This window comes from Acartia tonsa, chromosome 11, assembly GCF_053477335.1.
Source record: "Acartia tonsa isolate MP-2025a chromosome 11, ASM5347733v1, whole genome shotgun sequence".
NCBI lineage: Eukaryota > Metazoa > Arthropoda > Copepoda > Calanoida > Acartiidae > Acartia > Acartia tonsa.
In genome coordinates, this window is record NC_137270.1 from 11,260,767 (window position 1) to 11,382,662 (window position 121,896).

The following is a 121,896-nucleotide window of genomic DNA, read 5'->3' on the forward strand; positions in this document are numbered from 1 at the left end:
ATATAATTTTGACACTAATACTTTTACTGCCTATATTTGTTCTAAAAGGATACTCATTATTTCTATTTTTGTGATAAAAATTATCTTTTCCTATTTTTGCTAACATTAAAGTTTTGGAATAATCACATTATCCTTTCCCCCTCCCCTTAAACAACATTTTTTAAGGAATAAGTTAGCCCTGGTGGGGGGTAATATAAACCTACGGGGTCCTATTCCTATAAGAGATTCCCTTTTCTTTGTACATTTTTGGTTCACATTTGATTTGAGGGAAACTGCCTATATTTTCTTTGCTCCTTTTGATCTTGATAGATGGAGTGGCCAAACAGTTGTAATTTATTACCAGTCTCACAAAGAATTAATTTGTAAAAGAAATTTTAAACCCATTCATTGCGGTATTAAAAAAACTAATAACATAGTCTCCTTTTAAAAACCTCTAAAGCGACTATGGAATAATTATTAAAATTTTGTATTATTGCCCCAGCAGTATTGATTATATATAGATCATAAGTTTCTATTTATTAAAGAGTTATGGAAATTATATTTTTCAATTACGCTTTCATTATTACAGGCGGCTACGCCCATACAGGACTCTTAAGGAAAGAAGGGTGGATTCGACCTCCACTTTATTTTATAGTTTTAAAAAGAAAACGATAAACAAATTTTTAGGAAGGCGATTTATGTTGGGAGGGTGAAGGTCCCCTGCCCCAAAATAGTTATATGAGTATCTTTTTTGTTAATGAAAACCATTTAAGTTCAACGGTTAGCAAAATCCTTTGGTACACAGACAGAAACACATCCTGTAATTTTTACACAAGGATAACAAAATTAGTAGAATCTTCAAAATAAAAATACTTATATTTATGTTATGAAATAATCATCGTTTCAGTTTTAAACTTGTAATTATGGAGGAATGGGACAATGGACTATGAATTATACTGGAACCAACAAATTTATAAAACACTTTCTCATTTGTTGGCCTATAACTTTAGGCACGTTGATAAAATCTTGATTAGTTGGTTCAAACTAAACTAATAATGTAGGGGTAATTTCTTTTATCATCATTGGGCATATAAATCAATTAATCTTGCATTGTTTCATTCCTTATGCTCATGGTTGTAATGGATAAAATAGTTCTTGTTCAAAAACAATATGTTTTTATTTTGTCTCACTTGACCAACACTATTGTTATCTTATTTAAATTTTAAAATTGGAAGAAATAGACAAATATTCAATTATTCAAATAGATTTGAATTATTTTATAAATACAGCTAATCCTTCAGAGGCCTCTAGGAGCACTTGGGGAATGGTTTTGGGGGCGGGGAGGTTGTCAGCCCTCCAAAAAAATTTCAAAAAAGAAAAAGTAAGACAACTTTTTTTAGTGGTGGGGTATTTTTCTATATGATACTTGGTAGGGTGTAGGTCCCTCCCCAAAAAATATTTATAAACTTTCCCTGAACCTTTATGGCGGTTAGCGAGATCCTTCGCTTCTTACGGACAGCACAAACAGATAGCCATCCTATTACTTGTTTCTATTAGAACCACTTAAATGTAAAATCAGACAGCCATTTAACACTTGTAAAATCAAAGAAATAATCATTGATAGGTTGCAGGTTCAGACTATTAAGCATATAACACCTTTCTAATCGTTCAAGGAATCGCCATGCTTAAAATTAAGTAAATTAATATAAGAATTATGCATTAAAACAATCCAATTATATCTAATTTTAGACGAACTTTCCCTAAATGGAAAAAGATTTTGCTTATAATTACCAAATAAGTTCATTTAAAGGGGTTAGAAGGTTAGCTATAAAACTCATATATACAAACATACATTGCATATATGACTATATTGAATTAGATTAAAATCGCTGAAAATGTATCACAATCCCCTGGCATATTCCTTTTGTATTTTGTTTTAATTAATTCAGAGTTAATTCTGTACGAAAGATAGAAGATAAAATAATATAGGTTTTATTACATTTTGTTCAATTACAAAATTATAAATTAGATATAAAACAAGGATGACAACATCCATAAAAGCGAAGCACTGAAACGATAGGACACACGGACATTAACATTTGTTTAGTGTCTGAACTGAATAATCAGAAAATAAAAGTATAAGAGTCAAAGCAAAATTGTAAGTAAATTTGTTGAAAAACTGCTTCATAGAGTATAATGTTTATGGACATACTTACATTTTTAGGACTTGATTATACAGTTGCTTCGCTTATAATATTGTTCTTTGTTGTCCTAGGAATCAATATACCAAAAATCAGATCAAACGGATAATTAGATCACATAAAAATTTGTTGTTAAAAAAGTAGAAAAATCAACATGTTAAAAATGGACGTACGGACATTCTGGTAATGATTATAGAGTTGCTACGCCTTTTAAATCGTACCTAACTACTACAGGAATCACCATGCAAAGTTTGAAATCGATAGGACAATTCTTACATGCCTAAATTAACGAATAAAAGCTATCTAACTCGGACGGACGGACGGACGTACGGACGGACGTACGGACCTACCCTAATTATAGAAAAGCTTCGCTTTTAAAAAGGGGGATTTGATATGTTTCTTTGCTCTGATGGTCTATTTAAAGGTATTGGTGAAAGCACCATTATTTCAATAGGAAATTATGATCTTTAACCATCTTCATTTTTCCGAAATAACATTTACTTAGCTACTATTCAAGATAGATATGTGGAGTTTCTTTATAATATTTGGCTGACTAATAGATAAATTAAGAACTATTGTATAACCTATTTTGTTCTGTCTTCCGTTCTATACGCTATTAAAGCAATTGAATTTTAAATTAAACACATTCCCGTATTTTCTTGCTTTTTAAGATAGGGCTCTGAACTTTATCTACCAAGACTTTCCTGGATATTCTTCTCTAAATGACACTTTGTCTGTTTGTCTATGGACCGGTTGGTTTAATTCTGATAAAAAATGGCAACACCCCCCCAAGAAAAAAAAATAAGTTAAACCTCACTTAAAATAAGTTTTGAAGTAAGCCTTAAAGCTATCAAGTAATTTTAATTGTACTAAATGTTTTTGTTTTAAAATAATTTATTTTGTCTATATACCACATGTCTCCACCCCCCAACAAACAACCAGCCACTAATCCCCCCTACTTTGAAATAGAATACATGTATTAAAAGTTAAAATCATACAATTATTGATTTTTATAAATCTGGAGTACTTTTCTGACCATTTGATAAAGGAAATGGTAAATTTATAAAAAAAAAATACAGTATTACAATCTATATCAATTAATAACACACACTATTTTTGATGGAAAAAAAATACAGTAAAGTATTATACAATAAGAAGAAATCCAATTTCAGTAGTGTCTAAAAATATCAGCCTTGTAACGTCATAAAAAAGAGGAAATTTACATCTCATTTTTAGGTGTTTTCTTTCCCACTTCTTCTCTCATCTCCCTCATTTCTATGACGTAGCATGGCTGATTTTTGATACACTTTGTCCAGCTACTTATTCTACTTTCCAAACCTTCAAAACTAATAACACTACCAATAGTAGGATTTAGAAAAACAGCATAAAACCAGTCATACTGTTCTCGAGATACCTTCCTGCAGACAGACGGACAATGATATCTTACTTTAATTTTTAAGAATTTTTTAGTATCCCTTTTTCCATATTGTATGCTAACTGAAACCACAGATGGTTTTATAAATTTGACCATTACGGATTACATTTCTGTCTATTGTCCAAAAAGTTCCCCTGATCCTCAAAATTTTGTTATATAGACCCATTAGACCAATAATGTACATGAAAAAAGTAACAAAGGCAAAAAAACAATGTATTTGATTTAAGAATGGGAATTAATTTTTTTTTAAATCAGTTAAATATTTTTTTGATATTCTAGTAAATTAACTTTTTCAACATTTTTGAAGAACTCGAACTAGTCAATTATTTATAAATAATATGTACTGTACTGTACATAATCGGGCTCCAAGTTAACCAATCTTTCAAAACTTTATTTCATACTTTTTTTTCAAATGAAGCAAATTTTCTAGGACTATAGTAGTTTTTGCCTTTTGTGTAAGTTCCTAAGACACAACTATTCCAGACAACCAACTCTTTGATTCCACAACATTTGTTTGGAAGGCCTAGGTTTATTATTTTGAATGTCGCTTTTTTTATCCAGTGACAAAGGATAATTTTTCTTTTTGGTTTCCATACTTTATTTATTATCTCTGATTGGTTGAAAAGTATGAGCTCCGAGAATAATATTTGAAGAGTTTCTAAAACAAATCTTTTATCAAGTAGTGTGGGCAAACTACAGCAAAAACATTGACAGCAATATAACTAATACTTTTTTAAGTAAATAGCTGCATCGCACCTAGCATTGGGGGCTCATTATTCGTAAAGATATAAAGGGCATCCGGAGGGGCTATACAAATAGCCTAAAGCACCTAGAGACTTAAATCTAAAAATGAAATATCATCAAACCATCACAGGACATATGTGAAGCTTACCTTTAATAGAGAATCCACTCTGTTCAGTAGTAATTGAGACCCTAAGCTTCAGAAAAAAAACTACAACTTTCATAGTAATATTATTTGATTTTTTTGCGTGAATGTCAACAAAATAATCTTTGTTCATTATTTTGTTTTCTGATAATATCTGTCTAAATTTACTACTATTCTTCATTTAATAAGTCTTTGCCAAATCATACTGTGCTACTTATGGACAAGTTTTTTTTTTAATTTTGCTAAATTGAAGCTTGATATTTTAAACCAAAGTTAAATTATTCAAATATTTGAATGTTTATTTATTCCCTCCCTATGCATATGTATACTATATATTAATATAATTAAACCATATATTTTACCATTCTATTGTTTTGGTATTGAAGCTTTTCTGTAAATCATATTTTCATTCTGTCTCTACATTTCCTAATACTAGTTGCTACGCCCTTAGAGGCTTCTAGAGGTGGTAGTCGACCCTCCCCATTACATTTAGGTTTTTAAAAGATTTTTTTTTTAATCAGGGTATATTTATTAGGACTATTTCTCCTACTAACCTTACTGGAAGTGCTGGGAGTTACTAACCTTCCCAGCACCTATGAGGAGCTACAATGTAAAGAAGAACTACTTTGCGGTTAGCAAGATCTTTTGATACAGACAAAGAGAGATCCTGTTACTTTAAAGGATAACAATCTCATAACTAATTATATTACCTAGTACGATTACGTCTAATAAAATCATAAAAACGCATTTCTATACACAACCATGTACGTATAGTAGCACGACCATAATAATTAGAAAATAGCAAAAAAAAAAGAATCTTTTGAACCAGTTAGACCAATTATCAAGTATATAAACAAAATTGCCTCTTCTGTAGACTCCTGGTTGAAAAGTTTGAACACTAATAGTTTCCAACAAACCAACTAAACTAACAAAATATTCAATGTTTTTGAGTCGAACTTAGGAAAGTACCAGTGCAATTTACAGACCAATGCCACCTTCCTCCCTTTATTTATAGAAAAGTTTCGCTTCTAAATTTATCCACATGTCAATATTCAATAATTTTAATCTTTTCAACTAAATCTATAATTTTCAATGGATTTTTTATGCTAATTTTTGGTGAATTTGAAAAAAAATAATTCGCTCTCTCTATCTCTCTCTCTCTCTCTCTTTTTTCTCTCTCTCTCTCTCTCTCTCTCTCTCTCTCTCTCTCTTTCTCTCTCTCTCTGGCAAAATTTAGCTGCAGCTGAGAGTGGGTTAAGCTGAGTTTATTTAAGGGCTTATCTTTCTCTCTCTCTTCCTCTCTCTCTCTCTCTCTCTCTCTCTCTCTCTCTCTCTCTCTCTCTCTCTCTCTCTCTCTCTCTCTCTCTCTTCTCTCTATCTCTCTCTCTCTCTCTCTCTCTCTCTCTCTCTCTTTCTCTCTCTACCTCTCTCTCTCTCTCTCTCTCTCTCTCTCTCTCTCTCTTTCTCTCTCTCTCTTTCTCTCTCTCTTTCTCTCTCTCTCTCTCTCTCTCTCTCTATCTCTCTCTCTATCTCTCTCTCTCTCTCTCTCTCTCTTTCTCTCTCTGGCAAAATTTAACTGCAGCTGGGAGTGGATTAAGCTGAGTTTATTTAAGGGTGGCTGCGGCTTAGAATGGCTTATTCCTCCTCCAAGTCACTCAACTCTCTCAAAACCTTGTGGAGGCTTGATAGTTATTATTGGTGGCTGCGGTTTATTAAGGGGTTTTTGTATGCCACCCGGCTGCTCAGTCATGATTTTTAGCTCCATCATAAATTTCCTATCTAATTCCTAAAATTCTTTTAAATCTCTTCCCAACTTGCCAAATTATTGATTTACTTTTCAGTAAAATCTAATCAACCAAAAAAATTGAAAAAAGACAAAATTAGGGATTTAAATATTTTATTTTTGATAATCAATAATTTTAATTTTCGTTTCAATAAAGATTTAAATCTATTACATACAACTTATTAGAACAAATGTATTAGGGTGTTAAAAAGCAGATAATTTGAAAAATGTGGTAGCATTTGTTCATCAAAATGTCAATGAATCATTAGATATGACGATTTCTGCAGAAAATAGAGAATTGGTTCTTTGGATTGAGTAAAGTAAATATTACAGCTACAGTAATATTAAGACAATTTGGTAGTAGACGAAAAAAGGTCATTGAAAAAGGAAGTGGGGTAGTTATCTGTATATACATCTACTATACTATGAATCTGTTATAAAGATACTACAAAAAAAATTATTTCAGATTTGTCTGATATTATTGTTTATATTATGCCATTTTTGGTTTTAAATCAGGTTTATGGCTATTATTTCGTCATTGGCAGATTCATTAAAAATTTTTATACATGGTTCGCTTTAAAAAGTTATGTCAAATTGTACTTTTCCCATTAAAATAAACATCAATTTATTGTTTAACACAAAAAAAACACTACAAATTTTTTAAATTATTTATCATAGAATTAGCTTGTTTACATTTCATTAATTTAAGCATGTCGGAATAGTTCTTTCAATCTTTCAAACCTTGCAAGAGGATTCCTGTAACAATAAGGACAAATTATGAAAACTTATCACCGCGCCGCAACTCTATAAGCATTACAAAAGAATGAATGTCCAATCATAGGGCAATTTGGCACAATCTTTGAAACGAAGCATCTTTATAATTATCCAATAGGTATTAAATGTCTTTCCCTTGATTCTCATAGTTATTTGAATCTGTAAATCTCTCTTGTTTTTGATAGAAAATTTCAAAACTTTAAGTAGAAAGAAATATATTTTCTCGTATTCATTCGAATCCGGGGGATAGGAACCGGTTCTTATCCATACGAAAAAACGATGTCTAGCATCGTATTATATCCAGCTTTCGACGAATATAAAAATGTATAATTATAAAATTAAAACCAGTTTTTTAGCCAGTGCCTTCGGCACCTCGGGGCTAAAAAAACTGGTTTTAATCTTATAATTATACATTATATATCGGCGGAAAGCCGTTTATAATACGATGCGAGAAATAATAATTAAATGTTAGGAAAAAAACATAATTAAGAGACTCCTATTAAATAACCCATTTTTTGAGCTTAAGTTGAAATGGCCTTTCTATTGTCCTGAAAAATAGAAAATGGCTTTTTAACTAAACTATATATATTTTTATAGTTTTAGGCACTTTTGAGAAAAGCTACTCTAAATTTTATATCTATATATCTATTTGTAAGTACTGGCTACTAGGGGTACTATAATGACGGGGTGGGAGGTTAGGACTGCCCCCCTCCACTAGATTTTTGTTTTAAAATAGAAGAATAAAATATTGTACACTATGAGAAGTTTTACCACAAAGGAGGTCCTTATCGGTCTAGCAGTTATTGAGGTCTTTTGCTAATGGTTCTGTAGGACCCGAGGAACCGAAGCTCGGGCTAAAAAAAACTGGCATTGAATTTACGATTTTATTTTAATATTCGTGGAAAATGAATTTTTTTGAACGGCGTAGAACCGTTTCTAATATCAGTGGATATTAATCGGGTTAAAAGCCATTGTGGATTTACATCAATTTTCTTCTCAGTATAACTCTTTAGTCCAACACTCCTATTTTGGGAAAGGGAAAACTTTACACGACCCTGGAGGCTAGGGGCGCCACCGCTCTAGTGTGTATATATAACAATAGAAAATATATGGAGCAAATATAATCTACAACAAAATATTAAATAATGCAGGGCTTACATACATTATTACCAAAATTGAAAATTTGGAAATAGCAATAAAGATGAAGAAATATTTGAAAAAAAAGGTAAAAATCTTTCAAATCCCTTAGAAATTGATAGGATTTGAAAAGCGTTTCTAAAAGAAGATTCTGTTATTTTGTGACTTTTAAGAATGAAAGATTAATCTGAATATCATGAAAATTCAGATTATGTATTGTACCAATATGGCAATTTAGGTAAAAAATGTCTGGATTTTAAAAACTTAAAAATTCAGATTTCAACTTGTTACAAACTATTTCATTACTATTTATGATTTATCTAAAAATTTAAACTTAGAATTCTAATATTTTAAAAAATAATAAAGCTATGATTTTTTTACATTATAGGAACATACCTAAGCAATACATAATATAATAAAATTTACAAAATAAAAGCATTTTAGAACATTACAGAATAAAAGCAGATTTAGAACTGAGAGTGGGAAAAAATGGGTTGCTTTTCCTTACCCTATATCGGCGTAGCTACTCTATACGTTGTTTTCTTTATTTATCTCATCCTATCTCTAATTATAACTTTTTAATGGTTTATGTCGACTATTTGGTTTATATACATATAGGGGTCATAAATGACTTATTATCGACTCGCAATTTTAAAAAAAAATATCATTAGTTTCGAATATATTGTAGTAAATAGAAGCGGTCATGAATAAATAGAGGTAGAACATGGATATTATGACAGGTGAAAATTGTCATTAATTAAGGTTGCCCCTGTCATTTATTGGTCAGTTTGTTCATCTAGTAGGAAAGATAATATTGGAGAGGCATTGTTGTTTTAGCCCGCTACAAGTTTCACATTAAAAGAGTACATGATAATCTGGTGTAAGATCAAAGTAATAATAAATCAATTCACGGATATTTACCTATATTTTTTGTTATATGCTTTGCGCTAAGTCATTCTCGTTTTTCTCTTTTATCTGTATCTTTGTAAAATATAGAATTTTGGCTTTTCTATTAATAGATTAAGAGGACACTTATTTCATAATATTTAGAATTATTTTTGCTCTGATTTGGTTAGGTAAGATTGATTTAGATAAGGTTAAGGATAGCCCGAGTTTGGCAGGGAGTAAGGGAGGGGACAATGGGCAATTAATTCAATATAAGAGTTATCAAAGAAAGGGCATGAAATCCAGTTTAATCCAATAAATTTGTAGGAAATTATAAAGGGAATAATAGATTTCCATAGCGTCATGTAAAGTGAAATCACAACTTGTTTTTGATGAAATATATTGAGGTTTTTTGGTGTGATTTTTATATTAAAAGATTATTGGACCCGGCCAGCTCCTAGCAAGAATATGACTGCCCCTTTTTATTCTGTTTATTTCCCTTGCCCCTTTACCCCACCTCCCTTCTCCCCGTCTGCTACATTCCAAACTAACACAACGAGTGTTTATTTCCCTTCCCCCCACTTCCCTTATCCCGTCCCTCCGTCTGCAATATTCAAAACATACATAACGAGTAGCGGCATTCTATGCGCAAGTCCCCAAACTCAGTCAGAAACTGCTAAATTCTTGCACATTCCCTTTAAGCCAGTCCCCAAAGTCTGAGACTCCTAAAAATTGAATATTCGATCCATTGTCCCCTCCCTTACTCCCTGCGAGTTTGGGCACAGTTTTAAAAGCAAGGAGGTCACGGAGTGTTAGGGTCAGTTTAATATCCCACCCCCTATCCTACTAACAAATAGCCTAAATCCTGATCAGTACAAGTGCTAAACATTAATACAAATTCTGAAACAATCGATCTTGCCGTTTACAAGATCCTAATAGTATAGGATAGGATTAATAATAATTTATGATTCAAACACAATATTTTTCTTGATTAACTAACAAACAAAAAATTAAAATGTAGTCTCCCTTTAAATACATTACTAGATGTAAAGGCCAATGAAGCGAATATATTTATATATATAATATATTATATTTTAGTATATTTATGGGGTAAATGATATATTTCTAAACAGTTCCCAAGGTTTCAATTGGATTAGACGATCACATCAGGGATTGGGAACAAAATTATTTTACATTTTAAGTTTTAAAAAGTAAAGACACAAAAATCCACTAAAAGGTCACAAGCAAGGCAATGTTATGGCAAAAATGAAAACTTTTACACACACCTTAATTAAATCTTATGAATAGATGTATTAGTACTTGGCTCTTACATCAGATTTTCATGTTCTTTGCTAATGGAAACACGCAGCGGGCTAGAAATAACGATTCCACCATCCATATACTTATTCCCCCCCCCCCCCTCCTACTGGATGAACGAACTGACTAATATTAACGAAAATTTTTCCCCTGTCATAATCTACGTATATTTTATATCCAATTTATATATTTTAATCCCCCACCCTTAAAACATTGAAAAAACCTTATTTAAATTTTTAGAACTTTATTAAGCTTTTTATGTGAGGTATAAAAACAGTTAATACAGCTCCTAATCAAACATAATTTGAAATCTAATGAAGGATAACGAAATAAAAGTACTTAAACACACTTTTTATTAGTACATTGCATAAAAAGGATTATTATGCACATAGGTAGCGCAGTTATAACAATTAAAATAATTTTTGTTGATGAATGATTAATCATATTTAGAAAAATTGAAATTTGTGTGTTTGTGTTTTCTATAGGTCCAGGTTAGGTAATTCATTTGGGTACAGGGCAGCCACGCATGGTTAGGTCCACCGACAGAAGTTAGGGATAACGAAGAAAAAGATCTACCCATCCTCTCCACCCTCTCCACCAAACAATCAAAATCATTACTGAATATTTAAAAAAACATATATACTCTTTCCTCTATATCTATGACAATGGACAAACGAACGTATGTTAGGCAGTATTTATAAAGTAGCTTCGCTACTAAAAAAAAACTTTTACTACATATGAAAATTAATATGTTGGATATTTCTTACAATCTATTGTATCACAGTATGACAGTACAATTTCAGTCAGGGCTCGCCTCTAACTTTCATGTCAACCAACTGTCGAAAATAACTCTTGAACGCGCAACTCATATGCAAAAATTTGAATTTTTGAATTAGTATTCTCAATTGTTAGCGGCCTAATAAAATCTTTTTGCATGTATGTATTATGTAAGGGGGAGCAAATCATTTCGGATTTTAAAAAAAAAATAACTACAAAAACCCCTATTCTCATTTTCAATTTATTAAAAAATTAGGAGAGAAAGGGTTTTCTGTGCTCCATAAGAAACTTTGAGGGAAACGACCGATTAATGGATTCTTGATGGAATGTAGATAGATTATTCAACTAATGATCTGATAATTAAAGGATGGATTTATTAGTAGATGGATAAATACACATATTGATAAATATATAGATGGATAGATTTATATTGGATTAAAGATTACCAGATAGATAGCAAATAGATATTCAAATGAATGGATGCTTTGATCAATATACAAATATTTGATAAATAATCTAAAATAATTGAATTGGTCTAAATTTACCACCATATAGATTGAATTTTATTTTCTATATCTGCTAAGAATTAATGCTAATTTCTCAAAGCTGCAATTGCAAAAAAATGTGCAAAAACTCATATCATTTGGAATGGACCTCTGGACTTCAACTCTCAGTCTAAGTACAGAAATTGTATGTCAGACGTGATGTCATTGTGTTTGTTGTCTGTATTTCTGTACTTGTTGCTAAGTTGAATCATAAGTTTTAGGAGAAAAATGTTAACAAATGTACAATATTGAATTTGTAGTTTAGTGTATTTTAAGTTAAAGTGTAGAAATGGTTTTAAAAAGAAAATTAATAAAGGCGGAAAAAATACTTATAATCCTGGATGGTCGTATAATATACTTCTAAAAAGTTACTCTATGATCTAATAACTAAATCTTTCCCTCCTACTTTACATTGGTTTTTCTAAATAGTTTGTCAAAATCTCTCTATGAATTTTAATAAGTTTTGCCTGTGCAGTAAAAGCTTTAATCTGCAAAATGTGAGTTTTTTGGCAAAACTCTTTTTTACAACTGTGGTTTTGTTCGTCAGTGTATTTAAACGGAAATACTTTATAAAGAATACAATAAAGTTTTTGGAGGGCGGCTTCTCCCCCCCCCCCCCCCATGAGAATTGCTTATAGAATTAGTAGGTGTGTTACCAAACATATTGACTGACAAAAAGGAATCGTTTTACTTTGTAAAAAATATATAAAAATATCCTATCGATAATAAATGTAACTTTTCCACTGTATGAGCATTTTGGCCTTTAAAATCTCATCAGATTTTACCATTAAAAAGTGTGTCTTAAAAAATTTGCTCGACATATTTTTTGCTTAATTTCTTTAAAATTCTTAAAACAAGGATGTCAACATTTAATCTTAACGTGGCTTTTCTTGAAGGCACATTTTACCTACCATAATGTATATTTAATAAATATATATTTTCGAATCTACATTTGATAAGATTACAATTTTATAAAAATTTATGCAGACCATGGTGAACACCCTCCTATGATATGCTTCAATCAAAGGAGTCTTACAGTTGACCAGGTTCAAATTTACAGGGCTACAGTTTAAAGTGCTTTAAAGCTACGCCAAGCTTAAGAAAACCAGCAGGCTTCCAATGAGATGAGAACAGGATGGCTGATATAAACCTACTTTTGCTGATAATTTCATTTTTTTATTGTGTTAGAGTATTTTTTAATTAAGTCAAGTTTTTTTGATGTAGGTCTATATTTTTGCATATTTTTTACTTTAAAAGTGTATTATTTTATAGTGTATTTTTAAAGTGTAATTTTTTTTGTAAAGTATTTTTTTTAGTGTTTATTTTTATGTTTGTCATTTTTTGTAGTTTAGGTATTTGTTTAGTTTTTTTTTTTTTAGTGTATTTTAGTAATTTTAGTATTTTTAGTAATTTGTCTTTTAAAGTAATTTATTTTATGATAGCAAGTCTTTTTTCCTGAAATAAATGAGAGGATTTTAAAAAATTTAATACATGAATATACTGAAAGGGGAAATTTGTTGTTAATTTAGGTTGTCTCATTTATCAGTCAATTCGTTCATCCAGTAGAAGGGGAGGGAAGGGGTAAAGGATTTTTTTTTATTTTAGCCAGCTGCGATTATCACTTCATTATATTGCATGAAAATATATCGATTCCTACCATATATAATCTTAAAACGAACATTCAAGTTTGAAATTGATAAGAATTTTATCAAACCTAAAAAAATAGCTTACATGGTGCTTTAGTTGACTTAGAAATACAATAAAATAATCATTTCCCCAATATTGCAGCAGTGTTAAAAAAAACTCCCAGACAAGCCATAATTATAAAGTGGAGAAAAGTTTTGTATTTAAAAATCTTAACTTTAAATAGAACAATACAGAAGATTAACAGATAAACTGAATATTTAACAAGGACGTGTTTCTACCAAACAGCAAAATATTAGTTATCTATTGCATCAAATTATAGCAGCTTTCCGCGGTTAATAAAATAAAAAAGCTTAAAACCAATTTTAATACCCCCGAGGGATCTACGGCCCAGGCCAACAAACCTGGCATTAATCTTATAATTATTTTAAAAATATTTGTGGAAAATTGTTTGTAATACGATGCTATACATGATTTTTAAATATGGCGAAAAATTTGTTATTAATCGGTTTCGAAGCCATAATGGAAAATGTTTAAATATATATAAGTAAAATATAATTTAGAGATATACTTACCTATCAAATTAAAAGGTTAATTTGTCTGTAACTTAAGATTTCGAAAACTACTAAACTGATTGAGTTCTTTTATTTTAAGGAAGTTTCCCATAGGAGGTTTAAAGGTCACTTTTCTGCCCTTCTCTGCCATTTATTTTTGTCCTCTAAGCATATTTAGCTATTTGTCTCATTAAATTTTTTTATTGTTTTAAAAAAACACTCCATTTTGGTTGACAGTGCCTGTTATACTTTAACAGCAGGGGGTACAAGGAGATAGGGTAACACTTATCCAATCATTTTAATCGTTTTAAATTATGCAAGAATTATGTTGAATTAGTATTCTTTATATAAAAAAAAAACATGTTTTACTACAAGTTAATTTAAAATGAAAGAAATTTGACTCAGGCCTAGCTATTGTAACAATCAATTCTACAAAAAAAATCACAAAACCTTTGGAAGTTAGCTGGGGGTATATCTTGTTTTTTCATATAACTGAAGAGGGGTGGGTAAGAAAGGGAGGAAAAGGGAAAAGGGGTTGTGGGGAAATTTTCCTTTAGAATTGTTTGTCAGAATATCATTCCCTTTTCACTGAGTTTGACTGAACTACACTAACGAGATGCACAACATTCATAAGTAGTGAAGCACTTTTTAAAACCATACCTGGACGGCCAACGGACAACGTGAGTTATAGTGCAGATGTTTAGTTGGCATAAAAAAGGAGAGGAAAAAAGAGAAAAAGAAAATTACTTAACCTTTATAGATAAATTTTGGTGTAAGAGAATCTTTACAAAAAAAAACAGTTTTCTATGAAAAAAAGAAGACGTGATTATACAAAAATCCACCAAACAATTTTGTCTTGAAGCAATATTTATTGGAATATGATATTATTAATGAGTGGCTGCGCAACTCAAAAATTGATTTTTGATATTTTTTAATAACCATTTATAACTAATAATGACAATATTTTTGTTAATAAATATCGATTAGTTTAAAATTTCAATATTAAAGTTTTTTTTCATGAAAAGTTTCTAAATACCAGAAATAATCTTTAAAGGTACACTCTGAATTAAAAATAAAATTTAACACCCCAGCTACTCTAATACTAGAGAATAACCGTTGGTCTGAATTAAAAAAAAGGTCATCGTGGTTATTATTGTCAAAGAAAACTGAATTAATTGGACATTTTTGTACACTTTTCAAGGAAGGTCTATACATGTCTTGGGGTAGTTATTGGCTATTTTCCTGACCTTCTTCACCCTCCCCTAGAAACTAGTGACAGTAAGGTAAAAAAAATATTAAGACACCTTTAAAAACAACGGAAACTAATGGAATTTCCTTTCAGAATAAAATCAATGAATTATTAAATATTTTAATCTTTATCGCCATTTAACATTTTGACCAAAACTGAATATTATTGATTATTATTCGAGGGAATTTAAATTTTACGAAGCCCAATCTGTACCCCTTTGCACCACCTTTGCACCACTTATGATTCCTGTGACATAATAAAAATGAGGGATTCTCCATTTCTTTTTTAGGGATTTTCTTTTCCACTTCTCCTCTCATCTCCCTCATTTATATGACGTCACAGGAATCAAAGGTAGTGCAAAAGTGGTACAGATTGTGCTTAAAAAAAATTGTTGTTAAAAAAGTAAAAAAATAAACATGTTTAAAATAGACGTACGGACATTTTGGTGATGATTATAGAGTTGCTACGCTAGGACAATTCTAACATGCCTAAATTAACGAAAAAAGCTATCCGTTACGGACGTACGGACGGACGGATGGACCGACCCTAATTTTAGAAAAGCTTCGCTTTTAAAAATTGGCAACCCCTCTATACATTACAAAGATACAGAAAGCCGCAGACAAAAACATTTATAAAGTCGCTGCGCAACAAAAAAAAATTTTATTTTCGTTTCTGTTTTTTCTATTACTATAGCTAAACCTTCCTTAAATGAAAGATATTTTTTAAAAAGTAAAACTAGAAAAGCAAAAAGTGCCTAACTAATGAAGTATTTATCTATGTATAAAAGTAAAAGTTTTTGAAAAGAATTATTTTTACACCTAAACTTCATTATATTCGAACCCTACAACGTATAATAGTTTGTTAGTTCATTTTGAAAACAAGAATGGTAACGTTCATATATGCACATTGCGAAGCCTAACAAATAAGATCAAGCTAGCGTAAAAATACAAGAAGATAAAGGCAAAGATAAAGAAAGAGGAAGATTTTTAAAAGCGAAGCTTTTCTATAATTAGGGTCGGTCCGTCCGTACGTCCGTCCGTCCGTACGTCCGTAACGGATAGCTTTTTTCGTAAATTTAGGCATGTTAGAATTGTCCTATCGATTTCAAATTTTGCATGGTGATTCCTTAAGTAGTTAGGTACGACTTAGAAAGCGTAGCAACTCTATAATCATCACCAAAATGTCCGTACGTCCATTTTAAACATGTTGATTTTTTTACTTTTTTAACAACAAATTTTTATGTGATCTAATCATCCGATTGATCTGATTTTTGGTATATTGATTCCTGAGACAACAAAGTATAATGTAATCAGCGAAGCAACTCTATAATCAAGTTCTAAAAATGTTTGTATGTCCATAAACATTATCCTGAATCAAGCAGTTTTTCAACAAATTTACTTACAATTTTGCTTTGACTCTTATACATTTTTCTTATGATTATTCAGTTCTGACACTGTACAAGTGTTAATGTCCGTTTGTCCTACCGTTTCAGTGCTTCGCTTTTATGGATGTTGTCATCCTTGTTTTTTTTTAAAAAAACATTGATTCTGAAGAAAAAAAACTAGTTACTTCATTAAGTGGTAAAAAAGGAAACTAACACTTGGCAAACAGACAATAAGAAATTTTAAGAAAAAAGATTTACAATAACTATTTACAATCTTATATGATTTAAGTCGATTTAAAACATTCACGTACACTAGTAATTTTAAGAAGCAAAGCAACGCTATAAATCACATCGGTTGTCTGACCTTAGTGTTACAACCATCTTAATCTTAGATATTGCGTTTACTTTTCCCCGCTATCCTTATGACCATTATTGTCCTTGTTTAAAAAATGTTTAGAATATCTAAATGAACATACAATGGACCCGAAAGCTCGTAAAATTAGTTACTTTTTGGCAAAGCAACAATTTCTTTGAAAACGCACGCGTTTTTCCCAAAATAATTAGCAGCAAAGCTACTCTATAACTTATATATAAACTAGTAGTATATGTAATTATGTGTATGGTATCCGTATATAAGAGTAGCAGGATCTGTGTCTGTCTGTTTGTGGGTACCGAAGGATCAAAAATTTCAAGAAATGTGGTTGTCGACTTTCCCCTCTCTATCCTCTCTAGGGGCATTATAATAAAAAAGGAAAAGAACAAATTTTTGGAGGTAATGAAAATTGGTTGAATTTAGGTTTAAATTGAATTAAGGCTGACAGATGTTTTACATTTGTATCTAATTCAAATTAATCCACATTTCTTAAGCTAAAACTTTTAATTTAAACATGCATGTTTAGATTTTATTACCAGATTACGTCTTTGTTTTAAGATGTTAGCAGGTTCGAGTCTTTTTCCGAACGGTGGCATAATTATTGATATTATAAATGAGTCTACTGGTGTTTTTTTATGTGCTAGTAGAATGGAAGGAGTTCCTTAGTTAGGACTTATTGGTAATGGTAAGGCAATTAAAGGGTTGGTTGTCTATCTATAATACAAAGTAGCTTGATGTCTGTCCGTCTTTCTGTCCATCTGTCTGTCCGTCCCTTAAGATCTCGGTAACCACTGAACCGATCGGATTCTACTCTTCAGGGAATATACCTACTGGTCCTATGGTGGTTTTAGGCTATTTTCTTGGGGGGTGGGACACCACCAACCCCCCCCCCCAAAAAAAAATAAAAAGACCCACCCCCCAAATTTTTTTTTTTACATTTTTTGTAAAATCTCAGTAACTGCTGATCAAATTGGGCTCTACCCTTCTGGGAATATACCTACTGGTCCTCTGGTGGTTTTAAGCTATTTTGTTGGGGTGTAGGACACCCTAACCCCCCGAAAAAATAAAAATATCCCCACTTCAAATTTTTTTATTTTTTTTAGATTTTTATAAACAAAAACCAGTAATTGGGGTGGGGGAACCCCACTGCAACATGGGGCGAAGCCCCCATGAATCCCCCCCCGCAATTTTTTTTTTAATTTTAATTTTTGTGTATGCGAACAACCTAGGTTTCATTTTTACGAATTGTAATTTTTGTGTTTACGGCAAACAACCTGGGTTTAATTTTTACGAATTAAAATTTTTGTGCATAAAGCGCACAACCTGGGTTTGATTTTACCACATAGTAATTAAACAAAAAATATTTTTTTTTGAATATTTCTATTAAGGAGGGTTGACTTCCCATAACTATATAGGGCGAAGCCCCTAGAGGCTAGGGCCGAAGCCGCTAGTCTTTAATATAGAGATAAAAGGTTCCGCAAGTTCTACAAGAAATGTAAAACTACGTTATTAACTTTCACTTAAGATATTATTTAGATACAATTACTGTATGACAGTTTACTTTTAATTTATACTGTAGTTATTGCCAAATATAATGTCTGCATTTTGTATTCGCCAGTCCTTTAGCTTATAAACATACATGTTTAGGAATAGCTTCAAAAATTTAATACATTTCAACTCTCGTGTTAGGTGTAATTTGGGGTAATAATGGCAATGAGTACTTAAATTCATTTGTTATAGGCTCGTAGCTACTCTATAGTTAGCATATGTTAGTATGGTATGTCTGTTCTTTCATGAAAGGTGCTAAAAATGACTAGGTGCCTTAATTTTATGAACATTTCTCTAAATTCTAGTGTGCTTTAGGGTTCTTTTAAAGAGGGGAGGGAGTTGGCGTTTTTTTTTCCAATGGGTGATTTTTCTTGGGAAGGTATGGGTACCCTTCATCAAAATAGTTAAAACAAACTTTCAGGTCCTATAAGAAGTTTTATACTAAAGGAGAGCTATTTTGGTTTAGCAGTTAGTTTGATCATTTGGTACAAACAAACATCCTGTTACTTTTTATAAGATACAATAATAAGCGACTTTACAGTCTTATTTAAATTAGCCATAGCTTATAATTGAAAACAGTCCTATGTTGATTTAATATACAAAATGATACATTTATGGAATATCGGAAAGTGTCATGTGTGACGTCATAAAAATACGTCTATTATCCATCTCTTTTCTATGGGTTTTCCTTTCCTACTTCACCTTCCTCCTAAGTCGTATGTTATGACGTCACACATAAAACTTTCCGCTGTCCATAAATTTATATGAAATTCCATGGATGGAAACGTCCTTGTTTTATTTTGAAAAAAGCTTAGTCGGTTTTTTTTCAAGTTCAAAATAATTGTTCTAAGCATGTAAGACTCTTTTTTTAAAACAAGGATAATTTTGTTGATAAGTAGCGCAGCATCAACAAGCTTAGATTAGATTGAAATAAACAATAAAGTGTAATACAGATATTCAGGGAGGGATGAAACATGGGAGAGTAGATTGTGCTGGTAACCAAAGTTTTATAAACACGTTTTCTCATTAATATTGTAAAAACTTTGGGTACCTTAATTAAATCATTATCGGTTGTTACAACTTAGCAGTGACAAGCCTATTTTAAATGAAAAAGAAATAGTGAAGTGTGTTACAGATCTTCAGGGAGGAAGGGAACATAGGAGAGTAGATTATGCTGGTAACCAAAGTTTTATTCATCGGGTTCAAAACCCTGGGTACCTTAATTAAATTATTATTGGTTGGGAGCAATTACCAGGTAATTTTGTTTACTATTGGAGATGGGTATCATTTTATCGTTCATTGTCTTATCCATTAAGATTCCTATTAATTAAAATTAAAAAGAATGGATGTTTGTTTGTTACGGATTCACCGTTGAGAGCAATACTGTAGACTGCGTATATTTTTTAGTGAATCAATCATCGTTTTGAGGAACAGAAAGTTCCTAATTGTTGAAAAGCTGGGCTTTTAAACAAAAGTATTAAGCTTAATTGTATCTAATTTATTTTAGCAGAAACTCTATAATTATCAGGGAGGGAGGGGATATTTGACAGAAAATACTCAAGCATCAAAAGTTAGTTTTGATTGTTTTGATGGTCCGGTGATTGTTGTTATTAATTCTTTTGGACTTTTATTCAAATAACTTTAATCTACATAAGAGGTAATTTTATTTATTATAATTGAGGGTGTATATCAATCTAAAAAGGAAAACTATATTACCTATAAATTTATTTTTTAAAATCATAATCAATCTATTCTTTGTTGAAAACAACTATGGCCTTAAACAGTTAACTTATAATGTTTTTCTTCAGGTTGAATGTTCCGAAATAGTGAAAAGTTAGATATAAAAAATAAGGGGTGAAAACCAATGTATAACATTGGCTAAATAGCTTTTGTTATGTCTAAATTTATTTATATAGTTATAAATCCTTTTTTAATTAGTTGCATTAGTTTTTTTTGTAATTTTTTAAAATCTTAAAATCAACGTTTATCTAAAATGTAAACATATTCATATCTTTGTCTGCATGTAATAAACAGATCAAATAACAAAATAGCATTTGTTACTCTCATCGTTAAAAATATTAAAAGCTACCGTTATTTATATATTTTGAAAATTGAATAAAAGGCCTTTTTAATCTTTTTAACCCGAACCCCCCCCGTAGAGTCTTTTGTCATCGTTTAAAATTAATGGGACACTCAATTACTTTAATTTGTATGATTTTAAGATTAGCGCAAATACTTTATAACTCGAGTATACGTCAGTACGTAAGGGTTAGTTATTAAACAACGGGTCTTATTTGAAGGAAAAGAGCAAGTGGTAGAAAGAATAAGTGACTCAAAAATCAGCAATGTGACGTCATAAAAATGAGGGAGATAAGATAAGAGGTGGGAAAGAAACCCTTTAAAAAAGATAATCAATCATTTTATGACGTCACATGGCTGATTTTTAAGAAACGTTGTCCCGCTTCAAAGATAGCCTGAAACAATTTAGGACTTAGATTTTTAGAAATAGCCTAAAACTATCCTGACACATATGTGAAGCTTTCCTAAAATAGAAAAGCCTGAGTAAGTTATTGAATGGTGTATGTAATTTTATCATTTAATAATGAATTGGGTATCTAAATTGAACTGACTTTTCAGCAACAAATTTTTAGTAGACACGATTGAATAAGTTACACTTTTGTTTAATTAATGATATTACAAACAAACTGACAAACCAAACAATATCAAGACCTGTAGAGTAACTTAAGATCTAAAATATTTCAAAATCGTAGTGTCTCTTTAACTCTTTTCATTTTTATTTCAAAGATTTTTGGTTAACAAAGTCTAAGTTCATAATTTACTCAGGGAGTCAGGGATGTAACACTAGTCCCCAAAATTTTATAATAACCTTTCCTTATTCGTTAGCTTGACAACTTTGGGGACTTGAATTGAAATTTGATCGGTTGGTTCAATATGTAAGGTGTTCAATATTTCAACCACAAATTTTAATCTACAGAAGGGTTAATTTTGTGTATAATTATTGGGAATGTACATCAATTTTGTCTTATCCTTTTAGATCCCTTGATGGAGCAGTAGACGGTAATTCTTCGTGAATGAAATTAAACCTACATGGCATTATATCCTCTTTCCCTGATTTAAGAAATAATAAAAAAAAGAACCAACTACCTACTTTTCTTTCTCTCTCTCTCTCTCTCTCTCTCTCTCTCTCTCTCTCTCTCTCTCTCTCTCTCTCTCTCTCTCTCTCTTTCTGTCTCTCTCTCTCTCTCTCTCTCTCTCTCTCTCTCTCTCTGTGTCTCTCTCTCTCTCTCTCTCTCTGTCTCTCTCTCTCTCTGTCTCTCTCTCTCTCTCTGTCTCTCTCTCTCTCTCTCTCTTTCTCTCTCTCTCTCTCCCTCCCTCTCTCTCTCTCTCTTTCTCTCTCTCCCTTCTCACTCTTTATTACCTAGGTTTTTTTTCCATTCTGAAGTTTCTTAAAGTGATGAAGCTACTCTAAAGTTTATATAAAACGCTCCAATTATCTTTTGCTTACTAACTTTTCCAAATCCCCAAAAAGATTCTCTAAAAAATATAAAAAATATTAGTAAATCATCATCGGGAATGTATAGCAACATATCATCCATTATTTTCTCACTTAAGAACTCTGATCAAATTCCAACTCAACTAATGATATGCGCTATTATTGACAAAGTTGTCCTTGTTTCTTTTGCCCTAATTTAAAAAGATTTTTTCTGTGAACAAAAGTGAAAGATCATAATATTGATAAATCCTTTTTTAAATTTTCTATGGGCCACTTCAACGGGGGGTCCTCTTATGAAAAAATAAAAAAATTAAACCCCCCTCTCCCTTCTTTTCGTTCATTGGAGATATACTTTACGACCAGTTAGTGTGCTAATTTAAATATCTAAAACGGCTAAACCGATGAACCGGCCTTTGTTTCATGTTGTGTTAATTCTAGGGGGGGGGGGGGGGGGGGGAGGGGACAATGTTTTTAATCTTTAACATCCTCCAAAGCAAAATATCACTAGCCGTTTTAGTGTTCTTAAGCAACAAACTGACAATCATAGTTTGTTTGTTCTGAAAGTCTCAGCATTCAAATAATATACTTAAATAAAACATTTCAAATTTTCATAGAGCAGCCACGAAGAAAGGAAAACCATTTTATTTGTTAGAATAAGATAATTCTATGAAATTTCCTTTTTTTTCATAACAATTAAATCGCATAGCTGTTTATACATGAACTATTTTTTTATTAACATTACAACCATCATTAAGCATTACTATCAAGAACCTATATCTACCGTGATGTGATGATTTTTACTCTACCTCCAGTATTACTGATAGGCTTCTATATTCTTGGTAGTTATAAAGAAAAGACAGATTCGATTTACTATCAAGAACCTATATCTACCGTGATGTGATGATTTTTACTCTACCTCCAGTATTACTGATAGGCTTCTATATTCTTGGTAGTTATAAAGAAAAGACAGATTCGATCAGGGAGGGAGGGGACATTGGACTGTAAATTACACTAGTACACAAAGTTTATAACGGTGTTTACTTTATTGGAATTGATTGGTTGCTTCAAAACGTGTAATGTCCGAACATTTCAACCAATGAGTTGAAGTTACTTTGTTTATCAATTGAATATCAATTTATCCTCCATTGCATTGTCTTATCCATTATTGTCCTAAGGATTCGATTCCTTTTTATATGAACGACTGAGCTCAAAGATTTGTTGGTATTGAAAATTTAGATTAGAGGTTTGAAATATTATCCTTGGAAAGAATAATAATATATTTAGGAGAATTTATACATATAATAATCATTTCCCATTTAACATAGGATGTACATCAAAACACCCAAGAATAACACCCCTTCGTCGGGCTCTATGAATATCAATCGATATGTTATTACTTGGATGTTGCACCAGATTTTCATTTACTTTAATAAAGTGATACTCACAGCTGGCTAAAATAATATTCATTCTCTTTACCTTATATCCTTTCCCCTCTAATGAATTAGCGAACCTGCTAATCAATAAGGTCCATATTAGCAACGACAAATTTTCCTCTGTCAGCATATCCACGTATTCTATATCCTAAATTCGTCATAAACTCTAATTAGTATATTTCCAAAGGGGGGGGGGGGGGTGTCATTTGTTGAAAAATGGGATATTGACATTTTTGTATTCAAATAGCATTGAAATACATACACAACTGAATGAAATACAGATTTCAATATATTGATCTACGCGTTTTTTTTGTGTGGTAGCGAAGCTGTTTCAAAATTTACATGACCGTATGTATGTCTTATGACAAGGCAATGAGTTTACATGATTTTATAGCTGATATGCAAGATAGACGGCTGAAGTCACTTGACTATGAAACATCTAGTCTAAGAAAATAGGCATCTGAAATTTCGTACAGAGATTACCTGGACGAATGACGATCATTTACTCTATAACTCAATTTGTCCGTCAATTAATTTGTTATATTTGTAATTTGCTTTACAGTTTACATAAATAAGCTTTGCTGCATAAGCGTGCAGAAGGGGTTGGTTGTAGGGTGTCCTTTTCCCCATAATATTGAAATTAATGAAAATTAACGAAATGAAGGCCTGACCTCACCTTTTTTCATCCCATCAATGAATATACCCTCCTCGCAAAACCCTGTGAACGCCACTGTATATGGAAGCTGTCACCCATATGGTATTTTTTTTCTAAAATTTCCAAAAAGAAATAATAAACCATGTAAGTTGCAAATGTTCTAATTTTGGACATAGATATTCTTGTTTCTAAATAAATGGTTAAACCATTATTTTGATAAGGTTTTACTGTTGAATTATTGGTAAATTATTTTTTTTTTACATACGTTTTGGATAGAGATGAAGTTTATGGATTTTTTTATCAATTTAAATTTTATAATATTTTTGGTTATCTCATTCCCTAATTGATAAACAATGATAAACAATTTACTGTAATTTTGCCATTATCAAAAGTTATGGGTGTAGTCCCTTTCGTGGCAACGCCTCTCATGGGGCGTTTTTCGTATTTTCTCCTATTTCTAGCCCCTCCTGGGGGCTCTAACCCTGCGGGCCAAACACCTACCCTAATCTAAAATAACCTATAAAATACCATTGTGAAAATACAACGAAACGCTACTAAAGAGGCGTTGCCACTAAAGGGACTATACCCAAGTTATTTGTTTGTCCTTTAAGATGTCGCCAACTAGTAAAAGCTTTAGGAAAGCTTCACATAGAGACTTAAATTGAAAGGTATGAGAGAAAGGAAAGAGGGGGGGGCCGGGGGGGGTATCATTTCAGACACTCAAATATTACACGATTTAAATCTATTAAAAGCCATGAATGTAAAATCTACACATATCCCTTTTCCCGTATAACAATATTGAAATCAATAAAAATAGGTAAATAGTTTGTTTAATATTTGTAACAACAAGGATTTAAACATCCATACATCATATTTAGACAGAAAAATAATATTTACGAAGGTTATAATACAAACTACAGTGTGTTTTTTATGAGAACTTTTTTGAAAGCAATTTTACCCCACTTTTAGTTATCAGAATTTAATGATTAATGGCTTATTTTCTTTGTTTTTAAGGCAATTAATAGAACAACAAAAAATATTTCAGTTTTTATTTAAAAAGTACAGTAAAATCTAAATTTCAAAACTTAGGTGTCAACATATAAAAATGGTTTTAGCGCATTTTTCTTTAAAAAATGGATTTTCTGTAGTCGACTTTGGGGGGCCAGTACTCCCTCCCTGGTTGAGATATGACCTTCAAATTTTGATGTGTTCTAGTACATGTCCCTAATACTAATAGTATCTGCATACATATATAGCTCTATATCTCAACTTTGAAGTGTTTAGCAGCCATTCTTGCAAAAGGTTGATTATTTGAGCATAAGAAAAATGCGCTAAAACCATTTTTAGATGTTGACACCTAAGTTTTAAATTTTAGATTTTACTGTACTTTTTAAATAAAAACTGAAATATTTTTTTGTTGTTCTATTAATTGCCTAAAAAAACAAAGAAAATAAGTCATTAATCATTAAATTCTGATAACTATAAGTGGGGTAAAATTGCTTTCAAAAAAGTTCTCATAAAAAAAACACACTGTATAATACCAAATTAAGAATATCCTCTCTAAATCTGAAAAATAAGGTATAAATCTCGCCAATTAGATTAATTACAGATATTTCAAAAAGTACTAAGTTTCAGGCTTGCTGTACAAATTTACATGGTCGTCACAGAATTTGCAAAATGCCTATTTACGGACGGGCGGACCGACTATTTTGCAGGGTTCGGAAGCCGCGCCTCAGCCGCGCATAAGCCTCAGTTTTAAACCTGCTTGTGAGCAGAAAAAGAAATTTTTGAAAGAAGGATTGTCTACTAAAGAGACAGTTTTATACATCCAGCTAAATTTTATAGTGATAAAATGACGATTTCACTGAGGCTTACACGCGGCTTACGCGCGGCTTCCGATCCCTGCTATTTTGGATATTGCTGATTTTTTCAATGTACTCAAACATATTTTACATGAATTCACAAGTTTAAAAAGGCCAATGATGTCATCCTTGTTAATTTCAAAATGTAAAAAATATATTTAGATGACATACATAATATTGAATAGAAAAGTTCATATTTCAATATTATCTAAAATCTTAAAATCTATAAATTGAATAAACAAATATTTATTTATTAAAAAAAGAGGGAGGAAAAATTCTAATAATAAATAATCAGGAATACAGGGAAAAGAAAAATAAGTAATCCTCCAAGTATGATAAAGAACTATTTTTCGACTAGATATGTAAATTATTACCAAATATTACTCTAAAAGGTAAGGGGTTTAGTGATTTTTTTGGCGAACTTTTAAGTTCTTTTACTACAAAGATAGTTGCTTCGCCCTTAGTCTCTATGGGAGGTAGAAAGTAGCCTCCTACCTACCCCCCCCCCCCCTTAGCCTTAGAAAAGATATTCTAAAGATCTCGCACTAAACAAATTGAGTTCTCCATTTTAGGTAAGATTTAGATAGGTCCAGGCGTTGTTAAGAAACAGTCTTTTTCTTTTTAGGCTATTTTTAGTTTATCTCCCTTTCCCTTTTAATAAAAAGCCTCTGGATGTTATCGCCGCATTTGATGTGTAAAATTATAATAACTTAGCCAAAGAGGAGATAAGAAACAATAAGTATATATCTTAAATAAGGACTTTAAAAATAATTGTTACTATATTTATAACTAGCGGGTTCATTACTAGTGGCCTCTAAGGGCACTTATAGAAAAAGTGGGTAATTCAACCCTCCACCTTCAATTTTAGTTTTAAAAACCTTTTTTTGGAGGTGTATTTTTAGGATGATTTATCTTGGAATGCTGGAGGTATAATTCTACCGAATTGTTATAAACCTCCCCTGGGACCTAAAAGAAGTTTCTCTGTCATGGAGAAACATATCCGTCTCAGTTTAAAGGACGGTTATTACCATAGTAAATAAATTTGATCCAAATACAAGATTTTTTATAACGAGGTTGCGTGATAATTTTTTTGGGAGAGGTTTCGTGAATCAATCAAGATTATTTATGCATAGATCGAATATCTTTTTATAGACAGCAATGATATGACCGTTTATGTGTCCGTATGTCATGATGAACAGTACTTCAGTTTCGTGATTTATAGTATTTCTTAGTTTAGTCTATTTCAATAAACTAACATTTTTTACCATATTCCTATTTTCAAAATTACAGTTTAATGATCTTAAAAGTTGATGCATAGGTTCTCTGCATGTTTCTAGCGGATTCAGTCTACTAATTTCAGGGAAGCTTGAATATTATCCTGGTTATGTTAAATTCTTTTTACACTTCTTTCATCTCTAAGGTCATAAATGAAAGTGTTGGTTGTCTGTTATGTGTTGAATTAACTAGGATGATCTAGCATGGACCAAAAGGGACATGGCCGATAAATTGATGACATCCCCAATGATGATACACAAAATCATCCCTTCAGTAGATTACAATTAGTGGTTGAAACCTTGGTCCTCGTCTATGAACCAACCGATCAAATTTAATAAAACTCCCCAAAGGTAGTAAGTCAACAAATAAGAAATCATTACCATAAAACTTTAGGGACTAGTGTAAAAACAGCCCAATGACTCCTAATCTGTCTATAGGTCTTTGGTGGGTGAAAACGGCCAACAAATCCTTATAAGGTCCTATCTTTAGAACCTAGCCTTCTTTTTATTTTACTCCTGTAGGATTAATTTTTACAACCCCTAGCTGTATGCATGAAATCTGGTCCGTGGGATGAATAAAAATTATTGGATAATTATGAATATGGCTTCATTAAAAAACCTCACAGGGTAAAATTCATAAAACATCATGTTACTTAAAATGTTGTTTATGAACATTTCCAGAAGTATATGATTTTGTAAAAAATTTTCTCTCTTTAAAATTAGTAAGATTATGCCTTATGTAGTTGGAGTTGTAGACCATTATAACCAACATTCCATATTTCTTTTGCTAATAATGGTTAACAACACTTTTTTGTTACAGAAAATGAATGTAGACTATCCTATTATACAAAATAGCAAGTCTTTTATGTCTGAAGCTTAGGATTTCTATAACAACTAAACGGATTAAGTTCTCCATTTTGGGTAAGCTAAATATAGGTCCCGGGAAGATTTAAAGCTATTTTATGTCTTAAAGTCTTGGGATGGTTTCAGTTTATTTTTATGTCCTTCCAGACCCCTTCGAATACAGAGCCTCCAGCTGCTATAAGCGCAGCCACTGTAATGATATAATATAACTAGTCTGAGACATTTTCAGTTAGCATTCGTCTGCTGAAGTTTAAAGAAGTATACCCCAAAGATTTTAGCTTGTGTCTGATGAAAGCAGTGGCGTGCGAAGCACTTTGTCTAGGGGGGGGCATTTTGAAGATTTTGTAAAATTTTGCCCCCCCCTAAATCAAAGTGCCCCGGGGGGGCACTTTGCTTTAGGGGGGGGCATTTTTATTATATATACTAATTTTAAATAAGGGCGTTTTAAGGGGTGGGATTATTTGATTATTGGCCTTCTAGTTCTTATCCCTTCTTCCCCATCCCTTCCCCCATTACTTTTTCCCATTTATATCCCACACCTTTCCCCCCCCCCCATCTCTTATCCCCCATCCCTTCTCCCCACCCTGCAATGACCCAGGGAAGGGAGCTAGAAAGCATCTTTGAAAAAAAAGTACAGAAGATAATTTAACCTCCCCCCCCCCCCACCACAAAACATTTTTTATGGGTGGAAGGGGATGTTATAAAAACTCAGCAGGAAGGATGAATAACCTCATTAAAAAAAAATTTTTTTTGGGGGGGGGAGATAAAAACACTCATTTTGGAAATAATTTACCAAAAATTAACCTAATATGTAAAACTGATTTTAATTATTTATTTATTGTATGACAACAAGGATGGCAACATCTTTAAGTAGCAAAGCACAAAAAATCATGAATAAGAATCAGGCAAGTAAATCTAAAGAGCATCTGTTGAAATAAATATATATTTTAGGTAGAAAAAGTCACAAATCCTTTTTCCTATATGTTGTGTGATGACAGTCAAAGTAAATTACATACTGGATGCTCAAAATTTTATTTTTTTAAATATTATAATCCACAAAAAAAATTACTTGTCCTTTCATCTACAGATATAAAAATCTCTTAGAAATATAGGGTATAGTCTCTTTTGTGGCAACGCCTCTTAAGGGACATTTCGTCATATTTTCATAGTAGCTTTTAAAAGGTTATTCTAGGTTAAGTTAGGTCAGGTGATTTCCCTGCAGGGTTAGGCAATTGGCCCCGCAGGAGCTATAAATAGGTGAAAAGCTAATGTGAAAATACGACGAAATGCACCTTAAGAGGCAATGTCACAAAAGGGACTATACCCGAAATTTAAAAGATACAAAAATAGCCAAAAACGTCCTGAAAAGCAGTCCAACCTCCATGAATTTTTAATAGTTAATTATATTCCATAATGATGGGAATGTTAACATTAAGCTTTAGCCTTCTATCTTTAATTGCAGTTGAAAAAATCACATTTCCCCCTTAGCATTACGTACTGACAGCCATAGTGAATTATAGAGAAGCTAAAAAGTTATATCAACATATCCTACCCTCTTTAAATGGCACTTTAAAACTCTGGTAATTTTTGATTAAGTGGTGTTTCCAAGGATTTATAAGGGCGGTGCATGAAGCATACCTAAAATATTTACTCCCCCTTTGAACTAAAATCAATTGAAGACAACAAGAGTGGCGTATTTGATCAGGTTAGGAATATAGAGTGTAGTTAGTTTTAATGGTTTTTAATGAAAATTGCCATAAAAAAAACATGTCTTTTTGTAAGGGTATGTACACAAAAAAAAATGATAAACTTATCCTGAAAATAAAATGACATCATATATAGTTATTCATTTAGACAGACATACAGTGTTGAGAAAAAGGCTTAGATAAATATCAACGCTGTTTCTTTTTTATATAAAATAACTTTTTGATTAAATATTTGTTGTTTACACATGTTTTTAAAGAAATAAAAACACAATATACAATGCAATGTGATAAAAAGCAGAAACCGTTTGGAGGGGGGGGAACCCCAAATTTTTTTCTTCAAATATGCAGGGAGGGAGGGGTTTTTGGGCTATTTATTACACTAGTCCCCAATATTTCATATAAAATTTTCTTATTCGTTGGCTCAACAACTTTGGGGACTTTAATGGAATTTTGATTGGTTGGTTAATTAAGTCGAGTTTCCATACATTTCATCCACTAATTGTAATCTAAATAAGGGTTTGTGATTTTGTGTATCATCATTGGGGATGTACAAAATTTCTTTGGTAAAAAGTTTATATTATACAAAATAAAATACTTCCTATTACCTGGTTTGTTATGTTCAGTGAAAAAAGATTATAACCTAATTTCTACACTAATTAAAAAATTTGGTAAGGTTAAATGAATAGTAACTGTCTGTTTGGCGCGAAGCGCCAAAAATTTTTTTTTTGAGTATTTCTTGATCTTTTTTTTGAAACTGGGATAGTTTTGCTTTTTGTAGGATAGGGGGCAAAAAGGGGCATTTTTATTGACCAGGGGGGGGCAAAATGGGGCATTTTTCAACATTTAGGGGGGGGGCAGGGGGGGCGGTGGCTAGGGGGGGGCAGGGGGGGGCGTTTTGGTCGCTAGGGGGGGGCGATTGCCCCAAATGCCCCCTTCGGTTCGCACGCCACTGGATGAAAGTAAGGCATCAAAGTAATAAGGGAAAAATTATTTGATATTCAAAAGGAGACTCTCAACTTTTAAAATATTTTGATTACATATTTAATTTTGTTATTACGTCTATATTAAATAGGTAAGGAGATGTTTTTTTTAAATCAAATAAATGTACAAACCTTTCTTCTTCCTAATATTTTCAGGAACCAAATTGAAATTAAAAGATCAATCTATCGTCCATTATCCTATCGTATTAGCCACGATATTTAGTTTTTGTATTTAGCGGAAAACTTATGCCAAATGACACTATTAAAGACATACGGACAAAGATCATCTAATCAAAAGGTTGGTTGGAAGCTCTAAGCAATCGATCCTTGCTACCTCGCTTGGGGTCTCTTAGGACCCTTTCAAAACCTGACCTGACCTTAACTAAGAAACAATACTATTTTTTTCAAAGATAAATTTCTTATTAATTATAAAATCTATGTATATTTTTGTCTTGAATTACATTTTATTTACCCAAATAAAAAAAATAAGAGTATCCTTTTAATATTAAAATATGCAAATTTTTTCACACAATGTACTTAAAACTTCTCTAAAAAGCCTCAATGTTCATGGACAATAGGGGTGGGAAAATTTGCTTATTAACCCAACAATTTCGATTGTAGCTATTTAGTTGTAAAAATTGTTTTGGTCCAGCAGCATCATAACTAAAGATGATGCTAAAAAGGTTCTTACTGCTGCCATGTCAGGCTATATACTTTAATATGAAAAGTAGGGCGAATTAGCAACAATAAGAAAACAATAGAGGATGAAGGAGATTTATGTCTGTATATCCCCATCCCGTGGACCCTGTGCCGACTTTCAATTGGGTCTTTGAACATCAGCAAATAACATCGAAAATATTAACCCGGCCTTGTGGCTACAAAAGAGCCAAAAGCAATTTGATAGCTGACGAGGAAGGTCTCAAACACTGACTCTAGGTAGTTATCTGGATTATTTATCTAAACGTATACATTTATTTGTTCAACTCATTACAATACACAATTACGACTTTCAGACAAAGGTAGTGCAATAAAATATTTGATTGATTTTTTTTTCTAATATTCAAATTTAAATATTACTTTTCCCCATCATACCAAAACCCTCGAAAAAACTGCTGAATTTGGTGGTGTTTTGGTGCTCTATAACATAGGATTAAAATATTGTTTTATTAATCAAAATTCAAGCCGTTTATGCCAGTTTTTTTCGAGAGAGGGTTAGGGGTTGGTGATTAGAAATAATTAAAAATACTTAAAATCCTCGACAGTTGCCGCCCCTTATTTACAAGGATTTATCCTAATGGTTCATTAAACAAACATTTAAAATATTTTTGGAGGTGGTAATCATTTTTAAATGCATAATAGTTAATTAAAGACCTTCCTTTTTACATCAACACGGAAATTAAAGACCTCAAAAAATATGATGTTTTATTTTTTTGTCACCAACCCTTATGAGCAAATTATTACAAGGTATGAAAAATATAAAACAAAAGGGTGAACAAGGATGAAAAATCTAATAAAAGCAAAGCCAATAAAATCTACATTTACACGCCACTAATACCATACATATCTTTATATAAAAGTAACAGGATGTCTGTTTGTCTTTCTATGTGTACCGATGGAACTCGCTAACCGCTGAATGGACATGGTTCTCCTTTACAGTGAAGCTTCACACAGGTCTAGGGAAGATTTTGGGAGGGTACAATCACACTCCAAAGAGAATCACGCCCAAAAAATTGGACTCCTCCCTCAATATTTTTCTTACTTTTTTTTAATGAAATTAAAATTGGAGGTTCATCCCCCTTCCCTTCCTTCTAATGTTATCAAAAATACGTACAGACAATGACATATTATTTATATTATAGCGACGCTTTAGTTATAAATTAAATCAATATTGTACAGGAACAAATTATAGAGAAGATGCGCTTATGAAAAAGAGGTTTCATATGACGGGCATACTTTTTTTGTTTCAAACTTTCATTATTCCATGAGAAATATTATATGTTAGGAAAGGTTTTCTATTAAAAGAAGCAGGATATGGTAGAAATGATTACATTTTCAGCCAAAAGTATAAAGTTTTAGAATTCTTTTCTTTCTTCATTATGCTGAAAAATCTTGTAAAGCTTCGTATTACAGACAATTTTTCACGAATAATAAAAATAAACATCATAAAATTAATACCAGTTTTGTTGGCCAGGGCCTTCCTTTTAATGTCCGCGTATAGCTGTCTATAATACGATGCGATAAAGAACTATTTATACAATAGTTAAGTCGAGTTCGACAGTCAATAATGCTCTCTGTTGTTATATTAGGTTGATTTTTAACATAGCCTTTGAATATTTATTTACCTCACTTTTCCCTTCAGCCTGTTTGTCTCTTTTTGTTAGTTTGCTTAAATTAATATGCATTATTGAGATTCGATACTTTTGAAGGTTTTCATCTTTGTTTTGAAATAATTTTCCCCATCCCTAAATTTAATTATCTATAATACAAAGTAGAACGATGTCTGTCTGTTTGTGTGTTTGTTTGTCTGTTTGTTTGTAGCGAAGGATCTCGCTAACCGCTGAACCGATCGGGTTCTCCTTAACAGGGTAGCTTCTCATAGGTCCCGGGAAGGTTTATAACTATTTTCTTGGGGGGTGGGACACCCTCAACCCCCCTAAAAATGAAAAATAACCCCCCTAAAAAAAATTTCTTTTTAAAACTAAAAATAAAATAGTGGGGTCGACTAACCCCCCCCCCCCAAAAAAAAAAAAAAAAATTCCCCTCCCCCCCAAAATTTTTTTTTTATTTTAAATTTGAAATACGAAAATTGGTTTGATCAAACCTCTTGGGGCAAAGCCCCTAGAGGCTAGGGGCGAAACCGCTAGTAAGCATAGATAATAATATACTAAAAAATATTAGTGCACCTACTCTAAAACTATGGTCTTTCTGACATTTTTAGTAATGGTATGAAGAATGTCTTGGTCCCAAATAAACGCAATTCTTAACACTACATAATAGTAAAGATTTCCATACAAAGGCCGGGCAACCCCCAAGTGTTGGTTGTCTGCAAAAGTTAGAATGTTATTGCAATAGAACATACTTCAAAGGTCTGGCGTTGTTAAAAACCATCCTCATGGTCATGAGTATTGATTAATGAGGTACGTTCTGTTTATACGTCTGCTTGTTTTTCATCTGTCTCTCTGAAAGCCACTTACACACTCTTATTAAATAATATCGATCCTATATAAAAAGAAGTAAGTTTTTTTTGTCGGAAGCTTAAGATTTGGTAAAAAGCTGGTCCGAATTTTTTGTACTTGTTAAGGAAGCTTCATAAATGTCTGGATTTGGCTTTAGGTGATATAACTGACCCCCAACCCCAAAAAGAATGCCTATGAGCGAAGACACTAGAGACATGTAAAATAGTTCATTTGCAGAGGTTGCGAGATTTTTGTAACTTTTGAGGTTTCGTGAATTATCTTTAAAATAAATCTAACGCAGTCCAAGTATCCAATTCCTAATGTCGTATTTCACTGATTTCTTACAAAATATTTAAAAAAAATCATTTATGACATATTTTATTTATATCCCGATTAATCTGAGCCCAGAGTAAAGTTTGCTTTTAATTTTACTACTACTGATACAAGTAGATTCGCCAGTAGCCTTTTTTGGGTACCCAGTCCCAAAGATTTTATTATGGGGTTGAGGTATTGCTTGATTAGGGCCATATTTCTTAGGAAAGTGATACAATGACTTCTTTAATACTAGCGGCTACGCAACTTGAGGCCTCTAGGGGCATTTGAGGAGGGGGGAATGAATCCAAAAACCATTTTTTTTCTTTTAGATTTCTTTAAGAGTAAAATAATATTTTTTTTTTGGGGGGGGGGGCGGCAATTCTTTTCTAAGAGAGATTTCTCTTGGGAGGGTGGGGGTATTCCTCCCCAAAATAGTTATAAACCTTACCAGGACTTATGAGAAGGTACCCTGTAAAGGAAAACCTGATTGGTTCAGTGGTTAGCGAGATCCTTCGGTACAAAATTTAAACGGACAGACAGACATCTTGTTACTTTATTACAATTCACTTGATATTTGGAATATAGATTCCTAGAGCGATAAGGACATTAGTTATAAGCAAGGCATATCTATAATCAAGCATTAAAATATAAGTATATCCATATTAATCATCATTGGTCATTTTTACAAAATTATACTTATAAATGATGTGGAATACTAAATGCGTTGATAGTTTGTTTTGTTTTATTCTTCTATGCTGAGCTGCTTTGTTTATTTCCATCCTTGTTTTTATTATAATCCTAAAATCTAATTTTAATTCAGAGTTTCCATCAAATGTTACATAAAGGTCAAACTGTCACTAATAAAAAACTTGGACAAGCATAATAAAACTTTTCTTTGAGTACACCCCAGGTGTTTCATTGAAGTTGTAATAATTGATTTGGCTATGCTAAACATTTTCAAAGTCTTGTTAAAGCGAAGCTTTTCTACTTTTGAGTTGGTCCTTCCGTACGTACCTCCGTAATTGATTGATTTATTGTACTATTGATTTGAAACCCATTATGGTTAATCCTGTATTAAACAATTTAGAAATTATTACTAAAAGTACATTTAAACCATTCAGATTATCTTAGTATTTTGTTTGTTCACTTTTTTTATATTGCTAATTCCTGGAAAAACGTAGCACATTATTTCAGCGAAGAATCTCCGTAATCAAGTCGAAAAATATAAACAGAAGTTTTTACATATCATTTTATTATTAGAATATCTTTCCTGCTCCTCGAGTCACCAAAATTTTGATGAGATGGAAAATTTTGAACAAATATTTTTGTGAGTTAATAAAATCATGGAGGAAGGGATTTGAAAAGTGATTTTAAAAAATATGACATTTTCAAAAAGATTTACATCTAGAGCTAAACAGACATATTTATAGATTAATTAAGTAACAGATTGATAGACTAATATCGACAGATATTTAAAAAAGAAAGACAAACAAACAATCAAAATTACAGACAATACAAAATAAAAATTTTCAAAAATTAAGAAATATATACTGGTTTTAATTTTATTTAGACCGATGTATTTTCAGATAGATATAAAAAACAGCTAAATAACATACATTTCAAAAGACAAAATAATAACGTAAATAATTCGTATATGAAATTAACAGGCTGTACATAAATGTGTCTGTTAAAAAAATCTAGCTGGACCGAAATTGTTCTGCTACACAGTATCTTATAAGCTTAGGGAAGGTTTGGGAATAAAACTTTTTGGTATAGTCCATTTCGTGACAACGCACCTTAAGAGGCGATATGTCGTATTTTCACAATAGCTTTTTATAGGTTATTTTAGGTTAGGTTCGGTGATTGCCCCGAAGGGTTAGATCCCCCCGCAGGGGCTGGAAATAGGAGAAGTGCTACTTTGAAAATACGACGAATCGCCCCTTAAGGGGCGTTGCCACGAAAGGGACTATACCCAAACTTTTAAACTTTTTCATAAAATAAGAATTAAAATAGGAGGTATGACATATTTGTATCCCTACATTTCTGTTATTTATCAGTGACTAGTGACATAATTTTGACATCTGTATTTCTCATTAAATTCACACCTAACTAGGGCTGGACACAGGGATAAGACAATGAACGATAAATTAATATACATCACAAACTATTCGTTATAGTTACAACTAATTCATGTAGATTTAAAATATGAGAAAAACCAACTATTGTAACATTACTATACTGCAAAGATAAATTGATTTTTAAAAGCGAAGTATGTTAAAATCGCCTATTGATTGAGAACAACCAACAAGGAACATTTTATAAGCCAAGCATATCTATTATTAGGTCTTTAATAGTCATTTCTCGCATCGTATTATAAACGGCTTTCCGCGGATATTAGCCCGTGCCTTCGGCACCTCAGGGCTAAAAAAATGGTTTTAATCTTATTATTGGCCATTTTTATATTCGTAGAAAGCTGGATATAATACAATGCTAGACATAGTTTTTTTCGTGTGGATGAGAACCGGTTCCTATCCACCGGATTCGAATCAATACGAGAAAATATAATTACGTTCTTAAAACTATTTTATATTTAGGCAATTTGTAAGATATTTACATAGAATTTTGTATAGACCTATAATAGATTTATATTTTGCTTAACATGGTCCGACACCAATCTACAAGTGTTAATATCCATTTGTCCTACCATTTTAATTTAGAGCTTCGTTTTTATGGATGTTGTTATCCTTGTTATAGAAAAGGTGCATAAGATGTACATACGCTTAATTATTAAGTAACCTGTCAAAAGCAATATATAATAATAACTTAAAATTAAGTTGATATTAAAAACCCCCTCCCCCAGTTAAAAAAAAAGTATACCTTAAACCAAACGGGGCTCTAGCCCTAGCATATTCCTATGAAACTTACTGAAGAGGGGGGGGGGGACGGGAAACAGGTTTGCTCTAATGGCAAAATAAAAGATTTTGACGCAACAAGTACTTATGAAAATCAGTTTTTATATGTAATTAGGTACATTATTACTACGAATTAATAAGGAATAGTTATTCATAGTTATTATTGATTCCGATTAAATTGGCTCCTAGGGGCTTGAAGTTAAGGGCCAACTTAACTGACATTCATTTATGTTTTTTTTTATTTTAATTTTATTATTTGTGGAAAATTGTCTATGATACACCACGATACAAGATATAACTATTTTATTAATCATTATTGAGGGATGTATATCAATTTAACGCCCATTATCTTGTCCCTTAAATTTCCTGCAAGAATTCTATATGCATGAACAAACTTTTCAACCAATAAAAAGGATCATCATTTGAGGATGTCTGTTGATCTATTGTCCATTGTCTTATCCCTTGAGATCCCTGCAAGAATTGTATATGTATGAAGAAGAAGGGATTTATAAATCACACTTAAAGATCAGAAACACACATACACAAACTCGGTGTCCATTCAAATCCGCATAGTATAACTTTCGCATAGTCACATTAAATACAGTATCCTATTATATAAAGTGGTAAGGTATTTTTTGTCTAAAGCTAAAGATTCCAATTACTACTGAATGAACTGATGTAGTTCTTCTTTTTTAGGAAAGCTTGATATAGGGCCCTGGTTGGTTTTATACGTTTTAGATTTGAGTCATGATATGGTTTTAGTCTATTAATCTGCCTCCTTTCACCCCTTTGAATTCATAGCCTCTAGATGCTGGGGGCGCAGCCGCTAGTCTATTATAACTTACAAAGTTAAATGCTGTCTGTCTGCCAACGAATAAGATCACGTTATTATAAAACTTAGAGCACCAGTGTAATTTACAGTCCTTTGTCTCCTCTCTCCCTTAGGAATGTTTTAATGATATGCACTTCTGCTGTATTGATAATATGATACATGCAAAAATGATTTAACACACAAATTTACATAACATAAGCAATACATAGATAACAATAGATATAAGAAATTTCATTGAAACTATTAAAACAATTTCCAATCTCAAACCCAATAGGATTAACGCAAGCTTCTCGAAAATTGAAGAACTAAAGTAACAGGATGTTTGTCTGTTTGTCTGTACCGATCGGGTTCTCCTTAATTGGATAGTTTCTCATAGGTCCCCGGAAGGTTTACAACTATTTTGGGGGAGGGTACCATTACCCTCCCAAGAGAAATCGCCCCCCATCAAAAAAAATCCACCCCTTTCCCCCATGTTTTATATTTAAAAAAAATAAGTTTTGGGATTCAACTCCCACCTCCTCAAGTGTCCCTAGAGCCTCTAGGGGCGTAGCCGCTAGTAATTAATTAAAGTACCTAGTGTTTTAAAGGTAACAAATGATGTAACAGTTTATAAAACTTTCGGTACCTGTATGATTTACAGTCCAAAATCTCCCCCCTTCCTATTGTCTGATAATTTGTTATGCTCCGCTTTTATAAATGTTGTTACCCTTGTTTTTATTTTTACATTTTCCCCTCTCTTTTATAAACATGATACGTTTGACATTTTAGCTAAATTTGTTTAAAAGTGTTTGTTTTTATTCGCGATGTACAAAAATTTTCAGAAAAGAGTTTAGATCAGTCAAAAAAAGAAATATTCTTAAAATATTATCGAGACAAAAATGCATAAAAACCGTACTTTCAGTCCTTAAATAAATGCACTAAATTACTTACAGTACTTTCAATTTATTGCTTTGTGCTGTCACATATAAAGTACCGGTTAAAAACTAATAACCTTTGCCCCTTGGGGGGTAGGGGGATATTTTTTTTAATTCTATGTCTAAATCCTGAGGTGGGCTCTAACCCTGCAGGGTACCAGTACCAAAAATAACCTAACCTGGCTTAAAGTAATATACAAACAAACAAATTTTTTTCTTAAACTGTTTTTTTTTGTGTGTAGATTCCTCTATCAATTAGCATCCAGTTCATAATTCACTTGACTCGTCATTCAATTTCGTGGGGGCACTTTGCTTGTTGTTTAATCCAGATTTCAACAAAATTACCTTGAAATGCAAGGGACACATCTTACAAGAATAAACAGAATTGTAATAATTAAATTTATTTTAAAATCTGACAAATTTGTCACATGATCATGCCACAAAATACAAAATATTAACAATATCATATTCTTTACTGAATGTGCCTCAAAACTTTTTGATAAAAGATTAATTTTCAATAACTAGTAATAAAATGCCGTTTCTTGAGGTTGTACGCGGTCATGCGTCTTGTTGAAAGGGTGACGCAGATTTCAGATATCAGATTTCGCGATTTGAGAAAATTTTTTTTTACATTATAGTGAATAAAATAATCTTGCAAGCATCACTTTTATCTTACAAAGAAAAATAGTAAATCAAATAGCGAAAACTGAGATCTGACATTTGCGTCACCCTCCAACATGACGCATGACCGCGTAGGACCACTAGAAACGGCATTAGTCATATAATTTTTCACCTACTTTTTTAATATTGATGTCAATCATCATTACCTTTCTCTTTGATAACTCTTCCCATTTCCCATAACTTATTACAGAATGTCAGAGAAACAATTTTTTATCTAGAAAAGTTTTAGGCACATCCTTATTAATAACCCAAATATAAGAACCGTTTCTCTTTCATTTAGATCTTTTTTGTCTCTTTTTTAAAAAATATTTCCAGTATAGCTCCGAAACCGATTGATATCTGGTGGATCATTTAGAACCAGTTATCAGCCATACTGAAAAATCATGTATAGCATCGTATTATAGAAATTTTGCATAAATGTTAACATAAAAATCATAAAATTAAAACCTTTTTTAGCTTTCAATATTTTTCATTTTAATATCCCCGGTAAGCTGTCTTGTCTATAATACGATGCGATAAATAACAATTATAATATTTTTAAAAAGTATATAAACAAATAGAATATTAAATTAGATAGATGATATCATTAAAATATGGAACAATGTTAATTTACGGCTCTTTTTAAAGAAAAATAAGATAAAAAAAAAGAATTTTTATACCTTTGCTTTCCTAAATGTCTCTCACTTTTATTACTCTTTACTATCTTATTTGAAAATTATAGTTATGTTAAAATTAGGATATAATATTAAGTAATTCTTTTTTACATACAATCACAAATCTTCTTTGATAAATTCATTAAATAATTTATTTTTGGATAAAAAAACGTATTCACAATATAAAATTTTCTTTTAAAAGTAGCAGAACATGTTAGAGAAATTTAATGGTAAATAGGATAAAACAAGAATGACAACATCCATAAAAGCGAAGCTCTGAAACGGTAGGACAAACGGACATTAACGCTTGTTTAATGTCAGAACTGAATAATCAGAATGCGAATGTATAAGAGTCAAAGCAAAATTGTAAGTAAATTTGTTGAAAAACTGCTTGATACAGGATAATGATTATGGACATACTTATATTTTTAGTACTTGATTATAGAGATGCTTCGCTTATAATATTGTACTTTGTTGTCCCAGGAATCAGTATACCAAAAATCAGACCAATCGGATAATTAGGTCACATACAAATTTGTTGTTAAAAATGTAAAAAAATCAACATGTTAAAATAGACGTACGGACATTCTGGTAATGATTATAGAGTTGCTACGCTTTCTAACTCGTACCTAACTATTATAGGAATCACCATGCAAAATTTGAAATCGATAGGACAATTCTAACATGCCCAAATTAACGAAAAAAGCTATTTAAAAAAGTAAAAAAATCAACATGTTTAAAATGGACGTACGGACATTTTGGTAATGATTATAGAGTTGCTACGCTTTCTAAATCGTACCTAACTACTAAAGGAATCACCATGCAAAATTTGAAATAGATAGGACAATTCTAACATGTCTAAATGAACGAAAAAAGCTATCCGTGACGGACGGACGTACGGACGGACCGACCCTAATTATAGAAAAGCTTCACTTTTAATAAACTAAAGGAGAAAACGTACTTTTTATGACGTTTTTTTAATAGACGAATAAAAAAATCTTATTATTATGGTTCACTAGTTTATCTATTCCTTTCCAATCATTATTACAAGCCGTTTTTTAGAAGCAACCTATAATGCCCACTAAAAAATTACGTCATACAATAAAAATATCCAATGATATTTAGGCCAGTATTGGTCAATTGCAATGTATACTGGCCATATGTATTGTATGACGTCATTTTATATTATGCACTATAAGCTGCTTCCGTTTTTATTACATTACCTTCTCGAAGTGAGGGATTTGGATACTTATAGAAAATCTTTGAATGTTAGGGGGTGAGTATGGTGTGTCTTCAATTCCGCACAAATTTCAAATCACCTGAACGACTTGCCAATCGCACAAAAACCCCTTTCCTCTCCACTAAATCAGGGATTTAAAGGAATAAGACAATGGCCGATAAATTGATGTACATCCCCAATGATGATAAATAAAATTACCCCGTCTGTAGATTACAATTATTGTTATTCTTATTATTACAAAATGGCACAAATAACTCTTTCCTTTTCATTATACTTATTATGTAAAGGATAAGACAATGGCCAATAAACTGAAGTAGATCCCCATTAATAATACACAAAATGACCCTTTCTGTAGATTACAATTAGTGGTTGGAACGTTTGGACACTCAAACCTATAAACCAACCAATCAAAATTCAATAAAAGTATCTAAAGCCAACGAATAATAAAACTTTGGGGACTCCCTCCAGGCCATTAAAAACTTGCAGAATTGTAGGCACACCAAAAAGTGACAGGTCCTTAGGAAACTTTGTTCTATATTCTTTTTAAGTACTTTTATAACTACTAATAATGCTCTTTTTTGTGCTTAACTAGTAAGTTAGATATGTTAGAGCAGAACTACTATAAAAGATTTGTTGATGCCCTTTGAAAATCTGCAAGAAATCAATGATTTTTCTATATTATAAATGATAAATTACATAAACATTAAAAACTAAAAAAAACATAATAAAATAAATTTGCCTATTATAGTAAAAATGCTATTGTAAATTGATATAAGCTCGGTATAATTCGTTGTTTAGGTTAAGATAATTATCAAATTTTTGTAAATAAATTATTAACATTTAAACTCATTAAAAAAAACATATTAAATCTGATAAAATTGTTAAATTCTTTAGATACAATTGTTGAACATTAAACAAAATAATTAACAAAAAACATAATCCATTTTTCTTTCAAATGTGAAATATTAAAAATGACATTAATCTACCAAGAATTTTTTATCTTAAAGGTATGTCCTTATTAAAAATAGTTTTCAGAAACGGTAAAATTTTATTTGTGCTTTAAAATTTAGATTTACTTTATAAAAAAAATCATTATTTGAACAATTGTTTATATATTATTTAACAACAAATCTTATTATCTGTATTATTTAAGTCAGTATTAGTAGAATAATATTTTTCAACTCTTGCCCAAATATTTTTTCCATAAGAATGTTTCTCCATCGCTGGCTTGTGGCGTCTAAAATAAATAGCCGATTTTTAAAAGTTGCAAGTTTTTGGATAACAGATAAGTACTGAATAATGCTTAAAATAAGCTATACACATTCTTTGGCACTAAAAACTTTCTTCAAAGTGTCTATCATACACTAAGCCCCCCTTCTCATTTTTTAATTAAATGTTAAAATAATCCCCCCTCCTCCTTAATTTTTTTTCTTCTATTATGCCTAACCCCTTATGAGCTATCTAATATCTAATATAACCTAACCTAAATTGACTTAAAATAAACCCTTATTTATAATCTATCTCAAAATGAAGGGAAGGTTTCTGTGGTCGACTTGACACTTTGAAGAATATTCCGTGGAGGTGGGTTTTTCTATCCCTTCCTACCTGAGAACCTCCATGAGAGCTGGAGTCATCTCTTGGGGGGCTGTGTCCATCATTTTTTGTAGAACATAGTTGGAGTATTGGCCCTCAATCATATCGGATACCTGTTTTTATATGGGAATTGAAAATATACCTATGCTTTTCATAAATTTTGGAATAGTTATCTATTGTATCATATTATAGACAGCTTTCCGCAGTTATTGAAATGAAATATTATATGATTAAAACCAGTTTTGTTAGCACCAAAGAGCCGAATGACCGTGCTAACATACAAAACTGGAAATTAGGGAATAAAAAGGCAATCCATTTTCAGCACATCTAAAATATTGGATAACTTCACAAAGTGTCTCAAAAATAAGCCATGTGACGTCATAATAATGAGGGATTATCTATCTCATTTTTAGGGGTTTTCTTTCCCACTTCTCCTCTCATCTCCCTCATTTTTATGATGACACATGGCTAATTTTTGAGACACTTTGTAAAGTGCTGAAAATGGATTTCCAAAGTTGTACAGCAGATAACCAAATTATTGCAAACGCTATTTTCAGCTACTCCGGTCAAAGGGAAAAGCGATATAATATAAACGATTTATACATTATACATTTAAAATTTTAATTTTTCTATTTTTATTTTTTTTGGAAGTTTAAAGCTTTTTTAGCTAGTAGTAAATATAGGTACACTTTCGGAAACTAAAATTCAGTACATCATATTTTATGCCTTTTATTCTAGATGAGGTTCACGTAAGGTAATTAAAAACTTGTTTTTGTACTTTTTGATTTATTGTTTGAGACCCATAAATGGTCATTGAATTTGAAATGTATATTTTGTATTCTTTCCTGTGTAGAGCTGACTATTTCCGAGACAAATGCTCCCCTGAAAAATATAAATACATAAAAATTTTAAATCACAGAGGCAACATAAAACTAGGATCACCTTATCCATATGTGGCATAGCACAGACAAAAATTGGGAAAAATAAAAAAAAATTTAACTTTGTCTGCAAGGATCTCACTATCAGATAGACCGACGGGACTATCATTTATATGGATATTGTTATTCTTGTTGCAAATATAAAACACTATGCGAATGTGATAATGTGCGGAAATTTATGCACATCCTTGATTCTCGTGAATAGGTTGAGGTTTATTAAATGGTTAGAAGAAGAAAATTTTCACAAATTTAAAGGAACTGTTCTTCACAATTTTTTTGTAATCTTGTTCTGGTAAGGGGGACATATCACTTTTATAGTAGTAGAAATGTTAAGAAAGAGTATTATTTTAAACCTATAAAATTCTTAATAAATTTTTCTAACATTTCAAAAGTCAAAATTCGGTGTTTTATTGCTAAAAATCAACATATTCAATTTAAAAAGGTTATGGTTTAAGGATTATTAGGTTATACATTATTACTACTGGAAAGCACTACTTAACTACTTAAGCATGGTTTAAAACCAAAAGTACAAGTTTAACAGTGCTAGATCCATAAGTAACATATTAACGAGTGACGCACCAAAAATTTTTTTTTTTAATAATTGCCAATCCTTTTATTGGTGAACGTTGATAAGATTTATAGGTTATATTATAATTCAAGAAGGGCGAATAAATCTTTTTTTCTCCAGGACAAACTTTCCTACATCAGACATTTTAGACTCATTTTCACGCATTTTAGTCATTATGACTTTTATTGGATATAAGTTTTGCTATTGCAATTTTGTTTAAACTTTACATATTAATATTATCTTTTACAGTAAGGTTTCGAAACCGATTAAAGCTACTGGCCCAGAACCGGCTGTTATAGACAATTTTCTACGAATAATAAAATAAAAAGCATGATATTGATAGCATTTTGTTAGCTCGGTCCTCTGGCCTCTTGTGGCTAAAAAAAACTGAACTTAATTTTGTAATCCGCTATTAGCTGTCTATAATACGATGCGACAAATAACTATTATAAACACCCCAGCAAGAATGACGTACTACAAAATCATGATTATAAGCAGCTGCGCTAATTGGATAATAGACAAAAAGCTTAAAGCACAGATTTATCACACAGACAAAGTCACCTATAGAGTAACTTCGCTGATTTTTAGAGATTAAACATCAGTAAAAATTGATACAGTACTGGCTCGAAAATATGATAAGAAACTAGTTATCTTTTGGTGACAAAGATTCATAGACAAACATTCATTTATATAGACTTCAAAACAAATTAACTCTATTTACAAAGTAATATATGTAATTGTATGGTGTGCCCAGTGCAGAAAGAGACTACAAAAAAGCTTAAAACCATCCAAATACGTAGATCTGAAAATTAAATAGCCTAAAACCATCACGGCATATATGTGAAGATAACCTGGAAATAGGGAGCCCAATCAGTTCAGTAGTTATAGAGATATTAAGCTTCAGACTACAAAACCTTACTAATTTATAATATGTAACATAATTACCTATGAATTTCACGAGTTTTTTCAATGCATTTCTCGAGAACATTGCTGGCATATTTGTGCTGGGCCAACTCTACCACATGTCCACCAATACTCTAAATAATTTTAATCTGTAGCTGTGATTAGTGCCCTAGGAAAATGGGGACAGATGTCACCGCGTTTGGCCTTCGTATTATATTGACATCAGTAAAAACCCTACACCCCATCTCTTTTCTAGGGAATTTCTTTCACCCTTCCCTTTCCATCTTATATGACGTCAATAGATAGGTAGGCCAAGAGCGGTGACATCTATCCCAATTTTCCTATGGCACTAAACACAGGTACTAATTTTAGCTTTCACGAAACCTCTTTAAAATATCGATAACGAATATCTATGGATTAATTTTTTTTTAATGACTATTATGCCATTCATTATTAAGCATTTCAGGTTTCACATATAAACATTTAACACGTAAATCACTTTTCAAACCTTAATCAACCTCCAGCTTGTGATTTAGCTATAGGACACATTCAAAGTAATATGTTGCCTTCCTCACCTCCTTATTTTTATTATTTTTGTTCCTTTTTGATCAAAATTGTGCGGATTAAAAAAGATATCTTAGTTTAAATTTAGTATTTAAAAGATATACATAGCATCTTATCAAAAAGAAACCTATAGACAAGAAAACATTATGTTACTTAAAAGCACATCTGTAAAATATTTACCTTTATTATAGCGTCAATTTCTGTATTAGTTCCATGGTCTAGAATATGCTGAACAATATAATTGCCATACTGCTCCTATAATAAAAAAATAAAATTTTAATATTTCCATGGATATGATCTGCCTATTTGATGTTTTGTACCATTTACCTTACCTCGTACGGGGCGGGATTCTCCTTCGATTTTAAGTGACCATACAGAGCATCATGCGATACATTAACATCCAAGAATATTAGTTTAAGTAACATCCAACACACAATCAACCCTTTGAATGCAAGACCGTTGTCTGAGAAGTCCTAACTGTGCATGGTAATGAGTTGCGCCTGTTTATGGGCCAAGTCATTCCCCCTGCTATAACTATTAATGTCGCACACCTGACATTGCAGCATTTGAAACCATGTTTAATGCCTTTAGTTATGACGCAGTGTCTAACAATTAATTATGAACAAACAAACAAATAATTAAAAATTTACAATGGAATGAATTTTCAATCCCAAAACTAAAGTAAAGGATTATGATTTTGTTTGGCTGTGCTAGTTTTTGTGTAATGATTCAACATGAGCATTCTAGGATATATGCTTACTGTTAGGTTCATTTGACATTTGTAATTGACATACCAGGGCAAATTTAATCATGTTGTGTTTCTAACTATAGAAAAATTTTTTATTTATGTTTTTGATATTTAAGTTTTTTTTTGTGGTCTTAAAAAAAAATTATTCTTTAAAGCGATAAATGGCAATTACAATGTTTGAGTTAAGTGGAAGATAAATACTTTAATTGAAGAACCTAATCTTCCTTAATCTCTTAAATTCCACAATACCAGGAATGACTTTTATAAAGAATAATTTTCATCAGCAATACTGTTGTATTATGAACTAGCGGCCCTTTTGGAAGGGGGAGGGCAAGTTGAATTCGATAGCCCAATTTTTTAATTTAGATTTTATGAAAATTAAATTTTTTTTCTTTTTTTGGTTAAGAGGATTTTTCTAGGGGTGATTTATCTTTGGAGGATGGTGGTACCCTCCCCCAAAATAGTTATAAACTTTCCAAGGACCTATGAGAAGCTATCCTGTAAAGGAGAACCTGATTGGTTAGGCGGTTAGCGAGATTCTTCGGTACAAACATTCAAACAAACAAACAGACAGACATCCTGTTACTTTATTACAAGGATAGTATTTTTATTCATTGTCGGGATGTTAATTAGATAGACTTTCGGATCTAACTACTTCAAAGCTAAAGACATAAATATCTAGTTACAAGAACCCACAACCTATTGTTTTCCTGGTTAAATTGGATAATATTTGAGACAAAATTACGCCGGAACAATATTTCACTTTCATCTTTCTCTCCAGGGATATAGGGATACGGCAATAAAAGACAAACATTTTCTTTATTATTTTGTTTCCCATAATCAGACAGATAGACAGACAAACATTCTATGTACCATTACAGCTATTGCATAATGCAGAAAGAGGGATAAAATAAATAAAATAGATGCTGATTAGTTATTGAAATCTTGAGGAAAAAAACTGTAATATCTATCCATCATGCCAAATGGAAAAATAAAAATTTCTTTCTTTGTAGCTGACATACATTGGCATTTTAAAATATATCTAGCTTTGCCAAAAAATTCTAAACTAAATGTTTTTAAATTTTAGGAAGGTTTGACAATTTTTCCTTAACCAACCTATTCATGTATCCATGATATTTATCTAAGGTTTAAACATTTAGCTTCATGAAAAAGAATAAGTAAGCTGTAAAAATACTAGTAGAACAAAGATTTGTAAAGTCATATGTATTAAAGTAATCTGACCTCTGTTTGTCTTTTATTACATAGGCAATTTCGCAAACAGATATGATTTTCCAGATTTTAAGGGGGGATAAAATACCCATTTTAGAGACAGAGCCTCGAGAGAAAAAATCTTTTTCTTATTCCTCTTGGGTCGTAGACACATGTAGCTAGGAATAGCCAATAGTTGATGAAATTTTTTTCTTCAGTTTTTAGCATGATTTATAACTAGGGTATGTCCGTCCTTCAAAAGTACCTTTTCTATAACTAGGAATAATCTTGCAGTTTATAGGTACAGTAATAAGTCTACAGTTGCTATATAATTGATTTTGTTTCAAGCTATTTATTTTTAGTGGAGGAGGGAGTTTTACAAGGGCTTATTTTCTTCTGAGTGAGTCAAACTACACAAAACAAAATAATGTAACATACACTACCTAATAATTAAGAATATACTAATATGTCCAACCTTTAGCAAGACCATTTGTTAGTTAATTAAATACCCTAGTCTACTATTAGTTTTTAAGATTAATTGTCTGTTCAGTAATTTTTATCTTATCTTTATGGTTTATATCTAGAAAATAGCAGATAAGGCGGGAAATTTAATTTATTTTGAGGTAAACTTATGTGGATTAGTTGCAAACATAATTTTATTTATTTTTACTTTTAGCCTTTTGAAAACAAAATTCCTAGAAAACTTAGGAAAGAAAGTAAAACTAGATGCGAGCACAGAAATAATTGAAAATTGGGGTTAGGTTTTGTTTCTTGTTCCTAACCACTGCGGAGATCCTTAACCTGCGTAGCCTTTTACATGCGGTGCTCTAACCTTGCTGGTCTTACCTGTACCCATTTACCCTAACCTAACCTTAGGTATGTAATTAATACAAGATATGTTTATCATAAAACTATCCAATTTTAAGTTTATCCGACCAGATCTCGATAACCGCTAAACCGATTAAGTTCATTTCAGTCAGACAAACAGATGAAAAAAGAGACAAACAACCAGACAGATATTAAAAAAATAAACAAACAGACATGTTATACAAACAGACAGACAAACAAAACAATAGCTAAAGTGAGAAAAACCACATGAAAAACAATAGACAGAAAACATGACAAACAAACAAACATACAGAAAAACAAACAGACATACATACAGACAATAAAGGTACTAAGAAAGAGAGGTAATGTCTGATTGAGCCAATAAATGAATCGCATCGGAGCATACATGAAATCTCATTGGTTGAATTAAACTGAAGTTTTCTAGTTTTTTTATTAGAGTTAATTAGAGCTGTTCTTTCAACTTTTACTCGAATCAAGTCCATCACATGAAGTACTGCCTTCATATTGTTGTTTCACATCTATGTTTTATCTGTGCATTAATAATTAATATGCTTCATCTATTGCAATCGTTGTAAAATAATAAAAATCCCTCTATGAATTTAAGTTAATAAAATCATATTTTTTTCTTGAGTTTCTATTAAAACAAAAAAATAATATCTCGGACTTCAAATGTACATGATTTATATTCTTTAATTCGTAATTCATATCTATTATAAACATTTAAAATATATAAATTCATAGTTTGCTTCATGTTTACCTCGAAATAAATTATATAAAAATAAAATAACAACAAATAGCAATACAACAGTACGTTCGTTACGTTTTTAACAGGACCTAGCGTTGTACTGTGTATACACTGTACACATATGGGAAAGGGAAATGGCATATTTTTTTCATTTTGTTCATATAAAGAGTCAGCTGTAAATAGTCGCATTTCTTAAGATAAAGCTTTTCTCACGTAAATTATATCGTGTTAAAATTTATTTTCTAGTTTAGTGTAAAGCATATTACAAATCCTTTAATAAGTTAGCTATGAATTGTTGAATTCCTTAATATAAAGTTAGCTTTCTAGAAATTATATACTCGAAAAATTTTAAAGTTTTTTGTCAGCTGGAGGATCGGAGTTTCTTTGTCAGATTTACGAAAAAGGGGTTCACAATATAATTCTTCTCTCCTATTTCTATTATACAGACAGACAAACACACACACAATACTGTATTAAATCAAGTACCTGAATTAGGTGATAAATATTTGGATTGACTTCAGATAAAATTTGCCTCCTCTGTGCCTCCGTGGCGTTCTCAAGAAATCTTTGGATTATTCTACACCCATACTCATCACAGCTTATCTCCGCAATCTAAAATAAAATCCACGATTAATATGGGTTGAAAATTTTCCGAAACATAAATTTTGTATCTCTATTCTTACTTATATTCTAGATCTTTAAATAGCCAAGCTACTCTAAAATTCACTTTGTCTGTCCGTCCGTCTGATTTTTTAAAAAGATACCCCTAATAAGCATCTTTAAAACTGACTTGGTCTGTCGGTCCAACGGTCATACTAAAAAATACATAAATTACGGCATATTGATGTTGCTTACTTATCCGCGTTTTGATTTTTACCAAAAAAATGTTATTTCCCTTCACTTTGCTTTATAGAGCTGTGTTTTAATTGGTTTAATTCAATTATCTCCATAATATTTACTAAATATCAAAAGCGTAATTAGATAGAGAATTTGGAAAAAAAAATATTTAATGTCTATAGACCAATACCTGAATCCATGATTTTACTTAAATTGTAAAAGTCAACAGTAAAAACAGTTATATTCTAAGTTTTTTTTTCTAAATAAAATGGTGAATTTAACTTGTAAGTCAGCTTACGGTGCCTGTAATTTGCTTTGTTTGTTTTTATGTCAAACAAAATCACTCATATGGTACACATTACTATGTTAGGTCCATGAAATAACTAGAAGTAGTTTGATGAACAATAAGACAACGACGAACAATCAAGGAGTTATTATTCTGTCTTAATCAAACCAAAAAGCTAGAATTATTATATTTTAATTGTTGTATTGCTGCGCTTCTTATACAAATAATTGTCCTTGGAGTTACAATGTAGAAAGATTTGCTTAGAAAAGTTTAGTGGAAACTGTGTACACTCACTTTAATTAACCAGGGGACAACTTATAACCCCCCCTCTTTTTTTGTCAAAAATACTGGTAGCTTCTATAAATGTAAGCATTAAAAATACCTTTTCAAAGCGAAGCTTCTCTATAATAAGGAATTTTCTTTAAAAACTAGTAGGATATCCGATATTTATTTAGTATAGCTTGATATTTTTAAAAATTGGGTTGAGTAGTGGTTCAACTTCCAATAAATAGGATTTTGCCTAAAACCTTGTAAAGTTAAAAACTTAAAAAGTTTACAAATATAGATATTAGATATATTGGGATGTGGATTTTAGCGGGTTAGAGATTTTTAGCAGCAAAGCTCCTCTATAATATATCTTTTTTGATTTACCGGAAATATTTACAAGTATCCAACCAATGGAAAAATTATACAATTTGGTGTATGACTAATATATAGTCAAATAATTATCCTCATTTCCCCGTAGAATGCAAAGTAGTAAGGTTTTTAATGCTCATTAAGATCTTGCCAACATCTGAAATGATTCAGTTCTCCAATTAAGGGAAGCTTTATATTGGCCTTGGGATGGTTTTATAATTGTCCTATCTTTATGAAACTATCAATACAATCAAAGTCCAAGATTATTATATTTTATTATTACTCTTGAAAAGCTACAAATTTAGCAATAAAACTAAATTATCCTTATACTAAAGTAACAGGATGTCTGTGTGTTTGTGTGTCTGTGTGTCTGTACCGAGGGATCTCGCTAACCGCTAAACCGATCAGGTTCTCCTTAACAGGGTACCTTCTCATAGTTCCCGGGAAGGTTTTTAACTATTTTGGGGGAGGGTAGCATCACAAAATACCACAAAATTACCCCTTTTGTTTTAAGGATGGCAGCAGACATTTTGTTGTAAAATTTATGTCTGTCTTTGACTAGCTGAGTTGTTATTTAGAATACAAACTTATCTAAAAACTTTTCTTTAAAAGATATTTTGTACAAAAAAAGTATAATATAAAGAATGACAGCAAAGTGATAAAAAGAAGAGAGAGAGAGAGAGAGAGAGAGAAAGAGAGAGCGAGAGAGAGAGGGAGAGAGAGAGAGAGAGATAGAGATAGAGAGAGAGAGAGAGAGAGAGAGAGAGAGAGAGAGAGAGAGAGAGAGAGAGAGAGAGAGAGAGAGAGAGAGAGAGAGAGAGAGATAAAGCAGTGTATTCAAATATTCATATAAAAATGATAATATACACATTAATATTATACAAAGATTGACAGAATATAGATAAAATTTAAATATTTACAAAATGGAAAGAGAGAGAATGAAAAGATAAAAAATCCTTAACCTTTTTTTATTTCAGAGGATTCAATATAGCCCTTTTGTCAAAATTAAGAAACCTATACTAAGTACCCTTGAATAATCTAATCCCCTGCGGGAGAATACATCCCAACGAGTAACTACCAACATGGGACTCCCCTAACCCCTACCTGACCTAAAATAATCTATAAAGTACTTTTTTTTTGCTACAAATGCAATAAAAAGAAAACCGCCATCGTTTGTAATAACTTTTTAATAATTACAAACATCCGACTGAATAGGTAAAAAGGATTTTTTATTAAAAGAAAAAATACTTATAAAGGATATTTGAATGGTAGCTTTGTTACTAAAATAACATTTGATTTACATTATTTTACCATTTTCAAATATTGACAAAACCTTCCAAGATTTTTATAAGATATATGGATATCATAGGGGGAACACGAACGCGTATTCCGAAAACAATCATTTGATTGCACTATTTTTGTCTGGAAGCCTCTTTTTTTTACAAGTGCATTCCCTTTTTTTAGCATATCATGACCATACTAGCGGCTACGCCTCTTAAGGACTGTAGTGGCACTTTTTTTTAATATCTAATTTTAATATGTTTAGATCAGCTGTTTCTTATTCATTTTCTACAACACTGGCGCCACCAGGACCTATGAAAAGCTACCATGAAAAGAAGAACCATATCGGTTCATTTTTTAGTGAGATCATTCGGTACATACACACACAGATCCTGTTACTTTTTTATAATGATTTGAATCCTTGTCTGTTCTGTTCTACTAATTGTTATTGCGAATACGTGTCCACTGTCCAATTATCAATTATGCTAATGTACCCCTTCCAACTTTTCATCTATCCTTTTGTTATCTCAATCTGAATTTGCTGCTTTATGCGTCCCCTCATCATTTACCTAAAAAGTACAGTCTTGATGTAATCGTTCCAACTGGTTACGAGATCTTAAGTGACACAAATACTTATGGAAATACAAGGAAAGCTATTTCCAGTATTGCTCCGAAACCTATTAACATCCGCTGGTTTAGAACCGGTTCTAAGCCTAACTAAAAATCATATATCTTATCGTATTACAGACAATTTTCCAAGAAAATAAGATAAAAATCGTAAAATGGATTCCAGTGTAGTTGGCCACGAGGAAATTTATCATAATTTTTTTTCATTTTACGTAGCGATGAATGACTATTCGATTTTAAATTTCTTTATTTTTTTTAATAACATGCTTCATTATTATGATATGATTTTAGGTGTTTAAGTAGTGAAAAAAATGTTATTATCCAATAGCTTACATTCCTGTTAACTCGTTCAATTTATGAAATTAATTGATGTATTAAATAGTAAAGTAAGTTGTGGCAAATTTTGTTCCAAATTAAAACTATTTCAATCTTTTTGTTCTTCTTTCTTCCTACGTCATAAGCAGGGATAGTGACAAGAATTATAGAAAAAATTTTTAACGTTTGCTAGTCTAAAAATGGATATATTATTAATTGGATTTTACACCAGATTTTCATGTTCTCTAATATTGTTAAACAGACAGTGGTTAAATACGATACACCCCATCCATCCCCTACACGCCTACTGGATGAATGAACTGACCCATAAATGAGTTCCATGTTAGCAACCTAAATTCACGACATTTTTTCCCTGCAACAACATCCACGTATTACTAAATTACTTTTTAACTTTACCTTTCTCGGTTAGGACTTGCAGACAAATTGTTGTTAATCAAATGGGTTTTTTGTCGCTAATAGTCAGGAAGGGAGGGGGCATAGGACTATTACACTGGTAACTCAACTTCTAATTGGTTGGCATAAAAATTATGACTACTTGTACATTGGTTGCTTCCAACTATAACTGTCCAAACTTTTTATATAATTTTCTCATTCTACAGATGGGGTATTTTGGTTAATCGTTATTGGGGTTATGTTGTACAACACTTTATCATCCATTATCAAATCTCCTAATATCATTAATTCTAATTTTTTTTGCTTTTTTTCTACAACCGTTTAAATCCCTTTTTAACTATATATTCATTTTCTATTTATAGATCTATGATATGAATTATAGCAATCTATTGATCATATATACTGTAAAAAAAAAACACTATTATTAAATTATTATTTTGATGAAGTAATTTATTTAAATTCCTAGAAGTTAAGGTTTTATAATCCTTTTAATGCTCAATTAAATGCAACTCCAGGATTGCAGAGCCTGCCAAAATATTTTAATTGAAAAACTTAAATTGAAAATATTTATTTTGCAAATTGCCAGGAAGTCCCTAAATCCTTGCAGGGTTTTAGATTTTCAAGTTCAAGTTCAAGTTCAATGACAAGTTTGTAGTTTATTTGTCAAATGAGATTTACTCAGCTGTTAAATAGGATAGAAGACGGAGTAATTTTTTATAACTTATTTCATCAAGTATGCAACTCAATTGGTCCGTTGGTCTATCTCTAATGCTCTATAGGATATAAATTTATGCAGGGATAATAGGTTTTCCTCAGATATCATTAAAGATAGAAGTCTGACTTTTGTTTTAAATATTTTATCAAGATTTTTTAGATTTGTTCGATTAAATTTTCGCGCAACTTATAACAAAGAAAATAAGGAGAGGAAAGAGTTTTAGAACACACATGTCACATATCTTGCCAAAAAATAGTTTTAGCAACATATTTTATGTTTTTTTTTATAATAAACACATTTTGCGTGAATATAAAAATGGCGCTTTCCCACTGGAACAATTCTAATTACATAAAGATGTATATCAGTGCTATGTGCTTATTTATGTAAAGGATTGGGGACATGGTTTCAGTGCTTTTAATCTATAAATTTACTGTTTTTAGGGATCTAATATTTTGGATTTGTATTTATTTAGATCTCAGAAAGAAAGATAGTTGATAGGCTAAAGATGAAATTTAGTTATCAGTAAGATCGAAAAGTAGATAATTTGATATAGTTTATTGTCAATGTTAAAATTGGTTTTAGTTTTTAGCTATGTTATTTCTTTTGTTGAAAATTTGTCTTTTTAAATGCAGAAAGTTTATGCACTTATTTCTCATTTTATGTGAAAATTTTATACATAAACGTGGCTTCTCTAAATAAAACTTTATCCCTTACTTTCTTATAATTTATAAATTATAGGTTAAATTACATATCACTTATACCAATCTTCGCCGATAATGCTCCTTGCAAAAAATAATGTCATTCGTTTCACCCAAAGTTAGATTCTCCCCTTACTTTGAAATGAATTGAAAATAATGGAGGGAGGGAGTGTTTAACGTTGGATCAGGAAGGATATATTAGGTACAGGTTATCCCCACAGGGTAAGGACACCACAGGTACTGGCCCTGAAGGTTTAGGGACCACCACAGGGATTAATCATCAAAAATTGATATTATTGAAAAGAGGGGAAACTGCTTTGCTTGCTTTTGATGAGTGCACTATATTTCAAACTTAATTAACAAAATTTAGTTTTCATTGGGAAGGCCACAATGAATTGTATTGCACTAACACTGTATGTATTAACTTTCTGTTATTTGTTACTTTTGCTGCGCTATTTTTAGATAATTTTGTTCTTGTTCATTTTATATGAAAATATTCTACAGTTCTTTCTTATTATTACTCTATTTCCTTTCACATAACAAGGGATAGGTCTTACAGACAAAGGTCGTGCAATCAAATGGTTTATTATGTTTGCAATATAGTAGACAGACAATATAATAAGGATCTATTAATATACTAGCTGCTTCGCCCCTAGCCTCTAGGGGCTTTGCCCCAAGAGGTATAATCAAACTAATTTTTCGTGTTTTAGATTTTAAAGAAATTTTTTTTTGGGGGGGGGGAGGTTAGGGGTGTCCCACCCCCCAAGAAAATGATTATAAATCTTCCCGGGACCTATTAGAAGCTACCCTGTAAAGGAGAATCCGATCGGTTCAGCGGTTAGTGAGATCCTTCGCTACAAACAAACAGACAAATAAACTGACAGACAGACAGACAGACAAACAAACGGGTACTTGCTTACATGTGGTAGACTGGAGCACCGAAACCCCCCCCCCCCCGCTTAGTTTTGACAAAAATCAAAAATAAGGGGGGGGGGGGTAGTTTTTTAATGTCTGGAAAACGGCAAGGAGGAAAAAAGCAAGGCAAGGCAAAGACTTAACCCCCCCCCCTTAATTTTGAAGAAAATCAAAAATAAGGGGGGGGTAGTTTTTTCACTGTACAACACGCCAGAAAGTTGAGTGAGGTAAATCAAGTAAATCCAGTATGCCAGAGGGGAAACCTTATTACAGGGATATTCATGTTTTGGGGCATAATTTCCTTATTTATTGACTGATTTTAGTAATTGATGTATCCCTGAACAAGTAGTCTTAAGGAGAATATATCAGAAGTGTTTTCATGGGGACAGTCCCCCAAAACTACCCCCCCCCCCCTTATTTTTGATTTTCTTCAAAATTAAGGGGGGGTTAAGTCTTTGCCTTGCCTTGCTTTTTTCCTCCTTGACGTTTTCCAGACATTAAAAAACTACTTCCCCCTTATTTTTGATTTTTGTCAAAACTAAGCGGGGGGGGGGGGTTTCGGTGCTCCGGTCTTCACATGTAAGCAAGCACCAACAAACGTCGTTCTACTTTGTATAATAGATTTAAATAATAATTTTATAGTCATCATCAATTCCTTTCCCCTGATTTCTGTCTTAACTTTATACAAGTAAAATCCTTATACTAAAGTAACAGGATGTTTGTTTGTCTGTGTGTTTGTGTGTCTGTGTGTTTGTACCGAAGGATCTCGCTAACCACTGAACCGATTGGGTTCTCCTTAACAGGGTAGCTTCTCATAGGTCCCGGGAAGGTTTATAACTATTTTCTTGGGGGATGGGACACCCCCAACCCCCCCAAAAAATGAAAAAAAAAACCAAAATATTTTTTTATTTTTTTAACAAAAATTAAAAATGGGGGGGTGGGCAACCCTCCCCTAGATATACCACACTTTTCTGGGATCTTGCTGAGTCAAGTATCAACTGTTGGGAATATCAAAGGATGACTCCATGCAAAATTTGAGCTGGATCCGGCCAAAACCGGCCGTGAATTTTATGAAAAACCGGTTTTTTCCGGTTTTTAGGGGGTATCTGTAAATCGATTCAGCTGGAGCAAAACCGGTTGGAGGTACAAAAAATTTTACTTCACATGAAATTTAGCCAATGCAATTGCCTACAAAAATGTACTTCATCATCAACTTGATTGGACAACTCTTTCCCCTCCTAAATGTCCATTAAAACCTCGGAAACGGCAAAAATCGCCAAAAATCACGCCTTCGGCGGCAAATAACGGCTAAACGGTCAGCCGGAGGCGAATGAAACATAAATAAAGAAATGTCTGCCTCAAAAAGTTGTTCAACATCAAAGAAATGCTTGAAGTCTCTAAAACGACTCCTTCCCCTCCTTTAAGGGGAAAAACTGAAAAAACGTGATTTTCCAAAGTATGCCCACTTCGTGGGTGTGGGGGGCACTGAACCCGTCACCCCAGGGTCACCAAATATAAAGTCTAGGCGGCCCACAATGCTGAATTTTCACCAAGTGAAAGTCTTGTGTCATTATCTCTTATGAGAAAAAAGTTATTAATTAATTAAAATTTCAAATTGTGATTTTTTGATGGATTTCTTTGATGAAATGACAGGCTGGTCAATTTTTAGGCCATTTTTTGCTGTTTTCGGCCCGCCACGCCCAAACGGTTTGAGATAATCTCACGGGACCTTTTGCCCGACCTAAGCCTGGTTATTAGTAAGGTCTAAGAAAAAAAAAATCCCGGATTGGATGAAGCACGACGTCGCTGCGCGCCGTCAAAAATCGCTGGTCGGCTCATTTTGCCCCCTCAAACCCTCACCTCGTGCCATTTTTCTGTGTAAAGATTATAATTATAATCTTTTGCGTAAGTCTGTTTTTTTTTCCTAGACCTCACAAATAACCAGACTTAGGTTGGGCAAAAGGTCCCGTGAGATTATCTCAAACCGTTTGGGCGTGACGGCCCAAAAACCGCAAAAAATGGCCTGAAAATTGACCGGCCTGTCATTTCATCAAAGAAATCAATCAAAAAATCACAATTTGAAATTTTAATTAATTAATAACTTTTTTCTCATAAGAGATAATGACACAAGACTTTCACTTGGTAAAAATTCAGCATTGTGGGCCGCCTAGACTTTATATTTGGTGACCCTGGGGTGACGGGTTCAGTGCCCCCCACACCCACGAATTGGGCATACTTTTGAAAATCACGTTTTTTCAGTTTTTCCCCTTAAAGGAGGGGAAGGAGTCGTTTTAGAGACTTCAAGCATTTCTTTGATGTTGAACAACTTTTTGAGGCAGACATTTCTTTATTTATGTTTCATTCGCCTCCGGCTGACCGTTTAGCCGTTATTTGCCGCCGAAGGCGTGATTTTTGGCGATTTTTGCCGTTTCCGAGGTTTTAATGGACATTTAGGAGGGGAAAGAGTTGTCCAATCAAGTTGATGATGAAGTACATTTTTGTAGGCAATTGCATTGGCTAAATTTCATGTGAAGTAAAATTTTTTGTACCTCCAACCGGTTTTGCTCCAGCTGAATCGATTTACAGATACCCCCTAAAAACCGGAAAAAACCGGTTTTTCATAAAATTCACGGCCGGTTTTGGCCGGATCCAGCTCAAATTTTGCATGGAGTCATCCTTTGATATTCCCAACAGTTGATACTTGACTCAGCAAGATCCCAGAAAAGTGTGGTATATCTACCCTCCCCCCCCAAAAAAAAAAAGAAAAAAATTTTTACTTTTTCTTTTAAAATCTAAAATAAGATATTGGGTTATCAAATTTGACTCTTCCCTCCTCAAGTACCCCTAGAATCCTCTGGGGGCGTAGCCGCTAGTTTATAAATAAAGCATGAAAAGATGAATAAAATTTTATATATATCAAGTAACAAAATAATATAATGTATTATTATGAAAGGAAAAATTAAAAATAATTTTGTACATTTATGGGAGTAAGGTCTGTATTTAAGAAAAAATTAATCTTTCCCACTCAAGAACTGATAAAGGACTGTACTATCAACCTTTAAAAACAATTTTGGACATTCAAGTAAATAAGGACTGTCTTTAAAAAAATAATTACCTTTCCCATGCATGAATTGATAAAGGACTGTAGGACTGTACTATCAACTTTTTCCACGAGTTTCTGAACCACGTGGTTGCCGTGTTGATCCAGCATACACTCGAGTAGGTCAACCTCAAGACCCTAAATAGATACAAATCTGATGTATTATTGTACAACAAACAGTATTATATTGCTAAATAGATAGACAAAATAATATGGCTAGATAGATAAATGTTTAAATTGATTAATGGATAGATAGATAAATAGTTAGATACATTAAATAGATTGATAGGTCCCTCCTACTGGATAAACGAACATACCAATAAAAGAAGTCCATGTTAGCAACCTAAATTGACGACAATTTTACCCTAGCCTCTAGGGGCTTTGCCCCATGAGGTAATTTTTTAAAAAATTTTCTGGTGCTGCCAATTTATGTTAAGTAGTTTCCCCAGAAAACATTTTTTTTTTTTTTTTTTGGGGGGGGGGGGGTGTCCCACCCCCCAAGAAAATAGCTTAAAACCACCACAGGACCAATAGGTATATACCCAGAAGATTAGAATCCGATCGGTTCAGTGGTTACCGAGATCTTAAGGGACGGACGGACAGACATCAAGCTACTTTGTATTAGAGATATCCGTTTGAATAGATTTAAAGAAATGAAAGATATAAAGATGATAGAAATAAGATAAATACATATTTTCTATAAGTAATAACAAATAGATAGACGAACATCATACTACTTTATACAAAAGTATCTCCATTGGTTGATAGACAGATGTATAGATGGATTATTTTATCGTGTCCTCCCGTATAATTATGTTATGTCAATACATCTTAGAGTAGCTGTCACACCGTATCACTCAATTATATCTCATACTGGAGACGTTGACTATTCAGATACACCAGTGGGGACCTTGGATTGGTGATGGGTTTAGTAAAGTTGATAATATATCATATTTTTTTGTGTAGCAAACCTACCTAGAAACTTTTTAGTTAGTGGATTGCCGATTTTTTTATTCTGTTTTAGAAAAGCAGAAAGAGAGAGGGGACAATGGGCTGTTTATTACACTAGTCCCCAAAGTTTTATAATAACCTTTTCTTATTCGTTGGCGTAACAACTTTGCGGACTTAAGTGAATTATGATTTGTTGTATCATTAAGTTGAGTGTTCAAAGGTTTTTTATTTTAAATACTGAAGGGGTAATTTTGTGTATTATTGGGGATGTACATCAATTTATCGGCCATTGTATAGCCATGATAGAAAAGCAAATCTGCAATTGTTATTGTCAGTATTTCGGTGAAGTATTTATGTATATTTGATACAATCTATCTACCTTTTTATCAATATATCTATAGGTATATAATATTTCTTTTCTTTACAAAAAATTATGTAAAATATATTCAGGATAAAATCAAAACGTTTCATCTTTAAAAGTGCATTACTTCCGAAACTGCTAGCGCTCACAATAGAATTATAACAATGGATATAGAATACGTGGATATTGTGTGAGATGATCGCATACTCTGATAAAAATGTTTCTCTAAGCTGGATGATTTAATTATAATCCTCATATTCCACACTTCTGTCCCCTTCACTGACTATGGAGTTACGAATATACCAATATCAGAGGACTTTATTAGAAACCTAATTGGCGACAAAATTCCCTTTTCACAAAATCCACTTATTATTTACCTATTATTATACTCCTGTAAATTGTCATAAAAAATAAAGCTTTTTAATTTTAATCTACTTGGGTCCAAAGATATTTGGATAATAACTATCAACTGCCCCCCTAGCATCTAGGGACTCTTTGCTTCAATTGAGGGTAGGGTAATAAAAAATTGCCTATAACCTTTCAAATGCTCTAGATTTAAAGAGTAAAAATAGAATAAAACCATAACATGACACATGTAAAACTTCCATAAAATGAAAGAGGTAAATCGAAACAGCGAGTAGCGAGATCTTAATGAACAAGCAAAAATTTTACACAAAAGTGACACTTTACGTCATACCCCCCTTCCTCACCAGCCTCTTTATAAAATTCCAATGCACGCCCGTGCCAAACATGAAATGAATAAAAATCATCTTCTTTTTAGCTTGATTTTACAATAGAAACTAGATTGGTATTTTATCACTTCCCCCAAAAAGTACTAATTCAGTTACGAGCCTACACAATAATCTAAAATGTTCTTTTGCATGTCTATTCGTCTGTCTGGCACATTTTTATTTTCTGAGAACCTATTTAAGATAGACGACTGATATTTATTGCAAATATTCCCAATGCTATTTAGTAAAAAAAGTTCTTTGTATGTTAGTTTGTCGTTCATGCTACAAAAACTGTTTGGTGGTATCCTTATCCTATTTATTATCACGTTCTATAACTCACTTTGTTCGTTTGTCCATCCTAGATTTGTTTGTTGTTCACTACTTATGGATAATTACTTAAAATATTAGCTTCCCTAATACTATCATCTATCGATTCTTTCTATATTCTACATATATAAAATCTTTTGAAATTTCAATATATTATCGACTTTATCTGATTTGATAAAATATCAAATAGGAAGTTTAGAATATTTTAGCTTTCCAGTTTTAAATTATTTTCAACATGGCTTGTCCAAAGAAGCGAAGCAATAACATAATAGCAACAGTTTGATGTTTTTAATTGCAAATCCTATTAAAATAAAGTTAAATCTTCAACTGATCTTTTTCCTAAGGGACATACTGACATACATTAATTATAGCTTTGTGTTCAGCCAAGAGGAGGGGGGGGGGGGATTATGCCCTGAATACAAGCTCTGATACCCACCCAACCCCCTTAAAAAAATATTTATCTTAGTTTTACTTATCAGATATTTAACATTTTTGGCCAACTAATAAACCAACAAATCAAAATTGACTAAAAGTCCCCAAAGTTGTTTAGCCAACAAATGAGAAAACATATAAGACTTTGGGGACTAGTGTAGTAAACAGCTCATTGTCCCCTCTCTCTTTGCTATGTGTAAGCTAATAAGTACTTGAGCGTATGTAAACTAATTACTATTACATCGATAAACTAATTATTATCACCGGGGCTTTTCTTCAATTATTACATTAGTCCGAGGTTTATGCGTTTTTGTATGTTTTGTAAGTTGAAACGTTACTAGATATTTAATAGGAATGAAGGGGGGGGGGGGATAATGATCTATAGTTTCTATTAAATCCAATGTTATATAAACAAAATCTCTTATTCGTTGGCTTAAAAAACTTTGGGGATACTTTTATTATATCTTGTTTGGAAGGTTCAAACAAACAATGTCTAAACTAATTCATGTGTTTATCATCATTGGGGATATACATACATTTTTAGACTATTGTTTTATTTTTAAATATCCTAGTATGTTACAGTTTGCCAATTATGGCGTTAACTTGTTATTGCTGCGCTACTTATTGAAATATGTACAATTGTCCTTGTTATTATAAATACAATCAACAAATTATTCCCAATTATTATTTACCTAATAATTAACATTTTTAGAGAAAAAGTAAAAAGTAGAGAGAGATAGATAGAATAAGAAAGAGAGAGAGAGAGAGAGAGAGAGAGAGAGAGAGAGAGAGAGAGAGAGAGAGAGAGAGAGAGAGAGTGAGGGATAGAGAGAAAATGAAAGAGAGGGAAAGAGAAAGAGAGAGAGAGAGAGAGACAGAGACAGAGAGAGACAGAGACAGAGAAAGAAAGAAAGAAAGAAAGAAAAATAGAGAGAATAAGAAAGAGAGAGAGAGAGAGAGAGAGGAGAATGGAAAAGTAAAGTAACTAGGGGAAATAAGTAAAGAAATAGAGAATATGTGAGAGATAGAGAGAAATAGAGAGAGAGAGAGAGAGAGAGAGGGAGGGGGAGTGGGGGGGGGGGGTAAAGAGAAAAGGAATTGACTTATTTGAATGAAAGTAGGCGGGGGGATTCAATAGAAGATAGGGCAATATATTCTAAAATATTAATACAACAATTAGAATTTGTTTGTGCTTTCACTCAAACCTATTTAAAATCTATTATCAGAGGGATCTAACCCTTAGGAGCTATTTTACTTTTTGGTACTATCCCTGTGGGACTCTCTTAACCTTTACTTAACCTACCTAATCTTTATCTAAGATGATTTAAAAAAAAAAAAAACTTTATAAATCTTAGCTTTCTCAGTCATTTATACCAAAAAAAACGTATGGGTATAAAGGTATATTAGGTTAGGTTAAGTGAAGATTTTAAAATATCTATATTTTTAATCAAATGTATGGGGATCTGAAGAGGGTTTGGGTTGTTAATATACAGGTTTAGGTGGAAGCACACCTAAATTCTTGTACTTATAAAAATTTTTTTATATAATTTATATTCCGTTCCATGTATTAATAGCCACACAAAAGGTATTTGATTATTGCGCCAATCTCAATTATGATTAATATGTTCGAGTTGGTGGGTAGGGAGCGTAGCAGCATTATAATTCAAGCTGTATGTTAGTCCATACGTTCGTCAGAGCATTGGTTTTCTTTATTATTTTTATTAACAAATTATGTATATTTTCATTGTACATCCCCATTGATGATACACAAGATTGCCCCTTCTGTAAATTAACATTAGTGGTTGAAGCGTTAGAACACTCATTATAATGAATCAACCGATCAAAAGCCCCCAAAGTTTGTAGGCCAATGAATAAGAAAACGTGATTATAAATCTTTGGGGACTAGTGTAATAAAAAATTCCATATCCCCTTAATAAAATTCTGACTTTTATCTTTTAGAGAGGCTAAAAAATATCTTTTTGCTTTTTGACTCAGACAATTATAACAGCTGTTTGTAACAATATACAGTTTAGCTGCGATGACTTTGGACAATATCGTGCTTTTGTTTACGTTAACTACACAACTATCAAGTGGATGTGCGTTAAAAATAGCAAAACAAATATTTAGAACAGCGAATTGTTTTATGTTTTATGCTTAACGACAAAAGTCATACAATATTATTTTTTATATCAACAACATTATCAGCCATTCAATCCTCGTCCAATAGCTAATATTTGATTTAAACGATTTGATGTTGCTACGATGACTATAAAATATTCGTCCTTGTAATTTTGTGGTAGGTTTGTTTGAACACTAATTTGTTGATATGGGGAATTGAAGTGTTGTATGGATGGTTATGGTACAAATGTTACAAGCGTAGCAACTCTATAACTAATACATGTCAGTGCGTAAGTACGTCCAATCCAATATTTCTATATAATAATTAATCTTAACAGTTATCTAATTTTATTATAATCTGCTTAATAATATAAATTTTGACATCTATTTATTATTTATGAAGCTTTAAAGAAACCAAAAAATATGTGTTGCATTACAAAAAAAAAATAGAATGGTCCTATCAATTTCAAACCTTACTACTACCTAACTTTAAGCAAGTCGGTACGTCCGGTTTTTTTTAACTTTTAATAAAATTTATATTCTAATTAGAAATAATGTTGTAATTTAATTGAATATTGCAAGGTCAAGCTAATTTCTTAATATTTGTGGTGCTTTGCTTATATATGGATGTTATCATCCTTGATGTTTGTAATTATTGATAGAAAGATAATACAATTCAAGTGTAAATAACGGTACAGATGCTTAACAATATATATAATGTAGTTAGGAATGAGATAGACAGATAGATAGACAGAGAGATAGATATATAAACAGATAGATAGATAGATAGATAGAAGGATAGATAGATAGTTAGATTTATATATATATATAGATAAATAGATAGATAGAAAGATAGTTAGATATCTATATATATATATACATATATGTATATATAGATAGAAAGATAGAAAGTTAGAAATATAGCAAGACAGAATGATAGAAAGATAGAAAGATAGAAAGTTAGAGAGATAGAAAGACAGAAAGATAGAAAGATAGATAGATAGATAGATAGATAGAAGATAGATAGATAGATAGATAGATAGATAGATAGATAGATAGATAGATAGATAGATAGATAGATAGATAGATAGATAGATAGATAGATAGATAGATAGATAGATAGATAGATAGATAGATAGATTGAAAGATAGATATAAAGATAGATAGGTAGATAAATAAAAAGATACAAAATAAAGATATCTATCTATCAAGGTATAAACAGCTAGATTGGCATTATACAAAACAATTACAGATGTTAAACTATAAAATAGATGAATCAACATTTGGATGGATGATAAGACAATTAATAATTAAATTTACCTACAGATGTAAATATAACAAGGTCAATTATGTTCATAGATAGCGAAGAATGAGAGGGAGGGAGACAGAGAGAAAGACAGAGAGAGAGACAGAGATAGATAGATTGATAGAGATGAATAATTGACTTAATGAATGGCAATGTCTAGAATACTAAAACGGTGGGACAAACGCACGGACGTAAATTTAAAATATTAGGTGTATTTCCAATAATTATATTTTTTGTTAGTTTTAAAAATATAGGTTTTCCTCTACATTTTTTAGGTTGGAAATAGACGATTTTAATACTATTATAAAAGAAGGGATGCTAAAACTCTCCCCCTCCCACCTATTTTAGGAATTAGGAAGTGTTAACCCCTCCTGGCAAAAACCTATGCTCGCGACTTTTTATATTTTTAAGTAAGCCTTTTAAAAGGCAAATGTTAATAAAAAGGGGAATATGTTAAATGTTATCATAAAGTCAAAATGACATAAATAAAAACGTTAACAAAGTTAAGAACTACAAGTATACATACCTACGGTGATCACTGGGATTTTCGAACGCATAGAAATTTCGTACGAAAGTTTTTTCGTCGTGATCTATTCATGATAGTTCAAATAATATGATACGCAAATTGATCAAAAATATTGAAATAAATTACTACAGTAAATTTAAATTTTAATTAAAGAATAAATCTGTTATTTAAAGGTAATTTTAAGGTTTTTTAATGTTTAATCTATACATATATATTTTAAAAGTCTTAAAAAAGGTGAAAGTATCTCAGAGTACATTAAACAAGTATATGCCAACAAATGGTAACATAATCACAACAAATAATAACATAATCAACATTTTCTTTACTATGCAAATTTCTATGTTTAAAGCTTGAAATCAATTTTTAAGATTTTTTTTTTTACATTCACTTATCCCTGAACTCTGTGAGTATGGTAGAATTACAAACAGCTGCATATATAAATTTTTTAAGGATTAATACTAACAGGTATAAAATTTAATACAACACCTTTTTTAAAGTGCAACTTAATTGGATTAAATGAAAAGATAAAAAATTTTCTTTAACTCATACCTACATATCTCATCATTCACCATTGTTTCTAATTTGGGGGAAAAAAAAAATTTCTAGCACTTGCAAGAGGCTTTTATCCTACAGTTTTCTATTCCCATAATGTACTATCCCTGTGAAACTCCTCTAACACTAAATTTGCCAAACCTAAGAGAATATTATGTAAGTGTGTGTGTGTGTGTGTTTATGAAAAGAATTATGTATTTTGTTAACTTTTACATTGGTATCCTTGATTAAACCTTTATAAAAATAGGGTAATAAACTAAGTCTGTGACTACATCCTGTATCTATATATGAGTGTTTATATATTTTAGCAAATTAAATTATTGTTATTTTATGATTATGACATCTACTAATTTATTATTAAGGGTTGATATGGTATATCCACAAATCTAATATAGAAACAATATAAGAGTCTACAATTTTCTACAATAAGTGCTGATCAATTGAGTTCTTCATTTTAAGGAAGCTTTACATAAGTCCAGGGAAGGTTTTAGGGTTGACATCCCCAAACATACCCTAGAGGCTAGAGAAGAAGCATCTAGTATGTTAATATAATAGATACATTTCTTAACTTTTTATATTATGTATTCAATACTAAGATACATAAATATTTGCTATGTAATTAATTTGCAGAAATGTACAAAAGACTAATACTCATATTTCAATACTACATTTGACATTTGGTGTTTATACATTACAGCTAAAAAAATAAATTGTATTCTCAGTTCAGAGGAGACTTTTTTTGTCCAAATAATTGAAACTTTTCACAAGATGTATTTGAATAAGAAATGAAAATATGGAAAATAAAACTTTGCCTCTAGCTTTTAGTTTTTTAGTCCCTAAATTGTTGTAATACCCCAAAATATTGTTAACTTAATTATAAGAGATTTTATTTTCTGAACAGGATTATTGAATGTTATAAGATAATTTAGCCTTTTCCCCACAATTATATTATTAATTAATTATTATTTTCCTTTTTATTTTAATTGTAAATGTATGAACACCACAATTTGCACTTCCTTTCACTCCAAAAGAGCGTTTACATAGGGGGGATAAGGGGAACAGACCCCACCTTTTTAAAATTCAGGAGTGGACCAACTTTCATTTTTAACCTCCAAAATTATTTTAAAATCATAAAACTCAAAAAGTAGGAGAACAAAAAAAAACAAAATTTTGAAGTTTGAATGTTTAACCCCCCTAAAAATCAAAAAGCTTGGACGTCCTTACCTATATGATATTAAGATTACCCCCCTCCCCCCCCCCAAAAAAAAAAGAAAGAAAATTAAATTAGGGGTGCCGTAGGCCCCCCAAAAAGTTTTGAATTTTGAAATTCCCCCCCCTCAAATGAAAAAGACTCGGACGCCCTTGAAACAACCCCACTTTTTTAAGATTATGAATACGAATTTCCTGTACGATTTTTCCAAATTTATGTTCTCTACGAAGAATCTCTCACGAAAATGATACCTTCAATCGAAAATGTACAGTACATATATATATATGTACTGTACAAATTTAGTAATCTATTAACTATCTGTAGCGTTTAGTAAAAATAGACTAAAACTATGTGATCTATGAAATAAGCGAGGCGTTATTATTTTAAGGTCAGTCCGTCTTAAAGTTTGTAACCAACATAAAAATATTTATATGTAATGGTAGGTATGATTGAAGGTATCATTTTCGTGAGAGATTCTTCGTAGAGAACATAAATTTTGTACTGTACATTTTCATTATAGACTACCAATTATATTACTTTTATCATCCCTTTGCATGCAATATTAAATCCTTATAATAAAGTAACAGGATGTTTGTTTTCTCATAGTTCCTGGGTAGGTTTATAACTATTTTGGCGGAGGTTACCACCACCCTCCCCAGAGAAATCGACAAAAATAAAAAAAAGCCCTGCGGACATTTTTGCAATTAGGTAAAAACATAACTAACACCATCTATCGGCAAAAATAATATTTTTGGTAAATTGTAGATTTTTAAATAGATTGAAACAAAAATCAATTTTACGTGTCCCTAGAGGCCTCTAGGGGCGTAGCCGCTAGTTATATATAAAGACAAAGCTAGCACACTTATTCAATTTAACCAACCAAAGAATTTTTTATCCAATCTTAACCAGACAAATGCCATCTAGCTAAAAAAGATGTGTAGATTTCATTTCTGGCAACCAGAAAATCCGCAGAAATCGAATTAACGAGATCTAAAAAAGTTTCATTAAAAAAAACCTTACACCAAAAATAACAAACAATAATTATAACGACTACTTAGTTTCTTTTTCCTGTTTAATTCGAATATTGAAACTAATTTTCAGGCATGCATGTTTGTTAGTATAGTACTTTTTTTAGAAACCAAAATACAGACATATTTAAAACTACGAAATTGTATATTAGTTACTAGAAAGATTAAATTTTTTTTCTTGCTTTAAAACAACTTTTTGTACATAAAAACCCGTAATGTCTTCATTATTGACACAAATATGCATGCTGTATAGTTTTAAAAAATTTAGTCAAATAAAATACCTGATTAGAATACAAGGCAAGAAATAAAGGTTATCAACTCCCTATGAGCTTTTTGTGTTAAATAGAATTATTAATAAGAATAAAAGAGTTTCAAAAAATAGTAAAATAACAAAATGTTAGGTGAATTGTTAATATTAAATCAATCAAAAAATGTTTTACATTCTTATTTTTAATTTTGATAAAACATATATATGCTCAAGAAAGGTTATTTATAATTATGAATTCTACCAGACTAAAATATAAAAGGGGAAATAGTTTATGAAGACGACACAAAATGATTTTAAAAATTACTTATTTTTATCTTTTTTTTTAATCTTTAACAATTTTAATGTTTTTATTATGTAAATATATAAAGTATTATTCAAACTTAAAGGATTTAATCTTTTTATTGTAATTTATATGTCTAAACAGTGTAAAATGAAGTTCTTAATTACGAATTTTCAAATCATTAGATTTTAATACAGTTTATTATAGAAATAAAGAATAATTTCAACAAAAAAAAATTGCTACAAAAAGGCTTACTGTATTATTAAACTGACCTTATTGTATAATTGCATTCATTTTGTTTATTTACCTTGAAAAATGAGTGTTTAAGTGCTGCATTGGTTAAAATCAAACCTAAAAGTGCTCTTTATTCAGTGACAGAGTGAAAAAAATATATACCTTGTTTTATAGTTTTTGATCTCTTTTTTTATATATTTTTATCTGGTATGTATATCAAAATTTAAAAGTATCTATTTCATTAGATATTCATACTTTGCTAAAACGTCTTGGTTACTTTTTGCACTATATTTGCTCTAATAAGGATTCTTTATCTGACTTTTACATTTAAAATGAAAGATTTTATTACAATTATTATGTTGACTGTAGAAAAAAAAAATTATTTTGTTTATATGCAATTTTCTATAATAAAATGTGAGAAATGCCTTTTTTCACATGTAGGGCGAAAAAAGTAACACTGAAAATATTTTTTATGTCTTAAGCATGTCCTAAACTCATAGATAATAAACTTTCATAAAAGATTTATTTCAGAATATGTCATTTAGGGCATAAAATAAATTTTGCAAATTAACATTGCAAATGTTTGCCAATAACTTTAAAAAATGATTTCTGCGGATTTTCTAATTTACATGGGTGTTTTCTACACATTTTCCCCTTTATAAAAATACCTTCCTCATAAAGATTGGCTTCCGGAAAGTATTTACTTTCCAAAAATGATATGTGCTAGAAATGTGAGTACTAATCCATAAAAATCTCACTATAACTATACAATTCATCCTATGATTTAGTGCGATTGCGATTTGTTTATTTGTATATTACGATCTCGTCTACCGCATGTACCGATCAGATTCTCCATTTTAGGAAAGCTTCTTATAAGTCCTGAGATCATGTCAGCCTTTTTTTATATTTAAGTGCTAGGTTAAGTTAGGCTATTTTTTGGTTTTCAAATACAGCGCCCCTAGAAGCTAGGAGCTTTTACGCTAGTATTCTATAAGGTTGTAAGTGTTACGTCCCGAAAGATCTCGTAAATCGCACACAACAGAAAAAATTCCTCACGAATTTTTTTGAGAAAAAAAATGTATTAGGGGTGTAAAAAGTTTACACCCATTCTTAGTAGGGTGGGGTAACTACACCCCCCTACCGCACGCCGTTAGTAAATACTATTGAGTAACAAATAAAAACAAGTTATTCTAAATAATGTTGTGAATAATTTATTTACCTAAGTTACTATAACCCTACAATTAATCTTGATATCTGTATAATAAACTAAACATAATTACAATTTATGGAGACTAACTTTACTTTTCTTATTGGTATCATAGATTTTCTATAGCTAACTTGATTTATATGTCCGTTCGTCCCTCTGCTACTTTCAATTTATAAAAAACTAACTTTACTTTTCTTATTGGTAACGTAGATTCTCTGTAGCTAACTTGATTTATATGTCCGTTCGTCCCTCTGCTACTTTCAATTTATAAAAAACTAACTTTAATTTTCTTATTGGTAACGTAGATTCTCTATAGTTAACTTGGTCCTTATGTCCGTTCGTCCCTCTGCTACTTTCAATTTATGAAGACTAACTTTACTTTTCTTATTGGTAACGTAGATTCTCTGTAGCTAACTTGATTCATATGTCCGTTCGTCTCTCTGCTACTTTTAATTTATAAAAACTAACATTACTTTCTTTATTGGTAACCTAGATTCTCTATAGCTAACTTAGTTCATATGTCCGTTCGTCCCTCTGCTACTTTCAACTTATAAAAACTAACTTTACTTTTCTTATTGGTAACGTAGATTCTCTGTAGCTAACTTGGTTCATATGTCCGTTCGTCCCTCTGCTACTTTTAATTTATAAAAACTAACATTACTTTTCTTATTGGTAACGCAGATTCTTTATAGCTAACTTGGTTAATATTTCCGTTCGTCCCTCTGCTACTTTCAATTTATATAAACTAACATAACTTTTCTTATTGGTAACGTAGATTCTCTATAGCTAACTTGGTTCATATGTCCGTTCGTCCCTCTGCTACTTTCAATTTATAAAAACTAACATTACTTTTCTTATTAGTAACGTAGATTCTCTATAGCTAACTTAGTTCATATGTCTGCTACTTTCAATTTATAAAAAACTAACTTTACTTTTCTTATTGGTAACGTAGATTCTCTATAGCTAACTTAGTTCATATGTCTGCTACTTTCAATTTATAAAAAACTAACTTTACTTTTCTTATTGGTAACGTAGATTCTCTATAGCTAACTTGGTCCTTATGTCCGTTCGTCCCTCTACTACTTTTAATTTATAAAAACTAACATTACTTTTCTTATTGGTAACCTAGATACTCTGTAGCTAACTTGGTTCATATGTCCGTTCGTCCCTCTGCTACTTTCAATTTATAAAAACTAACATTACTTTTCTTATTGGTAACGTAGATTCTCTATAGCTAACTTAGTTTGTATGTCAGTTTTTCCCCAATACTTCCAATATTTATAGAAAATAACTTTAATTTAACGCAGCTTCTTTACAGCTTATATCTGTTCGTCCATTTTTAATGGTAGAATTACTTTTTAGTAATTCTATTATGATAATAACCCCCTGAAATCTGTTGGCAGTGGAAAATTTTATTTACCTCCCCCCCCAAATTTATTTTTTTTGTTAGAGATTTTTTAATTGGGGGGTATTTACCTCCCAAAATTGTTTGGGGGGGTAAATACCCCCTCCTAATAGGTTGGGGGTGCCTACGGCACCCCCAGGGTAGGGGTAAATTTTAAATGGGAGGTAAAATGAAAAAAAATGTTGGGGGTGCCTACGGGACCCCCAAATTCGTTTTGGGGGGGGGGGGTAATCCCCACTTTACCCCCCCCCCTTGGACGTCTATGATAATAACAACATAAGTTTAACACCAAAGGGATTTTCTCCTGATTAATACAATAATTTTGTTCACTGCTGGAAGTCAAAATATGTTTACTAAAAACAAATGTCTCTGCTTCATATCTCATTAGATGTTTAATGGCAACGATTGTTATAAACGAATAAAACGTGAGAGAGAGAGAGAGAGAGAGAGAGAGAGAGAGAGAGAGAGAGAGAGAGAGAGAGAGAGAGAGAGATAGACAGAGAGAGAAAGAGAGAGAGAGAGAGAGATAGTAATATCATAAAAAATGAAAGATAGAAAAAGAGAAAGAAATAGAAAATTATAAAAACAGTTTATGTATGCCCTTAAAAAAAAAGGTTTTGAATTAATAAAGCTCCCTTTGCACAGTTATGGAATCTCAAAGACAAAGATTTTTTTATCCAATCTTGACAAGTGAGGTATTTTTGGAAAGAGGAATATATATAGAAAACGCCTATGAAAATTAGAAAATCCGCAGAAATCATATTTGCAAGTTATTTGCAAAAATCTGCAATGCTAATTTGCAAAATTAATTTCATGCCTTAAATGACTTATTTAGAAAAAATCTTTTTATGAAATGTGTTTATTTATAAGTTTAGAACATACTTAGGGCAAAAAAAATTTCTTTAGTGTTACTTTTTTCACCTTATATATGAAAAAAGCAGTTTCTCACATTTTATGATAAAAAAGGGTATAGGAACAAAAAATATGATTTTTCTTGATGTAAACACAATAATTGGCATAAAATCTATCATCCTAAATGTAAAAATCAGATATAGAATCCTTTTTAGAGCTAATATAGTGCAAAAAGTAACCAAGACATTTTTGCAAAGTATGAAAATCTGAAGAAAATAGTTCTTTTTGCTTTTGATATACATATCAGATAAATGTATATAAAATTAGTGATTAAAAACTATAAAACATGTTATAAGTTTTTTCAACACTGTCATTGATTAAATTGCACTTTTAGGTTTAAGAATTACCGAAGTAGTGCATAAAAACTCTTTTTATGATGTAATTAAACAAAATAAATGCCAAAAAACCAACTACAATATGGTCTACTGCATTATAAAAAACGCCTAATTGTTGATTTGAATTTATTTTGTTTAATAACTTAATAAAAAGAGTTTTTATGTGCTACTTTGGTAATAAGTAAACCTAAAAGTGCATTTTAATCAATGATAGGATTGAAAAAGTTATAACTTGTTTTATAGTTTTTGATCACTAATTTTATATACATTTATCTGATATGTATATCAAAATCAAAAAGAACTATTTTCTTCAGATTTTCATACTTTGCAAAAATGTCTTGGTTACTTTTTGCACTATTTTTGCTCTAAAAAGGATTCTATATCTGATTTTTACATTTAGGATGATAGATTTTATGCCAATTATTGTGTTTACATCAAGAAAAATCATATTTTTTGTTCCTATACCTTTTTTTTATCATAAAATGTGAGAAACTGCTTTTTTCATATATAAGGTGAAAAAAGTAACACTAAAGAAATTTTTTTTGCCTTAATTATGATCTAAACTTATAGATAAACACATTTCAGAAAAAGATTTCTTTTTAAATAAGTCATTTAAGGCATGAAATTAATTTTGCAAATTAACATTGCAGATTTTTGCAAATAACTTGCAAATATGATTTCTGCGGATTTTCTAATTTTCATAGGCGTTTTCTATATATATTCCTCTTTCCAAAAATACCTCACTTGTCAAGATTGGATAAAAAAATCTTTGTCGTCAAGATTCCATAACTGTGTTTGGTATTAAAGTCTTTTGATAAAGTTTTAAAGTCTAAATTGAAACACTATAATTGTCCAAAGGGATCTTCCTAAAAGAGCTAAAATAGTTTTACCTTTGAAATGGAAGCTGCTGTATTTTTTGGGAAGATTGCAATTGTTTTCTGAACTACTCTACATCCAAACTGATGCTTAGATAGGGTTTTCAGTTCTGATAACACCTAGGTAAATTTGTAGGTTTTTAGACAACACCTTCGATGTTTCTGTACCAGTATTAATAATTGAAGGTGTTTCTTTTGCTGTTGAAAGATTTTGAGTAAGGAGGGTGTTGTTTTTTTTTCGCTTAAAATTTTTCTTGACCTCCACCTCCTGTCTACCCTTCTTATCTTTTTGAGAAAAATATATATATTAACCCCTGCGAGGCCCTAAACCTGGAGGGCTCTTACAAAATTTATCGAAAATTTACCTAAAATAAGCATTAAAATACTTTTTTTAAAATTGTGGTCTAGATGTATTGTGAGGAAAACCGTCGGGTGTTTGGTTCTAGTCCCCAATGTAAGAAATGTAGCCACTGTTACTATATCAGGAACGTGACGAGTAGGATTTTAAGTTGGATCAAAAAGACTGATTACCATAATATTTAAAATTTCTTGACAAATGTCGTGTAATTATTAGGGGTATATAGAGAGAAATTATGTATCACTTATTGACTTACCTTTTCAAGTAGTTTATGTTGTATGGATTGTCCGCCAAAATCAAGGAGTTTCTGTACCACATAATTGCCAAAAACATCCGTCATTAATTCTAGTACACTACCCTCAACTTCCTAAATAAAAACCCACCCTGTCATAACTGTTTACATTCTGTTGACTACTGAAATGCAAATGTCCTCAGCCCTACTAGGTCAAGGCTTGTTTAATCCCTGCGGGTGATAATATTCTTTAACAAATATTTTATACTTAATAATCAGGATCTTTCAAAGGTTCATAATGAAAGACACATATTTTTGAACTCTTATTTTTGAACATCTTAATTGGAACTGATGATTTATTTATTAATGAAACAATTTTATTCCATAAATAAAATGAGAAAAAAGTTGTGTTTTGATATTTATGTCAACTTTAAATAAAAATTAGTCATGGCTGGCAAACTATCGACACATCCTCAAAAATCAACAAATTTGATACTAAGGAACAAAAAAAGTGGTTTATACCTGCCAGAAAGCTTGGATATGTGGCTGTGTAGAGTGTTCCAACTTCTGCTGGATAAATCTAGATCCATGCTGATCTTTGCTAAATTCTGAAGAAAAAAAATTAGCTAACTGTGTTTCAAATATTTCTTAAAAATGCAGCTTTAATAAGTGTCTCAAAAATCAGTTTTGTGACGCCATAAAAATGAGGAATTATCCATCTCTTTTTTAGGGCATACCTTTCCAACTTATCCTCTAGTCCCTTAGTTTATGACGTCACACGGCTGATCTTTTGAGACACTTTTAAAGCTTCTTGAAAGTTTATTATATTTCTTATATTTCTTACTTTGGTTTTGAATTAATTTGTAATCATATCAAAAACTTGTGACTTGGGAATTAAAGGGAAAGTTGTTTTTAAGATCAAAGTCATAGAATTAACATGAAAGATTTCATTAATGTCAGATTTACAAAGTTTCTCTGTTTTTGTTTGCTCATGAAACATAATAAAATGTTAAAATTTACTTTCTTAAACTCAGAGGTAGCTATTCCTAACAATCAATTCTACAAAAAATCACGAAACCTGTTAAAGTAAGGTGGAGTATATTTTTTTCATCATATAATTGAAGAGGAGCGGGTAAGAAGGGGAGGAAAAGGGGAAGGGGGTTGTGGGAAAATTTTCCTTTAGAATTGTTTGTCAGAATGCAAATAGCAACTTTCTAACAAATAATCACTAAAAATTACTCGTATAATTAATTTTTGCAATGATTTCCTTCTTTTAGTTAACATTGTAGATCTATTATACCCAATCTTTCCCAGGAGTGGAGGGATGATAACAATGGTAATATCACTCACCTATGGCATGTTGGCTGATATCTGGTAGACTAAGGATGGGGCACCTGTTGCTTCTGAAAGCCTCCAGCAGAGGAGACCTGGGCTTACAGGCTGGACTAGTTCTTGACCTCAGTGATATCAGGTTGGTGCCCTAAATATTTCATTATTTAAATATCCAATAAATTTCTTGGGGTATGGTTACTTATTTTGCAAAGAAAGAAATAATGTTTTACTGCAGTAAAAATCAGTTATAAAGCATTAAAATTAAAGTTAACGATGAGTAGAACGATGCTTTCAATCAAATTAGTTTTTTTCGTAAAGCATAAATTTAATATAGAGTAGCTCCGCTACTAACAAACATTCTAGTGGGTGTGGGCGATTTCCTTCAAAGTGCCTAGCCGGGCACCCAGCCCCTCCCACATATCATTTTAAAATATAGTTAAAAATAAAACAGGGGGGGGGGGGAGTTTTTGTGTTTTTACTTTAGGTTAGAATATAATTTCCCGCAGTGGTTTATACTGGGGTGTAAATTAGCTGGTAAGAATCATGGAGGAAGGGAGGGGACAATGGATCTAAAATTCATATTTCTGACAGTCTTGGACTTTGGGTACCAGAACACATGCAACTTTTATTATTTTGGCAAATTTCAAAGACTTCGGGTACCAGCGCAAAGAATGCCGCTAAAACAATTATTCCAAAAGCAGACGACTCTTACTGAACTAACCAATACAAATACTAGCAGACTATTTGAAAAAATTCAAAACAAGTTTGTTTTGGTTTTTAAACAAAATATTTTTCTTCTAAGAATGGGTGGGATAAACCAGAAATTCTACTGTGATACTTCTGTAACTATCCATTCTAATTAACACCTTGTCAAATATGAAAACAATTCCCAATTAGGGTATTATTTTGTAAGAAACTGCCAGTACTAAGGTCATAATTTTTATGATAAATTACAGACTATTCACAGGAAAATAAGACAGGATAACCTAATGTTAAATACTTTTCTTTCAGGGTTTAATAATTTCTTATTATACAAATGTAATAAAAATTGCTATATCTAAATTTTTTGAATTTTCCAGATATATCTGGTTTTGAAGATGCTGAGTTAGATCTCTAAAATTGAATTAATTGCCCATTGTCCCCTCCCTTACTCCCTGGGTAAGAGTACCTGGACAGGTGACACTATTGTGCCAGGGATACCAGGACTCATCCTGATGTAGGAGTTAGCTGGTACTATAACAAGAATACCTGGACAGGTGAAACTATTGTGCCAGGGATACCAGGACTCATCCTGATGTAGGGGTTAGCCGCCATTATCTCAGGTAGTTCCATTGTGGGTGCTGGACCAGTACCAATAACTGCAGATTTTAGACCTGAACATAAAATATTTTTTTGCATTACCTTACAATAGGATATATGTAAAAGCAGATCTTATTAATACAATTAACCATAAAAGTGTAATAATATTGGGTTAAAACATATTAGAATAAAACAATAGAGGGGGGAGGGGTTAAAAAACTGTCCCCGAGGACCGACTGCCGACTTTTAATTGCGTTTTTTTGCTACCTGACGAAAAAGGTCCCAAACACTAGATTCAGGTTATCTAGATCCTATATATATATATATATATAACAAAAAAATAGAACGTCCGTTTTTCGGTTCGTTAAGACAAAACAGCCCAAATTCAACCACATTCTGGAAAGGCAAACCTAATTATTATAGTCATTATAAAGATAAACACTCCACTACTAATTAAGATATAATTTACCTGCTGTTAGGGGGTAAATAGAATCTTTGATTTGGAGAGTTGATAATAGATATTCTTGGCTTGGGATACCCTGAAACAAAAAAGGGATAAATAGAATATCTAAGTTGGACAGTTGATCATAAATATTTCTAGATTTGGATACCCCGAAACAAAAAATGAATACATTGATTATTTAAGTTGGAGAGTAGATCCTAAATATTCTTGGATTGGGATACCCTGTCGAGTATTGAAACCCCCCCCCCCCCCCCTCCCTTACCCAATTAATTTCTAGAACTAATTTGAAAATAATTGAGAGACTATATATTTCCTATACCTAACTCATTCATTGGGTTTTAATCCTGGGGGGCTACTCAGTACCTAATATAACCCAACCTAAAACTCCCCCCCCCCCTTATTTAATTTTTTTTCAAAATAAAGGGGGGGGGGAGGTTTCTGAACTAGAGAATCCACTTTGAGGGAAAATGTCAAATTTGATGAGAAAATTATAATTTGATTATAGGCTTTTTAAACTCATTAAAGCAATAAAACTTAGTTGTAAAGTAGGGGTTTTGTATAACTAACTATATAAGTAACCCCTAATACTAGGCTAAATTAAGCATAATTAAAAGTAAATATTAACAAATGAGTTAAGTGTTTTACTTTCATAGAACAAAGGAAATGTTAAAATAAGATTTTAAGATATGTCCGTCTGTCAAGATTGTTTTACACTCTCATCTCTCTTTCTCCCCCTTCATTTTCTCTTTCTCTCTCTCTCTCTCTCTCTCTCTCTCACTCTGTCCATCTGTCTAATTCTAACACTACATTACTCTTTCTCTCTAAAGTACTTGGATGTTCTTCTGTGTGTGTTGATTGTGTATTTACTTATCCTCTTTATTCCTAGTATCGCCTATCTAAGAAATTCTTTTATGTAATTAATTAGACACAAAATATTTAGGTGTGGCCTAAAATATGCACCACACCAATGGATATATTATTAAATGGATGTTGCACCAGATTTTCATGTACATTGATACAGTAAACCTTGCAGCTGGCTAAAATAACGATACAATCCTCTCCTAAAGTATGAATGAAGTGCCCAATAAATGAGGTCCATATTAGCAACCTGAATTGAAGGCAAAGTTTCCCCTGTCAATATATCCATGTATTCTTTATCCATTACCACACGGATATATTTTTCTAATTAAAACTAGTACAATATAGGCAGACAAATATTAAAGTCAGAACATAAAAAAATATGATGATCTGTATTATGGTGCCCATGAAAAAATCACAAAAAATAATATTTTGTAGTTATGTAAGATTTAAGTATAGGATCAAATTTTACTTTATTTTACAAACTAATAAAGTAAAATAAACACTTATGAATAATTGTTGGTCCTTAGGGTCAACAAATATGCGATAAATAACTATTATACTAACCTGTTGATGATGATGTGTGTGCTCCAAGCCTGTGGACATCACTACTGGTTTCTTTGCTGGAGGAATCTATCACAAGTCAATCATTAAATTTACCATTAAGACTGCAAACGATCACAATGCGCAAAAAATGAAGAATATTTGAAATAATAGGTTTTGCGGCATTATATGCGCTAGTCCCCAGAGTCTTTAAAATTAGCCAAAATAAGAAAAGTTGCCCCATCTAAATATCCTTGCTAATTTACAGATATAATTTAAGAATGATTCCTGATGTTGTTGTTGTGCTTGGTGGTGGGGTTGATGGTGTGGAGGGAGGGTGGCATAATTCATTATTTGTGAGGTAGGTGGCAGCACTGTGCTCACTGGGGATCCACTCTGCAGTGGGATCAGCTGATAGCTTCCATTCTAGAACAGTAGAGTATATTATAAATTGATAAGACAAAGTGCTATTTATGAAGCAACTCTTTATTGGAATCAGCTGTTAGCTACCATTCTATACAGGTTTAGTTGATTATTCATTCAATAGTGGGCTGCACTCTGCTCACTGGGGAACCACTCTGTAGTGGGATCAGCTAAAAGCTTCGATTCTAGAAACGTAAAGTACATTATATTATGATAGGTGCTGTGGGCTATTCAAGGAACAACTCTTCATTGGAATCAGCTATCCACTTACGTTCGACACAATTTTAGTTGATTATTTATTCAATAGGTGGCAGCACTTTGCAGACTGGAGAACCACCCTGCAGTGGGATCACACGATATTTTCTATTCTAAACAAGTTTTGTTGATTATTTATGTAAAAGGAGGCAGCTCTGTGCAGTACGATCAGCTGATAGCTTCCATTCTTAACAAGTTTAGTTCATTCATGTAGCAGGTAGGAGCACTCATCTGACAAACTATTTTATTCTAGAACAAATTAGTTTATCATTTTGTAGATAAAAGGAGAAATTGAAATACAATACACACTTCATGAACTTTAGCAACATTTTTTGGTATTTAGAAATATTTATACACTTTTAAAAATAATTGATTATATTACAGAAATCATCAAACATATGTTTCTACATAAAAAGCATTTCATATTACTTTTTTCAAATTTTGTAAGCTAAAAACAACTAGAATGTATATTTATTAGTATTAACCGTACATTTGAAAAGAAATACTATGTTTATGTTTAAATATTAAAATTTCAATTAATTGTTGCAAAAAAACAAGTTTGTATATGTTTGTTTAATGAATAAGCTAAAAAAGCATGATGGAAAAAATTAATTACATAAATTATGTATAAGCAAGGAAAATTGTGTCCATATGTGGAGGTAGGATTTTTGTTGGCAGTGTAGCTTCGAAAACGATAAACATCCGCTGTATTAGATCTGGTTCTTAGCCAAACTGAAAAATTATGTATAGCATTGTATTAAAGACAATTTACCACAAAAATTAAAATGAAAATTCCTTTTAGGCTAATAGAGTTAGCATTTGCTGACACTGTTTGTCTGACTGACTTTCTGTCTGTCCGTCCGTCCTTCTTTCTGTCAGTTTTTCCATCTGTCTATTTGTCCTTTTTTACGTCCGTCTGTCTGTCCGTCCGTCCTTCTTTCTGTCAGTTTTTCCATCTGTCTATTTGTCCAGTTTTACGTCCGTCTGTCTGTCCATTCGTGTGCCCCGATATCGAGAACAAGTAGTTTTTAGAGTATCTACTCTCCAATAATTAGTAATTACTCATGACTTTACGATCCCTCTCATGTACACTCGTGAATTATCAAAACAGATATTTCTTTGAATTACCAAAAACCCTAAATCTATTTCCCTTCCTCCAACCATTATAATGTTGTTGGTTGCCTGTCTTAGGCATGTTTTAGACTATTTTTCGTAGTTGTTTCAATTTTTTTCTTAAATCAAAATTTAAAGTAGGAGGTTCTATAAATTTTTAAGTTCAAATACTGTCAAAGTTTCACTTAATTCAATATTACAATAATATGAAAGCTTTTTTATATTAATTAATGCTTTGACTGCTGTTTGCTTAAAAACAGTTTTTCGGTAGTTTCATATGTTTTAGCTTTCTAATTATAATTCTCTGTTATCCTCCCTTCATTCATTTATCGTATGATTAGAAGTTTATCATATGGTCATGGATTTTCCACGATTTTCATGATTTTTTTACTCGTTTATATATTAGAGTTAAACAATAGAGGGGGAAAGGGTTAAAAAACTGTATGTCCCCACTTCGTGGACCCTGTGACACTTTCCATTGGATCTTTGAATATAAGCCAATGACGTCGTAAAAATTAACAGAGCCAAGTCGCTACAAAAGAGCAGAACGCAGTTTGATAGCAGATGAAAAGGTCCCAAAGAAAGGGGCCAGGTAGTTTTTTGAGTTAAACATCAATACATCAATTGTATTAACTGTTTATATGTAAAAAATATTACAATATATTTTGCCATACGCTAAAGTTAACATTTTCGTATTTGCTATAAAGAATAGATATTTGCCGCATGTGTTATTAATCATAAAAACTTTCATTAATGAATTTCTAGCCACACCCTCTCTAGTCAGGAGTATAATTATCACGCGATCTTTCTTGCAGAAATGGGGTAGAGTCCCTTTCGTGACAACGCCTCTTAAGGGGCGATTCGTTGTATTTTTACAGTAGTTTTTCTCCTATTTATAGCCCCTGCGGGAGCTCTAACCATACGGGGCCAAATGCCTAACCCTTCGGGGCAATCACCTGAAATAACCTATCAAAACCAACTGTGAAAATAGGATTAAACGCCCCTTAAAAGGCGTTGCCATTAAAGGGACTATACCCGAGATATGTTTCAGTTTTGATAAAGCTTTTAGGAGAATAACTTTTCTATATTTTTTTTATTTTTGGCTGCTATTTCAAATAATGAATAATACTATTCCAGTATTGCTCCGAAACTACTGGATTAGAACGGGTTCTCAGTCATACTGTAAAATTTTGTATAACATCGTATTACAGTAATTTTTTTTACAAATATTAAAAAAATCGTAAACTTAATACTAGTTTTGAAAGCTCGGGCCTTCGGCCCCTCAGGTCTGACAAAAATGGTTTTAAAGTTTAATCTTTTATTTTCATATCAGTGAATAGCTGTCTCTACTAATACAATGTATAATAATAATATCTAAAAAGTATTTTTTGGGGGAAATTCAACCAATCTGAAATCTAAACCTAGAAAGTATATTCAATTATAACAGTTAATGTAGTATGTCCATAACATCTAACTAGAATTTGTTTATGTTCCACAATTCAAAAGCTCCTAAAAATATACATAAAAACAATTTTCTTAAAAAACATAATATTCATCATAATTATCAATTCTAAATAAATTTGTAAAATAGAACGGAGCCATTTTAAAATCTAAATAATTAATATAAATGGCTTACTTTCATATTAATAATTTTCAAGTATTTTGAATATTTTACCTCATTAAAAATGAAGTAGCTAAACTATCAAACACTTTATTACTGTCAAATTGTTAAAAATACATTTTGTGCAATTTTCAGTCAATCAATCACTTTGATTTAGGGCTCGGCAGTTGATAATTTGTTCACGGTTGTTTGGTATTTACGGGAATTAGCTGCGACCAAAAAAATGATGATGGCCTGCAACTGCGGATTTTTTTTGCTTTAACGTCTGATTTTATTTATCGGCTGCAGGATACATACAAATTACACGGACCGCTAAATGCCTTGCTTCTTGGAGGACCTTTTAAGGCTGGGACTGCCGAGCCCTACTTTTATTATATACAATATGTTGACTGATGTTAGAAACATTTTTTATGTTCATTTTTCTTCAAAATTTTGTAGCATTTTGAATTTCAGTAACTTACATAAAGCTTGGAAGTTTTCATTTCGACCAAACACCTAGGGGTTAAAATAAGGCTTTAAAAATCTAAAAACTCTTTTTTTGCAAACATTGATTTTGTTAATAGAGAATAATTCAACTGCTAGCTAATTTTATTGAGCAACCAAATAGTAAATAAGTATTGGGACAAAAATCAGCCATTTGACGTCATAAAAATGAGTGATTATCCATTTATTTTTTAGGGGTTTTCTTTCCCACTTCTCCTCTCATCTCCCTAATTTTTATGACGTCACATGGCGTCACTTTGTTCCACTAAGTAAATGATAAAAAATATTAGAAAACCGTTTTAGTCGTGTTGCTACGTTTTTACCACTATATGACATTAAATTCTTAATATTAAATGACCTATTTGACAATATTGTTTTTTGGTTAATTGGCAATGTTGGCTAATCAGTGTAAATTGGAGGGAAAAGAATATTGATAGCTTCTGACATACTAAAAGATTGAAGTACACCTTACTTTTAAAATGTAAAAATAGATAGTTTATTTAGACTGGAAAGACACTTTTGGACATGTTTACATTTGCACAGACATGTATATACTTTTCATATCAGTCTTATCCACAACAAGGACAATTATTTCCATTTATTCAGTACGCATCTAAATCAAAGTAATAATCATTCATTAGTAAAACGAACATCTAAATTACTGTTGCATACAAACATGTACTATTTAGAGAGCAGCTAAGCTTTTCAACGCATTGGAATTTGAATCAAGTAACTCTAAATAAAATTGTTTAGTTTTACTGCTGCTATACTTATAAACATAATATCTTTTTATCATTCTAATATATAAAGTAGTAAAATATTTTGTATGAATCAATATATCTCACAAATAATGATCCAAAATTATTGATTTTTTTAGGGAAGCTTCATAAATGTATTAAGGTGGTTTTAGGCTATTGTTCTTATTTCTACTGTCTTCCCCTTGAAGTTACGGGGGAAGTAACTAGCATAAAACTATATAATATTCCTATGTCCTAATATTGAATAATTCTGACCAACGGAGAAGCAGCAGGTTTCTAGCAAGGTATATGAAGATTAATAAGTGCTTGATATTGCTGCGATACTGTGCTGCGATACTGTGCTTGTGGTATGGTCAGACCTCCCAGTGGTGCAAGCGGGAACACTCCCACCCGGGAGTGGCAAACAGGCCAGGAGGCCAAGGAGGAGAAGTCTGGAGATGTATTTCGTGCAGAAAGAACCGCCAGATACCTTTTGTTGGCAACAGAGGGAATGGAAACTAGCCAAATCCTTTCCCTCTTTAAAAACATGTCGGCTTAAGACCATCAATACACTTTCTACTACTACTACCAAAGACAGACGAAGAACAGAGGCTGAGATTAAAATAAAACTAAGGCAAATCCACCCCAACCCAGGACCCAGAGACAAGACAGAGGAGGGAAAGAGACGGAGACGAGAAAGGAGGAATACTAGGAGAACAGAAAAGAGACAAGCCAGAGAAAATACTGACCAGAACAGGAGAACAGACCAGGCCCTAAATATCATCACCTGGAATGCTCAGAGAGTATCACTAAGACAACAGAACAGAAGGAGACTGAGAGCAATGGCAGACAGAGCTAACAAAAACAATTGGGACGCAGTTTTAATTTCTGAAGTAAAGAGCGAGAGTCAAGGGACAATTTGGTTAGGGGAAAATGAAAACCTAACAGCTATCACCTACACCAACAGAGCTGCAATACTTTTAAGGGGTCGCATATTAGAGTCTTGGTGTGAAAATGGCCAACGCACCAAATACAATGAGAGAACAATTTCTATCAAATCCCTAGGACATTCCCTCACAGCCACATACATGCCAGTGTGGAAGGGAAACAATGAAGCAGAAATAGAGGAAGCTAGAGAGGACCTGAGAGTACACACAGAATGGGCAAACAAAGATGAAGTTCTAATAGTGGGAGGAGACTTTAACGCACACATTGGAGCCAACGAGGACAGAGCAGGAGTGTGTGGAAAGTTTGGATTGAGACAGACAAACAGACAAGGTCAAGAACTGATAGAGTTTTGTGAAGAAAACAACTTATGTTTCGTAAACAGTTTTTTCAATCACAAAAGGAGAGGAACATGGTTCAACCCGGCCCTTAGAAGATGGTATGAACTAGATGGATTCCTCATGCGCAATAACCAAAGACATAAACTAGTCAGAAAAATTTGCACAGTTGGAGAAAACTCATTGTCAGACCACAAACCAAAGAAAATGACGTTGACCATAGAAAAACCAAAGAAGAGTATACCATTTAACCAAAAACGGACACCAAAAATATGCTGGGAGAAACTGAAAGACGAGGTCATTGCCACTAGATACAGACACAGAGTAGAAATACTACTGGAGGAAAGAGAACGAGAACGGCTGCATGTGCCAGAACGGCTGGATGTGCCAGAACGGCTGGAGGTGCCAGAACGGCTGGATGTGCCGGAACGGCTGGATGTGCCGGAAGGGCTGGATGTGCCCGAATGGCTGGAGGTGCCGGAACGGCTGGAGGTGCTGGAACGGCTGCAGGTGCCGGAACGGCTGAACATGCCGCAAGACTCTACAAATTGGACAGAGATAACAAAAGTTGTGACAAAAGCTGCTGAGGACATATGTGGCTTACAAGAAAAAAAGATTGAGAACCCATGGATGGTCGGAAGAGACGAGGAAATACAGAGATTGAGAGCCAGAATAACTGGATGCCTTACCCAGAGAAATGACTGTATGGAGAGGAGACAAGTAGAAAGAAATGCCGCTGATATAGAAAGACTGGAAGCAGAACTAGACCAGATAAAAACACAACTGAAAGAAGCAAGGACTGACCTTCAGAGAAAAACTAGACTGTGGGAGAAAGAATGGTGGGACGGAATAATATCAGAGTGTGAGGAAGCTGGGAACAGAGGTGACTCTGGAGTGGTTTACAAGAAATTGAAAGAGTTGGGCACTAGAGGTATGACTAGAGCCCCAGACTCCACCAACTTGACTAAAGAGCAGTTTAAGAACCATTTTCAGGAAATCTCGAAGGATAGATTTGAAAACAACCCTGAAGACATGGAAGCAGCAGCAGATCTAGTTGAAGATATAAGTAACACTGAAGAAGCAAGATTATGGTCGGACATATTGGAACAGACTCCATCGGGGGAAGAAATTCTAAAGGAGATGAAAAAAATGAGAGAGTCAGCACCTGGAGAAGACGGAGTGAGGTTAATTTACCTGTTCAAAGGAGGACCAAAAATTATTGAAAAGGTTATAGAAATGGTTCAGTATATGTTTGAAAACGGGGCTGAAAAGTGGGATCTATCACTAAAAATTGGCCTGGTGATTCCACTATACAAGAAAGGCGACAGAAACAATGCTAACAACTACAGAGGAGTTTGCCTGTTGGCCATGGGTTCCAGGATTCTTGCCAGAATCATGGCCAGCAGACTAAGAGTGTGGTCAGAGAAAATGAACCTACTGGACGACGACCAAGCCGGTTTTAGAAAAAACAGATCAACAGCAGATGTTACGCAAATCATGTTTAGGATACAAGAGGACACCAGAGACTTACTTAACAGAGCAACAGCTGCAGGAACTAACATAGACGAAGGAGAAATGCCAGGAGCCCGTCTGTTAGATCTGAAGAAAGCTTACCCAAGAGTAAATAAACCAACACTATGGAAAATTTTAAAGAAATACGGAATTGGAGAAAAAGCTTTGAGAGTTATTTCTGACTTGCATGAGACTACAATGTATAAAATCAAGAGCAGAGAAGGAACAAGCGAGAGTTGGACACCACAGAGGGGACTGAGAGAAGGCTGCCCATCATCCCCAGTCCTATTCAACATTTTTCACCAAGTAGTGATGAGAATAGGAGCCAAAGCAAGGAAGAGAAAGGCGGATGAGACAGATATGGAGGTAGGCATCAGCTTCAAGTGGATCCCAGGTAGTGCCTTTCCAAGCACTGGAACATGGGAGAAACCCAACAATTCAGAAGCTAAGAGAATAAAGATTGACAAAGGACTGTTTGCTGATGACACAACAATTGCTGGAAAGAAAAAAGAGCTAAATCAGGGTGTTGACGAGACAAAGATGGTCATGAACATGTTTGAGGAGAGAAATAATGATGACAAGGAGGAGACACTAAATTTCGGTAGGGAGGATAGTGAAAAGATCAGAATGCTTGGATGTTACGTGGGTGAGAGTGAAGACACCAAACAGAGAAAGAAGAGGGCTGGAGCCACCTGGCTTAAGGTCAAAAACAGGTTAAAAGGCTCTAAATTGTCCAAGAAAATGCAGGCAAAAATTATTGAGGCCTGTGTTGAATCTACCTTACTTTTTGATTGTCAGACTAGGACATGGCACCTGAGCGAAATCAAGCAACTCCAGAGCACAATGGACAAAAAATATAGATGGCTGTGGAGTAAGAAAATCAAACCCCCACTTATTCAGATGCAAGAGGACGGTTATAACATGCAAGATGTCAGAAACGAATTGGACGTGAAGAGTGTAAGATGGAAAATTGAAAAACGAGTAATGGAACGGATTGGACATGTTTTCAGAATGGATGACGACAGAATGACGAAAGCAGTAGTATTAGGCTGGATGGAAGATTTGGAGTCATTTGACAAAGTTCCAGGAAAGAAGAGAAAAACCATACTGTACTGGAAGAGGCTACTGAGGGAGGCCAGTATAGATTACACACAGATCGGACAGCTGACAGAGGACAGGAAAGTGTGGAAGGCAACAGTCCAGGAACGGATGAAGTACCTGGAGTCCTGGGAAAGACGGAAAGGAAAGAGAATCCCGGAAGAAAGCGGCCCTAGAAATCCGGTAGACGACATTGACGACAACTTTATTTGCACCTACGAAAACTGTGGTATTGTTTGCGAAAACAAGACAGGTCTCATTAACCACAGAAAGAGAGTCCACGAGAAATCTAGTCAAAAAATGAAATTTACATGTGATTTATGTGGAGAAATTTTTGACTACAAGTCAAATCTAACAACACACATGAAGATCCCTATACACTATGAATAAAAACGGTCAGGTAAAAATAAAGTGGGGTCTCCAATTTAAGAAAAGGACACTCTTTTAGTAAAATTAAAAAGCAAAATGATTTACTTTGAATTAAAATAAAAATAAAAGTTGAAAAAAAAGATATAAGGACAAAGATAAAGGGTCAAACATTACACACACAACACCACAGGATCATACATTGACGCAGACAGAAAGAAATGTGATAAATGTGAGAAGATAGTCAGCAAGTCTAACTTTGCCAGGCACAAGAAGAAGTGCAATCCTGACGCAGAGAATGAGGGGCAAGCTCCGAGGTCCAGAAGAGCCCCATGTGAACAATGTGGTCTACAGTACACAGTACAAAATTTAGCCAGACATAGAAGGAAGTGTAGAGATGGGCGGTAGTGTCTTACGAGACAGAATACCTTTCAAGTCAAGTCAAGCTGCGATACTGTTGGACAAAATATCTTTTTTTGTAAAATAAACTTTTTGTAATTACTTCCTTATATTGATTATTTTAAATATGGGAACAGCTTTAATTCAAACTGTACCTGGCAAGGTATATGAAGGTTCATGAGGGCTTGAATGTCAGGCTGATGTTCTCCGCCAGTGGCCATGGTTTGTACCATAGGTTGGCTTAGCATTCCGTGGTAGTCTGATCATCAGGTATATTTAGCATTTTTTTTATTGTAAAGCATTATGTAGTGATTGTGTGCGTGTGTATATTAAAATCTCTTAAATCTTCTAGAGTTTTTTTTTACAGAAGCATTAATAGTCAAAGCAAAAATCACACCAAAGATATATAACACAAGAGAAGAAAAAAATCAACAGTGTACATTATAATATTCTGATGCTTATTTCAGAAGATGCTTTGGCTCATAAAAAGTAGCATCATCCCCTTGATTGTAGGAAAAGGGAACAATGGACCATGAATGAATCTTTCCCCAAAACTGTATAATCTAGTTTTTACCTTTGGTAGCTTAAAATTGTTTTGCAGAATGGTTGAAAGAGATTAGATCATAAAATAATTTGATCATAACGGCCCTTTAATAATTAGGGGGAATATTAATTTATCTTCAAGACTGTATGATAAATATGCCTGCAACAGATTTCTCTACGGCCATATCCATGGCAGGCTGACCGTTCTGGTAGCAGTAGTAAGAATATTCAGGTAGGATACTCAGCCCCCCTGCACTCGTCTGATACTGGCCCAGTCCATTTGTCACCTGAAAATTTAAGCTTGTAAAAGTCCCCTATTTCAATTTTCAATTTTATAAATTATAAAAGAAAATAGTTTTCTTTTAAATATTATATTTCTATCATCTATTTAATTTGTTTTATTTTCTATTATTACCAAGAAACAAATACAAAAGATGAATAAAAAACATTTAAAAGTAAATCAAACTGGTACTGAAAATTTTATAAACATTTTCTCTTATTTTTTGCTCTAAAATTTGGTGTTTCTTTTTCAAAATCTTTATTGGTTGGTTTAAACTTGCAGTACTAAATTGTTTAACCAATGTTTTAATCTACAGAAGAGTATTTCTTCTGTCTAATCTGTCATCACTTTTTATTCCATTGTCTTTTACTTAAGATCCCTAAGTCAACATTTATAATTAATTGAAAATTACAAAAACTGAGAAATTTTTAAGAAATTTTAATAGAACAATAAAATTATGTTTTCTATTTTAATTTTTCCCAAACAAATTTCCCTCCTATCCGAAGAAATGACTGTCTGGAATCGAATAGAAATTCTTTGAATGAAATTACAATACAGATTAAAAATTGCAGTACAATACAGTGATACTATGATAGGACAATGGTAAAAAAGTGTAAAAATCTGCCTTTGGTTACTCTTTTAGTTTTAGGGGTAAGATAGAAATGTAGATTGGTCAGACATTGAACTCATAGGACGAGACTCGACCAAGTGGCTGCAAAAAAGGAGCCGTGTGACGTCAATAGATCCATCTCATTTTAAGGGTTTTCATTTCCTACTTCTCCTCTCATCTCTCCCTTTATGACGTCACACGCCTAATTTTTTCTGCCACTTTGTCGGGCCTCTCATAGGACTAACTTCGTAAAATAAAGACTTGGTTGTCAGTATGAACATTTTTAGGTTTTTGGTAGCAAATAATTTCTCTAGCTATGGTTTATATTGTTATTTTGTTATTGCTGCGCTACTTTTGTACACAAGTATCCTTGTTTTATTATAAGCTTTGAAGATATGAATTGTGAAAATGAATAAAAATTGTACTGTAATAAAATTCATATTACCCTCCCATTTATTATTGTACAAAATTCTAAAATTTATTCTCATTTAAGTTGCATGGCAACTCTATAATACAAAGTTGAAGGTTAGTTCGTCGGCAATAATTTAATACTCATGAGAAAAGAAAAAGTGAAAACTGGGGAAGTTATAACTATGAAAACTCAACTTTAAAAGTTTTAAAAGTAGATTTAAAAATGGTGTAAATGTAAAGAAATGATATAAAAAATAGTGTATTTACGTTATCATATCAAAATATCAAATACTTTTGCATAAATTAGAGAAGAATGAAATTTGGTAAATAAAAAAGACACTCTACAATCGAAGTCTACTTTTTTAAATTTCTTATTTTCTTAAATAAAGCAAAAAATCCACGAATGTGATGATACGATGATTAATTGCAAATATCTGTAGAAAATACAACATTATGTGTGTTCATTCAAAATTTACTTAAAGTTTATAATGAAACAAGGGCAAAACGACTGTGGCCAAGCTAAATTCATAACCTAATAATCTTTTGCTGCCCCTCAACCGCATATAAGCTTTGATAGTAATTAAGCGGTAATCTGCTGAAAGCAACAGATGTACTGAAAATGTGCGTCTGTCGTGATTTGAGTTGTAGTTTTTTTATTTTAAGTATGGAGTGTCCTTTTAAAATATTAGAAATGACCAATGTCTGTGCTTAAAACATGAAAGAAAAGATGTTTTATAAAACTAGCCAAATTAACCCGAAGAAATTTTAACAAGCACACCATAGAGAAAAAAATAAAAGAGAGGAATCGAAGCAACTAGAAGACGAAAATAGGCAGTGGGCCTAGAGGCCTACTTAGCGCTGTTGCCGCGCTAAAATTTATTGCTATTCCACTACTTTTCAAATGGGAGGATTAAAAATTATTTTAAAAAATATTTTTTTACTTTTTACTATTTCCATATTTAGGGCAAGAATATTAGATTAGATATTTTCGTTTTAATGTTTTAATTAAAAATTACATAGAATTTTATTTTTATTTAAAAAAATTTGTTCATGAAAGATGAATCCTTCTATTTCTAAAAAGGGGGAAATTTTTTTCATAATGAACATTCAGCTGATTCTGACCGCCCACGGCTGTTTGCTAAATATCGCTTTTCTTTTTATTCACATTATTATTTATGATTGACTTACAAAAAGCCCTGGGCGGTTTTTGATTTTCGTCTGCTTCTAAATTTAGGGATGGGGAAGTAGTATTTTACCATGAAAAAGGGGTGAGTATTCATCCTCTTATCCTTTTTCCTTATGAAGCACACTTAATTCCAAAACAAACAGTATTTATGGTATTTATTTTGTTACGATAAGATAAAATCATATAAATTTGGAAGTTAGTTAAAACCAAATCATAATTCTGTAGAGGTGTTATAAACCCCTCCTGTATAGCCATAGACAAATTATTTTACCCTGGTTTAAATACTTTTCTTTGAGAAGCATTTTTGCTATGTAAATATTTTGAACTGAATTTGATGAATGCCTTTGCGTCTAGAAATGAAATTAAAAGTATTGGATGATTTTCGCGACGAAATATCCAAAGAAATTGTTTAGTAGATGATCTTTATAATTTAAAAGCATATACCTAAGCAGGGATAGTTTAATGGCACACAAATTTAACTTTTTTACTCCCCCACACCCCCCAAAAGATATGTTATTGCAGTCTCTCTCATTTCTTTTTATTTTTTTGACACCAAACTTTTCGTCTAAATAAACTTTTATGTATCTATCTATCACCTTAGTTAAAGTATTTTGCAAAATATTTTTATCTATAGTGGAATCATTACCCCACCCCACATTTTCAGTTTCTTTTAAAATTCAAAGGGAGTGGAGATTAGGCTGTTTATTACACTTGTCCTCAAAGTTATTTTAATAAAATTTTCTTATTCAAAGGCTCAACAACTTCGGGGACTATATTAAATTTTGATTGGTTGGATCATTAGGATGAGGGATCAAACGTTTCAACCACTAATTGTAATCAACAGAAGGGGTATTTTTGTTTATCATCATTGGGGATAAACATCAGAGTTGGGGGAGGGGTACGGTGTAGCTAATTTATGATATCAGGATTCAAAATATAAATTTAGAACTGTCTACCTAGTTATTATGGAATTTTCTTTCATTATCCATAATAGATAAAAACAGATTATTTTATCGTAGACAAAGCGTAAATACAAAATTTACAAGCCTTTGATTTAGATTGATGTACATCCCTAATAATGATAATCAAAATTACCCCTTCTGTAGAATAAAATCATTGGTTAAAAGAGCAAGTTTAAAGAAACCTTGAGTACCAACATATAGACAGTATAATGCCCCCTACCCCTTGGAAATTGTTTCATAGATTTTATAATATAAGTAAAACCAATTACAACACCCTTCCTTTTTATTCAATGCGCCTTACAAAAAAACGAAATCATCATGTCTATGAAAAAAAATGTACTCCAAATGAAAATTTGTACTTACCAAGGTTGGTTGGATGGTCTGTACAGGACTGTAGCTGCCGTGTAGGTTGATAAATCTGTTTACAAAATAACAACAAATAAAATATTGATAACCTAGTTTGAATTTTCATTTTTTTTAAATGAAGACATTAATTGTATTGGCTTTGCTGTAGAATATTGCTCATAATTGGCTTTATCAAAATCAGAAATAAATGTTATTTAAGTTTAATATAATATACAATATAATAGACAGTTAGACGTACAGATACAAACAGTTGAGTAGCTATGCCGCTAAAAAATAGTAAGATATCGCAAACGGTTGGATCGCTAGCTGACGACAATCCAAAGACCAATAGCCTTCTATAGGGGATATGACCATAGACGTCCAAGGGATGAATGGGTGTTTACACCTTGATACTTTGAAACCTCTCATTTTACACCCTCAAAAGCTTACTCCTATCAAACTTTTGAAACCCTTCTTTTTACTTGACGTTCTTGGATAAGCCCCTGGAGGCTGAGGGCGAAGCAGACTACTATTTCTAAATTTACTAGTGTTGAATGTCTGAGAGAGGCTATATTGAATAAATAAAGAGGTTAGGGGATAAATGGAATAGCCAAATTGAAGGAAAAATTGAAACAAATTGAATAAATTTTAGAAAGATTCTTTTTTTAAAAATCTTATGTTTTTTTATCTATTATAGAATCCCCCTTCCCCCAAGCTTATTTTATCTTTAGAATTTCTTTTTAGCCCTATGGGGAAGCAATATCCTCGCAGGGTTTTCTTAACACTTACAACTATTGACTATATACACCTAAAATAAGTTTTTTTTCTGAAATATTATTTTTTGAGATAAATTAACAATCTATTCTAGTATCTGTTTTTAAGTAAGTATTAAATAGTATTATATAGTTAAAATGTTTATTTACTTAAAAGCAGGTGCTTAATAGTTTTCTTAATAAAATACATATATAAATATTTCTGTCCCTTTACCGCTGGTGTGTATGTATAAAAGATCTAAGCTTTGAGAAAAAGAGATGAAACCCTTTTTATTTGATCTCTTTGGTCAAAAGACGTGTTGCTAGGGATGGTGCGGAAATGTAATACAACAAAGATGACAACATCCATAAAAGCAAAGCTCTGAAACGGTAGGACAATCGGACATTAACACTTGTATAATGTCAGAACTGAAAAATCAGAATGTAAATGTAAAAGAGTCAAAGCAAAATTGTAAGTAAATTTGATTAAAAACTGCTTGATACAGAATAATGTTTATGGACATAATTGCATTTTTAGGACTTGATTATAGAGTTGCTTTGCTTATAATATTGTACTTTGTTGTCCCAGGAATCAGTATACCAAAAATCAGACCAATCGGATAATTAGGTCACATGCAAATTTGTTGTTAAATATGTAAAAAAAATCAACATGTATAAATGGACGTACGGACATTCTGGTAATGATTATAGAGTTGCTACGCTTTCTAACTCGTACCTAACTTCTACAGGAATCACCATGCAAAGTTTGAAATCGATAGGACAATTATAACATGCCTAAATTAACGAAAAAAACTATCCGTTACGGACGGACGGACCGACCCTAATTATAGAAAAGCTTCGCTTTAAAAAAAACAAACAAGAATATTTCTATCCAGAGGTCGGCAGAAGAGGGGTATATTTTATACACCCCTTTAACGGGGGTGTCAAAATAAATAAATTTGCCCTAATTTACCAGTCCTAATAAATTACTATATGTAAGTGTATCATATGGTTTAGAATATGGATCTAGTTTTTTGTGCACATATATTATGCTAACCAAATGACATGTTTTTAAAAAAGTTACACCAAACAACTCCAAGGCCAAACAACAAACCTCCCTGACGTAAGAATAACACTCCTCTTTTTGTACCTAATACACTCCAATCCCTGGCAAAAACAGGCGGACGCCAATGGTTTTAATCTATAAGTAATATTTTGTTAAAATCAAAGTTCATTTAGATAAATCTTCACAGATACGGTCAATAAATAACTAATTAAAAATACTATCAAATACATTACTAAAGTCAAACTAACAAAAACAGATTTTTTAAAATCGTATTTTACGCCGCTTTATCCGTTGGTTTGCTATGGATGTTGTTATCCTTAATGTATTACTAAACTTTACTATCTATATAGGGAAAATATTTCTATGCTTTTTAAAATCAGCTTTTAGGTTATTATTATATGCAGATTTAAGTACAATTTTTCAGAGAAAATAAACCAAGATAGATAGATAGATAGATAGATAAAAGAAAAGAGGGGTGGGAAGTGGATGAAAAATTTTCCTTTATGTTCTATTCAACTACTATGATTGATGGACTAATTATTTTCAAGGGGAGAGAGAGGAACAATTTTATATAAAAAAAACATGGAATTGTTGCAAAAATAGTTATTTTTCCTAACTGTAATAAAGAATGCATATCACCATAAAAATCATCTTTAAAGGAATCCTGCAAGAAATACCACGCTTTAACTGCTGAAAGACTGCCACAAGTAGACCAAATACCCCAAATTTGAAGCCTTCAGCTTCTATAACAAAAAAGTTCTAGGCATTTTAAAATGACATTTTATGTACAATGGAAATTTTGAAAGAATTGCAATGCTCATGTTGAAAACTTTAAAATTAAACTACGTGGCCTAGAAACAAAATTATAAGCTTATTTTTGTCATAAATTTAGGTTTCCAGTAACTAATTATATTTTTACAATAAAAATACCAATTTTTATAGTCAAAATCATTAAAAAAAATTAAGTTTTACTTGCGTTGTACCGAATGTACTGTAGCAAATCAGAAGGCTGAATCAGCTTAACAACCAATCACAGCTAAGCTTGTATTAGTTTACCCCTTTGTTTCCGCTATGATTTTCGTTTAAAAATGCAATTTAAATCGAATTTTTTTCATAGATTTTGACTATGAAATGTGGTGTTTTTATTGTAAAAATGTAATCAGTTACAGGCAATCTGAGTTTCTGACAAAGATAAGGTTATAATTTTATGTCTAGGCAACGTAATTTAATATTGTTTTTTCTTTTATGAGCATTGGAAATCTTTCAAAAATTCCATTGTACATAAAATGCTATTTTGAAATGCCTAGAACTTTTTTGTTATTGAAGCTGCAGGCTTATAATTTGGGGTATTGGTTCTTCTTGTGGCAGTCTTTCAGCAGTTAAAGCGTGTTATTTCTTGCAGGCGTCCTTTAATTACATTGTATGGCGATATTATCCTAAATATTTTTAAAATAAATCCTAGCGCAAGTATTTTAAAACTATAGTTTGGAGGGTGGTGTTATCCTCCCCCAAAATAGTTTCCCAGGACACATCAGAGGCTACCCTCTAAAGGAGAAACATATCGGTTCAGTGGTTAGCAAGATCCTTTGGTAAACACAACGAAAAGACACAGATTCTGTTACATCATTCAAGAATCGTATTTTTAGAAAACTTATCCCTTCCTTAGATAAATTTTGAGAAAAAGAGATTAAGTTATGAACAAAAAGATAAATAGATACAGAGAAAGAATAAAATGAAATAGATAAATAAAAGGAGAAATATAAACCTAAGAAAAAATAAAAACTACCATAAAAACAAAGCTCGACAAATGAATATATCACTTTTAGAGAATGCTCTTTCAATATTAGTTATCATTGAATTACTTAGGATTCATAATATTCTGGATAATTTAAAATACAATTATGGCGATGCCAAGCTTATATTATACCTAATAATTCTAGAAATCGCCATTCAAAAAGTTAAGAAAATAAACCTTTTTACCAAATTCAAAATATCATTGAAAATAACATGTTGCTTAAATTATTCCAATTATTACAAAAATCCTCGTCCCCATATCCCTGGTTGTTGAAAGTTTGCAAGTGTTTAATTACAGCCCCAGAATTAATGATCAAATAAAACAGAAAAAGAAAATTATACTTTCCTCTTTTTTGCATTGTTAAAAATTAGCCCTCTTTATATTCTTTTTTAAAACCTAAATTAAAAGTTGAAATTACTATACACATGCTAAAAGAGAAAAAGTAATTAAGTCAATTACAATTTTGCTTATTTTATTTTCTTTTTAAATTTCATAAATGTCTGCCAATTCGCATTGGTCTTAATTGAAGTAACAACCAACAGACTCCCATCTACATACGATTGCAGTAGTAAAAAAAAGGTTAGGTGGGTGGGAGAAGTTTTTAAGTTAGAGACCAAAAATAAATTGTGTAAAAGTATTTTGTTGAATAAGGGTATTTGTTTAATTAAATTTATTTAACGATGCCAATTAGCAAACCAGTACATCGTTGTCTTAGTAGCGCAGCTCCTATGTAAATTAGGTTTGTTTGTATGTTTGTTCTCTTCACTGCCTTTTTAAAAACTTTTATAAGAACACTATAAAGATTCCCTGAAAATTTAGATCCAGTAAAAAAGCTGTCAATCAGAAATTTTTGTATGCAAAATAAAAATAACATACATCCAGTTACTTCACTACACTATTATAAGCGCCGCTATTATATGTTCACAATGTATAATGATAAAATAATATCGTTTTATACAATCTTGAATAAAGCCAAAAATACAAAGTGTTAAAGAAATCCCCAGAAGGAAAAAATTTAGCATTTTTACATTGATGCTAAAGTTAATTTTACTCATAGCTCTAAAAAGATCTCAACAATTCTTTGTGACGTTAGGAAAAACTGATTTAATAGAAAATATAACTAAAAAAATATAATAAAGATTAGATTAAAAAGACTTTTTATTTTACAAGATCTTAAGGTGCACACATATAAAAATCCTACAGATTTATTATTTAAGATTATGGGCCTTTTTCGTTTTGTTTCGCTAATTTATGTGAACGTTTGAAAAAATTGGCCCTTTCTTTCTTGTCTTTGTGATATAAATTTACACTACTCTGCCAATTCAATCTCATTATATCGATAGATAGATAGATAGATAGATAGATAGATAGATAGATAGATAGATAGATAAATAGATAGATAGATAGATAGATAGATAGATAGATAGATAGATAGATAGATAGATAGATAGATAGATAGATAGATAGATAGATAGATAGATAGATAGATAGATAGATAGATAGATAGATAGATAGATAGATAGATAGATAGATAGATAGATAGATAGATAGATAGATAGATAGATAGATAGATAGATAGATAGATAGATAGATAGATAGATAGATAGATAGATAGATAGATAGATAGATAGATAGATAGATAGATAGATAGATAGATAGATAGATAGATAGATAGATAGATAGATAGATAGATAGATAGATAGATAGATAGATAGATAGATAGATAGATAGATAGATAGATAGATAGATAGATAGATAGATAGATAGATAGATAGATAGATAGATAGATAGATAGATAGATAGATAGATAGATAGATAGATAGATAGATAGATAGATAGATAGATATATAGCCAAAATTGGAAAATTTTCCAAACTTCAAAAAGAATATTTTATTATTGATAGTAGAAACATTTCTAGACAAAGACAGAAAATTGAAAATAGAAAAGGACAAAAATAGGAATAATATTCTTAAAAGACAACCTATTATACATTAGAGTTTCTTTAATATCTTGACAATTTTTATTTGTGCAACTTAAAAAAAATATGCTGAATTTGTTTATAATAATGGGATCATTCCATTAAGTATCTAACTAGCATTAAATAGTAACAATCAAAACCACTATCATTAAGCCTAAATGGATTAGAGAAAAAAATAACTTAAAAGAAAGTACAAATAAATTTTTTACACTTATTGGTTAGTTGTGTTACATTAAAGTCAAACGATAAAATGGTGTCCAAGCAATTAGATAATTATATCATGTAAAAGGCGTCTGTAAAATTCTCAAGTAAATGGTTCATCATAATTTATAAAGGAGAAAATTAAATAAGAAAACATAATAACATTTAAGAGAGATTTTATATATAAAACAGTTATTATATTTAAAGAAAAATATGTCTTTTCTTAGTAAATATTGTATTTTTAACATTATTATTTGTTTTTATATTTACTTATTGAAACCAATAGTACTGAAGGGAATAGTAGTGAACAAGGGGAAATTAGAATTTTCTTACTTATTTTCTTTATTTTTAAAATAACTTTACTTTATTTTTTTATGTAACACAAAATAATAAAATCTAATCTAATATTACTCCTTTATTTAAAGTAGTTTGATGTTTGTCTATAAACGAACTTTTGTTAATAAAGTATGAGATGTATAAGAATTTTTTAACACAAGAAATCAGAATGTGTAACAACTAAAACTCAACCAATCCTTAGATTGCACCATCTTTCTTGGCCCGCCTGCCAGCGGGCCAAGAATTCCCCAAACTCATAATATTAGTGTCACACACAGTTGGTATCAGTTTTAACGTCTCTTGCATGACGCAGTGATATTCAAAGTAAGAACCGACAGTAAGGAGGCATGTGATCATTTATGCTGATATCGTTGATTTGAATTTAAGCTGAGACCAAATGATGTACTACATTATTTATTGTTAGTTTGACTTCTACAAAGCGTGTAATAGAAATATGTATACAGTTTTTTTTACCATGAAACCCTAAGCTAAATAATTCTACTTAATTTTTTTTATAGAAATATTATTTATAATATTATATAAAGTATTAAGGTTATTTGCTTGTTCATTAAGATCTTACTAACCGCTATTCACAAATATATTTATATCAAATATAAATATTCAGATTAATATAAGCTTTGTTCTACCCTTCAATCCCCCTTTTAAGCCACTAGATGCTAAGGGACGTAGATAATAGTTTAGAATACAATAAATAATACTGATATACAATACATAACGACACACGTAATGACTATGCTTTAAATTTGATTTTCTGCAGAACGAATTCTTTCTAAGCCTATTTTGATTTATGCATTTTGTGTTCTAAAGCAAGAATTTATATTTTCTTTGGATCTTGTCCATCTTACTAGGAAGCTAGTAAAAATGGCTGACACAGATTATGACGTCAAAAAAAAATTAAATGATGAGAGGCTAGTATACACTGTAATTGACCAATGGTAAAATTTATAGTGGCCTCTCATTGGTTAATTTTTTTTGACGTCATAATCTGAGTCAGCCACTTTTAATACCTTTCTTACGAGACCAAAATGGAATAAACGTGTAAAAAGTAGCTTCTTGTGTATATTTGAGTCCAAGCTATTGTGATACCATATACTAGCAACCGTCAGGGATTAAAAAAACATTGTACTGTAAATTAAACTGGTTATACTGTTTTATTAACCTGTTACATTTTAATAGACGTTTATTTATTCTTTATTAGGTTTTGCAAACTTTTAAAACAATGATTATAATGTACAGAAGGGTTATTTGGATCCATTGTAATTGGGGGTGTACTTCAGTTTATCTTTGGTTTTCTTATCCATTAAGATCACCGGTAAACGTAGACTGTAGTAGCACAGGGAGTAAGGGAGGGGACAATGGGCAGTTAATTCAATTTTATAGTTGTGACCCTTTAAGGTTGAAAACCCAGATATTTCCAGATAAAACAAGTATTTGCAATATAGCAACCTTTAGTGGAAATTTTTGACTTTTTGAATTGTTTTTAATTCGAAATGCACCATCCTTAAACTGATGCTTTACTACAAGCCTTTGATTCTAGAGATCAAGACCCTTGGTTACAATTCATTTCCTTAATTGTTATTATTTAAACTTCGGAAAATTAAGAAAACATACCATTTTACTTTTACAACATCTTTTACCCAAATTTTTTTATTGTATTTATTAAAAAGCTTAGACATGAAAAGCCTTTAGATAATTATATTACAAAACTTACTAAAACAATTACTTTCCTACAGAACTTTTAACTCAAGTTATTTCATTTAACGAAATAAAAATGAGATACCTTGCGTCAAAATTTCATACTACATAAATAAAATAGTTGAGAACTTAAGTACATCTTAATTTTAAAGATCTTAAGGTTTAAGTAACATATCTTAGGATAACTGGTAGCTGCGCTCCCAGCATCCAGGACAGAAAAATAAAATAACACCATCTTGAGATTTTAATGATAAACAAACCTTGAACAACTCCGGACTTCGTGAATTTTCCCTAAAATTTTGAAATTAATCGGATCATTACTTACAGAAATATTAAGCTAAAGACAAAAAACTTTTGCCTTTACATTAAATCAATAAGAAACATCTAACATGTCTAAAGTAACGAAAAGAGCTAACCGTTACGGACGTACAAATGTGCGGGACCTAATTATAGGAAGGCTTTGCTCATAATAACTAATAATCTTATTATAATTTCTTTCTACAACACACTAATCGGAATGAATTAACATTAAACAAGAATTAGATATAAATAATGTAATGATTCAATTTACAAAATAATTTTCAAAATTAAAATATTCTGTCTGCTTGTTATTGTTTATTATTTTGTTGACGCGCTAGTTTGCCGCGAGATTATGCATGATTTTGCGTGACGTCATTCATAATTGGTCCCCAAGATTGGTTAGAAACTGCTAAATTCTTGCATGTTCCCTTTAAGCCAGTCCCCAAAGTCTGAGACTCCTAAAATTGAATATTCGATCCATTGTCCCCTCCCTTACTCCCTGGTAGTAGCATGTCCATCTGTCGTATATCAGAACTGATCCTATTCTTCTAGTTGCGGCATATATACAAATATGTATATTCACTTAAAACAGAAGATTTAATATTTTTTTAGCAAAACCATTCACTTATTCTATCCTGTAAAGTAGTAAGGTTTTTTGTCTGAAGTATAGAACGTAGCTGATTATGTTCTCCTTTTCTTGGAAGGTTCACATAGGTCAAGGGATGGTTTTAGGCTATTTTTATGTCTTTTCCTTTCCTCTCAAATACATTTCCCCCTTAACCCTTAACAGTCGGGCCCCTTGCCGCACCTTAATCAGTCGGGGGGGGGGGGGGCGTTCAACGCCCCCTCATATTATCTCAGTTCCTATTAGAGCTAGAGGGCTAAATTTTTTTGTACAAGTCCCCTGTGTTATGATGAATTTCCGACCTTAAGTAAGTCAAAGTCAATTTTCGCTTCCTTCACCCTTTTATTTAACAACCTTTGTTTTTAGGTCCTTTTTTACTTAAAAATTTCAAACGGCTGTAATTTTCTTATTTTTGAAGCTAGAAGAACAATTTTTTTGCAGAAAATGTTTATCTTTATGTAAATTTTATATTTGAAATGTCAAAATATAAATTTCAGCGGCCGCAGCTGTACTTGGCAGCTGCCAGCCGCCGCAGTCGGCGGTCGGCGGGAAAACGGCGGTGGATCTTTATGAAATTTTAATACGTTATGTAGACATGTAAGAAAAGCTTAAGTTTAAAATTTGAAGTCTCTAAGTCAAAAATTGAGGCCACAGGAGCCTTTTAAAGATTTCTGGAGACCTGGAGGATCAGGACCTGTAGGATCATACCTGGAACCTGAAATTGACTTGAACACCTGTATTTCATATAAGGATGTACTATTAGAGGATATTTTAGTATTTTGGCAAGATAAAATACTTTGTTTAAGTCAAAAAAATATTTTTGCTCTTTACCTGGATGACCCTGCCAGGTTTGCTGGCATCCTGTGCCCGCCAGGATGGAGATATTCAAAAAATTCCAACTCTCAGTTATGTGTCATACCCAAACTTAAAAAGTCACGCAGTTTGGGCTCTTTATCTTTCACACACAGAAAATGAGATAGAAAAAACCGGATGGGGGGGCGTTCAACGCCCCCCCCCCCCCTCCGACCGTTAAGGGTTAAATGCTGGAGGCGCAGTGGTTTTATAGTGCTTAATATATTATATTTTTTATATTTTGATTGTCTTATTTCTTTTAAAACCTTGCTTGTATAGTACATAATTTTCAAATTTTCTAAATAAATTGATATCATGTATTGCTATAATTAGAGATATTTTTTATGTTATATTGTGAAAACATAACCTTGTATAAAATAAATGTAGGTTTGTTTGTGTGTAGTAGTATTGCACTATCTTATGTAGTCATATAAAAAAGTAGAATATAAAGATAGAAAATAGCTAAAAACCAGACATATAACAACTTATTTCTAACACAAGATGTATGCCTGTTTATTGCCATTATACCCCTCCCCTTTAACCCAATTGAACGATGTTATAAAGACATAAGTTTTCTTCCAAAGATAAAGGAAAATTAAGCATATACCTGCATCAAAAGATCTATAGTATAGAATATAGATACAGGTAACTGCCTGCCTCACTTTTCCAATGACCTTTTTCTTCTGCTCTCATATTGATTTCTGCTACTTGGCTGTGTTATTATTCCCGTCACTATTGGTTGATTTTCAAAATCCCCATTTGTGTTTTACTTTAATCCTGCATTTATAGTAAAGCATAATAAAGTTCATATTTACTGCTTTAAAAGATAACTACATCAATTACTTGTCTTATACATTAAGTTGATTCTAGGGTTAATTTAGAACTAGTAAGACTGCACAATTACAGTATGTACAAGCCTGCTTAAAAGCTGGTATACTACTGTACTATCACTTAAGGAACAGGCTATTTTGTATAGTTTTGCTTGGTATTACATATATACATTCTTAGCTTTTAATCAAAGACTATACCAAGGTTCTTAAAAAGTAGGAATAACAGGCTTTATAGACAACAATCAAATAAAGAAAATAGTGGTTTAAAACAAACGAAACTAAACCAAAATCATAATGTTTATGCTTATTTAGTTTAGGTTAGGTTAAGTAAGGTTAGAAAAGCACTAAGTAACCTCTTTGGTGTGCGGGGAGCAATAAAATAGGTTGAAGTGAACCGACAGAAAAATCCTATGTTTTTATGTTATGTTTTTTTTTGGAATGGTTGAACATAATATATTATGCGAGAACTATTGATTTAGAAGTTAATGCAAGCTAACTAATATGATAAATCTTTTAGTCATGACATTTTAATCTAATTAAAACATATGACTTTACCCCTTATGTAAATAATAGATATATCTAAATCTTTTTCATTTTCATTTTCATTGTTCTATCGTTGCATAAAAAAAACTGCTTTAAGAAAAAAACTGAATTGTACAGTTTTTTTTTATGAGAACTTTTTTGAAAGCAATTTTACCCCACTTATAGTTATTAGAATTTAATGATTAGTGGCTTATTTTCTTTGTTTTTTAATGCAATTAATAGAACATTAAAAAACATTCAAATCTTCTACCTTTTGCAAGAATGGCCGCAAAACGCTTCAAAGTTGAGATCTAGAGCTAAAAATTGATACATATACTATTGGGGACCTGTTCTAGAATAAATCAAAGTTTGCAGGTCATATCTCAATCAGGGAGGGAGTACTGGCCCCCCAAAGTCGACTACTAAAAATTCAATTTTTTTCTTGCAAAGGGTAGAAGATTTGAGCATAAGAAAAATGCGCTAAAACCATTTTGATGTTGTCACCTAAGTTTTGAATTTTTGAATTAACTGTACTTTTTAATTAAAAACTAAAATATTTTTTTAATGTTCTATTAATTGCATTAAAAAAACGAAGAAAATAAGCCATTAATCATTAAATTCTTATAACTATAGGTGGGGTAAAATTGCTTTCAAAAAAGTTCTCATAAAAAAACACACTGTAATTAGAATTACAAAATTGTCCAAAAATTCTGCACAATTTTTTTCAGCATTTTCCCTTCAACGGTAAATTGACAAATCCATGCCCCCTCTCCCAAGTTGCAAGTAAAAATGCTATTCTGGAATGGCCAGCTTGATGACATTATTAAATTAGAATTTGGCAAAGCCCATAAATTATAAAGGTTTGATTTTTGTAGTGTAGATTAACTTAACTGAATGATATAATTGACCTTATAATAAAATTGTCAGTAGGACAACTATTTAACTGCCTCTTTAATTCCATTTAATTATGTTGCCTTAAATGACGCTCCACGTATGGACATTTTCATCCTTATATTTTTTTAAGAGAGGGGTTGGATAATTGACTTAAATTTAATTAAATGAAAATTACAACTATTCTAATTTTTATGTAAAGACATACATAGATGAACCAATAAAAATAGTAGAACAATCAAAAAGATTTAATATTTAGAATTAAAAACATGAATTTCTTTTAATTGTTTAAATCTTTGCCTGTCATGTTCTACAATCAATTATCCAGTTATGTGCAATGGTAAGATTTTTTTCAACAGATTTATATTTTGAATTTAAATTTGGGATTGTTTTAGGCTATTTTACTGGCACTTTCCTTATACATGTCTCTATGTCTCTGTGAAAATAATTAAAATAATGATGCAATTCAAGGTGTCCCTTCAATTCTGCATATTATCCAATACAAATTTGACAAAATATAAAAACATTGTGTATTTTATATAATCAAATTTAGCTTTACAAATTCTAGTTTTGTAATGCATTTTTGATAGTCCTGAAAAATTAAATTCATCTTCTATTATAGGTAACAAAAAAGTGCTGCTGTCGAATACGAGCTTTTTATCATTCTTAATTTATTAAGGGTGAACTTTTTTTTTATAAATGATGTATTTCATATAATAATATCTTAAATAATTCAAACATGGTTTTTGTAAGAAAAAATATTTAGACGTTATGTAGAGATTAATTTTCAATGCTTTGATTAAAATTAGTTAAGACGTTGCAATTTCTATTTTTATGCAATTATTCAACATAACAGCAATTTTTTCGAGAAAAAAATGCATACATATTTTTTGTTCAAATTATTGTTTTAGCTTGTTTTAGATGTACTATACACTAAGAGATATAAGTTTTCCGGAATTGTAATGTAGGGAGTAGATTTTAAATCTGCATCAAATTTTAAGGATTTTTTATAAAATTCGTTTTTAGTATAATTCTTTATCTAAAAGCGGAAATACAAATTAAGTTAATTAATTTTGGCATCTGTGATTGGTGGATTTAAAAAATCTGCGCTCTGATTGGATGTCGTACATCATTCAACCAATTAGAGCGCAGGTAGTTTAAAATCCACCTATCCTATTGGTCAAAATTAATTAACTTAAAATGTATTTTCGCTTTTAGATAAAGAATTTTACAAAAAACGAATTTTATAAAAAATCCTTAAAATTTGAGGCAGATTTCAAATCTACTCCCTACATTAAAATTCCGGAAAACTTATATCTCTTACTATACACTGACAAACTGAAGAACAGAAAAAAGGACATACTAACAAATAAGGATATATACAAAAAAATCGGGAGGGATGGGGCATTGGGCTGTTAATTATACTAGTCTCCAAAGTTGATTACAAGATTTTCTTGCTCGTTGGCTCAACAACTTTGAGGACTTTTGTTGAATTTTGATTGGTTGGTTCATTAAGTTGAGTGTTCAAACGTTTTGCCAACTAATCGTATGTAATCTACAGGAGGATTAGTTTTCTGTACCATCATTGGGGATGTACATCAATTTATCTGTCTATGTATAGTCCATTTAGATCCCAGCAAACATTTTAGACAAACAAACATTTTTTTAAAAATCATAAATAAAGAAATTAAATGAATATAGAAAGTTAATTAGACAGATGGACAAATTGCAATTTAAACGTGATATAAACCTGTAATTACACGCAAATCAACAAAACAGACCAATTTGTTCAAAAATAAACATAAACAGACAGGCTTACAGACATATAAGAATGAAAATAATTCAAACTGCGCCTAGGATATAATAATTGAACAGGGAAAATTACCAAAACAACTTTAAAAAGTTTATTAATGTTTAAATATTTATGAAAAATAATCATAGAAGTATGAAATTACACATGAGCCATTGAAAATACTAGATTCGAACATATAAATAATAGTTATTTCTTTCATCGTATTATAAACGGCTTTCCGCGGATAAAGAATGTACAATTATAAGATTAAAACCAGTTTTTTAGCCCCGAGGTGCCGAAGGCACGGGCTAAAAAAAACTGGTTTTAATCTTACGATTGTACATTTTTATATTCGTAGAAAGCTGGATATGATACGATGCTAGACATAGTTTTTTCGTATGGATGAGAACCGGTACCTATCCACCGGATTCGAATGAATACGAGAAAAAGAATTTTAAAAACCAATAATAGATTTATTTCTCTATATAATTAACCAGACATTAACTATGAATGAAATAAAAAAATGAGTAGCCCTTTCCTAACAAATATGTAACTTTTCAACCAATAATTTGATTGGATTGTTTCTGAGTTTTGTTTCTATTAGTACAATGAAAAGATTTGGAATCTTTGCTTTTATTATTTTGATATTTTAATAACTATAAGCAGCTATTTTGTCTAGAGCTTTTCACCAGTCATAAAGTCCAATTTTATTTTAATATATTTTAAACACATAGATTTTTTAACCCCAGTATCCAAATAAAAGCTTTCTAATTATTTGAATCTAACATTTATAAATGTATTTATTTGATACAACTGTATTGTACTTTACCTACTAATTTTAGAATAGTTTTTTTTCGCATCGTATTATAAACGGCTTTCCGCGGATATAGAATGTACAATTATAAGATTAAAACTAGTTTTTTTTAGCCCCGAGGTGCCGAAGGCAACGGCTAAAAAAACTGGTGTTAATCTTATGATTGTACATTTTTTATTCGTAGAAAGCTGGATATAATACGATGCTAGACATAGTTTTTTCGTATGGATGAGAACCGGTTCCTATCCACCGGATTCGAATGAATACGAGAAATTAAATTATACCATTTTCATTTATTAATGTCATATTGGACATACAAGCAGCTTTTTATGGGTTAAGCGGTTGTTGGTGTCAAAATAACCCAAGATCATATTATTTGCGAATAAGGGACTTAAAACTTTTAGGCTTAGTCCCTTTCGTGGCAAAGACTCTTAAAGGCGTTTCTTCGTTTTTTCACAGTAGCTTTTCTCCTATATCTAGCACATGCGGGGGGCTCTAACCCTGTGGGGCAATCATTTAACCCAATATAACCTAACCTGAAATAACCTATCAAAAGCCATTGTGAAAATCAACGAAACGCCAATGGAAATGAAACTTTTTAGTAGCAAAGTTTCAACATAAATGAAGTCTTTTGTTCAAGCCAAAAGCTCATATGGAGACCTATTTACACGATTAACATAGTTAATTTTTCCAAATTTGTTTTGAAGGATCAAAATATCTATAATTACTCAAAATAAATAAATTATAATGAGTATAAACTTGTAAATTATTGATATTGGCTCAATTTTAGTAACGAAGCTACTCTAAAAGTCGTATCTATATATGTTTGCCTATTAATACAATATCCAATATCCGTCATAAGGTATGACTGTTTATATGTCTGTTTGTCCCTTAAGGTGTTAAAATGCTTATTAGAATAGAAGGTGAATGTAATATTAGAACCAAGTTAACCAATAGAATACAACAGAAAATCTTAGCTTCGCCTATTATGCATGAAAGTATTCTTGTTTAATGGTTAAAAATTGCTTTAATTGGAAGGATATAAATCATCGGTTTTTAGGCTTTATTTTTCATCATTAAGTAGTCGAGTTGGGGTGTAAGTATTCTAATAAACAAATAGTAGACTAGTAACTGAAAATTACGCAGGTACCCAACGTTTTAGAAACGCGCTATCGTCTTTGATAGCCTGAAACGTTTTTGAATCTTGATTTGTTGTTGGTTACAAACTTTATGATCATTGATTCTAATCTACAGAAGGTGCAATTTTGTTTCTCATTGCGTTTTTTCAATGGCTATAAAATTAAGAACTTGATACGTTGTACAAATATTTACACCAACATGATAAATATAAAAGCGATAATTTTGATTATCATAATTAGAGCTCTAGATCAATTTTTCTTCCTATGCATTCTCCCACATGATCCCTAACGAATACAGTCTCTTTTTGTATCAGAGCTGGATCTTTAAATCATTTTAGTGGTGAGCCAGATCGGGGTGAGCCAACTTTCCACCAATGAGAGCACAGTATTTTATGAAATGCCGCACTGTGATTGGCTGAAATTCTGTGCACCCCGATCTGGCCACCACTAAAAAGATTTAAAGATCCAGCTCAGGAATTTTAAGAGATGAGACAATGGATATATATCCCCCAACCATGATAAACAAAATTAGTCCTTCTAGGGATTGAAATTATTGATGAAAAAGCTTGAAATCAACCAATCCAAAATTATTAAATTAGTTTGTTTGAATACTTTACCATATTTTGAGTTTATTTTAAACAATATGGCCAAAATACATTAAGAATCAATAGGAACGCAGCTTCTCTACAATTTATAATGTATTTATTGACACACTGTTTGTGCAATCAATTCCGCATGTTAAAACATCTGCACAATGAAAAAAAGCAGCAGCCAATGTTATAAAATGCTCAAGCATGCCCTAGGGAAGTTTACAGTAGAAATCATAAGCCTCCTTCTTTAATTGGTGTTAAGAAAACCAAATTTTGTTAGCTTTCTCTGTCTTACCGGACGTAGTTATTAAGAAGCAAATATACTAAAAACTTTGAAAGCACCCGTTTGTCATAATTTTATTATGATTTATTAGATTATATTGATAACCCGCGACCGTGGCTCAACACGTAGCGCATCCGCTCGTCGTCGGGAAGGTGTTAGGTTCGAATCTCGGTCCGACACCGCGTCATACCTAAAGACGTTAAAAATGGTTCCCACTGCTACTATGTCAGATGCGCGACGTAAATAGTTAGAGTGGGGGGAATGCCTTGGCCCAAAACAGGCGCAACTCGTTACCATGCACAGTTAGGACTTCTCAGACAAAGGTCGTGCATCACAAAGAGTTGGTTGACTGTAATGTACTGTACCACGGGTATGAGGTGAAGGACCAAGAGTCTGGCCTTGAGTTGACAAGTTGACTGTTCAGTCCAGGTGCAACTCACCCATACGACATTAGCACATTAGATTATATTGATGATACGATAATGGGACACATCTTCGGAAGGGTGTACACACCAATTTTCTTCGATTGGTAGGTAAATTTTAAAACAGCAAAAAAATTGATTAATAAAGTCAATATATTGGATTCATATACGCGTATTTCAATTTTTTTTTAATGAGAAATAGTTAATCAGGACCGACTGACAATGATTAATAAGAAAAAGTAGAAATTCAAAAATGATTATAAATAAGCAAAATTTTTACTGGAAGTATGAAAGTCTATTTATAAGACAAATATGTTTTCCTTAAATTCAATTTAATAAAGTATACAAAAAATCAATTTTAAATTAAAAATGCATTCATTTGTACTTTAAGCTTAAAAGATAAAACTTATATAGCCGTCAAAAATGTGACCTTTATTCCCAAATGTGTTTATACTGCTTTTGTGTATAATGAAAATTTTAATTACATTATAAGAGTGTAAGGAAAGCATCAAATACAGACAGACCAACAGACATATAGCTTTGCTACTTAAAAATGAGTATAAACAAAGAAAAAGTTTGATCTACCCACATAAATTATAAGGTAATTTACGAAGTAGTAAAGGGATTGTGCTTGTTAAAATAAAAACTACAAAATTATACAGATTTATCAACCATGAAACAAATAGTACTAAAGCAGTAGGGCTTTTTGTTAAGGGGAGACCTTTATAGCGATTTCATAAAATACTCTGACGCTTCTTAGCCGTTTTTTAGAACTTAAATAACATACTCTTAGATGTACATACTAGTTCTTTGTAATAAAAAATATTAAATAAAATTGATAATGCCTTATATTACTGATTATACTTGACTATCAATTAGGGTTTATTTTCAACTAATTATGATTAAGGAACAAGGATTCTAATAAATAAAATTACTTGACCAAAATCAAATCCAGTATGGCATTAATATGGCTTCAAAGCTATCATGAGAATAGCGTTATATGCTCATTGCAAAATTAAACAAAACAAAAATCATCAACAAATTTATAAACTTTACATTAAAAAAATCTGATACAAAAATGCTAATATTAGTGTCCATTGTAATATCCCTGCAACACAATATAAAAGGTAATTATAACTTACTTTTTATTTACTTTATGATTATTAGTTGTAAAAAAGAGGAAAAGAAAGGAAAAACCAATGAAGTGCAGTTTTAGTTATTGGTATTAATTACTAGAAAACCAAGTATAATTATGTCGATATGTACTGAAGCAATGACGAGTGAAAAAGCCTTCGGCCCCTTGGGGCTATCAAAACTGGTTTAATCTTATAATTTTTCATTTTAATATCCGTGAGAAGATGTCTATAATACGTTTGGATAAATAACTATTTTTTTAAGAAGCGACATATGTGCTATATTTCTGAATTATGTCTAACTAAATTAGAATATATACATACATATATTGATTTGATATTTTATATCTAATTTTTGGAGTGAAATAAAATTTAAAGCATTAATGTAATTTTGAAACAAGATAAAAAGTATATTTGTCTAAAATTAAATGATTGTTTGTTATCTACTACATAGGCCTAAAGGCGCTTTTGTGTTGTCTAAATGCATGTAGCTGCAAAAATGTCTTGGCTTTTAAACAGGTGAGAGCGATGATGGTACCTGCGGATAAAGGTCTTATTATCAACTGTTTGTCTAATCGTATTTCACCTCTTTAAATAAGATTGAGCCTTGAAATAGAGGAATTGTATAGATTATATAAACGTGGATATATTGAAAGGGAATATTTGTCGTCACCATAGGTTGCTAACATGGGCCGCATTTATTGGTCAGTTCGTTCATCTAGTGTAAGGGAAATTGATTGGTTAGAGGGGGTGGAAGGAAGTAGGAAGGTAAAAATAATAAATTTTAATTTTCATTCTGACATAGCAAAATTAAAATTTTGCTGATTTTTAAAACAAAACATTTACACTGAAAAAATAAATTTTCGATTAGTTTTATCAGTTTTAATTATGTAATGTTAAAAATAAAATAAAGTGAAACAATATTGATTAAAATAATTGTATTTCTTTGTCTATGTATTATTATATTTTAAAAGTTTTTGTCAGTTAGGATCTCCCATCTTGGGGATGGTTTTAGGCTAGCGCAGCCATTAGTTTAGTATATATCGGATTAAAGTTTTTATTTAGTACTATAAACATGTTTTTTTAATTTTAATGAATCATATCAATTTTAAAAATATAATCAAGATCTAATTTTAAAAGGATCAAAGTTCTAAAATGTGGAGAATAAATAGAATATGATTTACATAGAATAAAGAAAACTCTTTTTATTCTCATATAGATCTTAAACCTTTAAAACAAATCTCAAAAAAGTTGGTGGTGATTTGATATCTAAGTTTAGTATTAGCAACAAAATTAGCTAATTGATAAAGAAAAGAAAGGAATGTAAATTAGTCAGATATAAGAGATGGATAAGACAATAATTAACAACCTTAATTATGACAAATACTTTTACTCTTCTGTAGATTATAATAACAAATGGAAAAGTAAAAAAAAGAAAAGTTTGTAATAAAAAAACACTGCAAGATTGTAAAAAAAACACTGAAGTTTGTAAAAAAAAACACTGCAAGTTTGTAAAAAAAAACACTGAAGTTTGTAAAAAACACTGCAAGTTTGTAAAAAAAACACTGCAAGTTTGTAAAAAAAAACACTGCAAGTTTGTAAAAAAAAATCATATATGATCTATTAAAAACCCCCGAGTTAAACATTAGAAAACAGTTAAGTGTTTATTTAAGTCGTTTTTGCCCTCTCTCTTCCTTTATAGCCATTCTAAAAATCTCCATTACAAGTATGATGTATATAATTCAAAATATAAATATAAAGAGATTCGGTTCTAAAGATATTGTGAAAGAGTATAATAACACAGTAGGAGTCTTGAAGTAGTCTGAAATTGTACTGTCATAATAGGACATTAAAAATCTTGCAAAACAGATTTAAGTGTAAACTCGCATGTGATCGAAAGTAAGTCGAAAAAAGTACGTTCATGAAATGTTTCCATGTTTTTGTAGAAATATAGGTATTTAGTGGAATAAATTATCTATTGACCAAGCAGTTCTAAAGATTATAATTAACAAAAGGACACATATCTAAAGAAGGAAAAAACATTTTTTTTGGCGAAATTCGAAAAAGGACCAAGGAAATCTTCAGCAAAAAAAAAGGAGGGGATTTTTGTTTTTGGGGTAGTTGGGGGTGTCCAACCCTCCAAGAAAATAGCCTAAAACCACCACAGGACCAGTAGGTATATTCCCTGAAAAGTAGAATCTGATCGGTTCAGTGGTTACCGAGATCTTAAGGGACGGACAGACATCATTCTACTTTGTATTAGTAGATATCATTTTTTCAAATTTACAATTTTGTATAAACACTCCTTGGTTAAAAGAAACTTGTTCTGTGTTTATAGTTTCCCTCATTTTAATATAAACATTTTCTTATTTACTAAGTATATTTGCGATTACTTTTATTTAATGAAATCTTCCAATTTTTAACATTTACAAAACAGCCTGCTTTATTACATCAAGATTCATGACAGATCTATATAGGAAATAAACGTCTATAAATGAGCTCGAGTCTTCCAATGGTAAAGTGTTTAAAACTCATAGTGCTCCAATAATCCTCATTAAACTCTCATTGACCAAAGCGATAAGACCTTTATTCTATTTGTTTATGGAATAAATTAAGTTTTTCACTTCATGTAGATATTTGAATTACATTGAAGTATTTAATCATTTTTTCATGAATAAAAAATATATGTTCATAATAGAATAAATCTAAGAAAACTGTATTTTAAAAGAATTCGATTGTGGCGACACTTCCTTTGTGTTAAAATATTAAAGCTAAAATTTTAATCATATTAACCCTTTGGTGATGGTAATGTGAAAAAAATATAATTGAAAATTTTTTTTTTAAATCATTTCAATTAATAAATATTTACTTTATTCTTTTAGATAGTAATTGGGGGGGAGTAAAATTGATTTATTGAGAAATAGATAAATAGATATGTACTTATAGAAAACTAGCCAATAGCGATATAGTTATATTGAGCCAACTCTAGTCATATACATATACTATACTTCTCAGCATTTTAAAAGATTAGACAATGGATGATAAATTGATTATGCTTACCAAATTCGTTCCATCTGTAAATTAAAGCCATTGATGGAAAAGTTTTGACACTGCTCGCCAGTCAAAATTATAAAAGTCCCCAAAGTTTTAAAACAACGATTGAGAGAACGTGTTTATAAAACTTTGGGTACCAGTATATCTTACAGTGCCTCGTAATGATTAGGTTTATAAATGCGTTTGTTGGCTTAAAACACAAGGAACTTTTGAGCAATCTTTATTTGGGGATATCGACTAGCTGTGTTCCTTCATATTTCGTTTTCTTATCCTCTCTATTTTTGGAAAATACTTTATTTTTTTGCTTTTTTGGATAGGCTTAGAAAAAGTTAGAAGAGCCTTGTAAGTTTAGAGCTTCCCACAGGAGCTAAAAACACGTATTTTTAAGCAAGAAGGTTCAAGGGAGTTTCTGTGTTCCACTTAAGGTTTACAGAAAATACATCTAATTTGTTTCCATTGTAACTTTAATCTAATATCAAAACTTTCAACTAACTCTGAGATTTTTCTCACTTACTTATAGTCTTAACAAGGAATGGTTTGTATATAAGTAGGGTAGTCAAAAAGAATAAGAATAAGAAACAGCGTAGACCAGGAATCTAAATTGATGTACATACCCAATGATTAAACATAAAATTATCCCTTCTGTAGATTTCAATTAGTGGTTGAAACATTTGGACACTCAAATTAATGAGCCAACCAATCAAAATGCATCAAAGTCCCAAAAGTTGATAATCCAACGAATAAGAAAGCGTTATTATAAACTTTGGGGACTAATGTAATAAACAGCTCAATGTCCCCTCCTGCCCTGAGAGTAGACACTGTGTAGAATATAAAAAAGATAGGGAGGTAGATAATTAGAGAAAAAAAACAGAGCAAAAAGATCATAAAATTTTTTTAAAAATCATACAAAAAGACAGAACCAAACAAATGAGAGTACAAATTCAATTAAAATTAGTTGTTTCATGTTAATACCTTTCATAAAAGATTTTATGTGTCTTCATTTTCGCCAACAAAACAAATTCAGTAGCAAATATATATTATAAAGTTTGTCTAGCGATTAGAGTGAGGGGAAGGAACAGATTTTGCTGATGCAAAAATAATATGCAATTAACATGTTTTAAAAATGTGATACATGTGCGGCTGTGAATACCCACCCCAGAAGAAAGATGTTGAGCATAAATTTGTCAAAAGTTGAATACTTTTATCAAAACTTTGTTTTAGATGCGTAGCAACCCGGCAATTCTTTCGCGTAGGCACGTACGTTCTTTTAATAAAATTATAAGGTAAGGGTTTGCTATTAGATCATCATTAAACTATTCTTTTATAATGGATATAGAATATATGAGGATATAAGAAAATTTATCAATTTATGTTGCTAACATGGGCATCATTTATTTGTCAGTTCGTTTATCCAGTAGGAAGGGAATTGATGGGTTAAAGGGGATGAAGGGGGTATCATTATTTAAGCCGGCTACAAGTTTCACTTTCTTAGAGTAAGTTATAATCTGGTGTAAAATCAAAGTAATAATAAATCCATTTCTTTTATAATGAAGTAATTGGGCTAAACGTAGGTATCAAATCACAGAAAACTATCTTTTGATTGCAAGATCCTTATCTGGAAGTCTTAAATGTGCAAATTTAAGGCCTTTACTTTATGCCACGGAACAGTTGACAACCCCCCTATTGATCCCAGGTATAAGGTATAACCAACAAGTGAAATAAATCTAAAATAATATTTGGGGGGCAAATGGAGAGGACGTCAATTTTACGATTTGTTGCCCCCCAACGACAGCTGAAAACCACGTTTAGGTTTCGTGATTTTTTTCGAATTAATTTCGTTATTGGTATAAGCTGTATTGATCCATAGTCTTATCCCTTAATAACCCTGATTATTCAGCATTTTATGATAATTAAAAAGCACGAAAAAGTTTAATCTTATACCTATTTATAAATATCACTAGCGGCTTCGCCCCTAGCCTCTAGGGGCTTTGCCCCAAGAGGTGATAAAAAAAATTAAGGTGAAATTCGTAAAAGGACCAAGGAAATCTTCTGCAAAAAAAAAAAAATGGGGGGGGGATTTTTTTGTTTTCGGGGGGGGTTGGGGGTGTCCCACCCCCCAAGAAAATATCTTAAAACCACCACAGGACCAGTAGGTATATTCCCTGAAGAGTAGAGCCCATTTGGTTTAGCGGTTACCGAGATCTTAAGCTTCAGACGGACAGACGGACAGACGGACAGACAGACGGACAGACGGACAGACATCGTTCTACTTTGTATTATAGATAGCAGTAGAATTTCATATTTATCTTTATCATTTTCAAAAAAATATATATATAAAACATGTTTCTAGGCCCTACAGGGAGCTATGATCCTCAAGGGCTTTCCTTACTTTACCTACCCTATCTAAAAAATACATTTTTATATTTTTACATTCTTTAAGTGATTGAATAGGTGGGAGGGGATTTACTGCAGTGCGTGGTTCAATTCTGGTAAGAGGGATTGTGAAATTAATTTGGAATATTTAATTTCATAGTAGCTGTGTAAAAATAGTAAAAATATAGGTAATAAAGTTAAAAACTTTTTAGATAGTAAGCGTAGAATGTAAAGAAGTACTTTTAGGATAAGTTTTATGAATACAATTTTTTTCTCTTGCCTAACATTATTATTACTTGGATCTTAGGTCAGATTAATGTACTCTAATAAAGTGTAACTTGTAGCTGGCTAAAATAACGGTCTAACCTCTCCCTCTACCCCCTCTTCCCTGCTACTGGATGAACGAACTGACCAATAAATGATGTCCATGTCAGTAATCTAAATTGGCGATAATTTTGTCCCCTGTCATAATATCCACGTATATTCTACATCCATTCTTAAGTTATCACATTAAAATCTACCTTTTTTTTGCTAAAAACAAAAATGTTGTTTTTAGAAATGAAATGTAGGTTTGTTATTGCTAACAAATAAATACTTTCATATCAACAAGAATAACAACATCCATTATATAGAAGCTCAGCTGATAAAATATTTACTATTACTATTATTTACTAGGAGAAAGTTGAAATTAAATTTAATTTAATTCAAATTAGACTTTTTACTTTTAATTGAATTCATAGCTAAAAGTGAGATTATGATTTTTTTTTAATAAGACATAGAATATCCATTTTTAAACATAAAAAAAATTTGATCATACTAGTTTTTAATACATTTTTGATAAAATAGGCTTGCTACTTAAGTTGGAAGGTTACAATGTGACGTAACAAAAAAAACGTATCTACATTGCCAATAGTACTTTAGCTACGCTTTTTGAAATGTATACAGGGGGGGAAAGTTGTTTGTGTATATATGTTGAAATATTTCAGATATCTGAAAAAGCAACACTGCATTACAATGTTTAAAATACACTAAAAAATTTACAGGGTGATCCAAAACAATTGTTTCATTTTTTAAAATGCTTTTTTTTTTAATATATTGATATCCTATTTTTTAAAATGCTTTTTTTTCGAATATATTGATATCCTATTTTTTTTAATGCTTTTTTTCGAATATATTGATATTCTATTACATAAAGACTATTTAGAACACTACTTTACTACCTTTCAATCCCTAGATTCTAGTGACGAAGCTGCTAGAAAAATTAAAAAGAAGTAAGGTTTTTTTTCTCGTATTCATTCTAATCCGGTGGATAGGAACCGGTTCTCATCCATAAGAAAAAACTATGTCTAGCATCGTATTATATCCAGCTTTCTACGAATATAAAATGTACAATAATAAGATTAAACCAGTTTTTTAGCCCCGAGGTGTCGTTATAATTGTACATTCTATATCCGCGGAAAGCTGTTTATAATACGATGCGAGAAATAACTATTTTTTTTCAGCTTGGATCTCACTAAACATTTAACTAATTTGGTTCTTCATGTAAAATATGCTTCACATAAGTCAAGGCCCTTGATGTAGGAGGGGGGGGGGAGAATTCGACCCCGCCCCCATTTTCAATTTTAGCATTAAAAAGAAAAAGTTTTGGCACCCTTGTAGGAAGTCCAGTAAGTCATACAGTGGCGCTTTAAATATATTTTTGTTTATTTTTCGGCTATTTCCCTGGGCGGCCCAAAATAGTTATAAACCAGGACCTATGGGAAGCTACATTGTAAAGAAAAACCATATCGGTTCAGCGGTTAGCGAGATCCTTGGATACAGAAAGACAGACACAGATTCTGTTACTTTTATGTAAGAATTGTTTATAGTTTTAAATTTTTTTTGAATAACCCTGTAACTAGAATATGTATTTAAGCAATGTAATCTTCTTAAAAGCTTTTTCTCTCTCTCCCTTTATCTTTTTCTCTGGGTCCTTTTTCCCTAATTCGTTTAAAATCTAAATTTTAATACCAAATCACAAAAGACAAGAGCCAGGATCACAAGTTTTAAAGAGATTTGATTAGGTTTTCGATCGTTAAAGTCAATCTAATGAAAAAAAAATTCTCATAAAAAATCTTAATTTCATTTTTATGCCGAAATGCAATATATCAAAATCTACAGTTTAAGAGGTTATTTTTTATAGCTTAGGTTTAACTTAATTTGTGACACTAGATAAAATTTTCCTAAATTTTGAAAAAGTGTAAATAAAAGACTGTTGATTTGATTAAAATCTGATTTTATATAAAAGTTTTGGATTTGGATTAAAATTTAGAATATCATCTTTGAAAAATATATTCTTTAACATTATCTTTTTTTCTTTCTCCCCCCCCCCCCTCTCTCCTTCTCTCTCTCTCTCTTTCTATCTATCTATTTATCTGTCTAACTATCTATCTTTCTCATTGTTTCTATTTCTAATTAAGTTTTTCACTATCTATTCATCTTTCTCTCTCTTATCACCCAAGTCAATTTAATAGTGCTTAAAACCATATTCATTCTCTCTTTCAATCCTTTTCTATCTTTCTCCTTTTGGGGTAAAATTTATATGACCATTTATTTTGATATCTTTTTATATCTTTCCGCGGGTGTGCTATGTCTTCTGCATAAAATGATATAAACATTGTATTTTACGATAGCAAAAAGACACTCCAAATATATAAAGGGGTGTTTAATTATGAAGCAAATAAAAAGCAAGCGACTAAGATGTAGTTTGAGCTGTTTTATTTCAGGAAAGGTGGGGATATAGGGCTGTTTGTTACACTAGTCCCCAATGTTTTACAATAAAGTTTTCTTATTAGTTAGCATAACAACTTTTTGGACTTTTATTGAATTTTGATTGGTTGATGACCAAACGTTTCTTTCGCTAATTGTATTCCATTGAAGGAATAGTTGTTGTATCATCATGGAGAATGTTTATCAACCTATCGGCCATTGTATCATCCCCTTAAATGCCAGTTTTTATCAAATGCGGTTATGAGGATCTTAAAATGTGATACATCTGCAGAAATGTATGTACTCCATATATTTCTGCATGCATTTCATTTACAAAACTGCAAAATTTTGGTAGCAAAGCTACCCAATAACTGGGTGTGTCTGCCTTGTTGCCATCATGTTTATCCTCAGTATGAATAACTCTGAAAGAAACAGATATGGGACTTTCTTTTAATTGTAAATAATTTGGTATGTTTTTTGAGAGGGCATCAAATCCATAGGCTTCCAACAACAGTGTGGGTAAAGTGGTGTTTAGTGTTGACTTCCCTCAAACTTTAAAGCCCCTCTTTTTACCCTACTTAACATTATCAAAAATTATTAGAATACCCCTTAAAACCTTTGAAACCCCTTATTTTATCCCCCTAAAAATAAAAAGCTTGAATGTCAATTATTCAACCTATTCTTAAAGTTACGTGGCTAACATAGGAGTTATTTTAAGCTTCCTGTTTTTTTTATATAAAATAATAACCCAAAAGCCGTTTAAGAAGTCTTTAGATATTACATAGTATATTCATAGATTTTGTCCCAGCATGAAAAATGTTATGAAATTTAGTTATCAACTGAATAAATATTACTTTTACAATTTTAATATTTTTGTAATTAGTTGTGCTTGTTTTGAATTCAACTGCATGGAATTATTTAACATTTTGGATAAAGTCTGTATTACGTGGAAGGTAATTCCTAATCCGTATGTACAGTAAAAAAAAACTAATTCATGAAAGTTCTCGCGAACCCTGGGTTTGGAATATTTTTTCCAGTATGGCTTAGAAACCATTTAATAACCGGTTCTCAGCCATACCAAAATATCATGTAAAGGATCGTATCAAGGCTATCAAATGGCTTTAATCTTATAATTTTTCATTTAAATATCTGCGGAAACTGTCAATAATACAATGTGATCAGTGGCTATACCTCTGGCTCAAAACCAGCGCTAACTGATGTTATTATAGCAGCTTTAAAAAAGACTGGATCTAGTGCACTTTACGGAAGAATGTTGCTGGTAACGATTATCCAAAAAACCTACTTCGTGTTTTCAACTTGATCACACATTTCTTTGGTTTATAAAATTTTATATGCATACATAGTAATAAATTTTAAAAACTTAAAAAAAAAAAATTAAAGGCATTTTCAGTTACTTTATTATTGATTAAGGATCAGTTGTCTCAATCTTTTCTGCCAGGCAAAATGATCATAATTGAGTCAAAATAGGACGTGTTCTCTAATATTGCATATGAATCAATAGTTAACTTTTTCAAGAAAAAAAAAGAAGTTTAGTTGCTCATTTAGGATAGGTTAAGTAGATTAAAGTAGTAAAAAAGTTTTGCTGTAAATTATTGAGCAAAACATGAACATACATTTATAACAATAACATTTTTAGCATATTTTATTTTTTTTCAAGGTTCAGGTTGTACCTCAATCTTCAAGTAAAGTCAAAATGATTATTTTTTAGACAAAATACATTGTTTTTAAATGAACTTTTATAATAATTCAGATGTTAAATGATTCTTAGTTGCGTTAATGAAGAACTAGAATAAATACTTTTTAGGTAAGTTATTTTAATAAGAGTTGTTTTTACTAATTATTTGACTTTTATAAAAAGGTTTTTAATTCTATGATTAATACCATAAAAAGGCTCTCCTAAAAAGCCAAATATTGAGACTTTTTATTTAGACAGACTAAAAGACATTCTTTGAAACGTAGAAACCGAATTTTCTTACCGCATAAATAAACCTATATTTTATTAATTAATTTTTATTTTGTTGTTATTTTCCTTTTGCTGAGGTCTTTCATTTCCAAAATTTTGTAACTTTTTTAATTCAGTTTTTTTGTGGATTTTTATTTTATTTCACTTTTCAACATAAAGCATCACTGTGAAGCATATTTTTTTAAAACACAATTTTTTCTTATTTTCGTGGCTGCTAGGTAAAGAAAGTGACATATACTGACGGATTGGATTCATATCATACAAGTAGATGTTCCTCTCTCTCTCTCTTTCTCTCTCTCACTCTCTCTCTCTCTTTCTCTCTCTCACTCTCTTTCTCTCTCTCTCTCTCTCTCTCTCTGTCTCTCTCTCTCTCTCTGTCTCTCTCTCTCTGTCTCTCTCTGTCTCTCTCTCTCTCTGTCTCTCTCTCTCTGTCTCTCTCTCTGTCTCTCTCTTTCCATCTCTTTCCCTTACTCTCTCTTTCTATCTCTCTTTCTTTCTCTTTCCCAC

The 121,896-nt window shown here is 31.6% G+C and overlaps 1 protein-coding gene across 2 annotated transcripts; it reads right to left on the reverse strand.

The window, feature by feature from the left end:
- Positions 1–42,568: 42,568 nt before the first annotated feature.
- On the reverse strand, positions 42,569–121,622 carry LOC145331844 (uncharacterized). Of its 2 annotated transcripts, XM_080176693.1 has the most exons (19): positions 121,456–121,622; positions 93,212–93,266; positions 89,560–89,686; positions 89,012–89,115; positions 79,855–79,992; positions 79,591–79,656; positions 78,172–78,241; positions 77,652–77,776; positions 76,422–76,551; positions 75,594–75,679; positions 75,096–75,206; positions 74,497–74,601; positions 59,439–59,561; positions 50,086–50,211; positions 46,229–46,303; positions 45,527–45,618; positions 43,920–43,957; positions 43,088–43,187; positions 42,569–42,719 (listed from the first exon to the last, which is right to left on the reverse strand). In XM_080176693.1, the coding sequence occupies exons 1-19, from the start codon at positions 121,473–121,475 to the stop codon at positions 42,602–42,604; spliced, it is 1,809 nt and encodes a 602-aa protein (XP_080032819.1). In that variant the 5' UTR covers positions 121,476–121,622; the 3' UTR covers positions 42,569–42,601. The 2 variants fall into 2 exon arrangements, with proteins under 2 accessions (XP_080032819.1, XP_080032820.1); XM_080176694.1 differs by lacking the exons at positions 89,560–89,686; positions 93,212–93,266; positions 121,456–121,622 and adding an exon at positions 83,440–83,473.
- Between the last annotated feature and the right edge of the window lie 274 nt (positions 121,623–121,896).

Bases quoted from the DNA above. Each gene is read 5' to 3' on its own strand.
- LOC145331844 (XM_080176693.1), bottom strand. From the start codon at position 121,475: ATGAAAGACCTCAGCAAAAG. The intron at 93,267-121,455 runs GAAAATAACAAC...TTTTGTAAACAG, and splicing joins ATGAAAGACCTCAGCAAAAG to ATTTATCAACCTACACGGCA. The intron at 43,188-43,919 runs AAAGAATACAAA...TATAAAAACAGG, and splicing joins AATAGTCAGCTCTACACAGG to TATCCGATATGATTGAGGGC.